Source organism: Moschus berezovskii, chromosome 18 (genome assembly GCF_049115385.1).
Source record: "Moschus berezovskii isolate FMDL1 chromosome 18, NW_MosBer_1.0, whole genome shotgun sequence".
In the NCBI taxonomy this organism is placed as follows: domain Eukaryota; kingdom Metazoa; phylum Chordata; class Mammalia; order Artiodactyla; family Moschidae; genus Moschus; species Moschus berezovskii.
In genome coordinates this window covers 39,295,314-39,439,492 of record NC_142477.1, presented here as the reverse complement: position 1 = coordinate 39,439,492, position 144,179 = coordinate 39,295,314, and the positions used below count along the sequence as shown (strand labels likewise).

The following is a 144,179-nucleotide window of genomic DNA, read 5'->3' as shown; positions in this document are numbered from 1 at the left end:
TGAAAGGAAAGTATTATTGACATTTCCATATTTTCTGTCAGGTTCTCAAATGTGGCATCTAATTCTTCAGTCCACCGGATATCCTGGATGGTGTTCTTCTGAAAGGAGTTATACGAGCAGGTGCTACAGGCCAGCCACCATGTCAGGTGTTTTACATCCTGTTTAATCATCTCAACAATCCTTTGAGATTGTTTGATATACCCTTGTTTTCTATAAGAAAGACTCAGAGAACTGAAGTCGCTTGCTACCCAGCTGTGAAGTGGCAGACCTGGGGTTCAGCCTCAAGTCTCTGACCTCTTGGTTTATGGCTTTGCCTTCTTCCTGGCCACGACTCCAAATGCTGGGTTGTGTTCACATGCAGCTCAAGCCCAAAACTGCAACTGTGCGCTTGGCTGTGTGTTGTGTTTCCTCAGGGGAGAGTAGCAGCAAGGCTAATGTGTTTGTGTAAATAGCCTTGGCTGACACGGGGCAATGTCCCCTCTACAGAGCCATAGGGAGCAGCAAGCCCTGCTTTGCCCCCTACCAATAAGTTAAGAGAAAAACCTCTCAATGACCTGCACTCCTGACAGTGAGATTTGTACAAAGCCATGCCTGTGCAGCCTGCGACAGCTCCTTCACATGCAGGAGCCACCTCCAGGCACAAGTTAAAACCCTTAAAGTAGACACTGTCCTCCAGCAACTAGACCCAGCCCACACTCACATCTCACCGTCTCTCTTGGCCCCTGAGTTTGCTATTCATTTGCATCATGGCCCTGAGACTTGATCTCCTTTGGTACTTTCTTAGTTACGAGGTTGTTGTTGTTTGTCTCTCAGTCATGTCTGCCTTTTTGTGACTCTCTGGACTGTAGCCCACCAGACTCCTCTGTCCATGGGATTTCCCAGGCAAGAGTACTAGAGGGAGTTGCCATTTCCTTCTCCAGGGGATATTCCTGACTCAGGGATCAAACCTGCATCTCCTGCATTGGCAGGCAGAGTCTTTACCACTAAGATGTTGGCTCCAGACAATTCTGTCTCCCTTGCTTGAAAAAAATACTTTGTAAAAATACTTACAGCCCTAATTTATTCACTCGTACAACACTGATATACTGTTGTCAGGAGGGTAAATCGACTCTTTAGAGACAATTTGGCAGTGGCTATTTTGCAATTTCATTTCCAGGAATAATTTATTCTTATATAACTACCCACACATGTGCATTTATAGGAATGTTTGTAAAAGAAAAAAACAAAGGAGGGAAGCCAAAAACCCTCTCATATCTATTAACAGGATACTAATTAAACAAATTATGGCTACTTGATTCCATTGTATGTTTATAATATAGAATCAAACATCTGTTAAAAAAAACCAATGACATGGATATATTATGTTCATGTTCTCACAATATATAGCTGGAAGTGGTTCTACAATAAACTGTTCAATTTAAAAAGACACGTTGCACATCTGTGTGTATAGTAGAAAAATTGTACGAATTTCTATATTCATAGAAAAAATATTAGGAGTGACAGATACCAAACTGTTAACAGTGGGTGGCCCCTGGGGAGTGGAATTGGGGATGAGGAAGGAGCAGGATAGGAGGGCAAGTATCTATTTTCCACTAATAAATTCCACGATTATTTATGTTTTTCTATTTTTATTATATTTATTTATTTTGAATAGATTGATGATTGCTTTACAACATTGGTTTGATTTCTGCCACACATCAACATGAATTAGCCATAGGTGTACATATGTCCCCTCCCACTTGAACCTCCCTCCCACCCTTTCCCACCCCTCTAGGTTGTTACAGAGCCCCAGTTTGAGTTCCCTGAGTCATACAGCAAATTTGCATTGGCTCTCTGTTTTACATATGGCGGTGTATATGCTTCCACGCTACTCTCTCCACTCATCTCGCCTATCCTGCCTCTCCCCACCCTGTCCATAAGTCTGTTCTCTACGTCTGCGTCTCCACTGCTGCCCTGCAAACAGGTTCATCAGCTCCATATTTCTGGATTCCACATATATGTGTTAATATATGATATTTGTTTTTCTCTTTCTGACTTAGTTCACTCTGTATTACATTTTTAAAAATAGTAAACATGTTTGGGAATTTAAAAAAGGATAACTTCTATATATTAACTGCAGCAAAAAATATTTGAAACAGAATTCTGCCAAGAATGTAGATATGGAGTATTTTGGGTCCACTTTATCAGGGAGACATCCTGTTCCTCTTACGTCTGAGATTCACCTTGGCCACTGCCCCTCGAGCTTATCTTAGGTAGACCTGAAGGCCAAAGTGTGTGAAAGCCAGACCATGGTCAGTGTTGGCAAGTAGACTCTGGCCCTGCCACATCTCACACCCTGTTCCACCAACTTTGCCATTGGCCTTTCTGGGATAGCATCAGAAACAGGAATTCATAGTGAAGGAAAGTGATATGGCCTGGGAAGAAAAGAAGTAAATTAGGAGGTGTAGTGGAAGAAAGTCCAGTTCGGCAAACTGGAAGTAGCCTCCGGAAGGTTCCCCAGAAGGTGGGGGGCCCAATCCCTAGAGAAAGGCTGGTCCCCATCAGTGGACATGTGGTAGACTGGAGGCTGACAGTACCATGGTATTATCTGGGTCCTCGAGGGTGTGGGGGATACCAGGTCAATTGCCAAACATTAGGCATAAGGAATAAAGTCACCCAGGATGGACCATGAGGTGAGGAAGGGTCTCAAGAATGAAGCAGAAGTCCTCCAAAAGTCTTCCTGCAGAAGGGCAGCATTGGTGAGATCCGGGATCGGGGGTGCCCTGAGTATGTGGGGAGGAACGAGGGGTTAAGGCTCTGCTAGGGGAGGGGCACGCAGAAGCAGCAGCTGCAGATGGCTTGAGAGGTGGGGAATTTTACCTCTTCTGGTTTTCCGTCACCCCAGTTTCTTGAAAAAACTGAGTTCAGTGTGGGTGTTGGGTGCGGTGGGTAGGACTGGAATGGCTTAATTAACAGGTGAAGCTGCCACATTGCTACCAGAGGACCACTGTCTCTCCAGGTAGCCTCAGGCCCCACTGCCTCAGTGTGCAGGCTGCCCAAAAGTCACCTTCTCAGGGAGGCCTCACCTGCTACCCTGCTTTAAGTTGCACCCCAAATTTCCCTTACTTTGCTCATCACCCCCCAATAGTGATCACTACAAAATTTACTTAATTTTTTATGTCTGTTTTTATGTTTATGTCGGTTTTTATGTCCTAGCTCTCTTCAAAGCCTCCTTCTTGCATCCTCAAATGTAAATTCTATGAGCAAGTGCAGTGTTTTTATTTTTTCTGGTTGTCGACAGACATCAGTGCTGAGTGAGTGATTGACCCCCTTGGACTGTGGCCTGCCTGCCAGGCTTTTCCGTCCATGGGATTTTCCAGCAAGAATACTGGAGTGGGTTGCCATTTCCTTCTCCAGTGGATCTGCTCGACCCAGGGATTGAACCTGGGTCTCCTGCCTAACACCAGGGGTATCCTGTAAGGATGGGTTGAATCCTTTGTTCATAGAATGTCTCCCAGATATGCAGAAACCATTTCCAAACCATTTCCAAAGACCTACTCTGTTTCTCCTCCTTATACTCTCAAATCCCTATAGATTTGATCTTGGCATTCAGCCCAGGAGATTTGATTGCTGACAGAAGTTGAGGTAATCAGAAGAGAGCGTGAGTTTCGAGTCAGATAGACCCACGTTGAAACTGAAGCCTTTCCACATACCAGCTGTGTGGCTCTGGGGAAATTATCTTCTTTCACACTGAGAATGAAATGTATGTGTGAAAGCATGAAGCCTGACATATAGTTGCCATTAATAAATGGGAGCTCATACCACCAAATATGGAGATGGATGAAAGGAATGGAGCAATGAATCTTAAAAAGGTATTTTTCTTCTTCATAGTCATTTAATCTGCCTTCGATGAAAATATCAGGGACCCCCCCCATTCAAGTTAATTTTACTATATCAAGAGATTTTAGGAGATTCCAAGTTTGCCTCTCAATCAGATAAATTATTTTTTTTAATCCTACATAAGCACAGGGTCTTGGAGTCAGGCAATGCCTTTGATCCTTGGATCTCCCTTCTGGGAAGTTGGGTAGAAACCACAGGACATCTCATGCCTGGGAAGCAGCACGTGGCGCCCAGCAGACAATTCACACAGACCCAACATCTGGAGCCAGGTTACCAGTGCAGATGGCAAAGGACAAAATGCAAAACTTGTGGGTTCAGCTGAGGCAGTCAAAGCAAAGAGAGTCTGAGAAAGTGGATGAAAAGTGAGCCAGAGCTGAAGCCCAGGCAGGTGGCTGTGGCTGCTTTTTATGTAGAGCCCACGACCCCAGGTAAAGACAGGAGATGGGAGAAGGGGGCTGAGGCCTGCCTGGGCCCCACCTCCTCAACAGCCCAGAGTGGGCTCCGGAGTTGCCTCTGCCTGCTTGCCCTGACTCAATGGCTGTTCTGTGGCTTGGCTTCTCCCGCATCCCCCTTCCCTGTCGCCCTTACTGCTTTCTTCTGGGAGAATCTCCTTTAAAAAGCCCTTGCACCTGAATCATCAACTCAGGCTCTGCTTCTGGGAGAACTCAACCCAAGACAGAAGACTTCTCACTTCAGGACTGAACAGCCCAGGAAAGGATTCTGATGGCCAGTTAAGGTCACATGATTGACAGCGTCTCCTTCATTCTTCCCCCCTCCCCCATACCCAAGTGATCTGGTCTAGCTTGCTCCCATAGATTCAGGCTTAATGACGGGCATTGAACCAGACACTAAGGCTGCAAACCGCCCCCATCCTCCTAGGTTTACAGTCAGGCAGGAGAAAACCATTAGTCCAGTAGTTTCATAGTCACGTGTTTACAAGCTGCAACACTGCTCGGGAAGGAAAAGCACGAACAGAAGTGGGAGGAGGGGGCGCCATAGAGGAAGTGAGTGGTAAAGCGGGGAGAGAGTGGAAGCCCTGGCAGGGGAGCCGTTGATGGTGGCTTGATCGGAGTGGCAGCCCTGGAGTTGGGGTGAAGTGGAAAAAAAAAACCCTCAAGAACCTTCTAAGGGTCTAACCTATTGCCATGTTACACAAGTCTCATCCCCACCGAGTCCCTGTCATGGCCCTTTGTTGTGTAAGTCGCTCAGTCATGTCCAAGTCTTTGCAACCCCATGTTCTGTCCATGGATTCTCCAGGCAAGAACAGTGGAGTGGGTTGCCATTCCCTTCTCCATGGATCTTCTCGACCAAGGGGTCGAACCTGGGTCTCCTGCATTGGCAGACAGATTTTTTACTGTCTGAGCCATCAGGGAAGCCCCTGTCATTGCCTTAGGTTGAATGAAAAAACCAAAACGAAACGAAAGTTACTTTGCACTTGGCTAACATTCAGAAACTTTAGGGGAAGAAAAAGAAAACTGAATGATGCCTTCTAGTCTAAGGGTTCATCTTATCATTTGATTATATCCCCTCCCCCCACCTAATTTTCCACCAATGCATCCATATCCTGTTTGGAACTTTTAATAGAGAATTTTTGGCTTTTGAAAAATATTTTCTAAATAAATGTCACACTTTGGCATTTTCCTGTATTTACATTATTTTTCTTCCTTGGGGTGAGAGTGGGGGGTGCTTGAAAGGATGATCTGATCTGTGAGTCTGATCTCTATTTCTGATTCTGTAGGTGACAGAAACTGTTTTCACTGGTATTTTTCGTGGAATTACTCACATATGAGGAAAAAATAGCTCAGAAATATAAGCCCACGACACAGTGTGGAGGGGTGGTGACTATTTGTGGAGACACAGTTATTAGGGGTGACTAAATCGTTACCCCAGAGTTTATTTGGTGCTGCCAAGCCCTCCTCCATCCACGCAGACTGAGAGTGAAAGTGTGGGAGCTGCCTGGGGTGGGGTAGGGAGAGGGGTAGGGAAAGGGGAAGGCAGAGGCCCTGCCTCTCTGCTGCTAGTCTTGAGGCCAACCCAGTGATGGGTTTGTCTGGAAATGTAAAGCGCATTGAACCAGCCTTGTTTCCAAGGCGTAGAAGGCACTAGAGTGTTGGGGGAACTCCTGAGTAACTAGCGCCTGTCACCTGCTGGAGCGGGAAGAGGACTCTGAGGCTTCAGGAGAAGCCCAACTGGCTGGTGCACAAGTTGTTCTGTTTTGCCAGATCATTCTTCCATGTAGCATGTTACTAAGCTTATTAACAAATATTCACAGATGACCTTGCTTAGTATACAAAGAAGCATCCCTGTTGTCTTGCGTGTTGTGTGTGTGTGTGTTAAGACTTTTAAGTCTTCAGAACCCACCAGGAGCTCAAGCCCCTTGGCACTTCTCATTCTCTTTCCAGACACGTCTCGATTCCCCAGTACTCAGTTCCTTTCATCTCTACTCTGTTTTTAGTTTTCTTTTAAAATCATCTTTTCCGTCTCCCTTGACTCCCACCCCACCTGGATTGTTCAGTATTTCATCTATTATGCGGTGTCCTTTCCCCTTCTTCCTCTCCTTCCTATTCTGTGCTCCCCTGCCATATCTCATGAGCTCAGAAATTACCCTCCAAATACCACGGGCACCACCCTCTATGTAGTGGCAAGGGTTGCTCCCACTCTGGCTTGGAAGATGACATTTTCCAGAGTTATTCCCCATAGGGACTGATGAGTCTGATCCAGATCATGCTACCAGTTAAAATAATCCTGGCTCAGGGCCCACGGGGCTCACCAGTCATTATGCTGTATTGGAAAGTAAAACTGATATGGCAGCTTCATTAGATTATAATCAGCACACATCTTCCCTTCTGGCTTCTCAGAGCATAACACGTGTCCCCAGGAGTGGCAGAACAGAGAAAACCACTTCTCCTCCCCAGCTTTCTGTACTTCTTCTAGGCTCTTGGCTCAACCTAAATATTTACTCTGTTACAGCAGAGAATGGCTCATTGGCCACCATGTCAGTCACCTGAAGTGGGTTTCTAATTTGTTTTGGAAGCTGGTAGGTAGCTCCAGGAGAGCATCTACCATCTTAAGTGTACAGCTCCAGGGTACCACTTATATAGGCCAGTAGATGCTGGGCCAAGGACCACATTTTATGACAATAACTGTCACAATAGCAGACAGATAGAGTGACTGGTGGATGAATGAAGGAATCCAGTAAGAGTCTCTGGATGCTTATTAAATAGAGCATCTGTTCTGTATGAATCATTGTTCTGTATGAATCATTTCCTCTTCACATTAATCCTATGAGATATGTACTTTATTATCCCTATTTCAGGAGGAGGACACTGAGGCACAGAGAGGCTAAGTAACTTGCCCAAAGTAGGAGAGTTAATAAGTGGCAGAATCAGGGATGGAACCAGACAGACCAGCTTCAGAATCCATGCTGTTAATATTTTTCTTGACCACCATCTGAAGGTAATAGGAAGCCATAGAAGGTTGGTAAGTAAGCGTGACGTGAAGATAGTGATGCTCAGGAGGAGCCATTTGGAAGCATAGGGGTAGAGTGATTGATGGCTGAATGAAGGACTCCAATAAAAGCCTTTGGCAGTAAATCCTGGGACGTGTATATCAAAGCCTGAATTAGAACAGTAGCAGTGAATATGGAAAGTTATAGATGTGAGAGATGGTGTGAAGGACTTAAAATGCAGAGGGACTTGAATGTTGGGCCCTGAGGGAGTGGTGAGGCCGTGGTCTGAGATAGAGGCAGTCCGAAGTAGAGGCGGCTGGAAGGGCCTCTGACTCACATGTGGCCCTGAGATACTGCGTTGGTAAGGTTTCCAAGATGCAGTGATGAAGACTCCTCCCACCTCCTCCCATATTCTATCCCCCAAAGGAGTGATGCTGCTGTGGATTAGTCACACTCAAGAGGACCAGCTTGCTAGAGGTTGCGGCTCTTGCTGGGAGAATCAAAGGGATGATGAACAAAACCGCCCTGCATGCCTGTCTTCCCTGGGATGATGGAAAGTCAGGTATTAGGAACTCTGGGCCTGGGCATGCCTCCAACCCCTTTGGAAGTCCTTGTGGGTGGGGCTGGGGAAAAGAAGCATGGAGTGCTGGTTCAGGGGAAGGGAGTGCTGACGTGTTCACAATCCCCCCACTTCCTTCTCTGAAGGGAAAATGGTAATTGTGAGATTCAAGAACATGGTGAGGGCTAGAGAGAAATGAGCCAAGTAACAGGCTTGCCCATGTTCAGCCTGCGCAGGTTCTAGGTCTGGCAGCAAGGGGCCAAAAAAAAAAAAAAAATGGAGTCTATAAAGCTTAGCTCCCTGGGGAGGTATAGGAGGTTGGGGCAAAACTCCAGGCTGTATTGAAGACTATGCATTTGCCCTTTAGCTGTGTGTCCTCATTGTAACCCAGGACAAAAGTCATCATGCGGTGGGATTTAAGGATTCAGAATCAGCCATTATCAAACATGGTAATGATGTTTCTTTTGCCTAACAGACTCAGTGAATGTCTCTCAGTCGTGTCCAACTCTTTGCAACCCCATCAACTATACAGTCCATGGAATTCTCCAGGCCATAATACTGGAGTGGGTAGCCTTTCCCTTCTCCAGGGGATCTTCCCAACCCAGAGATTGAACCCAAGTCTCTCTCATTGCAGGCGGATTCTTTACCAGTCTTTTGCCTATTGAGACTTAAAGTCCTCTCTGTAGTTCTTTAATATTCTAACCTGTCTGTCTTCCCATTTTGATAAGACACTTAGTGGTGATAGAGATCCTTGAAATATTTGATGCAAAGAGCTGCTGCTGCTGCTGCTAAGTCACTTCAGTCGTGTCCGACTCTGTGTGACTCCATAGACGGAAGCCCACCAGGCTCCCCCTTCCCTGGGATTCTCCAGGCAAGAACACTGGAGTGGGTTGCCATTTCCTTCTCCAATGTGTGAAAGTGAAAAGTGAAAGTGAAGTCGCTCAGTTGTGTCCGACCCTTAGCGACCTGCAGCCTACCAGGCTCCTCCATCCATGGGATTTTCCAGGCAAGAGTACTGGAGTGGCTTGCCATTGCCTTCTCTGATGCAAAGAGCTAAAAGGAGCTATAAAAATAAAGACATTTCTTCCTACATCCAGAGTATTATGCCTTATAAAATGATAATATTTGAAGCTCAGATTAGAAAAATAAAACTTATTAAACACATAAACATCAATGGCTATGTGAATGTTAATACTTTGGAAGTATAGATGGAGGTATCAATATTCTTGAATAACACATGTTCACACTTCATCATGTTAATTAACAAAGTTCTTTTTTCTTGTAATTTCAGCAAGTAGTATCCCAGGGTAAGTGAACAAGATTTGGATTTATGTGAATAGGATTTATTTCATCACTGAATCCAAATCATGTTTTCCTAGTGTGAAAACAGATGGCAGAGACTTTATTTGTGGTCAAAGGCATTATGTCTGAGAGAAAACCTTTCTGCGACAGGAAGATTTGAATACATTCAGGAAGTGATTTAAGACATGATACGTCTTCTAGAACCTGATCCATGGCAGGTGCTTTTGTTAACAAAACTTATACACTCAAATCCAGTGAATCAGAGGAGCTAATTTTCATTCTGGCAAATCATAATTTTTTGGGGGAGGGTACTGATTACGTACCTGGGGATCAGGATTGTCTTGGAAAACTCAGTCTGTGAGTCAGAGTTTGCATATTTCTTATATCATAGCTGAAGAATGTCTTCTGATCTGGCTCCAAGACCTTAGTGTGTTTCAAATAAATTATTTGGGGGAGAGAACCAAATCCTGTTTTGTTGTTAACCTTAGTCTATAAATTGTAATTTTGATATCTTCCACAATGCAGAGTTTAAATGAGATGTTATCCTGAAAGACTGTTAGAAACCAATAAATTACTTTGCAAATGTAGGTGGTAGTGATATTATTATACACATGGCTTTGATATAAAGCTGAATTTCTCCTACATCCCCAGTGAAAATTAGGCTATTCAGTTAACTCTTCCCCACTTCCAGGCTTATCTTGGATGACTATGGTTTTGGAAGCAAAATTGGATTCCAATTTCAAGTGAGGGCCATACACAGATGTGGGTAATAGCTGAAATATATATGCTTTTTGCAGTGACTTAACTACCAGGGGGCTTCCCTGGTGGCTCAGATGGTAAAGAATTTGGCTGCAATCCAGGAGACCTGGGTTTGATTCCCAGATTGGGAAGATCTCCTGGAGAAGGGAATGGCAACCCACTCCAGTATTCTTGCCAGTAGAATTCCATGGACAGAGGAAACTGGTGAGCAACAATCCATGGGGTTGCAGAGTCGGACACAACTGAGTAACACACACACTCATTTTTGGGTCAATTTCCTCCTCAGAGCTCATCAGGGAACTTTACAGATTTTGATTCTTTGCTTTTTCTTCTCTTCTTGGTTTCTTCTCACTGCCACCAATACATTGACTCAGATTCATAAAATGAAAGAGGATAAGGTGATAAAGGGCCAGATGGGGCTGAGAGCTCTGAGCTGGACAAGGCAGAGGTGATGAAATGTACCAGTGAAATTTTTGCTTGGTACTTGGGTCATGCAGGGGAATCTTAAACTTCAGTGGAATGAGAATCTCCTTGTTAACAGTTTGCCTTGTAAAAATCAAAAAACCCAACTCCAATTCATTAAGTCTGGGATGGAGCCCAGGGATCTATATTTGAATAATTATTTCAGGGAATTCTGATGCTGCTGGTTGAAGGACCACCATTTGACATACACTGCATGTAGAGTCCAAATTCCGTGGCAACTTAGTGCTCAAGAAAATTGATTACAATGTATGGATACCAAGGGAGAAAGGGGCCTGGGTGGGATGAATTGGGAGATTGGGATTGACATATATACAATATTGATACTACGTATAAAACACATAACTAGTGAGAATCTACTGTATAGCACAGGGAACTCTACTCAATGCTCTGTGATGGCCCGAATGGAAGGAAAAAAAAAACAAAACACCGGGATGTATGTGTAGAGGAGCCTGGCGGGCTACAGTCCATGGGGTCACAAAGAGTCAGATATGACTGAACAACTGACTCTTTCACTTTCATTTCATATAAACATTTAGCTGATTCACTCAGCTGTACAGCAGAAACTCATACAACATTGTAAAGCAATGCCAATAAAAATTAACTAAAAAAAGAAAGTTTAAGTGCCTACTTTTCTTTATGTAGAAACAGTGTAGTAGTCATCTCAATAAATACAGTGAAATGAGCATGGTGCTGCTGACTCTGGGGGTTTAGTCATTCCTTCTCTTTCTTCACCAAGGCTGGGACACACAGGGTGAGAGCAGATACTCCCAGAGATGTGACTGGTCTCCGTGACCGAAGAAGTGATGTAAGGAAACAGACCTGAGTTTTCCATACCCTGCACTTGAGTCGTTTTTCCTAAGTTGACTTGTAGATCAATAAGAAACAACCAATCAGCCAATTAGTAAATAAACACAAAATCAGGAATGCACAGAGGCTGACACAAAGCAGTGCAGAGCTACTTGATCCTGTAGGAACAATATAAAAAGCAAAGGCTCAACCTGTGAGTATAGTGTTCCAGAATATACGCGAGCACAAGAAGGGGTGGGGTGCAGGGAGGTTTCTCAAAAAGCTACTGCGTGGCTTTAATAAATGTCTAATTTAGAGCCTTATTATTCTGGGGGCTCGCGTGTGAAAGGTACAAGTCGGGCACAGCGTAGATCGCACAGAAATGGGTTACGTAGCCCATGGCAATTTACCTTCAGCAAGCACTTGGAGGGAAAAGGAGCTTTGACTCTGAGAGTTTATAGGTAATTTGTCAAATGTTTTTGTGTACCTACTGTGTGCTCAGCATTGAGCCCAGGGCCATGATAGACCTGACTCATGTTCTGTGTTCACTACAAGCCAGACAGCTGTCTTATATTTCTAGGGCCAAACCGAGGCTGGTGTTCATCCCCGAGTGTAGCACGCAGACATGAACAGCTTTCTAGAATTCTGTGCTTTCACTCTGGCTCAAAGGGCCACCTCCATCCCTCAACCTGGAGAGATTAAAATGCCAACCAATTGCTGCAGATCACTGGATCCTAGTTCCAAACCTGAAAAAAAAAAGAATAAAGACCTCTGATACATTTGAGAGAAAGGCACCTAACCCCATGGATAAAACAGTGTGTGGGAGGAAACGTCAGGTAAATGGGCAAGATACAGATTTGAGGGGCATGGACTTGACCTCAAATATCCTGAATATCTCACTTCCTACTCTCTCTGAGCCACACTCTCCTCATCTCCAAATGAGGGGTGATTCTACCTACATCATCACATTTATGTAATGGTTAGTAATATGATAATATGCATAGAACATAACAGGAACTTATAGGAACTTGTGAAGTATAAAATCCTGCCCTTGCTCCTCGTCCTCATGTTCTGGGCCTTCGTGAAGTATATCTCAGTTTTAGCAAAACCTCAAATCAAACAGACAGCGTGTTTTGGTTTCAACTGTCCTGAGATGAGTGTACTTAGGGGCAGAGCCCTGTGTCAGAGTTCTCTGCCAATTGAGCATAAAATATTCAAATTCCAAAGCCAGAAATCATCTTTCTCAGGGCTCGTTTTACCTAGGCTTCATTCCAGAGACTAGAATCCAAGATGAAGGCTTGTATGCAGCTAGTTTGGGAAGTGACCTCAGGGAGCGGGATGGCTGACTGGAAAGAGGAGAAACGGGGAGAGGGGGAGCCAATTCAATTTAATTCAATTCAGTTTCAAGTTTGGTCACAGCTTGGTAGATGCCAGGGGCCAGGGTGAGGGATGGGGAGGGGGCATGGGGACTTGGGGTTTAGTGGGGACAGAGTTTCAGCTTAGGAAGGTGAAAAATTCTGGAGATGGATTTTGGTGAGAGTTGCACAACAGTGCGAATGTCCTCAGTGCCGCTGAACTGAACAGTTAATGATGGTTAAAATAGTATGTTTTCTATTATGTGACTTTTACCACACACAAAAAACAAAAAACGTTTGGACACAGCTGTGGGAACCTGAGGCCTGACCCTTCTGGGAGCATCTGAGAGCTGTGAGGAACACATCTCAGAATTGTGCACTTAAGGGTCACAAGTGAGACAGGCGCCCACAAGTTCCCATCCTCGACTGGCCAAGGATTGGCCCCAGATGTTAACCCCCTGACACTGTCAGTTTGCACAAGCGCTGAGTGGTTCTCATAGGTGTCCACGACAGGTGTCTGAGAAGCCCAGGCAAGCAAGTAGCAGAAGTGAGCTCTGTTCAGGAAAATGGGAGTAGAAAGTTAGACCCAGAGTATGTGAAGTGAACACGACCCAGTCCAATGCCGGGATCAAAGGAAGACAAAGGAGCAAGTCTGCTTGTCCCCTTAAACCTCAGATGTCTTCACTGTTCATGAAAGTAGCCACTGGAATATTCTTCAGTTGCCTCCACGTGGTGTTTGTAGCCTCACCAGTCTCTTGGTTTCCTGAACTCACATTGCACGGACAGCCTTGGTATCACAGCAGTTAATGATATTTTCTCTTCCTTGTCCTCTAGTTTCTTCATATGTTTGAATCGTGCCCTGCTTCCCCTCGATCTCCTTGGGAAGCCTGGGGTGGACTCTTCTAGTTCTTTTTTTCCTATCAGCACCTAACTGTGCTTGGTAAAAACCTGTTGACTGTCACTTGATAGATGATAAATCCGTCCTCTAGAAGCACAATCATTCTTTTGGGGGCCTGTGGAGTCTATTTCCTAACTATATTGAGACCCTCACCAATTAATGGGGCTTGGTAAGTAACATCTTTAATGAGGGGCAGGAAGCTGGGAGCAGGAGGCTGGTGTCTGAGGGTGTTGTAAGGTTTTCATCAGTAGTTCATTCTGCACTCCTTGTATTTGGTTTCATTCCAGTTGTTTCATAGCCGGTGGCACTCAGAAGGGACATTTATTTAGACTCGACTTGAGGTGTTTTGTTGAAGCTGTCTGTACATAATAAAACACAGTTGCACTGCTTCTTTCTCTACCTGGCCTTTCCCCTCTGCTTCAGCCCTTTCCAAATGTAGATCCCCTGTAGATATGAACAGTGACTAGGACTTGGAGTGGATCAGCAGGGGACTAGCGTTTGTTGGATTCTATTAGAGAGCAAAACGGAAACATATCCAAGTTGCCTTTAGTATTTCTCAGTGTGAACTTGGAGAATTATTGATAGCTGCCATGTTTAGCTGGGTAAGTTGTATACTGCACAACTTTCGGGAGGCATGCACATTGTAGTCAAAATGAACGTGTCCCCGGATGAGTGCAAAGAATAATCCATGGGGCCACAAACAGTGGCCCAATGTGAGGTCTCACTCCAGTCTTCAGTCTATTCAAACAGAATCTCTGGGGAAGGGGCCCAGAATCTGCATTTTAACAAACTTCTCAGGTTCTTATTAATACTGAAGTTTGAAAACCACTGCTTAGGAGACAGAGTTTTAAGAAAAGCAAATACAGAGCTTCCCTGGTGGCTCAATGGTAAAGAATCTGCCTGCCAATGCAGGAGACATGGGTTCAATCCCTGATCAGGGAAGATCTCTCATGCTATGTAGCATCTAAGCCCTTGTGGCACAACTACTGAGCCTGTGCTCTAGAGCCCGGGAACCGCAACTACTGAGCCCGTGCGCCCTAGAGCCTGTGCTCCGAAACCAGAGGAGCTGCCACAAGGAGAGGCCCAAGCGTTGCGACAAAGAGCAGCCCTCGCTCCCCACAACCAAAGAAAAGCCCACGCAGCAATGAAGACCCAGCAGAGCCAACGATAAACAAATACATATATATATATATATATATATATAAAGAAAGCATATATCAAAAGGAAAAAGTGGGGGAAATTATCTCAGCACCTATGCCATCCCTGGATCCTCTTAAATGTTCCAGCTTAAACGGTCCAGCTGGCTTCGTGGATAGCTTAGTGAATCATTGCCATTCAGAATATGATCACCCCATTCTTGATATGGTCATCTTTTCAACTGCTTCCAAATAAGCCCCTATTGCTTTCTTTTCTGTGTACTTTTATAACTCAAGTTTCCAAGAGAAAAGTTCTGATTAGGCTGGGTTGTCAGCACGCAATATGGAAAGAGAGCATCTCAAGCAAAGTCATTTCCTTGGCAACAGCTCTCACTCATGTTCATCTCAGACGCACACGCGTTGCCTTTGGCCTGAGCATTCATTTTTGATTCCGTAACCATTCGCTATGATATCCTTTTTCTTTCACCGTTCCACACGGCTTGCGGAATCTTCGTTCAGCAATCAGGGATGAACTTGGGCCTTGGCAGAGAAAGTAACAGACTTCTAGGGAATTGCCTAACCACTGGACTGCCAGGGAATTGCCTAGTTGTGGTATGTTAATGTAGAAAAAACCACTTATGACCACTTTTCTCTGAAGTGGGGTGTGGGTACAACTAGAATATAGGGTTTCATTGTTTGTTACGAAAGGAAGGGTATCAGTTCAGTTCAGTTCAGTCGCTCAGTCGTGTCTGACTCTTCGAAGGAAGGCTATACACTTATTTAATATAATATTCAAATGCCATGTCCAATAACGATATGAGCTAGTATGCATTGAGTACCACCTTATGTATTCTAGCCTGGAGAATGCCATGGACAGAGGAGCCTGGTGGGCTATAGTCATGGGGTTGCAGAGAGTCAGACACGACTGAGCGACTAACATACCATACATATACCCCCTTATGCCAGATATTTTTCTAAGCGTTTGACTACCATTAAAAACTGCACCTTCAAAAACAACTTTTTCTGGTAAATTCTCTTACTATCTTTATGGATTAAGAAATTGAAGCATAGAGCTTGTTCAGCAGTTTTTATACTGTGGAGCTACAATTAATTAATATTAATTTGGCTGCACTGGGTCTTAGATGTGGCATGTGGGATCTTATTCTCTGACCAGGGATTGAACCCAGGCCCCCTGCATTGGTAGTGTGTAGTCTTAGCCACTGGACCACCAGGGAAGTCTCCTACAAACAGAATTGACACAATTTAGCTCTGAAGCCATTGATCTTTATGACTGTTTTGGGGTCAAGACAGAGGATCAGTGTGTGTGTGTGTGTGTGTGTGTGTGTGCGCGCGCGCGCGCGCGCGGGTGGGACAGTTTTAAGAGGGAGAATGAATGCAAGGCACAAAGGTCAGAAAGGCAAGAATGTGCACAGAAACCTCCACTGGTGCGTGCCAGGGGAAGTAGCTGAAAGATGTGACAGACATGTCACAACACAATGAGACACGGCTGGGCACGCCTTGAGAGCCAGAGAGGATTCTAGCCTGAGATCCTGAGGGCTTTCTCTTACTCATTTCTTCCCTTTTTAAAAACAAAAAAAGAATAGAAATGGAAATGGCACCTAAATGTCCATTATTCTTTTTAAAAACAATGCCACATTAAATTCCTTCCTTTGTCACATCAAATAGTTTGCTTTGGAGCCATTAACCTCTGTTCTAGCCAATACCCCCTAGAAACTGGGGCTACTTGATAGACTAGATTTGAGAATTTAGGGTTAGACAGGAAGGTCTGGCTTTGAGTGTATTTAAAAAGAGAAGGTGGAGGGTGGTTATATGTACACCGTCCATAAGTGTGGCGTTTGCTGTCGAAGTGTGGGGATGGGAGACTCCTTCACCATGAAGAATTATCTTGAGTTCCAAGCCCAGAGCAGCTGCTAAGCTGTAGTTTGAAGTGAAAGTGTTAGTCGCTCAGTTGTGTCTGACTCTTTGCCGCTCCATGGACTGTAGCCCACCAGGCTCCTCTGTCCAGGGATTCTCCAGGCGAGAAAAGTGGAGTGGGTTGCCATTCCCTTCTCCAGGGGATCTTTCCTGACTCAGGAATTGAACTCAGGTTTCCTGCATTGCAGGCAGATTCTTTACCATCTGAGCCACCAGAGATGCCCAAACTGTAGTTTAGTTTCCACCAAAGATTGAGGCAATTATCCTGGTGATTCAGGAAGATGGTAAGCTATTGAATTACTAGAATAGTTATCTCCATTTAATTTTTTTTTTTGTTCATAGGGAGAGATCCGGTTGGCTCATGTCAATGTGTATCACCTTGCTGTGTGAGGGCTGCCTCCTAAGTCCTTAACTTTTTTTTTTTTTGTGGAGGAGGCAGGGGTCCCTGAACCACATGAAATGTGGTTTCTCAGTTCCATGACCAGGGATCGAACTTGTGGCTCCTGCAATGGAAGCACAGAGTCCCTTAACCACTGAACCACCAGGGAAGTCCCCCTAAATCCTTCACTTTTTAGTAAAAAACTGTAATGATTGAAATATCATTTTCTCAGGCCTCTATGAGCATAAATGAGGTCTCCTAGTACTTCTCAGACAAAATCTTTCCACCTTTCATTAATTACTTTTCTCTGTCCATTCTAGAGGAGATCAGTCCTGGGTGTTCATTGGAAGGAGTGATGCTAAAGCTGAAACTCCAATACTTTGGCCACCTCATGCGATGAGTTGACTCACTGGAAAAGACTCTGATGCTGGGAGGGATTGGGGGTGGGAGGAGAGGGGGACAACAGAGAATGAGATGGTTGGATGGCATCACCAACTCGATGGAGGTGAGTTTGAGTGAACTCCGGGAGTTGGTGATGGACAGGGAGGCCTGGTGTGCTGTGATTCATGGGGTCACAAAGAGTCGGACACAACTGAGCGACTGAACTGAACTGAACTTCCATGAGTTGTTTAGGAAGTAACAGGGGCATATGAGAAGAAAATGGCTATTTAGTGTCTCAAACATCATTCCTGAGCCACAGTGGGGTTCTTATAGGTTGGGAGTGATTTCACAAAGTTCTGACCGAAGGCAGAGGTATGGATGGGATGATCTTTGGTCTCTCAAATTTTGAGCAGGCTGGTGGGCTGTGCAAGGTGTGAGTTTGGGCCAGTACACGCTGTGTGAAATGGCTTTATACATCCAGAAAAACAGGTCTTGGTGCTGAGAGCAGTATTTGAAGGAGGGTCAGTGTTTCCTCTGAGAAACACTCACAAAGATGTCTTCTGTTTCAGCCACAGTGATTACTCCTGAGACTGGAGGAATTTCAAGACAACTGAATGGAAGATAAGCAAGGAATAGTGTGGGGAAGCTAGACTGCTTATCCCTACTGGGACTCTCCTGGAAGGCACATTATTGACTCCAAGGCAAGAGGCTATGAAAGTGTGTCTTTCCTTATGACAGTAAAAGCTCTGTTTTCTGAAGAGAGTGGAAAAAAAGGGGTGGGGGGAAATGGTGTTTTGGTTCCCTATATCAGTTTCCAGAAATGAGTATCATGTACAATATACTTCAATCTACACTGCTACCCAATATAACTTACTGTTACTCAAATGATTCAGAAGACCCTCTGGGATCTCATTACGACAAACAGCAAATATTTTGTGCTGCACCTGTGTGGACAACCCTTTTCCCAGTGACTTCTAGCAATGAGTCAGAAAAATAAAAATAAATGACTTTTGCTACAGTCACACATTCTAAACCAATCATTCAATAAACTGGAATTTATAATTTACCCCTAACTGTCAAGGGATTATAAAGGTGTGTGGGGAATATAAAGAAATGTCATTGGAGGACTCACTAGTTGCAAGTAGAGTTACATCTGCCCAGGTTCTTTGTCAGAGCTAAAGACTAGAACTCAGGATTGGGTAGATCTGCACCCAGCGTCCACCCTATCTGCCTTCTAATATGCCTTCCTGCACAGGGGTACTGGAGAGCCAAACACCCTGTTTCCCAGTCTCCCCTGCCCTCAGGGTGTGCCCCAGCTTTGACTCAAGTCCAGCCATTACTCTGCACTATTATAAGGTTTAAAAGGCAGAAATGAGCAGAGGCCACACATTCGCTGATTCTGCTTTTGCTTTAAAAAATCTGGTTGTGGAGGCATTTGCATTTTCTGTGGAGGCATTAGCAGTTTGGTGGGTGTCAGGAGGCAGGTCACAGAGAACGCATCCTGCAGGTGAGGATTAAAGCCAGATCTGGTTCGGTGGGAAGCCAGCTTCCTGTCTGTGAGGACCTCTACGCACTGTGGTGGCTTCCTGACTTTGGCTGTCATATTGTTTAGAAAGTGGCAGTTTCCTAATCTTGACATAACCAGGGGCTCCAGTGGTGACCCAGTCCTACTATGTGGCTTGAGTCATTTCTGAAATCTCTACCTAAGTCTGTTTCCCCAGGTCTCTCAATGACTCAGTGAGCTTTTTATTTAAAGTTGTTTGTTTATTTATTTTGTCTGCACTGGATCTTTCTTGCTTTCTCTAGTTGCAGCAAGTGGGGGCTCCTCTTTAGTTGTGGAGTGTGGGCTTCTCATTGTGGTGGCTTCTCTTGTTGTGGATCATGATCTAGAACGCTGGCTTAGTAGCTTAGTTGCATGTGGGATCTTCCTGGACCAGGGATCGAACCTGTGTACCCTGCATTGGCAGGTGGATTCTTAAGCACTGGACTACCAGGGAAGTTCCCTCCATGAGCTTTTTAATTCCCTATGATAATTCCTTCCATGCTTCAACTTGCTAGACTGGCTTATATTCTCTCCATGTAAACCCTGGTCCATGACTGTGATTGGTATAGGGGAGTTACAGACAACAGACTCTAAAGAATTTGGAAATCTGGACTTTTATTTTTTTTTCTGACTTAGGTTTGAGAGGAGCAACAACGACATTAGCATTAGAATATGGAATACTGGCAGTGAACTACATGGAGAGGTGGAATCGTTACTTAAAATATGGGTCACTTGGAATGAAGTGCACAGTGCAGGCAAGGCTTGGCGGATTGGGAGGCTGCTGCCCACTATGATGAGAATAAGGGATACAAGGCCTGTGGAGCTGGGTGGCTGTTTTTACCTATATTAGAGAGCTTAAAGAATAGGAAAAATGATCTGCTCAGAATTTAAAGCAGATACTACTGCCATAAGGCATGATCAGGGGTCCAAGAAGTGCTTATTAATTTCTAGAAGAATCATTTATTGCATGTAGCTTCAAGACCAATACAGTCTAACATCAAATGCCACCTTATCCTGTGGGTTGATGATTAAAAGTTAATCTAACCTCACAGAGTCACTGCGTCTTCCATGTGGAAGTTTGAATATTGTTTGGGAGAGTAAGACCATATGAACTGGGACCATTTGGGTGGGTTCAATTGAACTGAGTGCCAAGATCCCCAAAACTCCATTGAACCTCTGGTGCCAGCAGAAGCATCTTCTCCTCTGTTTGATGAGGTGGTCCAGTCTTGCTCAGAGACTCCGTAATGACTTTGTTGAGGTAGTTCTCTTGCAAGGGGATGCCAGTTTTACTCCTGCGCCATTTCCTACCACTCTGTTCTAGATCCATAACTAGAGTCAAATGACATCATGAAGGACAAGTACAACGCCTACCTTAAGAGGCCAAGGTTTGTGTACTCAAGGAATGGCAAGATTTTGCTCACTTATATTAGGAAAAGCTTAGGGAATATGTGTGGGAATAGATTATGAGAAACTAGACTAGAAAAGAAGAAATATAATTTAAAATCTGGCTTACTTTATTGGTGTGGGTGCATTTTCTATAGACTTTGGATTCATCTTTCTAGTTGGTGCAGCAAGGAATGATTGTAACTCTTGGCCTGACTAATTGACCAGAAAGGAAACTCAATGGTGAACTAGTCAAAGGAAAGTTAGGTGTCAGAAATCCATGGTATAATGTAGAGGGAGAAATCCAAACACTTAGAAGAAAGGACTATTGGAGTAGGAATCTCAGGTACAATCCAATAACCCACTAAGAGGGCCCGAGGACTCTCTTTTCACAAGGGCATAGAGAAACAAAATTGTGAGAAATACATCCTTGAAAAGTGTCACAGTGGAGAACTCTGTAAGTCAGGAAGGTGAGAAATGTGACTTTTTAAATGGACATTTTGATTGCAGTGGGTCTGTTGAGACCCTGGAGAGGCAGAGAAAAAGTAGTAATACTTACATGCCAGCAGCAAGCTTCTGGCAGCAGAGCCAGAGTGGCAATCTGATCTCTGCTGGTAGTTGACTGATCATGAGGCTTCTAGGAATAAAGAGATGGCTATTCTATCAGAATCCACTTGATATATAGAATCAAAAATACTATACACCTGGAAAGTCAAAGGCCTTCACAATTTCCAGAGCACTTTATAAACCTAAAGCCATTGAATGAAGGAGAAACCAGACCCCTGAGACCGTATCAAGAAAATGTACTATAAATCTTTCTCCTAGCCTTTCTCAAAGAAACCTGTAGCTATTTAATAACTTCACTCTGCACTGGGAAAAGAAAACCACCAAGACTGGTGAGGGCTGATTGGAGTCTAGCTTTTATTAACATTAATCCCATAAGACTCTGAATACTACAGTGGTGTCTAGAGGTGATAGATGTACTTTGGGTTTGAGCTTGTCTCTCAATGGCCCTACTGAGTTTGTGAAGCCCTCTTGTAATTATTTCCCTACTCTTAAATGTGTATTTGGAATATGCATGTGGCCTGCTTAGTTGCTTAGGTCCGTGTCCAATTCTTTTCTATCCTACGTAGCATAGCCCACTAGGCTCCTCTGTTCTTGGGATTCTCCAGGCAAGAATATTGCAGTGGGGTGCTGTGCCCTCCTCCAGGGGATCTGGGGATCAAACCTGCATCTCTTATAGCCCTGTATTGGCAGGAGGGTACTTTACCACTAGCGTCACCTGGGAAGACCCTTTGGCAGGAATGAGTGAATGAGTGAGTGAAGTTGCTCAGTCGTGTCCAACTCTTTGCGACCCCGTAGAATGTAGCCCACCTGGTTCTTCCATCCATGGGATTATCCAGGCAAGAATGCTGGAGTGGGTTGCCATTTCCTTCTCCAGGGGATCTTCCTGACCAAGGGATCGAACCCGGGTCTCCTGCATTGCAGGCAGATGCTTTAACCTCTGAGCCACCAGGGAAGCCCCACATAATTAATGTTCTATCCTTCTCAATCAAAACATCAGGAGTCGCGTGATATTGATTTGTTGTGTTCAATTGGAATATGAGATTGCTACTCAAAAGTGAAGAGGAACTCAAAAGCCTCTTGATGAAAGTGAAAGAGGACAGTGGAAAAGTTGGTTTAAAGCTCAACATTCAGAAAACTAAGACCATGGCATCTGGTCCCGTCACTTCATGGGAAATAGATGGAAAAACAGTGGAAACAGTGTCAGACTTTATTTTTTTGGGCTCCAAAATCACTACGGATGCTGATTGCAGCCATGAAATTAAAAGACACTTGCTCCTTGGAAGGAAAGTTATGACCAACCTAGATGGTATATTAAAAAGCAGAGACATTACTTTGCCAACAAAGGTCCGTCTAGTCAAGGCTAAATGGTTTTTCCCGTGGTCATGTATGGATGTGAGAGTTGGACTGTGAAGAAAGCTGATCACCGAAGAATTGAAGCTTTTGAACTGTGGTGCTGGAAAAGACTCTTGAGAGTCCCTTGGACTGCAAGGAGATCCAACCAGTCCATCCTAAAGAAGATCAGCCCTGGGTGTTCATTGGAAGGACTGATGCTTGAAACTCCAATACTTTGGCCACCTCTTGTGAAGAGTTGACTCACTGGAAAAGACTCTGATGATGGGAGTGATCGGGGGCAGGAGGAGAAGGGGACAACAGAGAATGAGATGGCTGGCATGCATCACCGACTCAATGGACATGAGTTTGAGTGAACTCTGGGAGTTGGTGATGGACAGGGAGGCCTGGAGTGCTATGATTCATGGGGTCGCAAAGAGTCGGACATGACTGAGCGACTGAACTGACTGACTAACCGACTCACCATTTTTGGCACCTTGTCAAATAAACCAAGAGGCAAAGAGGGGTCGGTTCTGTGTCGGGGAGTGTTTCAGCTGGGTAACTCAGGGGAACTAGAATTGCTGTTTTACTATGGGAGCAGGGAGAGGTGTTTCTGGAATCTTCTGGGAAGTTCTTCTGGGACACTTCATAGTAGGGCCATGCCCAGTGGTAAAAGTTACATTAAATTATATATTTAATATGCATTTTAGTTTAATTTATATATTTAACAATAAATTTTAGCAGAAGACTACAGAAATCTAGCAGTCAGGATCCCTGAGGGTTTATTCCCTAGGAATGAAGATCTGGGTCAATCTACCAGCTAAATTACTTGGCGCAGCTGTGATGCTGGCTGAGGACAAAAGTAACCTATAATAGGCTGTGGAGGAAAACAGCTGTAAATACCCACTGTAGACTTGTAACTGTTTCTGGAACTGCCATGGCCACCAATGATTTCATCCTTGTTCTGCTATGTGTATTTTTCTTTTTTAACACATTAACCATTTTTCCTCCTCCCTTTTCAGTTTACTCAAAACTTTATAAATGGTCTACTGATGGTGGTTAATTTTACAAGTTAATTTATACAGTATGGAGTATTATGATGGAATTGTTTGTAGAAAAGGACTAAATATTACCCAAAGATAGATGCAGAGACTTATGGAAATTTGGGTCTCTCCTTTTGAGAGGAGGTGAATATACTTGTATTTCTTTGTTTTTGTTTTGTCTTTTGATAAAGGGAAAATTATTGTTTGGAAGTTTAAATACGGAGAGAAGGTAAGTATGGATGTTGAATTTTGTTGTTCTGTCGCTCAGTCATGTCTGACTCTTTGCCGACCCCATGGACCTCAGCATGCCAGGCTTCCCTGTCTTTCACAATCTCCCAGAGTTTGCTCAAACTCATGTCCATTGAGTCAGTAATGTTATCTAACCATCTTATCCTCTGCTGCCCCCTTCTCCTCCTGCCCTCAATCTTTCCCAGCATCAGGGTTTTTTCTAATGAGTTAGCTCTTTGAATCAGGTGGCCAAAGTACTGGAGCTTCATCTTCAGCATCAGTCCTTCCATTGAATATTCAGGGTTGATTTCCTTTAGGATTGACTGGTTTGATCTTGCTGTCCAAGGATGTTGAATAGCCAGAGGAAAAGTCTATGGCATTTATGGTGGATTGGTGCTCAATAACCATTCAAGTTTCTTCTGTGAACTTTCCCAATCTGCAAAAGTTAAAAAAAGTTATTTTTTTAAACCCAGACTCTCTTGCAGCTAAGGTTTTGTATGTTGTTAGGCAATCAAACACACTTGTGCAAGATTTAGAAAGCAGAAGTGAAATGGAGACTGTATTTCTGCTGTGCTTGCTTTTTTTCTGAAAAGCACCATCATGGAGGGATCCCTCTATCCCAATCCTCCCCCTACCCTGAAGCAGCATTAACTCAGTTGGCTTGAGTGCTAAGGGGCAGAGCATGGAGCCTCCCTGCTGGTGTGTATCAGAGCAGGAATGGGGCAGCTTCCTCACTCTAGCAGTTTCCTGCCTGACCACAGAAGAGGCAGAAACTCCTCTGGTGATCCATTTCAGCACTGAGGCTTTCTGTTCTTGAAACTTGTCACGAAGCCTATTTATTCAGCTTTCCCAGTGATTCAGTAAGTCTTTATAGTAAGCTTACAGTAAGTGAAAGTCGCTCAGTTGTGTCTGACTCTGCAACCCCATGGACTATAGAGTCCATGGAATTCTCCAGGCCAGAATACTGGAGTGGGTAGCCTTTCCCTTCTCCAGGGGATCTTCCCAACCCAGGTCTCCTGCATTACAGGCAGATTCTTTACCAACTCAGCTATCAGAGAAGCCTGATAAGTTTTTCATGCTTTAACTAGCTACAATAGATTCTGTCCCTTGGGTAGAAACCCTGATCAATATAAGAGCTTAGGAGCCCACTGTCCTGTGCAATACTTTACATGAGGAGTGAGCAAGGTTCAGGTATAGCTTCTTCATTACTTATTATGCTCTCCATTCTGGAGAGAAATTTGTCAAAAATTACATGTCAGTCTATATCTTTATATCCTTTGTTGCTCTTTCATCAACCTTTGATTCTGATAGGAAATGGTTAAGGTCTGAAGACTGTAAGACCAAAAGTTATTGAGACACCCAGGGGTTAACAGGGACATATGTCACACCCTCTACAACAGCATTTCTTAAACTTGCCTGCACGTTAGAATTGTCTGGGGACAATTTCTGATTTGTGAACTGTCCCCAGACTCATTAAATCAGAAATCTCTGTGTGCAGGACCCAACATTTAGTACTTTAAAAAAAAATTATTTACTTATTTGGCTGCACTGGGTCTTACTTGCAACATGTGGGATCTATTTCCCTGACCAAGGACTGAACCTGAACCCCCAGCACTGGGAGTGCAGAATCTCAGCTGCTGGACCACCAGGGAAGTCCCAGCATTCAGTATTTTAAAACTGCTCAAGTGATTCCATTGTGTATCAATGTTTGGAGAAGCACTGCAGTCTGGAAGAGGGAGAGGTCAGTTCTCAGGTTATGTATGAGTTGCAGTTGAGAAGAAATTAGACACTACATAGTGGCAAATTTACCATCTCGCAGTCACAAAATTGAAAGAGGTCTCATTGGGCAACTATCCAGGCTGGTTCTTTTCTGAGAACTCTAGGGGAGAATCTGTTTCCTGCCTTTTCCAGCATTCTGGAAGTTGCCTGAATCCCTTGGTTCTTGGTTCCCTTCCATCCTCAAAGCCAACAAAGAATGGCTGTCTTTTTGTGATGCTGTCTCCCTGGTTTTGACCCTTCTGCCTCCTTGTTCCAATTTTAAGGCCCCTATGATGACACTGAGATAATCCAGGTTAATCTTTTCCTATCAAGGTTAGTTGATTAGCAACTTAATTCCACCTTCAACCTTATTTCCTTCTTGCCATGTAACTTAACGTATGCACAGGTTTTGGAGGTTAGGATATGGACATCTTTGTGGAGAGGAGCATTATCCTACTTTTCATAAGAAAATAAGAGACAAGGTTGCTGGGAAAAGGCATCCTAGGGGTTCCTCGCCCACACTTTTTGAATCAGAAGAGGCAATTGGAGGGGTCAAGGAACTCAAAAGCTACTGCGCAATTAATTTAGAAATAAGTGGGAGCCTGGTATACTCTACATTCATACTTCTTTAAGAAGCATGGTTAGCCAGAATGGACTGCTAAGAAATTAAGTAGGGTCTTCCCTGGTGGTCCAGGGAATGACTCCAAATTTCCAATGCAGGGGGCCCCAGTTTGATCCCTGGTAGAGGAACTAAGAATCTCCATACTGCACCTAAGCCCGCGTGCAGTAACTACCGAACCCTCGCACCTCAACTAGAGAAGCCTGTGGTTCCCAATGAAGAGCCTGCATACTGCAATGAAGACCCAGAGCAGCCAAAATAAATCATAGATTTTCAAAAGAGAAATTAGAAGACTTCCCTGGTAGTCCGTGGGTTAAGAGTCCACCTGCCAATGCAGGGGACACGGACGGGTTTGATTCCTAGTCTGGGAAGATTCCACATGATGCGGGGCAACTGAGCCCATGTGCCACAAGCTACTGAAGCCCAAGCGCTAGAGCCTGTGCTTTGCAGCAAGAGAAGCCACCACGAGAAGCCTGCGCATTGCAACGAAGAGTAGCCCCCGCTCACCATAGCTAGAGGTAGCCTGTGCTCAGCAACAAAGACTCACTGCAGCCAAGAAATTGATTAATTAATTGAAAAATAAATTAGATAATAATTTGAGATTGTTTAGTCTTGCCACTTTCCTCTTATTGACAAATGTATGTTTATTATGTTTCAATGATTTGAAACTTCTTTGCAGTCCCCAGAATGCCTGGCTATAGATAATGGGAAAATTTGTTGTTATGCAGTTGCTAAGTCATGTCTGACTCTTTTTGCAACCCCATCGGCTATAGCCCACCAGGCTTCTCTGTACATGGGGTTTTCCAGGTAAGAATACTGGAGTGGTTGCCATTTCCTCCTACAGGGGATCTTCCCAGATCAGGGATTAAGCCCGAGTCTCCTGCATTAGCAGGTGAATTCCTTACCACTGAGCCACCAGAGAAGCCCCTAATGGGAGAAAACAAACAGGCAAAGCTTATGGTTTGTGACCTCTGCTTAGGAACCAAGGGGCTTATCATAAACAGGTGGTCCTGCTAGCTAATTGTTTTCCCCTCTTCAAGAGCTATGCTATAGTAACCATTCTAAAATGAAAATTATGCTTTTGGCAGATGTCCTTCAAGATTTATTGCTTCATATCTGGCAACCACTGCTGCGGGCGAATTCATCTAGTTCCTCCAGGGGCACATTTTGCAGCTAATTCATCCAGGCAGGTTCACTGGGAAGCTGACAGCATTTCTGAGATGGCTTTTTTTTTTTTTTTAAATTTTTGACCTTGCTGAATGATTGCGCACACCTGCTTTAAGCATAGTCCATGCCAAGAGCATCAGAGCCTTGATTTGTGATATAGAATGCCACAACCTTCACCCTCATGCTAGCATAGACCCTGGATCTCAGGGAAATTCCTGGCTGTGTACTTGGTATTCTCCAGATGCTGATTTAACCACTTGCTCATCTGACCTCATAAAGTTCTGTATCTACTTTAAAAATTATTATTATTTTTGGACCACACAGCATGAGGGATCTTAGTTCCCTGACCAGGGATTGAACTCATACCACTGCAGCAGAAGGGCAGATTTTCAACCACTGGACCGCCAGGGAAGTCCCATCTGGATCTACTTTTAACCACCATCTTGGATTATTTACCAGGTCCTTCTTTGACTGAGAATTTGTAATCTGTGCTTCTCTGGGGCCACACTAAATGGGAATAGGGGCAGAGTGTGGTTGCAAAAATGGGAACAAGCTGTATATCTCTGGCTCACTGGCTGTCCCCAGTCCAGACTTGCAGGCTGGTCAGCCTCGGCCTGGCCTACAGTTTCTCCTTGTGATTCCAGCGGCCCCTGCCCTTCCTTCCTCTCTGGGTCTGAGGTTGGCCTCAGGGACCTGGGCTCCTAGGTTGCTGCTCTGGCTGCTGGAAACTTCTCTCTCAAGCTAAATTCGAGGCACAATTATAGGCTCTATATAAGCCATCAAGGGCTTTCCTCGGTCTCAACTTTCTATTTTTATTTATATTGTCCCTGCTGCTAATTCTTTATTCTAACCTATATTACATCACAATATTATTGTATGTGTTTTTGTTGAAAAGCTTTCCAATGCCTCCACGAACTAATACAGAACACAAATAAGTATGCAGAATAGTTACCCTGATGTTTCTGCCCCCATCAGGAGACTGCTGATGGTGTCAGCTGTGTATTTTCTGTTTCTGCATTGAAAGGGCAGAGGGATGGTGCCAGTGTCATTTATTCCACTGTGTGGATCAGGGGAGTTCTTGAACTTTATCCAACCAGGCACTTTTTCCAGATATTCCGGATAGACAAATGGTCTATGAAACTGTAACCCACCAGGATTTTGTCTCAGGACTAAGTAGGAAAAATGATCACCTGGGTCTTTCATTTTTGTAAAACATGCAAACCACCCCCCCCCAAAAAAAAAAACAAGAAAAAACCAAAACACAAAAAACCAAGGATCACCTAAATATAGCTAACTGAATCTTCTATCTTGGAAAAACGCTTTTCATAAATAAAAAGCCTACCGTTTAACTCAGTTGGCAGCATCTAATAACGAAATTTAAAAAAAGATCATTTTGGATGGTGCATCGAGGGTAGAAGTTGTCCTCGGGAAAATTTGGAAAACTTGTCTGATTCTTGATCTCTCCTGGTCTCCCTCCTTTCTCCCCCTCGTACTGTGCGTTCCTTTTCACGTCTCCTCCCTTAGCCTGACACCGATGGAGTTTCCAGGTGAGCCCCACTGGATAGCGATAGCTGCTATTTATCAAGCCTTTACCACTTGCCAGGCTCTGTGCGAAGTGCCCTGGATGCATTACCCCACTCATTCCTCCTGCAGCCCTCCCAGAGGATGGGCACATTTGTGTAATGAGCCCGGACGGACATGGTGCCTAAAGCCCCCTTAGATCCTTTGTCAGCACTCCAAATAACAAAGTTATTGGTATTCTTGACTTTTTCAGGCTTGGTTTTAAATACATTGGTGAATATGTTGCTGGTTACAGAAAGGAATGAGCAGCGGGCTATAGGGAATTGGAGTTAGGCTTTGTATGTTTTTTTAATCCTTTTCCTGAGCAGTAATTACTGGTGGTAAATGAAAATACTGGGGGCCATTGTTTCATGTTGAAATTTAACTTCTTCCTTCCCTGCAGTAAAAAAAAGAAAAACAAATAAACCAGTAAGAATGATTAAGAGCCTAAGATGTAGGAAAGTGTTAAGGGTTGAACTCAGCCTCTCCTGTCAGGCTCAAAATTAACCATTATGTTTGAATGCTTTGTCCTGTGAGAACAAAAAGTACCAGGTCTCCGTGCTGTATATTTTGCAGGCAAGATATTCCAGGCTGTCTCTGGAGGGTCTGACGTTTTGAGTAGGAGCAAATGAGTCTGCTGAGGATGGCAGGTCAGTGGAGGCTGAGATATCTGTTTTTGTTTCCTCCTAGACCGTACACCACCTTCTTACTTTCCTTACTGTCCTGGTGATCCCATCAGAGGACAGTTTTCCAGAGTTCCTCCGCTTCACAGGTAAAGCCCTACGGGTTGTTTTTAAAGTCAGGACTTAAGGGACTGGCAAATGTTCCCCAATCAGTCAGCGAGGTTCTCACACGGGGGCACAGAGCCAACGTGTTGGGGCACAAGGGCACCGAGGGAGCACAATCTTGCATCAGATGCTGAAACTCTTTCATCACATGCTCTGACAATAAGACTAGAAAACCACAGCTGAACACTGATGCAACAGGATAGAAGGAGCTGGTAGCCCTGGGAGTTAACCTACCCTTCCAAAAGGAAAGATGGAAAGAAAAATAAAAGACCAGCTACATTTTACATGAGACCATCCCATGTCTCTTTGGAGGACCTAAGGGAATATAATTATGTCACTTAGAGGGAAAGGGATGAGGTATGCTAAAGACTCATCAGAATTTTATCATTTCTTAGTTTTATTAACATGAATAATGTGTATGCAGCAGTTTTGTTCTTGTACTTGTCTTTAACTTGTGAATGAAATCTTCCATTATAAAAACTAAATTACTATAGTGGGCTAAATAATAGCTCCCAAGGATATCAGGTCCTTGTCCTTGAAACCTGTAAATTGTTCCTTATTTCAAAAAATTCTTTGCAGGCGTGATTGAGTTAAAACACTTGAATTGGAAGGATTATCCAGAATTATCCAATAGGCCCTACACAGTATAATCTTTAAAAAAATTTTTATTTTTATTTTTTTTTTTTTAAGATTTCTTTGATGTGGACCACTTTTAAAGTCTTTACTGAATTTATTACCATAGTACTTCAGTTTTATGTTTTGTTCTTTTGGCCATGAGGCACGTAGGATCTTAGTTCCCCTACCAGGGATTTAACCTGTATCCTCTGCATTGGAAGGCGAAGTCTTCACCATTGGACTACCAGGGAAGTCCCCACAGTATAATCCTTTTAAGAGGGAGATAAAAGGAGATGACACACAAGGAAGAAGAGGAGAAGGCAATACAAACATGGAGGTAGACATCAGAGGGATATAGTCACCAGCCAAGGAATGCTGGCAGCTCCCTAAAGCTGGAAGAGTCAAGGGACAGAATCTCCCCAGAGCCTCTGCTGACCACTTGGTATTGGCCCAGTCATCCTGATTTTGGATATCTCACCTCCAGAACTGTGAGGAAATAAATCTCATTGTTTTGAGCCCTCGTTTGTGGTAATTTGTTACACCTGTCATAGAAAACGGATATAAGTACTTGAACCTAGGGAATTAAATTCTTAAGTCATGAACATAGGTCAGTACATTATGTGCTTGTAGAGAAGGAGACATGGGAAATGGGCAGCAAGGTTTGCCTCTTGGAAGGGGAACCAAGAAAATAAGAGTCTAAGGTAAGAGGCAGACTCACTGCTCATTTTATATATTCTGATTGTTTGAATTTTTTCAAATGTGCATAATCCTTTAAAAATCACTTTTAACTTTGGGATAGTTTTAAATTTACGGAAAAATTGCGAAGATCATACAGAGAGTTCCCATATACCTAAACCCAGTTTCCCCTATAATCAGCATCTTACGAGTACGTTTCATTATTCACAGATTGTCACAGTGAACTCATATTGATACATCACTATTAAGTAAAATCCATACCTTATTCCAACTTCCCTAATTTTTTACCTATTGTCCTTTTTCTTCGCCAAGATCCCACCTAGAACACCACATTTCACTTAATTGTCATGTCCCGTTGGGTTCCTCTTGGCTGAAACAATTTCTCAGACTTCTCAGATGACCTTTAGAGGTGTCAGTACTGGCTACTAGTCAATAGGATGTCTCAACTGGGATTTGTCTTATGTTTTTGTCATGATTAGACTGGGGCATGTATTTCTTTTTCAATTAAAAACCCCCAGGCGGAAAGTGGTAAAGAATCTGCCTGACAATGCAGGAGACACAAGAGATGTGGGTTCGATCCCTGGGTTGGGAAGATCTCCTGGAGTAGGAAATGGCAACCTGCTCCAGTATCCTTGCCTGGAAAATTCCATGGACAGAAGGAGCCTGATGGACTACAGTTCATAGGGCTGCAAAGAGTTGGACATGGTTGAGCGACTGAATACACAACAAAAAAAGAAATATATTATTGGCACACTAAAATATTTATGTAGATTACTGAGAGGATTAAAATAGTGTGTATGTATGTGTGTTAGGTAGGACTGATATTCTATACATATTGAATATATATATATTTATATACAGTATACTGATATACTGTATATATCGAAGGGCTTCCCTGATGGCACAGTGGTAAAGAATCTGCCTGCCAATGTAGGAGACACAAGAGATAAGGGTTTGATCCCCGGGTCAGACCAGAAGATGCATGCATGTATGCTAGATTTTATATATGTCTATATATATATATGAAGTAGGATAAAGTGGTAAAGGAGATCTAGGTTACAATCTCAACCCTATCACTTGCTAGTTCTGTGATCTGGGGTGAATAACCTGTCTATGACTCAGTTTTGAAATCTGTAAAATGGTGATAATAGTGCTTAATAGACTGGTGATGAATATTTTAAAATATATGTAAAACTCAAATGCAGATACAATAAATTTTCTATTGTTCTTAAGTATAATATTGGAAGATAAACTACATGCAAGGAATTGTGACTATTTTGCTTGTTTTAAGGGTCTGTACAAATAAAGTGACCGAGTGATTGCTTTAGCTATATTCATAAACATCTCTGCCTTGTGATGAATTATCCATGAAACACTTATTTAGTGTCTACTAGAGGTGAAATTTTGTGCAACACAGAATTATACAAGACACAGTGCTTGCTTACAATCTAACGAAGCAGGACCAAAATGACCCATGAGTGCAGAAGGAGAAGTGCTATTTCTGGAAACTGGAGAAGTTTTGTCTTGAAATATAGGTGACTAGAATTTTTATACTTTATCTTCTCTTGATTATCAACATATTGGAATTACACTGCAGAAACTTTGGAAGAGTATAGTCAAGTAGGAGAAAAATATCCAAACATAATTCTATTTTGGCATAGTTCCCTCTGCTGCTGCTGCGTCACTTCAGTCGTGTCCGACTCTGTGTGACCCCATAGACAGAAGCCCACCAGGGTCCCCCATCCCTGGGATTCTCCAGGCAAGAACACTGGAGTGGGTTGCCATTTCCTTCTCCAATGTGTGAAAGTGAAAAGTGAAAGTGAAGTCGCTCAGTCATGTCCGACCCTTAGCGACCCCACGGACTGCAGCCTACCAGACTCCTCCATCTATGGGATTTTCTAGGCAACCCCTACTATTTATATAAGGTTGTTAAATTATCAAAAGTTTTCTGTAATTATGCTTAAAGCACCCTGTCACTTTTTAGTTTACACTGAAAAATAAAGAAGTTCAAAAAACCCAAGATGGATTTAATACCAGCAGTAAAATCAACTCTAAAATTAAAAGTTCTATAATTGAAATCTTAATATATTGCAAAGTGAATGGCTGAAGTTCCATTACACTGACTACCACTAAGGCTTAGAATCTGACTCTAAGAATAAGAGAGTCTCAAATAATTTCTTTGACTCAGAAATTACAAATAATTTCTTACAACTCTCTACCACAATAATGCTCTTATTTCCCTTAATAAAAATAGTGACATTATTTGTTGTTAAAAATTTTTGCTATTAACAACAAAATTACATCCAAGCAATCAGCTGAAGTTCTAAGGGAAAATGACAATGCTGAAATAAGAATAAATTTTACCATTTGAAAAAAATTATTTTTAATTGGAGGATAATTGCTTTACAGTATTGCGTTGGTTTCTGGCATATATCAACATGATACCACTATTATTATTAAAATTTTCATGGGTGAGAATTTCAGCATATGTAAACTCCAAAGATAAGTTTGCGAATCATCTGTCTACAAAAAAAAGAAGTCATAGGAAATTACATTTTATTGAATGAATGTCAAGGGTTTTATATTACTGATTTACTATATTTATGTATTCTATAAAATAAATACTATTTTAAAGGATACACTGTAATTCATAAGAAAAGTAATGCAAAAAATAGATGCTTGAAATACATTCAACAGGAAACTTATTCTCACTTTTATCATCCAGTCCTTTTGGCGATGCTTCTAGTGTTATGGACAAACTTGATCTTCTTGGAAATGTGTTGTCCATCGCTTTTCTGTTTCAGTCACAGTAGCTATAAATAGTTGCTTAAGAATATCCTTATCTAAATTTCTGCCAATAAGTTCCCTCTAGTGTTTTTTAACTATGAATTTTAAAAACTACTGAGGTCATATAGTAATATAGTATTCAGTTTTTTTCCCACCTACTGAGTAATAATCATTCTTTCATGAAATTCAAACTGCTTGTTAAAGCATCATTTTAAGTAGCTGCATACTATTTCTTTGTACTAATAGGAAATAGGTCTGGGCATTGTGAAAGAGACAGAACAGTGACTTAACCAAGATAGAAATGTGTTTCTCTGTTGTGGCAGCTTGAGCTGTTATGAAGCTCTGTGAAGCTGCCAGAGGCTCAAGTTCTTTTATTGCATTGCTTTGCCATCTCCAGGTGTGGTCCTTTCCTGCATGGTCCAAGATGTCTCACCACCATGCTTATGTGAAAATCAAAATGTTGGCGGGGGGGAATGGGGGGGAAGGCACACCCCTAATGTCCATCACTTCTACTCATATTACATTGGCCATATCTAGTTATATGGCCATAATCAGTTGCAAGGAAGGATGGGAATCATAGTATTTATTCTGGGTGGTTATATGCCCAACTAAAATCCAGGATTTCTACTACTTTAGAAGGATAAGACAGATACTGAGGCTCAGCTAGCAGTTTCTGCCACACTTTGCCTGGCTGTGCAGTCTTCTGCTAATGTAAACCATGTATTTTTGCTAGAGATTTTTAGTGTCTCCATTTTCTTTTGCTTTAATGATAAATCTTTATATTTTTTGTGCTTGTGTGTATGCTTAGTCGCTCAGTCATGTTCGACTCTTTGTGATCCCATAGACTGCAGCCCATGAGGGGATTCTCTGCCCATGGGGATTCTCCAGACAAGAATACTGGAGTGGGTAGCCTATCCTTTCTCCAGGAGATCTTCCCAACTCAGGAATCAAACCTGGGTCTCCTGCATTGCAGGTAGATTCTTTACTATCTGAGCTACCAGGGAGCCCCATTGTTTTTTGCTTGCCAAGTTTCAAATGTTTGACATATCAATTCATTTAAAGCCTCACAATAATCTTACAGATAAATACTATTATCCCTATATTAAACTGAAGAGAGTAAAGTTAAGGTATTTGTTCAAGGGAACATACTAGTTAGTAGAGTGGCCAGGTTTGAGCCTACAGTGCAAATTCTGTAACTACCACTGTGCTTCTCATTTTTGCTAAGAACTGATTATTTCCTTAGAGAAGATTTCTGGAAGAGGAATTAGTGGGTTAAAGGGTATAGGCATTTTGTGTGTGTTGTGGGGGGGAGGGATGTTGAGAAAAAAAAAAAAAAAAAGGGAAGAAAAGGTGGGGATTCTAATTCTCTGACAAGGAATTGAACCTGGGCCCTCAGCAGTGAGAGTGTATAGAATTCTAACCACTGAATGGCCACAGAATTCCCAAAGTTCATGGACATTTTTAAGGCTAGCGATATATTTTCCTCAATTACTTTATAGGAAATTTATACTAAGTGGCCATTCCCACCAATGAGAAAAAAAGATATGATGTTTTCCAAAACCGCTCCAAAATAAATCTTCCTACCTGGTCATGTAAGTCATCCTCTTAGCATCTTCCTGGGACTGACGCCATGAATCAACTCTTCTCACGCTAGGCTTGATTTTCTCTGCACTTCTGCTTCAAATGTGGTAATGGTGCTTGTAAACGGGCAGTGGTTATTTTACACACAGTTATACACCCCACGCCTGCCAAATGTGAAGGAGCTCATTGTATGCTTTTCGAGTTAACACGGGAGACACATATTCCCATGGAAGTAATCCCAGTGCCTGGCCTTTGTAGGTGTTCAAAGACACCTTCTTATATGAAGTTATAGGTGCTTCCCGTGTTGGAACAGATCTTTCCTTGTCCCAGGTATTATACTTCCATAAGCTACCACCCCACCACAAGTCTTTCTTTCCCAGCCAAATTTCACTAAACCACAGCAGTAGTTTTCAGTCTTCCTTCCCTGCCACACCCCAGCTTCCTGACATCTAGCTTCATCTCAGTTTTGTTGTTGTTTAGTTGCTCAGTCATGTCCAACTCTTTGCAACTTCATGGACTGTAACTTGCCACTTCATATGTCCATGGGATTTCCCAGGCAAGAATACTGAACTGGGTTGTCGTTTCCTTCTCCAGGGGATCTTCCCAACCGAGGGATCTAACTCACGTCTCCTACACTGCAGGTGGATTCTTAACCACCGAGTCACCAGTTTCATCCCAATGTACCCTCCCAAATGCCCTTTTGAATTTTGCTTTTCTTTCAGGTGGAGAGCCAGTTATTCATAAACTATTCATTAGACCATTTATTTATAATACTGGAGTGGGTAGCCATCTCCTTTCCCAGGGGATCTTCCCAACCCAGGGATCAAACCCGGGTCTCCTGCATTGCAGGCAGATTCTTTACCATCTGAGCCACTAGGGAAGCCCTGAAAATGTCCTTTTGAAAGAGAGTGCTTGGAATCCTGATGTCAATAGCTAGAGAAGACAGCACGGTATGTTAAATCCACCACCATATTCCCCTAGGGCTTCCCAGGTGGTGCTACAGTAGATTTCCAGTAAATATTTATTGGATGAATGAATATATCGAATGATCCCTTCTTAATTATAAAATCATGAAATCTTTCATCTAGAAGGAATCCAACAACCCCAAACATGGTACAGGCATAAAATATAAATTGCTTCAGGGAAACAGACAGTTATCAGGCTGTCAGTGGGGTGGAGAGAGAGATAAGGAGGTGAAGGCAACTTCAATGGTGTCTTGTGTGTTTCCCTGTCATTCATTGCAAGGGAATAACTTCATGTTTCATTTTTTAAAAACATAAAATGTAAGCAAAATAATTTAATATATATCTTAAAATAATTTAAAACAGGTAATTGTGACTGTAGAGCCTTAAAGGTTTTTCTAGTGTATTTCTAGGATAAAGTCTTTATTATTTAAAACTGACAGGAAGAAGGACCAGAGTCGTCCACCACACAGCACTTGGTGTCATGATATCATGATTACACATCCAACATTAGGCTTACCCTGTATGGCCAATTTATTGTCAGTTCAGTTCAGTCACTCAGTTGTGTCTGACTTTTTGTGACCCCATGGAGCACAGCACGCCAGGCCTCCCTGTCCATCACCAGTTCCCAGAGTTTACCCAGACTCATGTCCATTGAGTTGGTGATGCCATCCAATCATCTCATCCTCTGTTGTCCCCTTCTCCTCCCACCTTCAATCTTTCCCAGCATCAGGGTCTTTTCAAATGAGTCAGCTCTTTGCATCAGGTGGCCAAAGTATTGAAGTTTCAGCTTCAACATCAGTCCTTCCAATGAACACCCAGGACTGATCTCCTTTAGAATGGACTGGTTGGATCGCCTTGCTGTCCAAGGGACTCTCAAGTCTTCTCTAACACCACAGTTCAAAAGCATCAATTCTTCGGTGCTCAGCTTTCTTCACAGTCCAACTCTCACATCCATACATGAGTATTGGAAAAACCATAGCCTTGACTAGACGGACCTTTGTTGACAAAGTGATGTCTCTGCTTTTTCATATGCTGTCTAGGTTGGTCATAACTTTCTTTCCAAGGAGTAAGCATCTTTTAATTTCATGGCCGCAGTCACCATCTGCAGTGATTTTGGAGCCCAAGAAAATAAAGTCTGCCACTATTTCCACTGTTTCCCCATCTATTTGCCCTGAAGTGATGGGACCGGATGCCATGATCTTCATTTTCTGAATGTTGAGCTTTAAGCCAACTTTTTCACTCTCTCTTTCACTTTCCTCAAGAGGCTCTTTAGTTCTTCACTTTCTGCCATAACCAAATACATGTTTATTTCAGATTTCTAACACAAACACAAGCTGCTCCTGTTTTTCCTTTCTCCCCACCGCCCCTTTCTTCTGCAACAAGTGCAAGACTGTGCTAGGAACCATGTGAGATATAAAGAACATATACTTGGCTCCTTCATTCAAAAACATTGCGTACTGGCTTGGGAGATAAGATAAATGAAAAGGAAACAGACGATCTGTTATAGAAGAGATAACACCACAAGCCCGAAATGTATGTGATTAAGTTCAAAAAGTGTAAACCCTTGGGAAATGGTATGAGGTGTCACTGCTGGTGCAGATTAAAACAAAGCTGACCATATAGGTGTAAAGAAACCATAACCCTGCTTAACTTGTTTCATTCCCTAATTGAGTGATCACTTCAGTACTAGCTACCACTATTCTCAAATTGTTAGTGTCTTATTAACTAACAAGTGTTTATCCTTAACATAAGCAGTGAAAATGGAGTCCTACAAAGTGATTTTGCCAATAGGTCCCATTTCTGCTAAAAAAAGTGGTATGGTCACAAGTCCACTACTATCACTTGGGAAGATGTCTCTCAAACTGTACCCAATATCACACAGCCAGTAAGAGACAGAGGAGCTGTAGTCTTAGCTATCATCTTCCAGAAAGGGAAGGGAAAACATAACCCCAGTTGGGTATTTACCATGAGTCAGGCACTCTGTTAAACACTTTTATTTACACTATTTCATTTAATCTTTGTGACAATACTTAGAAATAGCTGTTATAATCCACAGTTCTGTAAATGAGGAAGAAGACAGACTCGGAGAGGTTAGGTAAGTTAACTCACATTACATAGCTGGTAAGTAGTAGAGTTGGGATTCAAGTCCAAGTCTTTCTTACCCCAAAGCACGTGCATGTTTTATTATTTCAGGTAATAATGATAAACATCTTTCAAAACATAGTAGTGGAAGACTAATAAAAAAAACAAAACAGTGTTTGGTGATATTGAGAATCTATACCCACTGCTAGTCTTGCTCCATATCAGGCTTGTGCTTGTTAGCAAGTTCACGTCGACATTTCCCTCCAATTCCTACCATCTCCCTCTGGCAACCTCCCCTACCCTGTGGTCTCCTTTTTCTTTCACCCTTCAACTCCTGATTGTTCTCGTCTTTAATTTCCATTGATCACTGTCTGAATGCCCCCGTAGCTCTCTCATGATATGTCCTTTTGGCATAATAACTTGAATGAAAGTGGTTCTGTCATGTGTGGTTGTTGTTTTTGTCCTGCCCTGAATATCCTAAGGGCAGGAACTACATCTCATTTATTCATCTCTGTTTTTCTCAGCGTTGATAATGCTCACAGAGTAGTCAATCAGCAATTCGTTTTTTGACTCAAATCCCTCTCTGGTTGCCCATAAACGTCTGTTGCAACTCCTCTTCCCCAACTCTATTCCTTGTGTACCACCACTCCCAGTTCCCACCCTTCACTCTCAACCTATAGTGTCCTGAGCTCAGAGATAACTCAGTAAATAAGACCTTCTGCCATGATGGCCATGTCCTCCATCTGCGCTGTCCAAGATGGCAGCCACTAGCCTCATGGGCCATTGAGCACCTGCAATGTGGTTAGTGCAACTGAAGACCTGAAATTTTACATTTCATTTCGTTTTAAATAAAATCGACTAATAATTGACTAAAATGACATTTACATTAATTTAAATAACCACTACCATATTGAATAGTTTTCAAACATGGAATGAACAAGATCCTCAGTTTAAAGCTCAGATTGAAGAACAGGTTTTTGCAATGATTCCATGGAAGGGTATTTTGGAAATACAGAAGTGAGAGCTGTACAATTCATTTCTGGACAGGTAGTGGCTCCGGTTATTCTCAAGTTGTCTGGAATGAGTTATCATGCAAACTAAACAAGTCATCTGTGGACTAAACATGTAGACACCATCTATTCTCTATGGGGTGGCAGCTCCATAAAAATAACACTCATGGAACTTTCCTGATGGCTCAGTAGTAAAGAATCTGCGTGCCAATGTAGGGAACACAGATTTGATCTCTGTTCTGAGACGATCCCACATACCACAAAGCAACGAAGACCCTGTACCACAATGACTGAGCTCATGCTCTAGAGCCGGCGAGCCACAATAAGCCCGTGTGCCACAGCTACTGGAACCCACACACCCTAGAGCCCGTGCTCTGCAACAAGAGACACCACCTCGATGAAAAGCCTGAGTACCACAATGAAGAGTAGCCCCCACTCTCTGCAACCAGAGAAAGCCCTAGAAAAAGCAACAAAGACCCAGTGCCACCAAAAACACTAATAATAAAATAATTTTTAAAATAACATTCATGTCTGTAGGGTAAAATGGGAGAGATGCCAAACTGGTCTGTTACTGAATGAACTTTGAGATGCTAACTGGAAAAAATTCCTTCTTTCTTCACCCTCTGCATTTCTGTCAAATTTAATTTTCTTGTTTTCTTTTCCTGGAAATCTAGTGACAGTCAAGAATGTATTGCTGGGAGCCAAATGTGTCATTTTATCTTTGGCAGTTGAAGAACTTTGATATTTCTTTCTAGGGGTAATGCATCGCCACTTAGAGACTAGCTAAGTGGAAACGCACTCTTGAAAGTAGATTTGTTCTATGAGCTTCCTTCGATTTGTCAAAAAGACAAAAATCTCACCAGCCTCACTTTGTAATCATGCTCTGAAATTACTTGGAATCATCTTTCACCTACTTTTCTTGTCACTGTTACCTAATATGTGTGGCAGGGAAAAAGAAAAGGAACACATTTACAATTTAATGTTCTGCTTATTACATGTACTGTCAATACTAATTATTTTAGGCAAGGTGTCTTATCTTCAATTAAAGTGATCAGTGTCTCTGAGTATAAAAGAAACAGCAGTAGAGTTTCACAACTTTTATTCATAACAGAGTCCTATACTTAACCCTTTCCTGTGCTGACATCAATAACTAAGACACAAACCCTGACTTAAGCTATGATTATCTTCAAAATAGATACACACATGCTCATTAATGAAAATCTTTGAGGTTCCTCTGTGCTCTACCCAGTTAGAAAGAGAGACATTAAAAAAAAAGTCCTCTCATTTGCAGAAAAGGAAGCTGAGACCACCGATCAACTAAGGGTTTTTGCTTTCTCAATTTAACCGGGTATCAGCAATGTTGAATATTCAACATAGCTTTCAAGTCTCAAAATCTCAGCACCATCTTCAAAGCACATCAGGCATCTCATGAAGCTAGCCTTTTGCTCTCGACACAGATCCAACATCTATTGCTTTGTATATTTGAGGTTAACAATGGATAATGAGAAAGCAGAAGAGATTTTTATAGTTTTCACAAAATAGGTCAAGTAGAAGAAGACTACTTCATTCTTTTCCTGGCCACATGACCAACATTTTTTTTTTTTTTCTGGATTCCTCCTCTCTCTTTGCCCTTCATCTCTATGTGGGCAGACCCATCACATCAATGTTATTGCTGGGCAGCTCGAGTTCACAGTCACCCAAGAGGGTCTCAGGGAGAACCTGCTATGCACTAGGCCCTTTCTGGAATGGATCTTCAGTCTTCACATCAACCCTGAGGGCAGGTGATGTTTCCATTGCACGGACAAGACAGTGAAGCTTAATCAAGTGAAGTGAATGGTCTTTGATCTACCTGATAAAAGGGAATGCAAGCTGGACTCAGAAGTCCTGCTTTCCTATGGTTTTAAAGCACCATACCATGCTGCTGTCCAAAATAAAGGTTCACCTCATACATCTGGAGCCCAGGCTTCGTAGAGCTTCCAAGTACCATCTTGTTGGAGAAGCAGAGCCCTGACCTGTGAAATTCCCTGTGGGATGAAACCTGGCCTGGGCTTGTGTGGTAGGTTGTATTGTGGTCATCCAGTGATGTCCGGGTCCGATGCCTGGAACCTGTGAGGATGTTCCCTGACAAGGTTAAAGGGACTTTGTTAACAATCTTTTTGAAAACATTTATTTATTTATTTATATGTCTGTGCTGGGTCTTTGTTGCTGCACTTGGGATTTCTCTAATTGCTGCAAGCAGGGACTTTTCATTGCAGTGACTTCCCTTGTTTCAGGGCACGGGTTCTAGGGCCTGCGGTCTTCAGTAGTTGTGGTACATGGGCTTAGTAGTTGGGGCACGTGGGTTTAGTTGCCTGGCAGCATGTGGAATCTTCCCAGATCAAGGATCAAACCCATGCCTCCTGTATTCAGGAGAGGAAGGCAGGAGGACTGAAGTTACTAGTAGGAGATATGACAGTGGAAGGAAGAGGTTGGAGTGATGCAAGGAAGAGGCCATGGGCCAAGGAATGTGGATGATGTCTAAGAATTGGAAAAGGCAAAGAAGTAGATTCTTGTGGAAAACTCCCAGAAGGAACTCAGCCCAGCCAACATCTTGATTTGAGATTTCTGATCTCCAGAACTGTTGTTGTTGTTCAGTCACTCAGTCACGTCCAGCTCTTTGCAAACCCACGGACTGCAGCTCAACATGCTTCCCTGTCCTTCACCATCTCCCATAGCCTGCTCAAACTCATGTCCATTGAGTCAGTGATGCCATCCAACCATCTCATCCTCTGTCGTCCCCTTCTCCTCCAGCCTTCAATCTTTCCCAGCCTCAGGGTCTTTCCTAATAAGTCAACTCTTTGCATCAGGTGGCCAAAGTATTGGAACTTCAGCTTCAGCATCAGTCCTTCCAACGAACATTCAGACTGATTTCCTTTAGGATGGACTGGTTAGATCTCCTTGCAGTCCAAGGGACTTTCAAGAGTCTTCTCCAACACCACAGTTCAAAAGCATCAATTCTTTGGCATTTGGCCTTCTTGATGGGCCAAATCTCACATCCACACATGACTACTGGAAAAACCACAGCTTTGACTAGACGGACTTTTGTTGGCAAGATAATGTCTTTGTTTTTTAATATGCTGTCTCGGTTTGGAATAGCTTTTCTTCCAAGGGGCAAGCGTCTTTTAATTTCATGGCTGCAGTCACCATCTGCAGTAATTTTGGAGCCCCCTGAAAATAAAGTCTGTCACTGTTTCCGTTGTTTCCCCATTTATTTGCCATGAAGTGATGGGACCAGATGCCATGATCGTAGTTTTTTGAATGTTGAGTTTTAAGCCAGGTTTTTCACTCTCCTCTTTCACCTTTATCAAGAGGCTCTTTAGATCCTTTTTGCTTTCTGCCATAAGGGTTGTGTCATCTGCATATCTGAGGTTATTGATATTTCTCCTGGCAATCCTGATTCCAGCTTGTGCTTCATCCAGCCTGGCATTCAGAACTGTAAGAGAATAAAAAGTGCAAAAGCATAAGTTTGTGCTGTCTTAAGCTACTAAATTTGTAATAATTTGTTGCAGCAACAGCAATAGGAAACTAAGGTAGCTTATTAACAAAAAGCAAACAGTCACCCAAGGACTGGATTGGCTGATTGCAGTCTCCATGTATTGACCCTGGTGATTCCTGACTTTGTTTTTGTACAACACCCCAGGAGGGCCTCTTATATCAAGAGTGTCATGAAGTCCTCAATTTTTAAACAGTTGTTAAATTGTTTTTGTATTAAATATATCACGTGGGGAGGGAAAACCTTTTACAGGTTGACTGCTCTGCCTTTGAGATCATGGGTTAGTTTGGGAGACTGGAACCATGTGAAAGTCTAATGGAGTAGGTGGTGAAGACCTAAGCCTTTGGAATGAAACTTAGCTGTAATTCCAACTTCAGTGTTTGTTAGTTTTGGGACCTCAGCCTAGTTATTTAACCTCAGCTTCCTCATCTGTAGAATAGGGATAATGGCAATAACTATCTTCAGTTCAGTTCAGTTCAGTTCAGTCGCTCAGTCGTGTCCGACTCTCCACGACCCCATGAATCACAGCACGCCAGGCCTCCCTGTCCATCACCAACTCCCGGAGTTCACTCAAACTCATGTCCATACAGTCAGTGATGCCATCCAGCCATCTCATTCTCTGTCGTCCCCTTCTCCTCCCGCCCCCAACCTTTCCCAGCATCAGAGTCTTTTCCAGTGAGTCAACTCGTCGCATGAGGTGGCCAAAGTATTGGAGTTTCAGCTTTAGCATCAGTCCTTCCTATGAACACCCAGGATTGATCTCCTTTAGAATGGACTGGTTGGATCTCCTTGCAGTCCAAGGGACTCTCAAGAGTCTTCTCCAGCACCACAGTTCAAAAGCTTCAATTCTTCGGCGATCAGCTTTCTTCACAGTCCAACTCTCACATCCATACATGACCATGGGAAAAACCATAGCCTTGACTAGACGGACCTTGGTTGGCAAAGTAATGTCTCTGCTTTTTAATATACTATCTATGTTGGTCATAACTTTCCTTCCAAGGAGTAAGCGTCTTTTAATTTCATGGCTGCAATCAGCATCTGCAGTGATTTTGGAGCCCAAATATTAAAGTCTGACACTGTTTCCACTGTTTTTCCATCTATTTCCCATGAAGTGATGGGACCAGATGCCATGATCTTTGTTTTCTGAATGTGGAGCTTCAAGCCAACCTTTTCACTCTCCTCTTTCACTTTCATCAAGAGGCTTTTGAGTTCCTCTTCAGGGTTTTAATAGCAATTAGATGAGACAATTGTATAAAATGGGAGGCGACAAGAACTTTGTTGGTGGTCCAGTGGTTAAGACTCCATGCTCCCAATGCAGGGGGCCTGGGTTTGATCCCTGGTCAGGGAACCAGATCCCACATGTTGCACCTAAAGAACTTATGGGCCACAACTAAGACCCAGCACAGCCAAATTAAAAAAAAAAAAAAAAATTTTTTTTTTTTTTAATGGAAGGCAATACTAGTTCCTTTTCAGAGGGCTAATGTAACTTGAGTTTTTAAACAAAATGTTTTATTTATTTATTTATTTTTGGCTGTGTTGGATCTTCATTGTTGCATGAACTTTTCTCTAGTTGTGGTGAACAGGGGCTAACCTCTAGTTTGGCTGCTCAGGCTTCTCATGGCGGTGTCTGCTCTTGTGGCAAAGCACAGGCTCTAGGGCTCATGGGCTCAGTAGCTGCAGCTCCCAGACTCTAGAGCATAGGCTTAATAGCTGCGGCACACGGCTTTAGTTGATTTGCGGCATGTGGGATCTTCCTGGATCAGGGATCGTACCTGTGTCTCCTGCATTGGCAGGCAAATTCTTTACCACTGAGCCATCAGGGAATCCTGTGACTTGATTTTAACCATGTAAATCTCCTAGAATACTTTTGGATATCTTGTAGAAATCCCATGGCACATAGTAAGCGCTTCATAAATCTTTGTTATTATTTTAAATGAGTAAGGCAGGCAAGCCACGATGGGAAAAAAGTAGGACTCTAGACTTTGAAAGACAACTAGTGAATGCCTTACATAAAATGACAGAAGGGGGAAGAAAACCAGTATTTTCTGAATGCTTAGTAGGTATCTAGAACTTAATATCAAAGGAAATATTTTGAGGGTTAAAAAAAATAAGATACCCTGTGAGGAAGCATCTAACAGGAGGTTTCCTGTGTGCTGTTTTGGATCTGTCAGGAATTCTCTGTTCCTTATTAATTCCTGAATATTCAGGAATTAAGAGGAGAGGCCAACCTCTCCTACGGGCTGAGGAATCCAGGCATTTCCTTCATTAGTTTTTCTATACGGTGATAAGTACCCTCTTCCTTTATGAACTATATGGTAAAAGAGATTATTTACAACTCTCTCTCTTTAATATGGATCGCCTATGTTTTGTAAGTCTGGAATTTTAATCTTTAACTTTGCTGAGAATAACTACAGTATATATGCCCACACCATGTTGAATAAAACGCCTTTGCTCCATCAGAGCTTTGGTCCCCGTGTCTTGCTTTCTCTCTCTCTCTTTTTCAGGCTAATTCCTGGAGCGTAGAGGCTCTCTGTGTTCACTTTCCTGCCCGGGCTTCTAAGACCCTCTCAAGAAGGCGCTCTGTGCTTTCACCCCATTGAGCGGGCACCTGAGGCCTTCATGAACAGAGCAAGCCCTGTGCAGGGACTTTATTGGCTTTCTGCTAAACCAAGGAATATCAGCCTCTTTCTCTCTCCTTGACCTTATCAGTCGACTCCAGACCACCAGGTTCCGGTCTATTAAAGGACCTCAACAATACCCTATGCCCAGTGTAAGTTGTTGTTTTCTTGTCCTGATTATGCAACGGAGTATTCCAGAATTTAAGTAGTTTACCCAGGATCCCCTGACCTTGGCGTGTTCGAAATTCCTGTCCTTTCCCTCCACCTTGCTGCGTCTAGCTACAAGTAGAAGGGAGGTGAGCCCAGAAGGGTGTGAGGACATGAGGAGTCAATTTGTCTGTAGTAGGGCTTCCCTGGTGGCTCAGATGGTAAAGAATCTGCCTGCGGGAGACCTAGGTTTGATCCCTGGGTTGGGAAGATCCCCTGGAAGAGGGCATGGTTACCCACTCCAGTATTCTTACCTGGTGAATCCCCACGGACAGAGGAGCCTGGTGAGCTACAGTTCATGGGGTCACAAAGACTCAGACACGACTGAACAACTAAGCACAGAACAGGGTTGGTACCTGGCTCCTGCTCTGATCCCTGGCACAGAGTAAACACTATACATACAAACATGCATGCATATATATATATATATTCACATTTATATTTTTGTATATAAATGATGAATTCGAAACAGCCCAGACACTGTGATGCTGGCCTCTTGGTGACCACCAGATGTCAGTGCTAACAAGTTCTTCCTCTTTGTCTTGTTTCCAGAGCTGAAGTGTCTTAATTTGGGAAATCCCATGGACACAGGAGCCTAGTGAGCTACAGTCCATAGGGTCGGAAGAGTCGGACACAACTCAGTGACTAAACCACTACCACCATGCCACTGGCAGACACAGCTAAGAGAAATTGACGTGGTCATGGAGCTCATCTTCTAGTTCATGGGAGCGTGGAGGGATTTTGGAAGGTTGGGTTATAAATATATATTTTAGCAGAGCCTAGAACTGAATTTAGAAAATATATGTTGGTAGAACACTTAGCTCTTTAACATAAAAGTCTGAATCACTGGACTTTAATTGGTGAAGAACTCGCCTGCCATTGCAGGAGATGTAGGTTTAATCCTTGGGTAGAGAAGATCCCCGGAGAAGAAAATGGCAACCCATTCAGTATTCTTGTGTGGGAAATCCCATGGATAGAGGAGCCTGGCAGGCTATAGTCCATGGGGTAGCAAAAGAGTCTGCAGGGCTTGGAGGCTAAGCAACAACAAAGACAGATCAAATCATCACATCCTAAGGACGTATTTGTATTTGGAAGATGAACTTTCCTTGAGGGTAGGCAATTGTGTAAACCAAAGGCACTCAGACCCTTAAATTCAAGAAGTGAAAAAGTTGTTGATTGGTTATTGGTTATTGATCAGCAAAGGCTTGGAACTGTAGCTTTAAAATTTTAAATCATGAAATGTAATTTACTCACTATGCAAGCCTATACATACACATATATAATTGAAATAAAAATTTCCTAAAACAATATTTTGATACATGTTGGGCTCTCTTGTATTTTCTTTTCTATTCTATTCTTTCATTAAAAAGTGCTGGTTGGAACCCACCAAAATGATGACCCACAGTTCGAAAAATACTGACCTATGAGATTATGCCATAGTATGTCTTAGATGAGGTCCTGGATTTTCAATGCTTGGTCAGAGTTAAATTCTAGTGTTAGAGTAGTCTAAGGGGGAAACTCATCCTTCAGGTATAGACCTGGACACAGATGGAAAATTTGCCTTAAGTTACTTATCCCCTGAACCTCAACTTTCTTGCATGTAAAATGGATATTACAATGCCTCTTCACAGGACTGTTGTGAGGCGCCTGCTATATAACAAGACTTTCAATGTATGCCTTGGCCTTCTCCACTTGAAGAGGGTGTTCTTTTTTGTCTTATTTAAAAATTTTAAAATTATGTTTAATTGATTGATGATTGCTTTGCAATATTGGTTTGATTTCTGCCACATATCAACATGATTTAGCCAAAGATGTACATATGTCCCCTCCCTCTGGAACCTCCCTCCCACCCTTTCCCACCCCTCTAGGTTGTTACAGAGCCCCAGTTTGAGTTCCCTGAGTCATACAGCAAATTTGCATTGGCTCTCTGTTTTACATATGGCGGTGTATATGCTTCCACGCTACTCTCTCCACTCATCTCGCCTATCCTGCCTCTCCCCACCCTGTCCATAAGTCTGTTCTCTACGTCTGCGTCTCCACTGCTGCCCTGCAAATAGGTTCATCTATACCATCTTTCTAGATTCCATGCATATTGTATTTGATGGGTTTTATATTATATGTGACTAGAGAAATTACAATTTAGCTAAACCTGAGCATTTCATGTGGAAGGGAGATTAGATCCTAAAAACAGTGCCTGGAAATCCTTAAAAATAGAATAATCTTGTGTGAGTACTTTAGGCATAATCACACTCAGAGGCAGAGAGCCGGAATAATGCTTCTTAGAGGTTTGGAGAGAGGAAGACATACCCAGTTTACAGGGACAGTTTCACTGGAATTCCCCTAACTCTCTCCTAGTACTAATCACACACAAGTGAAGTGATTGTAAAGTGAAAGTTGCTCAGTCATGTCCGACTCTTTGCCACCCATGGACTGTAGTCCGCCAGGCTCCTCTGTCCGTGTAACTTTCCAGGCTAGAATACTGGAATGGGTAGCCTTTCCCTTCTCCAGGGCATCTTCCCAACCCAGGGATCAAATCTAGGTCTCCCACAATGCAGGTGGATTCTTTACCATCTGAGCCACCAAGGAAGCCTAAGAATACTGGGGTGGGTAGCCTATCCCTTCTCCAGGGGATCTTCCTGACCCAGGAATCGAACTGGGGTCTCCTGCATTACAGGCAGACTCTTTACCAACTGAGCTACCAGGGAAGCCCAATCACACAAATACTATTGCTCATTTAATGATTTTTCCCTGCTAGGATCTGAGCTTGGCTGGTTAACAGTAGGTGCTCAAAATATTGTTGATATTAAGGCAGAATTAAGAATGGGCATATGATTGTGGGTCAGACATCCCATTTGGAGAATTCTAGCTGAGGAGCCCTGTGACATGCTGAGGGAGAGCTGGGAAAACTGACTTTTTAATTTTCAGGGTAATAAATACTTATTACCAGGGTAATGTGATTTGTTTTATAATTAACTGCCTGGATTTTTTCAGTCTGCAAGAGCCTCTGAATTATGTCACCCGAGGAAGAGACTGATTTCCTAGCGCTTCAACTCTTCTGAATTCCTGACATAAGAATCCATGTGAACACTGGCAGTGTTTTCTTTTTAAAAAATACTCTGTTTACTTTTGGCTCTGCTGGGTCTTCGTTGCTGCAAGCGGGCTTTCTCTAGTTGTGGAGAGCAGGGGCTACTCTATTTGCGGGGCATGGGCTTCTCACTGCAGTGGCTTCTCTTGTTTTGGAGCATGGTCTCTAGATACTTGGGCTTCAGTAGCTGTGGCTCTCAGCTTCCAGAGCACAGGCCAATAGCTGTGGCTCCTAGACTTAGTTGCCCCGTGGACCAGGGATCGAACCTGTATCCCCTGCATTGCAAGGCAGACTCTTAACCACTGGACCACCAGAAAAGCCTGGCAGTGTTTTCTTGTGTTGTAATTGTATCTCTGCTCCCCATTAGGTTATAAATTCCTTGAATCTGTTTTGTGACAGTAAAGCCTCTTGTTTCGTGATTACCTGCTCTACGTGTCAGAGAAGGCAATGACAAGCCACTCCAGTACTCTTGCCTAGAAAATCGCGTGGACAGGGGAGCCTGGTGGGCTGCAGTCCATGGGGTCACTACTAGTCAGACATGACTGAGTGACTTCACTTTCACTTTTCACTTTCACACATTGGAGAAGGAAATGGCAACCCATTCCAGTGTTCTTGCCTGGAGAATCCCAGGGACAGGGGAGCCTGGTGGGCTTCCGTCTATGGGGTCGCACAGAGTCGGACACGACTGAAGCGACTTAGCAGTAGCAGCAGCAGAAGCTCTACGTGTGCATGATCACCTATCCTCACAGCTACCATAGCAAGGCAGATGTTGTTATATCTCCATTTGACAGATGAAGGCACCGAGGCTCAGAGAGGGTGTAAACCTTCCCCAAGTCACACAATTAACAGACAGCAGAGTCAGGATTCAAACTTACCTCTCTAAAGCCAAAGTTGGGGTCCATGATAAATACTCTAAAGCCAGAGTGGGGGTCCATGATAAATACTCTAAAGCCAGAGTGGGGGTCCATGATAAATACGTGTTGACCTTGAATACTCTTGGTGGGAATGTAAATTGGTTCATCCATTGTGGAAAACAGTGTGAAGGCTTCTCAAAAATTAAAATATAACTACCAAATGAGCCAGCAATTCCACTCTTGGGTATATACTCAAAGGAAACAAAAATACTAATTTGAAAAGATACAGGCACCTCAATGTTCATAGCAACATTATTTACAGTAACCAAGATATAGAAGCAACATAAGTGTCTGTCAATAGATGAATGGATAAAGAAGATGCGGTATATATATATGTATGTATGTATGTATGTATATATATATATATATATATTTATATTTATACAGATCCTGGATCAAGTCAGTGGGGGCAAGCTTCAGAACACAGAGCCAGAGGAATCATTATGAGAGAGATAGTGCCTTAGGGGGAATAGAAATGAAAAACTCATAAGCTGTCTGAGTCCTCAGTCTGAGGGCCAGAGAGAATGCGAGAGAGAGATTACACACGATCAAGGGAGAGCGAAGGATTAAAGAGAAGGAAGGCAGGGAGGTGGGGAAATACTCTGAGCTCTAGGAACACCCACAGACTCTCTAAGCAGCCCCTGAAGATTCTGGGCTGGATGGGAACGAGCAGAGAAGGATGCTCCTCATGGCTCCAGCAACTTGCTTCTGTTACAGTTCAGCCCTCTTTTTGTCGTTTTTCAGTAGCTCAGTCCTGTCTGACTCTTTGAGACTCCATGGACTGCAGCACGCCAGGCTTCCTTGTCCTTCACCACCTCCCAGAGCTCTGACATGAGTTCCAGCTATAGATCACTACTCAGTGATCATTACTATAGATCTTACTCAGTTCCAGCTATAGATCATTTTTGGAGACTCATGAAACTTTAGAGTTGGGAAGGACTTTGAAGATTATTTGCTGCCATCCTGTGGTAAGATCTCTCTCTCTCTAGATAAAGCCACCAGGGATACACAGTGTGAAAACAAGAGTAATAACATTAATGATAAAGTACCTGGAGGTGATAGTGAACAAATTTTACAATCACTGATGCATGGATGCTGACCAATCAGAAATGACACAGCAGCAAATCCCTGGTGTGGCTGGACTGGACACGGATTTTCAGCTGTATTTCAGCTCTAGCATGTGTTATGGGCTGGCCATGAGATATACGTATGCTGTGTGTGCTCAGTTATGTCCGACTGTTTGTGACGCTTCGGAATGTAGCTCTCCAGGCTCCTCTGTCCATGGGATGCTTCAGACAAGACTACTGGAGTGGGTTGCCATTTCCTTCTCCAGGGGATCGTCCCAGCCCAGGGACTGAACACGCATCTCCTGAACTGCCGTCAGTTTCTTTACCTGCTGAGCTAAGCATTGCCTAATTAAATCCCCAGAAAACCACCAAATGAGGAGACATTAAGTTCAGAGAAGTGACATTAGTGTCCCAGGACGCATATTGAGTAACTGGAAGTGTCTGATTTGAACTTGAGGCTCCTGACTGTAAGGCCCTGACTGTAAGGCCCTGATTGCTTAACCACTCTGGGGCGACTTGCATCTCAGAAGGGCATAGCTGGGCCAAGGTGAGAACAAGGGAGCATCTGTTTGGAGTTTCAGAGTTTGAGACACGTAGGTGAGGGAGTCCTTTCCATTCTACTTAGAGAGACTTCTTGATTTCGTCCAATAACGGCCCCCGAGAGTCACTCTAGTTTCTTATTTCCCTAAGGCAGGAAATGAATAGAAAATGGTGACCTCTTTCATATGTCAAAGCTTTCCTGTCCTTTTGGGGAGTGGATTTTAAACACACGTCCATTATTTTTACTTCAAGCCTCCTCTCCACTTCAGTTCAGTTCAGTTCTATCTCTCAGTCGTGTCCGACTCTTTTCTACCTCATGAATCACAGCACACCAGGCCTCCCTGTCCATCACCAACTCCTGGAGTTCACTCAAACTCATGTCCATAGAGTCGGTTATGCCATCCAGCCATCTCATTCTCTGTCATCCCCTTCTCCTCCTGCCCCCAATCCTTCCCAGCATCAGAGTCTTTTCCAGTGAGTCAACTCGTCCCATGAGGTGGCCAAAGTATTGCAGTTTCAGCTTTAGCATCAGTCCTTCCAATGAACACCCAGGATTGATCTCCTTTAGAATGGACTGGTTGGATCTCCTTGCAGTCCAAGGGACTCTCAAGAGTCTTCTCCAGCACCACAGTTCAAAAGCATCAATTCTTCGGCGATCAGCTTTCTTCACAGTCCAACTCTCACATCCATACATGACCACTGGAAAAACCATAGCCTTGACTAGACGGGCCTTGCTTTTTAATATACTATCAAGGTTGGTCATAACTTTCCTTCCAAGGAGCAAGCGTCTTTTAATTTCATGGCTGCAATCAGCATCTGCAGTGATTTTGGAGCCCAAAAAAATAAAGCCTGACACTGTTTCCACTGTTTTTCCATCTATTTCCCATGAAGTGATGGGACCAGATGCCATGATCTTTGTTTTCTGAATGTTGAGCTTCAAGCCAACCTTTTCACTCTCCTCTTTCACTTTCATCAAGAGGCTTTTGAGTTCCTCTTCACTTTCTGCCATAAGGGTGTTGTCACTCTTAATCAAGAAAAATGGCTGGGCTTGGTTCAAGTATGACCCTGCAGGGGCTGGGGTCCTTGACAAGGTCTGAGCTCTAAGACTCTTCAGCTTTTTCCCCAGCATGTTGCTTGTTGCTGTTTGGTTGCTAAGTCCTGTCTAACTCTTTGTAACCCCATGGTCTGTAACTCGCCAGGTTTCCCCAACATGTATCCATAGTCTTTCCTTCCATGTGCAGGAAAGGACCCAGGTGACTGGCAACCTGACCAGGGCAAGTCACAACCTCATTGGGGGGGGGACAATTGGAGGACACTGAGGGGGGAGAAGCCTATGCCAGACATAAAAGCCTAATGTAGCTTGAATTTCATAAATGAATACATCTTAAAGGGACTTCTTAGTGAAAGTGAAGTCTCTCAGTCGTGTCCAACTCTTTGTGACCCTATGGGCACTAGGTTCCTCTGTCCATGGGATTTTCTAGGCAAGAATACTGGAGTGGATTGCCATTTCCTTCTCCAGGGAATCTTCCCGACCCAGGGATCCAACACAGGTCTCCCGCATTGTAGACAGACGCTTTACTGTCTGAGCTACCAGGGAACTTCAAAAGGGACTTCTTAGAAAGAAGTGAAAAGCGTCTTTGAAAAGACACTGGAAAAATCCCCTGAATGAAAAAGAACCCCAGTGAAATTTCCCTCATCACTAAAGCCTCATTTTTCTATGATAATAATTACATAATATTTTGGCAGGAAAAAGTTGACAAGATTTCCTCTTTTGCTTTTCAGAATATATTTTCTGCCAAGCCTGGCCAAGGACACTTATCTACCTCAAGAAATTAGGATAATTACAGCAGAAAGAAATCAGTGGTATTCACGTTCTGATTCTCAAAATAAGATCTTATTTCGAGGCAACAGACTTGAGAGCAGACATTGTGAAGAGAGATTGTCTCAATTTCCTCACGTCCTTCCTTAGCTTATCAAAACCCAGGCCTGGTGAACTAGACAGTAGGGGTTTCATTGGGAGATCGATGGAGGGAGTACAGTGGGTGGCAGAACCCCATCCCTTCTAGTGATGGGGGTAGCTATTAAAAGAGATGCAGCCAGGAGAGAAGTACCTTCTTTAAGAAGCTGGTGTTACCCAAGCTGAGGAGAACTCCATGGGCAGAGACCTCGGACTCCTCCTCTGTACTGTGCTGGGCTTCCCTGTGCCAGCTGAGGGTATTATGCTATGGTTTGCTCACTTAGACCTTTCTCATTTCCTGTGCAGTGTGGATATCAGGCCAACAGCCAGCAGGTCTGAACAGTAATCTTGTGTGTGTGGGAGTGAGTTCCAGGGCTGGAGGAAGAAGGTAGAGAAGAGGGAGCAGAAAGTCTAGGGAATGGCACTGAAAGATGCCAAGTAACCACAGAAGAATATTTAGATGGGCAAGGACTGGGTTTGTCCACCTGAAGGACCAACAGAGAAGTGAGAGATAAAATAGAGGATCCTCGCTGGTTCAGATGGTTAATAACCCACGTGCAGTGCAGGAGACCTGGGTTTGATCCCTAGGTTGGGAAGATCCTCTGGAGAAGGGCATGGCAACCCACTGTATTCTGGCCTGGAGAATTCCACAGACTGTATAGTCCATGGGGTCGCAAAGAGTTGGACACGACTGAGTGACTTTGACTTCACTTCACTTGTGGGAAAGATCCCAGCTAAGAAGCTGCAGCATGTGGGAACTAGTTTCCTGACCAGGGATTGAGCCCAGGCCCCTTGCATTGGGAGCGTGGAGTCTTAGCCACCAGACCATCAGGGAAATTCCCACCCTATTTAAATAGTTCTCCAATCCCTCTCCAGGCTCTTATACAGCTTTATTATCCCTCACAATGATTACAATTTGAGCCCATGTCTTAACAAAATATCACAGACTGGGTGGCTTAAACAGCAGAGATTTCATTTTTTCATAGCCTGGAGGCTGGGAATCCAAGATTAGAGTGTCAGCATGGTCAGGTTCTGGTGAGGCCTCTCCTCCAAGCTTGAAGATAGCAGCCTTCTTGCTGTGTGCTCACATGACCTTTCCTTGGCATGTGTGTGTGTGTGTGTGTGTGTGTGTGTGTGTGTGTGTGGAGAGAGACAGAAGATCACAAATCCTGTCAAATTAGATCCCTATAATTGTGGCTTCATTTAACCCTATTGCCTCCTAAAAGCCGCCATCTCCAAATGCAATCACATTGGAGGTTATGGCTTCAACCTATTGGAAGGACTAGCATTCAGTCCAAGGCATCCTTATAAGTCCACATTTATTCAAATGCATTTCCACATTTCTTAGAACTGTCCATGCATTTCTATTCCTAAATTGCTCATGACTGTGCCTGCACATGGCAGGCACTCTATCAATATCTGTACAGTAAACAGATGAAGGGCAGCATCTTCTCTGTTTATCCTTGTGAGATTGTAAACAAGTTTATGACTCCATTATGATAACACCTCAAACATGTCCCACTGATCAGGCAGATGCATGAGCTAGCCTTTTACCTTTGTTTCCGATAGAATCTTAAACAAGATCCTAGAAAATAGGAATGATTATGACCCTGATAGGGATGAGCCAGTTGAGGTATGGTGAAGTGACTTAACTGGCCCAGAGTCACACAGTCAACAGGCAAGGCTGAGATTAGGACCCTGGTCTGTCAATTCCAAAGTCCCTTTCTCTTTAGATTCTAGACCAGTAGTTCTCAAACTCCGATGTGCTTCAGAATCACCTGGAGGACTTGTAAAAACAGCCTGCTGGGCTTTTCTGATTCTGTAGACCCAGGGTGGAATCTGAGAATCTGCATTTCTAGTCAGTTCCCAGGTGATACTGATAGTGCTGGTCCAGGGACCACACGTTGAGAATTCCTGTCATAGACATTCACTCCTTCGGGTTCCCTTTTCTTTCAGACTCCTGAACCCTTTCCTGTCTCTCTAGCCTTTGCTCCAGTCTCAGCCATGAGTTCACATCACGTGCCCGGTGTTTCCACCTCGTCTGGTCTGGAGGGGCCCTCCGGAGAGCCTAGAGAAAGACCTCTGCCACAGGGTGGCAGCAGTATTCCAGGTACCGAGAATCTGGCCTGGAGCTGGGGACAGCTCATTAACACACCAGTCCTTGGGTTCCCACAGAGTGTGGGCCTGACTGCCTCTCCATTTCCCCTTGGCAGGGAGCAGGGTGGCTGGAGGGGGCCTGGCAGAGGGGGAGGTCGCTGGCACACAGAGAGGCGGTTTTGTTCTCTGGGAGACCTGGGAGGAAGCTGGGTGGTCCCCTCAGAGTGTCGAATTGTGCCCTTGACAAAACCGCCATGCAGCGCGGGGCTGCTGGGAGAGCCGGGCCTGACAAAGGCCTCAGAGGAGACTGGCAGGGGTTGCCTGTACCCTGGGTGCACGCAGAGGCCTGGGCCCCTCCGGCCTGGCAGTTTCTCAGGATACTCGTTTCTAGGGGTGATGGGGCTCCACAAAACCTCCCTCCCAGAGGAGGTTGGTCTGTGGCATCCTCGGGGAGTTCCTTCCTGCTCTGTGGGCCCAGATGGAGTCAGGAGCCACCTTCCCCTCCTCCAGCATCATCCGTGTGCCTCTTCTTTTTCTACTAAGCTGGTCTTATTCTAGACACCTTAAGAATCTTCCTAAGTGCGTGAGCTGTGCTGAGAATTTTGTAATTTTCATTTATTTAATTCTCATTACATATTACGGAGGTCTTATTAACCTGTTGATGACAAGGAAAGCTGAAGCCAAGTGCAGTTGACCCCAGAGCCCCATTCAACCTCCTCTGGTATACGGAAACCTGATAGGAAAATTGGTGTGGAAAATTTGGGTTTCATTTAACCTCCTCATGTACAGATAAGGACTTACAGGGGAGCCTGAAGGTTTAGGTCAAGGTACCACAGTTGGCTAAAAACAGGTCAGGGATTTTCCTGATGGTCCAATGGTTAAGGCTCCAAGTTCCCAACGCAGGGGTGGCCCAGGTTCGATCCCTGGTCAGGGAACAAGATTCCATATGACACAAATAAGAATTTGCGAACCACAACTAAAGATCCTGCATACCTCAACTAAGACCCAACACAGCCAAACAAAAAATAAATAAAAGAAAGAAAAGCAAGTCAGGGACTTGAACTCACATTTCCTTGTCCAGGTAACTACTATCACCATGAAGCCAATAGATTATGTTCCAGGGTTAAGCAAGATAGTTCAGGGACCTTGAACTGCCAAAGAACTTAGGGTTAATAGTGTGGATTCAGCCAGCACCATGTACAGGTTTAGATTCAACCATCACTCTGAAGCCAGCCAAAGGCCTTTAAGTTTGAGAAAGCATGAAGGTATTGATACTTTTAGCCTAGCTGTGTTAGTTTCCTACCACACGTGTAGACGTTCTACTTCTTCAGCTAATGGCTCATCATCAGCTTACATGAAATAATGCTTTATTGAAACCCTGTAGTGCCAAGGCCATGGAATTTGGTGACAGTTTTCAGACTTGTGTTGTTGACAGAACTTTGAGTGCTAAGTTCTCCCCAGGGCAGATGGATCGTCACTTCCTTTGGGGGCTGAGATGACTCTTGGATGGTCTTTACTTTTTCCTGCTATGTCTGCAAGCTCCTGGCTGGCTGCCTTCAGCCTTTTTTTCCTGATCTCCTGAACCTACAGATTCGAAAGGGAACCCCAAAAGTTGTCATCTGACACCATCTTCTGCAAGACCCACCGTAAGCTGGCTGTGTGTATGTGATTCCTGGGAAAGACTTCAGGATTTTTAAGGGGCTTATTTTGTGCTCCTTCTGCAGCACCAACTGGGCCCTGCTTTTTAATATTCTTCAGCCTCGGCTGAAAGAAGGGGCTTTTGTGGGAATGATGCCCAACCACAGAGGCTACAGTTTCCTCAGAAGACTTTAAAAAATGCCTCCTTTCCAACTTTACAATAGCTGGAAAATGACGGTCTTTGGATAGTGCAATATGAAAAGAATATGGGTGCGTTTCTAAAAAGGAGCACCCCAAATGAAAAAAATATGTTCACATTGGAAAACAATATGTGAATGCCAAATTGCTCAGCCCTGTAACAGATTACAGAAAATATCTTATGTTTGGAGTTGGGCAGGGGCAGGGGAGGACAGGAACAAGGGGTAAGAGAAGGAAAGGGGGAAAAAGGAAAAGAGAAGAAAAACAGATGTGAGTCTAAAATATTTCAAGCATGGATAACTGAAACACTATTTAATTTATTTAAGACCATGCAGTGATTTACAAGCACATAATAAGTGATGAAGTCCCCAAAGTAAATAAATAGGAAGAAATCTCCCAGATTTGGGCTGCCTTTTACACATGTTTTTGTCTACAAAGAGAAATTAAAAATTAGGATAATTATTTTAACAATCACACGGACTCTGTCACCTATAATATTCATTTCACTGAAGCAAGCATAGTCTTGAATTCTTCATTTCACTTGTATGTAGGGTAGCCAAGTTAACCAAAAAAATACAGGTTGCCCTTACGATATTTTGGGACACTTACACTGAAACATTATTTGCTGTTTAATACTCAAACTAAAACATTATTAGTATTCAGATTTAACTGCTTTCTTGTATTTTATCTGACAATCCTACTTGAACGTGTATGTTCAATAAAATGAGACTGTTTCCAAACTGAAGGTTGAGACACTTGTTTTGCAGGGATAAAGAGGGAAGTTTTGCAGGCATAAAGGAAGATGAGATGAAAAAAAAAAGTTCCCATGCCACTTTCTGAGCACCTGTTTTGTGCTTAGGAAACATAAGTGAGAGGATGTGAAGATAATAATCTAGAACAAGGTGGTATCAAAAAAGGAAGTGGGAGGAGAGAGAGGCAAGTCCACCGGGGAGACCGTTAAACAGAGAATATCCAGAAAGGAAGAGGCTCCTGGGAGAGAGGACTGGAGAAGTAGGATGACCAGAGGGAAAAGGGAAATGGGGCGGGGTAGAATTTTAAACCCCTTGATGGCTTTCACATATTGATCTTCCCTCTGCATTGCAGACCTTGGAATTTCATATTGAGCTAATCCAAGCAAGTTCTCCAAGAGGAAGTGCAGTTCCTTCCTGCGAAGAGCTCCGGGCTCCCCCCGGTGGCTATTATGGGTATCGCTCCCCCAGACACTGCCTCATTTATCCCCGAGTTTTCTTTCCCATCTCCCTCTTTCTCTCTTAGAACTCGGCCTTCCTCGAACTTCGCTTTCTCGGCTCTTTCTGACGGTTTATTCATTCGGAGTCTGCTTTCGGCATGACGCCTACCACCGGCTCTGGCCCCCAGTGCAGGCCACACAGAGCTGACCATTGTTGCCCCAGTCCTGGGACCACCCGGGTGGGAGAAGGGGCCGCGCGCCGCCGCGGAGGCCGGATGACTGACAGCAGCCTCAGGTCAAGGGCGCCGCGGGCCGCCCGGAAGGAGCGCGTGCCCCCGCCAGCGCCAGAGGAGCCCTTCTTTAGAGCCACGCAATTAACAGCAGTACAATCTCTATTTTCAACACGCTGTATATGAATAAAGACTTACCAAAAAAAGAGAAAGGATTTTACTGGGAAAGTGAGATTTTTTTCAGCCTGCTGCTGCTGCTAAGTCACTTCAGTCGTGTCCGACTCTATGTGACCCCATAGATGGAAGCCCACCAGGCTCCCCCGTCCCTGGGATTCTCCAGGCAAGAACACTGGAGTGGGTTGCCATTTCCTTCTCCAATGTGTGAAAGTGAAAAGTGCAGCCTAGGAGAGAAAAATCCTGCTTGGAGAGGGGCAGTGGTGCTGAAGGGATAAATATGGGAAGCACGAATAGACTCTCAACTTCTCACAGTGCTGGATTGTAAGAAAAATTGTTAGGAGTGTGTTTCCTCATCAGAAACATTAAAAAAAAAAGTTGTGAATCTGAAAAATTTCCAAAGTTCCATTTGTGACCAGATCTATGACCACGGCACAGAGGGATCTATGCCGGCTTCCCCATCACCACCTTAGTCACACACCGACAGGGCTGCCATGTCCCTCAACCCTAATGGCATCTCCAGATCTTCCACATGCCGATGACCAGCTTCTCAGGCGTGGCTGTGGAGGTTGGGGCGGAGGCAAAATCCAGCTTCGACTGGGCCAGGAAGGAAACTGGTGACTACAGGAAGAAGCACTTCCTAGGGGGGAGTTTTTTGTGGCACTTTCCTGATTGCTTCTGTATCCAGAAAGTCCCATAGATGCAAATTCCCTTAGGGTGGCCAGAGTTGGTTTGATTCCCTCAGGCTGTGGGCACTTCCCCACCCAACCATTCAGATATCACAGATGCCTTGTAAAAAGACCGGTCAAACAACGATTTGTAAATGTTTTGGTCAAAAGATCCTTTAGAGAAATTGATGGAAATTAAAGATTGCTCCCATGCAGAAAGGCAAATGCCCAGAACTTTCCCTACAATTTCAAGGGCTGTATGAGCTCACTGAAGTCTTCACACATATGATCTAGGACAGTGGTCCCTAACCTCTCAGGCACCAGGGATAGGTTTCATGGAAGATGACTTTTCCTCGGATAGGGTGGTGGTGGTGGGGATGGTTTGGGATGATTTAAAGGCATTACATTTACTGTGCACTTTATTTCTAATCTAATGCCACTGCTGCTCTGACAGGAGATACCGTTACTGTGGCCCAGAGGTTGGGGACCCCTGATCTAGGGGTTTTGTGGACCATACTTAAGAGACCCTCCTCTAAGTGGCTGCCACCTGCTGGTAGAGGGTTAGATTAAAAGGTCTCCAGACAACTTAAATCTGGGCATTCCATGGTACTGTCTTTCAGTTCTTTATTAAAAAGCATGACAGAAAAAAAAAAAAGCAGTTACTCATAATTCATACTTTATGAATAGAACGGTTCACTGGCACATTGGCTGTTTCTGAAATATCCCTTGAGATCTTATTCAGCTCTTTTCACAAATGGCAGCAGTCATCACATAGATAAATCTACCTAATTTGAAGGTCAGACAGGAAATTACTTTTTTTTGGAAGAACCACTGGTGGCATTACACTTTTCTAATTGATCCCAACATGGAAATGATTCACTCTATTGCAGAAATCTGAGTCTGAAATGAACAAGTAAATGCAAGCTGTTAAAGCAAAATGCTTCCCTCACCTCCTCCAGTTTCCAGCTTCAGTTTTAGGAGTTGGGCAGGGAGAGTATGTCCTTTCTGATTTTCTTGTGTTTGGGTTCCCTAGCTGGGCCTTCCAAGATTTTACCTAGTAAAATCTAAAAAAAGAAAAAAAAAACAAACCAAAAAACTGGAAGGCATCCTTCCCAGCCTTTTCCTGACCTCACTGAAATACTTCCTTAGATGAAAAGTTTATTCTCCTTCAGGGAGAAGAATAATAACAACATGCAAAGATATCATGTAAAACTAATTTTTTCTTTATTGAAAATACATCTACAAAGTAACGCTTCTCAGTCCACACTGGGTACATGTGATATGCAGAGCCTGTGATGGGCTGGGCGAGAGGGTCATCTCAGAGGATCTGCTTTCCATAAGAGATGGTTAGTATTAAAAAAGATCACACTGTGTAACAGAGTTAATTTGACATGGTTAATTTTTGCTCTACTGGTGTCATGACAGCCATGGATAATACATTAAGTTTTGTAGTGTATTTCCCAAATAGAGCCTTGACATTAAACGGTTATTCCACCACAGCCTAACGTTAACTTTTGTACACACATAATGCTTGCGATCTATATAAAAATATCTCTAATTGTGTATCAGAGGATGTATGTCTAGATTTTCAATCGTTAGCATAATTAAGTCCATTCTTCACCATTTTCAGTCAGAAACTCAAACACAGTTGGTATTGTCTGACAGCTCCCACTTCACATCTTTGACTGCATATTCCTTAGAGGGTAAAAAAAAAAATTAATCTCCTCTAAACCTGGTAGCTGCCTTGCCTGAAACTAATGCCCCAATGTCTTTTTTTTTCTTGGAACCATGCTGACATGGCTTCATACCGATTCATCTTCTACCATTTCTCTCATGGACACAAACACAATCAAATCAAACACCACTCCAGCTTAAGATTTTGAATGATTTTGTGAGTGGTGTTCCAACACAAAGATATATCTTGTTTTTGATGAGAGTCAAAAACCTTTTCAAATAAGAGACCACCCACCTGACTCTGGGACCTCTAGTAGAGACAGAGCTCATTCATTTGACTTGTTTAAAATAATATAAGAAGTGACCTTATATTTTAATCTGAAGACTTCCTTAGGGAATGATTTTTGAACTGAAGAGAAAACATGTTTCAGGTTCAAAAAAGAAAAAAACAACCACCTTTTCCTTAAAGATGACTTATAATCTTGGGGTTTTAAAATCCTCTGTTTATAATGTCAACCACTCTCCATTCTTTCCTGGCTGGCTCTTTAGTGTTCCAAAGTAAGATGGGTAAGCACCCTTGCTAATTGATAGTCTTACTTTTTATTTTCTAAAAGTCTATTGTCAGTTGAGGAGTGGTGGGAGACATCCTTCCCAGTAGAGTCCCTTAAGTTTGGGAAGAAACAAAGGAATACGTCCCCTCTTGGGAAGAACTAAGCAGTTTCATGAACAATTCCACTCCTGGAATGCCTCCAGTCTGGTGACGTGTAACTGACATTTTGGACGCAGGACCTTGTAAACCACACAGCCATCCCCCCACTATTTAGAAACATTCATTCGCAATGAATGTCTGCTTTGAAAGTCCCATACTCCATGGAATGATCCTTGCTACAGAACATTCTGAGGGGAATTGGAGGACATGTTCTTTCATGGTGCCACCTGATGTTTGGACTGGAATCAATCATAAAGGCATCTAAGGAACTTGCTCATTTTATAGATGGGAACACTGAGGCCTAGAGGCCATAGAGATAAGACTTCATAACTTCCCCATGGCCACATGGAAATTTCTCTTTACATGCCTCCTTACAGCTGTGCTAGGTATGTATTAATATTGTCCTGCTACTAATAAAATAAGGACACACATCATAGGAGAAAGGGGGGGGGGAAACCCTTTTAATATCCAACTAATAACCCATTGCTGATCAATTTGTTTTGTTTTGATCCTAAAACTGAATTGTATGCTGAAGGATTTTTCCATTCTGAAAGTTGATTTAAAACCATGATTTTAGCCTAGTATTTGTTTTGAGTCTTTAAATTATAAGATTTATCACATTTACAGGATTGTGTGCCACAGAAACTTGTAAGATTTGATCAGGACTATTTTTGATCTCAGTACCTTATTAGATAAGACTAACGAGGTCGCAAAGAGTTGGACACGACTGAGCAACTGAACTGAACTGAACACGAAATGACTTAAACATTTGAAGGCTGGGATGAAAACTATACATTTTGGCCACTGCAAAATCCTCCCTTGATTTTGGATGAATACTTCCTAATCCTGTCAGGGCAGGCAGGGGAAGGGAGGTAAGGGGCTTACTGGCGAGAATGAGTTGTAATGAGATGGAAACATTGTATAATGGTTTTCAAACACCTGGTGCTCAAGGAAGCATTTCTTTGTGTTAGTCTACATCTTGGTCTCACTGTCCATGGATTTTTCAATTTCGCTTTCCTGGGATATCAGCTGATACGGTTTCTTCATTTCGTTCTCTTCAATCACTGAGTTACCCATTTCGACATCCCGGTTCTTCAGTTCATGTCGTGACAAGTGTTCAACAATGCCGGCTCCCAGAGAGTCTCCCAACACGTTGGTGGTGGTGCGAAGGCGGTCCCTGGGGAAGAACACCGAGGAGTGAAAAAGGCGGCTACAGTAAACATGATATTTCAGCTCATGTTCTGAACTAGCCAGCTAAGTCATTGGGGGCATCTCTTAAGTTCCGCTTCCCTGTCTCCTTCTATTTAAAGTTAATCTTTGGTTCTCTTTCCTTCCTTTTACCAGAAGGTCTCAAATTGGACTCCAGAGACCCCTGGGGGTCCCTGAGGCAAAAACAATTTTCATAATAATGCCAAGATATTATTTGCCCCTTCCCATCTCACTTTCTCATGAATGTCTATCTAGTGGAGTTTCTAGAATACTACAACATAACAAAAGATAACAAAAGAGACTGAAGGCAGAAGCAGTTAGTCTTGTATTAAACTAGATCTTAAGGAGATTTTCAAAGATGTAAAATGGTGTCATTCTTTTCCCTAAACTTTTGGTTTGGAAGATTTTTTCAGAAAAACGTTATACATGTTAACGTGTAATGAATTTATTATTGTAATCTTTAAATGTATTTAACATTTAAAAAGTGCCCAAGTTTTTCTAACATGATGAATATTGATAGATATGACCCATACAGATAAAAAAGTTTTGGGAGTCCTCAATTTTTTAAATGTAAAGGGGTTATGAGACTAAAACTTTTGAGAACCACCAGTTTATGCTATAAAAGTCTTCACATGAATCGAATAGGACTGTGGGGCAGATAGTGGGCCGAGTGCTTCCTGTGTACTACTGCTTTTAATCCTCATAGCCCCACTGAAGACATGACTGTCTTCATTTTACAGAGGAGGAAACTAGGGTGGCTGGGTAACCTCCCATTATCACACAGGGGCAGGACACAAGCCCAGATCCAAGTGACCGTGGAGCGCATGCTTCAGTTAGCTACCTCCCCACCTCCCCCATCTTATAGTGCCTTGAGCACACTGAGCTTTTTGCGGTCATTAGATCTAGCGCACAGCGTCAATGTAGACTCTAGCACCTAATGCGTCCTTCTAGGCTTTCAACTTGGACATCCTGGAGAAATTCTGTAAGTGGAAGGGAAAGAAGAGGAGTGGAACGTGTCAGTCGAAAGGGTGAGGGGAAAAGGGCAGAGGGATGGGCCTTAGAGGTTAAGGTCTAGGGTACTGTTCTTGGAATTTTCCCCAGAGCCAAAAATCAATTCTACTTAATGACGCCAGCTCTCATTCCACTGTCTCTGGGGCCGCCCCACTCCCTGCGGGGATCAGATGGGAACATCTGCCCTGTATTACGCCATTGGAATGGGAAGCACAAGGAGAAAGGCTGAGCCAGCCCGGGAGGCCCACACTTCTGTCCCGGCCGCCATGGGGACGTGTTGTGCAATTCAGAACTGACTTCGCTGATTTATGTTGACTTTGCAGACAGTGGGTTTCCCAATCCCTAAATGGCTTTATGGAGTGAGAAGTGTAACAGCCAGATGTGCCCTGTGGGCTGATAAGGGGGTGAGTGTGCATAGAGTCTGGGACCCAGGCTCCAGATAGCCACCAGGATCAGGCAGGGAGCACAATCATTACAGACCAAGCTGCCCTTCTTCCTGGAGCCCTTTGGCAGGGGTGCCAGGCTGCCTGGTGTCCTAGGATGACAGAGGGGCCCCCACGATGGCAAGCGGGAAGATGCAGTCTGAGTGTACTCACAGGAACCAGTCCACCGCGATGATGAGTGTGATGTCGTCGGTGGGCAGGCCCACAGATGTCAGCACGATGACCATGGTGACCAGGCCTGCCTGAGGAATCCCAGCTGCCCCAATACTGGCAGCCGTGGCTGTGATGCTGTCAGAGGAAGTCCCCAAACAGAAAGCCTTTGTTTAAATCTCCCCAAATAGAGAGCAGACCCTATAAAACATGCACAGTGGTGCTGACTTGCCAAATTAAGGACACACTTTAGAAAAATGTACATGAGATTGTTAAAAAAACCCATTGACTTAATAAGCATATTAACTAATACTTATCAAATGCCTATTATGTGCCTCCTGATATGTGAAGCATGGCTTACCTCATTTGCTTCTTGCAACAACCCTTCGGGAGTTGGTCCTACTATCACAGCCTTTTCTAAATAAAGAACCTTGTACCTAGATATTGGGTTGGCCAAAAAGTTCTTTTGGCCTTTCCCCTAAGATGTTATAGAATACTTCCTCATGTACCTGAAAATATTTCATAAGGTCTAAAATACTGTACAGTTACAATAACATTTCTAATAATTCTTGCATCCAAGCAGAGGATTGTAAGGGATACTGAACTTGTATGGCTACTGTGGTCAGAAAAAAAAAATCAAATTTATGAATTCAAAAGAAAAAAGATTTATGAATAAAGTTCTGTAGCACCAACAGTATTTTTTACAGAGGTGATGTGAATTTCATTTGTAAGGCACACAACCCGTCTGGAACTCAGTTTGTTAAATATCTATTTGATAGGCTTATGTGACAGTGTGAAAATGTTTTATGAGTAGATATAAAGTGGCATTCATAAAGTAATAAGTCTGTGGAAGAGACTGTTCATGGTTCCTTACATCGTCCCCCTTGCATAGAACCAAGTGTTCTATAGGGTAATAAGGGACCAGAACTTGTGGTTGTGTCATTCTGGGTGTTACCCTCATCCAGGTGGCCCTGATCACTAGCTCATCATTTGAAGGCATTCTTAAGAAAATGTCATGTAGAATATTCCCTGTACCTGATTGTAATAATCTGTCCAAAGTTCAGTTCGAAGTTGTTAACTTGAGCAATGAAAATGGCAGCCAAGGCCTCATAGAGGGCGGTCCCATCCATGTTGATGGTGGCCCCTACTGGGAGCACGAATCTGGTAACACGTTTGTCGACGCCATTGTTCTCTTCCAGGCACTTGAAGGTGATGGGTAGGGTGGCGGAGCTGAGCACAGTAAAACAGGACATGTCAGTTGACCATCGTGACATGTGAAGCAGGGCTTACCTCATTTGCTTCTTGCAACAACCCTTAGGGAGTTGGTCCTACTATTGTGCCTGTCTGTTTTAGTACTTGGGACAGAGAGTTCCTTCCTCTCCCATATTCTAAATTAAAGGGAAGTAAGTCAGCACTATTATAAATAGGGGAACAGGATTAGGAACAGTGGGTCCCTTCACTGCATCATTTGTCAGCTCTCTTGCTCCTAGGTTCCTCCATGAGGCATTGCTTGTGATTACTCTCCAATTCCTGCAAGAAGAGCCTGTGCCAACGCTCTGCCATCTCAGGTAAATGGCAACTGGACGAGGGAGATGAAAGTGAGCAGGAAAGGATAGCTGATTTCTATTTTTCCCCTAAAAGTGTGTATATCCAGCCATTCCCTAAATCCCAAATCCGTCTGATTAGCATCAGAGTCAAAAAGCCAATTCATCCGTCTAGACATTTAAAACCTGGAAAAAATGCACCCTGCCACTCCAATCTGAAGGTTCTGATTCAAAGTAAGGTGTGAAATATATTTTCTGATAGGAATAAGCCATGGATATATGTATACCTGGAGGAAGTTCCTAGAGCCGTGATGAGCGCTTGCAGCAACCCTCCGATGAAAACCCAGGGGTTTTTCCGCGTTACCAGGAAGTAGAGGAGAGGCAGAACAATGACGGCATGGATGAGCAAGCCCACGATGACTGTCACTGTGTACATGGCCAGCTGCCCCCCAATCACTCCCATGTCTTCCATCTCAACAATTTTCCCTGCAATCAGGAAGAGTATGCCCAGAGGGGCGTACCTATGTAGAAGCAACACATGCACAGTTGGAAGTCTGATTTCCAACAAACTATTCCACAGAAATTACCAAGTGATAAGAAAAAGTCAATGAGAGTTGATTTCCAAACTTTTCTGCCCAAGATACTATGAGGGCTTGCAGAAATTATGAACTTCCTTCTTTCCTTTTTTAAAATATAAATTTAAATATAAATAGTACTTTAGGCTTTCCTTTCACTCAGAATTTCTTTAGGTCACAGTTTTTTTTTTTCCTCCAAAACCAAGAAAAATGGTAGGTTCAGAGGTTTTGTTACTTACCTTTTTTTTTCCCCTAAATACCTCAGTCACTTTGGGAGTCCTCAGATGCCATCCACTCTCCGAGCTCTCCCCACCACCTCCTGTTCCCCTGCTAAATACCCTGAACAGTCAGAATCTACTGAACCAATTTCCAGACTTCTGGACGGGGGAGAGGGGGCAGCATTTCCCACATCAGAGACTGATTCCCAAGCTAAAGCAAGATGTATACCATGACATTTCAGTGTTTCAGATTTGTAGTCAACTCTCTTTATCAAGGAACACTTTTATTGGTTTTTCCTATATTACAACTTGTTATAATATTACATATGTAGTATTGATTTTTTTATTTAAATAAATGTACTATAAGAGGAAATTATATGTTACAGTGCAAATGAAAAACTAACACCTTTTGCGATGAGTAGAAGGCAATCGTAAAATAAATTCATGCTATCAAAGTTAATAACATGCATGTATGTACTTCCACAATCAGGTTATAAATGCTCTAGTTAAGCAATTATCATCCACAGGCTGCCACTGCTATTTGCAATCCTTCTTCTAGATCTTGCTGTATATCTGAGCAAGAATTAACATTGGAGACATGAAATGGATTGGATACATTGAATCAAGGCTGTGCTGCCTGGCTTTCAACTTTCTTTGTCCCACGTGTACGTTGTAAACTACAACCCAACTCCCATTACCATAAACAGAGAAGTCGATCACCCTTCAGGAGAAGGGTCTGTTGGGAACTGTGGAGGACTTCTTTCATATTGAAAAATACAATGGTTCTTTTAAAAGCCCTTTAAAAACACAGGCCAGGAAAGTATGAGTACCTGTTTTCAGAAATGTAATAACTCAATGTTGAATGTGCAGGCGAAATGTACAGCTAGAAAAGCTACATGTGAGGTTCATTCAACAGCCTTTGAATAGACTTCTTTCATAAAAGAGGTGAAAGGTAGAGGCATTTTAATAATATGAAGATAAATGTCCACTTTCAGCCCTGCCAAGGTTTCCAAGGAGGGCCCCCAGCATTTCAACGGGGATGCCTGTGGAGACCGCACTCTGATCATCTTTGTGTTTCCAACTTCATATCCATCTTGTACAAACTCCTGAAAAATGGACTCTCTGGGCTTCAGTGGCAATAAAGACCAAGGATATTTTTAATCACGTTGGTGAGTGCTTTTCTTAGAAATGGATGCCTTCCTGCCTCAGGTGCCAAGAGGGAGTCTGGATTAAAAATAAAGGATAAAAGGAAAGCAACCCTCACAGGAGGTTTAAACCAATCACTGGGTTCTTCCCTGCTGGGGAGAGTTTATTTTTCCAAGGTCAATGTTCCTCTGTGGATTTAGTCTTTTCCTTTGTCTTCTGCTCTCAACTTTCTTTGAAGGAAGTTTTGTTATAAATTGTAGCTTGGCTTTCTATAACACTTCCCATGTGTCCCTCACACTAGCTGCAGAAGGGCCATTTACATGTCTTTCTTAGGACTGAAGTGGAGGAGAGGAGAGCTCAGTTTTTCTGATGGTTCAGGGGCATCGGCCTTTGCTTTTCCCTCTCCTGGGAATGCGATTCTCACCACTTTGTATAGCTAGCTTCTCCTGGACATTCAGAGCTCAGCAAAACATGTCATCCATCTCTTCAGAGGCCTTTCTGTCCCAACAAAGGCAAATTTTATGCCTCCTCCTCAGTTATTTTTTATCACACCACATGATATTATATAAAATAAAATCTCATGTTTTATTTTATTTTTTCTCCATAGCACTTGTGACTCCAAGCAAATGGTTGATTTGTTTGTTTAAGAATATAAGACCTGAACAAAGTCCTACTGTATAGCTCAGGAAACTATATGCAATATCTTATAATAAACTGTAATGGAAAAGAATAAAAAAAAAATGTAAGATCTAGGACATCTTTGTTTTCCTCAGTGCTATATCCATAGTGCCTGGCATTAAATGCTTGGTATACAGGAGATAATAAAAAAATATGTATTAAATGAATAATTAATTAGTTATAAAAGAGGAATGAGCAATGGGATGCCATCAGCACTGGAATAAAGGAGTTGACATCTTTCAAAACCAAGGAAGCAAACTAATGAAGAGAGGTTCACAGATATGTTCAAGGCTACTACCAGCCCAGAAAGTCACTGATTTTCTTATGCTTACCCGGATGAAATCTTTGCAATTGGCCATCCTGCCTGGTGGTATCTTCCTCAGAACAGAACACAAGTTGATGGCAATAAGCATCTTCTATAGAGCATACAGAGCAAATGGAAATACATACCACATGATCACTGCCACCAATCTCATGATGGCTTCGTTGAGAGAATCAAAGAACTCTCGCAGGGCCTGGCCCTGCTCCTTCATGTTTCCAATCACAAATCCGAAGCACATGGAGAAGACAACTAGTCCCAGGGCATTGACCCCATTCACAGACCCTGGGACTGGGACTAACTCTTCTGTGATCCTCGTCAGAGTCTCCATGGCCTCTGACACATTGTTTATCACGGCGCCCACGAGTGTTTCATTGGGCTGGATGGGCACTTTAAAGCTCCTCTTCTCATAGTTGGTTTTAAACTTAAAAAAAGAAAAGACACAACAGTGATGAAAGATGATTTTTCTTTTCTTCTTTGTACTTTCTGCTTGCATTTTCTGTAATGATATACATTACCCTGAATTCAGAGAACTGTGTTATAGAAAGTATCTGTCTATTTATATCTATCATCTATCTAATCTGTGACAAACCTCTACTACTTCCTTAGTACAGGCACACACACACTTAAACATACAGCAAATCATAACAGGAAAGAGGTTGACGATGTTGGAGTAAACATATGCATGTTTCTGAAACCCTAATAAAATGACTATAATAGGCTTTTAAAAAAATTAAAAGATATTCCCAACAATCCCTGTATCCTCTATGGGTTCATGTTATGCGATCATTGGCAAATCACCTAATGTCCCTTTGCTCATATCCCATAGCTGCAAAACAGGGGTCACCTCACAGGGTTGTTGTAATGATCAAATTAAACAATATATGAGATCATCTGATAAATTTAAAAGCACAGATTTTAATGTTGGCTAGTGGTACTCACAAATAAAGCTCTTCTGGAACTAGACTTAGCTGGAGATTTTGGTGAATATTAAAAATTTTAATATCCCCAAACAACATTCCTCCACGTATTTCTGATTGTATCAGTTCTTAAGAAGAGGTGTTTGATTGGTGAGGATGACAACCCACTTTTCAAGTCTACAGAGGAGTTTCTCCTCTTACTCAGGAAATGGTCTTGAGGCTTTCCTGGTTGCCCAGTGATTAGGAATCCACCTGCCAATGCAGGGAACATGGGTTCGATCTCTGGTCCAGGAGGATCTCACACTAAGCCAGTGTGCCACAACTACTGAGCTTGCGGGCTGCAACCAGAAAGTAGCTCCTGCTCGCTGCAACTAGAGAAAGCTTGTGAGCAGCAATGAAGATCCAGGGCAACCATAAATAAATAAATAAATCTTAAAAGAAAAAAAAGGGAGATGGTCTTTATACCAAAATTTCTGCATAGATGCCCCCAAACAGAAGATGCTGAGCGTATTACGGTGGCCATCTGAAACAAGCCCATCTCTTTATGATTTTAATAAAAACAGAATTTCTGGCCTTCATGATGATGGTACTGAAGCAGCAAAGAAGGTATCTATGGATACTTTCAGCATCTATGGATGCTGACTGGATCTAGAGACCAGGGGAAGAAAGCACAGCTGTACACGGAATGCTTAGCCATCACTTTACCAAGAGTATTGGTTAAGTATGGGAGACTTTTTTTGTTCAGTGGGAAACTATCATTTCCAAACAAGGACATGGTTAGCTGTCAATACTGCAGACATAGCCCTAAACAATCAGTAGCATTGATGGTAATTTTAAGGAAAAAACTGGCCCCCTTCTGTCTCCTATTCCAGTCAAATCTCTGTTCAACTGGGGTGCTTATGTATTTTAGTGCACCCCAATTTTAAACTGTCTAGGGTGAATTTTCAATCCCAACTAGCCTTTCCACACCTCCAACTCTTTCCCCTAAGACACAGTTTACAGCCTACACAGAAATTGCAACCTTACTTGCATTCTGATCTAAGACAAATAGATCTGGGACGATACATTTGCTTCTCCTTCAAAATCGTGTAAGTGCTATCCAAAACCAAATATTGAATACAATAAATCTGCGTGAGTCAGCACTTTTCCCAGTACTGCTAGAAATCAACATTTTTGAATTCGTCCAGTGCCAGCTGACTAACTGGAAGAATCAGCCCCATGGTGCTGGGGTTGGCTGGCTGGATTGAAAGGGGATTATTATTTATGGTTACAGTTGTTTTGAATAAAAAGGGTTAGATTTTGCCTTGTTAGCCTTTTTTTTTTAAAGAAAGAATTCTTTTTGAATTTTGCAGTATGTGCAAAATTGACTATTAAAAATGGTCAATATAAATTTTAAAAAGGGAAATAAGTGAAGCGTGGAAAACTTGTTCTTCCATGAGGTCAGGGTTTGGTTTTGTTTATTTTACAGATCCCAAGCACAAGGGTTAGGGTAAAGTGACAGCATCTGGGGAAATGTTTGGGAACTACTATTTAACAACTATAATGTCTAATTGTTTCCCTCTTAATATTTTGGGTAGCAAAGTTGTTTTTAATTCAATTGAGATTAGAATGAGCTTTACTCATTTTATCCCCTAATAGTAAAATGTGTTTGTGTGTTCAACACAGAGAGCCAAGGGTTGTTTGGATTTGGTGCTAAAAGGAACTGGAGCTCACTACGACCTCCTGGGAAGTGTCGCATCAGCCTGGATACCGCTTTCCAGGAAGGGGAACAGAATGTAGAAGCAGAAAGATGACAGAATTTGGAATCAGCACAACAGGTTTAAATCCTGGGTCTGGCATTTACTACTTGTGAAATCGTATGCCTGTTACATGACCCCTCTGAATGATCACAGGTGAGTTGCCTCATTGATGAAATGAAGACAATGATACCCATCATATTTATGTCAGGAGTAAATATAACATTAGTGCTTGGTACAGAGCAGACGTTCAATACACGATGGTGGCAATCCTTTCTGACATGGTTCCTCCTTTAGAATCCATAAGGCCCTTAACAGAGTTTTAAAGAACACAACCCATTAACTTTTAAAATCAAACCCAGAAACTTGAAAAATCTCCCTAATCTTTGAAGCAAGTTGTAAATATATCTTATACTGGAGTTTGTGTGCTTGTGAGCTTTTGTGTATGGGATATAGAGGAAGGGAGAAAGTCTCCTGATTAGCCTTCTTAACAATTAACAGAGACTTAATGAGCCATTTGTATGCAAGACATATAGTGTCTGGCAACTAATAAGCCTTCAATACAAGGGAAGACCCCTCCCTCTCCTCCCTACAAGGGAAGACCCCTCCCTCTCCTCCCTACAAGGGAAGACCCCTCCCTCCCCTCCCAATTCCCCAGAAAAATCTAGTGCTTTCCATCTAGTTGGCAAAGGAAGTTCTTATTGCAGGGAAACAGGAAAAAAAAAAGTAAATTCAATTAAAAAGACAGCCACACTTTACTTGCCAAAGAGGAATTTCAAAGGGGAATTCATGGTGGTAGAGTGTTTACCTGTTTAAAGCAAGCTTCCACCAGATTTGGAGGGAACATATTCCTGCAAAGAAAATAATGATCACTTGAAATTTTTCCAAATAATAAATTAGTTCCTGCAAGGAGATCCAACCAGTCCATTCTAGAGGAGATCAATCCTGGGTGTTCATTGGAAGGACTGATGCTAAAACTGAAACTCCAATACTTTGGCCACCTCATGCGACGAGTTGACTCACTGGAAAAGAGTCTGATGCTGGGAGGGATTGGGGGCAGGAGGAGACGGGGACGACAGAGAATGAGACAGATGGATGGCATTACCAACTCGATGGACGAGTTTGAGTGAACTCCGGGAGCTGGTGATGGACAGGGAGGCCTGGCATGCTATGATTCACGGGGTTGCAAAGAGTCGGACACGACTTAGCGACTGAACTGAACTGAAATACCTTTTCATTGTGTGTAAGGTAAAGATTGCATCCAACTAAGCGGCAAATGGAAAAAGAGAAAGATTTTGGTAGATAGTTTTGAAATGGGACATAGGTCATCCCTAAGTGTTGTCCATGTAGTTCATATTTTTCAGTTTAAGTCCCAAATTCAGCTCATCTGTCCTTTTGTCAGACAAATGAATTTTTAAAATTCAGACATCAAACCTTGCTTCCAGGAAGAAACCAAGTGAAAATGGAAATGCCTTTTAGAATAAGCGTTCTGGTTGACTGGGAGGTCATTAGGGGTCATTCAATAGGGGTCATTTTAGTATCATGCTGGGTGTTTAGGGACCAAATGTTCTAAATCAAATGTCATGGTCAGACTGTGGAATTTTATTCTCCACAAAGTCCTCCCAAAGAACGCTGGGGGATGAGATAATGACTCTGAATGGTTAGAGCTTCTAGCCCTTTGGTAACCAACAGGGAGATGATCCACAGAACTTGAGTTTGGGGCCCAGGTGGCAGGATTTATCACTTCCTCAGACCAGTGTCTGTGTTCACGGTGGGGAAGGAATAAGAGTCAGCACTCTCACTGGGGAATTTCTAACCAGCTGTGTGAACTTGGGTGACTCATGGCATCCATGCAGGTCTCAGTTTACTCATAGATTAAAGAGGAGATGGGTTTAACTATCACCAGGGCTCCAAGATGGAAGCCTGTGGAGGAGACATGACCTGGGCAGCTGGTCAGAGCCTGAGATTCCAGCAACTGTAAGTCACTGATCATATGTTAAGGTTATAAACTCTTGTCTCTTCTTACTGCCTAGACCATCCTGTTTCTTTGTTCTTCCCGTCTATGCTCTATGGGTTTGTTTCTATGAACCCTGAGATAAATGTTTAGGAGATTCTAAGATAAATGCTCAAACCAGGTATATGGGGGAGTACAGGCTAGTCTCATACTTGTCACTGGGGCAAGGAGGGGCAGAAAAGCACCAGAGAATGACAAGAGCCCAACTCTTTAAACAAGGAGTAGAAATTATACAGAAAGAGAATGTAATAAAATACCCCCAATCCAAACTACCTGAAGATAAAGTCCCCCCCCCAAAATGGTGAAAAGCCTCAACTAACTGTATGAACTAAATAAAATAATTGTCATCAGGTGCCAACTTGGTATGAACTAAAACAGAATGGCTTATTACCTTCAGATAATTGCCATTAACTCCCTGGAAAAGGTTTTCAAGAGGGGGCGGTATAGTGCTTACACACAGATGCTACAAAGTCACTCACAGCAGGTATTGAGAGGTGCTGCTGAAGAGGTCCTTTGTTGCCCAACTCACTCTTGAACCTACCAGCCACAGACCCATTCCTTGAGAGGGCATAGGAGATTGAGTTTCCAGGAGGAGCTGCTTTCAAATGGTCAGTGGGGAATCCTAGAGTAGACATATTGGACTGGCAAGCCAGTCACTCTGCAAGTAGGTCCATTGGAAAGTAAGGAGGAAAGAGCTAGGTGTGGGAAGGCAGCCTGGATGGGCTGCTGGCTGGACTGTTGAGCAGGTGGGACATCTCGAGGTCTGTGCTAGGGTATCTTCCATTTGCCCTTCTCCATCTATCCTCCATCCTGTTCTGTGCCTGCGAGGCTGCCCCCTTGCCTTCTGGCTTCCTGTTGGGTTTGCCCAGTGGGAGGTGCTGACAGATCACAGAGAGCAGTGGGAGAGAGAAGTGGATGTATAGGTTCTTCCAGCTCTCTCTCTTGGCAGGTTGGGCAATAGCTCCCTTCCTCCAAATTAGAGCTCCAGCTCCTGTCTTCGGTGGCCTTTCCCAAGGCTACAGCTCATCCTGAGTTCTAGGAATAGCTCCCTTCCTGACCTCAAAGCAACAGGTGGTAACAAAACAATTTCCTATTGCTGATAGTCCCCAAGTGTCTCACCATCACTTATAGGTTCCCTTAACCCAGCCCTCACCTTTGCATGCCCTGTTCAGTGATCCTTTTGAGCCTGCAACACGCTTCCCTCCAGGACCTTACCCACGCAAAAGCAAATGTGGATAGAGAGCAGGCAGGGAGGTGCCAGGATCAAATTTGGGCTTAGTTCTCAGTTCTATGTAAAACAGAATATATCATTGGGTCTGTTTCAAGTATTAGATAAAACTAATTTGTAATCAGTGTACAGTTTGCATATAAAAATAATGCTAAAGAAGTAATCCTTTAATCTTTTATTACTGATTTGCCAAATCCTTTCTTCCTAAATAGTACAAAAGGAAAATCTTAGGTGAGATCAGAAGATCTCTAAGGTCCCTTCTGGAAAAAATAGTTGTGCGTAATGGATGGTGATACAGATCACAAGTTCCAAATTAGAAGAGTCCAATGAACAGGCTATGCTTGCGGGAAAAAATAGCCTTAAAGAGTAAAACTTGAGAAAGGTAGGTCAAGAATTATTGAAAGGCATTATGCTAAGTGATGTAAGTCAGAAAGACACGAATACTATATGATTATTACTTATATATGTGGAATCTAAAAAGTACAGCAAACTAGTGAGTATAACAAAAAAAAGCAAACTCACAGACACAGAGAACTAGTGATTATCAGTGGGGAGAGTGAAGGGGGAAAGGGAAATATAGGGGTAGAAGAGTAAGCAGTACAAACTACTAGGTATAAAATAAGCTACAAGGATATACTGTACAACACAGGGAATAAAGCCAGTATTTTATAAGCGGAGTATAACCTGTAAAAAAAATTGAATTTCTATGCTGTACATCTGTAACTTATGTAATTGCACAACAATATACTTCAATAAGAAATCATACACACAAAAGAACTATTGATATTAATATTCCAAGATGAGCTGCACAGTTAAGGGGACTGAGTGCTCAGATTCTGAATCCTAAAAGCAGGGCTCCTAAATCTTTATCTTTTCCTTGCTCTTTTTATCTCTTTCACAGGAGATCAGAAAACGGACCCTTACTTCCATTTCTGTTAGATGTGATCTTCATTTCAAGCCCAGCAGGACTGGTTCCGTTGGATACCTCTTCTAGGGTTTGGTCAGCTCCCCCCGAAAGAGGAGAGGTGGTCAAAATATACCCAAAAGGATGGGCTTGCAAGGACGTACCTGATCAAGTCCAGGAAGGCGTCTGCAGCTGTCACTTGTACAATTTTGCCTTCTCTGTGCATGTTTTCCTTTGTGCCCTTCCCAGGATGGATGATGATAACAATGATTATGCCAATCACCACGGCAATGATGGTCGTAGTCATGTAATAGACTACAGCTCGCATCCCCATCTTTCCTGATGCCTTACTATCTAGGGCCGCCATTCCTAGGGAAGGCAAAGAGAAGGAGATTTTCAGGAAATCAGTTCAGGGCATTGTCCAGTGGAAGGTAATGGGAAGAGCATTTCCTTTTTCACTCCCAACCCTCTCCCACCCGGCAATGGGATTTTATACATGTTATGAGAACTTGGCACCAAATTGAATCAGGGCATCACAAAAGGTGAAGGGAAAAAGCCATAGAATGGCTAGGCACCAGCTGTGTCAGCTAACACGTGATCACCCATTTTCTGCCCCAAGTGTTGATTTCATGTGACTCTCTGATGGTTTGAAGGGGCAATCAAATTCTTTCCTAGGTTGCTACTAGTTGGAGAAGCTGTGAGTGTGAATTAGTGAGTATTGTGTATGTGTGTGTGTGTTTGTATGAAGAGATACCTTAAAAAAGATTTCTGGTAGGATAATCCAAGCATATCTCAAGTTTTGAGCACTCTGCAGACTCACACAGAGTAACTACCACTAAATTCTCTTATAAGAATTATTATTTTAAGTATGCACTTCTAAGTTTTTTTGGATTTTGGTAAAATTTATGCTATTATTCTGATCACTTACTGAGTTATCCTCAATTTACCTTTATAGTAGGCCAAAGTTCTCAAATAGCTTCTCTGTTGTTTCATTTTATCTCATCTCATCAACAGTTTTTAAAAACAGTAATTTTGGTGGGGTTCTTCTCATTTTTGCTCTCTGCCTTCCTCCACCTTGTCCCACAGGCCTGGCATACCTTATCTCATGTGAAACATTCTTCCCCTCTTTTTCAGGACATCTTCAAAGTCTACCTCAGGGAAGGCATGATCCTCTGTGAGAGAGGAGGATGATGGTGAATGCTTCCCTAACTGTTCTAGCAAATGGAACACATCTCCATGCCTCTGGGGATGGAAAAAAATTGGAAATAACCCAAAATTCTCAAAAGATTAAGTTTTTGTAATCATAATATGGACTCTTCTGTTTCATTAACCATTTCCTCGTTTCTCTTCTTTCTTTCTCCCCCCCAAACTCCCTAAAACATTGATTCAATTATAGCATCATCCAATCATAACTAATCAAACTATTTTCTTTATTATGCAAAATCATAATTTTATAAATATATTAAAAGTTTACACTGTAGCTCAGTGATCAGTATCAGACTCTAACAGTGGTTCAATATGTAGGTAGTGACTCTGTTTATATCAATGTATTTAGAGTAAGGTAAAGTATATTGGATAATGTCCATGAATGCCAGATAACTGGCTGAGTTTGCCCCCAAATCTTGATACAATGGTAATGAGCTTATAGGGGAATTGAAGCCATGATCTCCAATTTATAATTTCATGTGTATTTGAATCAAATCATTCATAATTTTCATAATAAGCACTTAGTACTTGCTACGTTCTTATTTTTAACAACAATCTGTAAGGCAGATTAAAAAGCAAATAAGTAACTTTCTCAGTTCTTAGTTAATACCAAGTAATATGAAGTGGGAACTTGAGCCCAGATCTGATATAACTGAATTTAGTGTACTTTCTGCCCCTGAGAAAACCAGCTACAGCTCCCACAAACAAGAAGGCCAATTTTGGTTTTAAGGCACTGAAGTTAGCTTCTTTTATCCCTGCCCTAGGCTTCTTGAAACCTAGGGTTAATCCCCATTTTGGGGTTGGCGCCACTTCAACACTTTACCATCATTAGAAATGGGCTAATCTGTTCTCAATCCACGTGGTCCCATCCCCCCAGGTTCATCCGCAGGTCTCCTATGGTGTCTCAAAATATCTTGGCTTTCCTGTGCTTGAAATCATTTCTCCCAGAAGGGGCCCACTCTCTTTCCCATCATTGCCTGAGCTCGTCACCACTGAAGCCTGCAATTCTTCGGCGGGCGAGTGGTGTGGGCACAAAAGGCCGGATATCTCTGCTAGGGGTACCAGGCGGCAGTATTCTCTTCCTCCGAGATGCTTTCTTTCCCTCTCGCCTTCTATTCTCTGGTGCTGTTCCGTTCTCACGCCAACTCTTCTCTGCCGCTCCTGCCCACTACTCCCGACCTATAGCTATTCAGAGAGAGCGCTAAGTGGTCAAGGCACAGCACTGGAAACCAACGTGGCAGACAAAGGAGGAGGCTTAAATCTCCCTCCCTCCCACCATGGGGGAGGGCTGGGGAATGTTATTCCGGAATTCACAGCTACAGGGCCATCAGCTCTAGGAAACAAAGTTTATAGGTGGTTTTTTTTTTCTTTTTTTAAATGAAGTTAATAAAAACAGAAAACCAATGAGTATTTACTCCATACTTTCCAATTGTGAAATAGATGAAGACAAACATTGAAGCATTTTTTTTAGCAGTGAGCCCAGAAGGAGAATCGATGGTCAAATGAGAGGCCTCACCAACCTCTGCATATTGACCCTGATCCTGTGAAAGAGAATAAAGCAGCAACTGCTAACGGTTTAGAAAAGGCAGGGATGTGTGCAGGTATCTTTATCAACCAAATCTCCATGGAGGTCCTTCTTCTAAAAGGGTCTGGTGCCCCATGCGGGGCTGCTTGCTGACTTCTGCTCTGGGTACCCCAGTGCCCCCTGCCCTCCTTCTTCCAACTCTAACCTCTCCCCTTTTCTCTGAGTAGGGTCTGTCAAACTAAAGGGACCACTCGAAGCAAAGAGACACACTGTCATCAGGGCAAAGGTAGGATGGATATGGACAATCTGTCACAACACTGGGTCCGCAAGAGAACAGCCTCGATGCTGGAGGAGCAAAGGAAATGGAGGAAAAAAAGCTCTGGAAGGCAAAACTCCACACGAGCAGGCATTCTTCCTGTCTCTCACCCCAACTCGGGGGCCATCTCCTTTCTCCGGCCGCCTGAAATTCCAGACAAAGCGCTGCACACAAATGTCAGAGTGTCTGGGCACAAGGGTAAGGCACTAAATCACTTTGGAGAAAAGGGAACTCTGGCAGGAAGTGCTCTAAATGTTTGAGAAGGGGGAAGTCTGCATGCAGCCTCGTCATTTTAAAATATATGGAGGAAAAGGGCACTGGGGTGAGGGCAAACGAGGTCACTTGGGTATGCAGGTACTCGTGGGAGTATGTTATGACAACTATGTGTCCATCTAAATACCGACGTGAGAAACACGATCCAGGGCAAGTAGTAAAGATAATGATCTTAACTGGTCCCTTTTTCTTCATCTGATCTGGGCTTAGCTGAACCAACCCCATTCAAGACATCCTGACATTTTTATTATGAAAACAATCTGTCATCGGAATTGAGATCCTTTTGAACCCAAAGAAATACTATATTGCTTATTAATTACAGTTCTGTCATAGTTCTTCCAATTACAATGACGTTTGTAAGTTTACATGTTTTGTATATTTTGAGTTAACTTTTGTGCTGATCCACTAAATCATTCACCAAATTCTTCCTCTCACCAGTGGCACATATTCATCTAATTTCATGACAACTGTATGTTGCAGATATTATTGATACCATTTTAAAGGTAAAGAGACAAGAGACCAGAAAAGTTAAGTAACTTGCCCAGTGTTGCACAGCTAGTAAACAGTAATGGCAGGATTTGAACTCACACTCAAAGGGAGTACCCTTTCTACTATACCTTAGTCCTTATGGACAAGCTAGGAGTCCCCCACATTTCATGCGCTTTTATCCATACTAGCTTTCTCTAACTTTATTGCATTTGAGTTCAATGTTGAAATGAGCCATCTGGCTATAAGAAAATTGCATACAGGGAGGTAACTGTGGAAAAACTCTGACATTCCCCCACCGTGGGGGGAAGTGGACCACACTGGTCACCAGAAGGACTAGCTAGATAGCAGATCAATCCGTTCAAATTCCTCATCATTCTTAGAAAAAGAGCCCAGAAATGTTCTAATGGAGCATAGAGGGTCATGGATATTTGCTGACTGTGGGCACATGGATCTTGCCTTCTTTTCTAGAAACAAACCCATCAAATACCAGTCATCAACAAAGTAATCAAGTCAACTATACTCCAATAGAAATTAATTTTAAAAAATTAATTAATCATTCATGCCTGTAAACCTATTATATGTTTACCAATGAATTAAGACTGAACAAGACATTCTCTAGAATGCAAAAGACTTAGACTTTGCTTCAAACACCTGAATATTTTAGGCAGCAGTCACTCTGAAGAGAGAGGAAGAGAGTTTCTTAATGCAAATGGGTCAGTAAGCATTTACCTCTTTATTTATGAAGATAGTGTTCAAGTAATCAGTTTAGCACAACAGAAAATGCATCAAATTCACGTTTTGGGGCAAGATGGGGATGGGGAGGGAGTGTTCAATAAATATGTATATGGAACTCTGTAAGTCTATTGTAAATTAGATTTCTTCTGGTATAATATTTGGTATGACTTATTGGATAAATGAAATATGTATTCAGTCAAGTATTAAAGGGTAACATATAAATAATGTCAAGTTCCTAAGGCTCTACTCTTTGCATGGATTTTATTCTCCCATCTGCTAAAAGTCTGTCTTATACATTAATGGGTCTCGGTATATTCCTCCAGTGATTCCTGTTTCTGGCTTTGAAATGTGAAATCTAAAGGAGGAGCCTTCTGCTCTGAATGCTCTTTCTACTCACCCTCATGGTGTTTCATTTTTCTTTCAGGGCCACTGGATCAGAAAGAATGGAAAAGGGAGGGGGTGGCAACTGCTGACTCAAGAGTATTGCTCTGTTTCAGTTTTTATTTTATTTTAGATATACTCCTTCTCCACTATGGGTTTCTCAGACACTCATCTAATGAAAGCCGCCTGTTCTCAAGCCTCCTAGAATTTTAAGATGGCAAACTTATAACAAGGAAATCAAGGATGAGTGGTAGTATATACCGTATTCATTTGAATAAAAGATAATTTTTTTCAATAAGAAAGTTAAACTCTAAAAAATACAATGTACTTCATATTTACAGGCCGAAAAAGGAGCTCTTGTGTCCTAAAGCATCTGCCCATCGCTGGAGCAAGGGCACCCTGGACCCTCAACACACACAGCAGGAGAGAAAGCTCTGAGGAAACTGTGAGGGGGTGGGAGTGAGCATGAAACAAATTGCTTTAAATCTCCTTCTAAAACTAAGTGAAGCTTTTTTCCTACTGGAATATTTTCTTCCAGCTTCTTTATAAACTAGAATGGAAAAAAGATAAGTTCGATGATTTTAGGGGTTCTAGAACAGAAGGCAAATCTTAGGTTAGAAATTGTATCATAATTTTGCATCACAATGAATAAGCTGGTTAAAGCCTCAGAATTTAATCGAAGAGTCAATATTTCAAACTACTTAAGGCCAACCTCAGGCATTTTCAGAAGGACATTGTTTTTAAAAAATTGTGGGACAGTTCAAGCTCTGAGGTTAGAATACCTGGATTGTACTTCTAGCTCTGGGATGCCCTGTGGCCTCTGTAAGCCTCAGTTTCCTTATCTGTGGCATGGGAATGACGAAAGCTCCCTCACAGGGTTTTCATGGCTCTAAAGAGACTTCTGTACAAGATGCACTTAGCATAGTGCTTGGCACATAGTAAGCATTCAAGCAATGTTAGCTGCTATTATTATTAATTAATCAAATAATAATATTTGACCTCTCTAAGTCTCCATTTCACCTAGATAAGAAGATAATACCTACACTGTAAGCTATGGAAAACTTACACGAAGAATCTATACAAAGTCAGCCCTTGATAAATGCTATGATTATTATATGACGCCCTCTCTTAGAATTTTAGTGCCAGGAGAGCAGAACAATCTGTTTTATTCATTGATGTAGCCTCCTTGCCCCAAAAAGTGCCTGCACAGGAAGGCACCCAATAGAATGTTGAATAGTCATTCTTATCACTGTTGTTGTTATCCTGGGAGGAGGCCATAAACTTTTTAAAAATATTTCACTTAGGCTACTGTTTGAATGACCAGCACTAAAATTGCTTGTGTTTAAAATACTCTGAAATTCAGACTCACCAATTTTGATTGCTCGTCCCCACATTTATCATAGTGTCGTTGCTGTTTGGTTACTCAGCTGTCAACCCCATGGACTGTAGCCCACCAGGCTCTTCTGTCCATGGGATTTCCCAGGCTGGAGCGGGTTGCCATTTCCTTTTCCAGGGGATCTTCCTCACCCAGAGATTGAACCTGCCTCTCTTGCAAGTCTCCTGCATTACAGGCAAGTTCTTTACCTTTGAACCACTGGGGAAACCCTCTTCCCCACATTTAATCCAAAGTAGTGAGGTTCCTTCTACCTTGAAGAAAGAGAGACAGACCTTGTGGGGAGGGACCCAGCATCACCTGGAGCTTTATCTCCAGAAGGGGGAGGGGGGGTAATCTGAGAAGGACAGGATGGGCAGGAGGCTGGCACACTGCTACCCCTCACCACAGGAGTACCCCTCCCTCTCACCCAGCCTCTCCCTCCCCCATTCCTTTATTCTTTGCCATCTTTAACAGGATTCACTCTTGCAGATGAGCTTATGTAATTGCTATAGTCCTATCTGTCGCACAGTAACAGAACAATGAGCAAATAAATGAAAAACCCAACACAGAGACGGGAATGGAAGAGGAGGTGAGGTCGAATAAGTGCTTAAGATGCCAGTCATGAAATCAGTTTAGTAGGTCATGAGCTAGTATTTTTCATCCTATTAATGAAACAGGATAGAATAGAAAACGATAGAGTGCATCATGTGGGGTAAGAGGGAAATACTGCTTTGTGAAGTTTTTTTCAGCTGCACGTGTGTATGTCTGCGTGCGGCCAGGTCACAGCGTAAAATACGTTTATATAGTATTTGCAGGTTCTGGTTCAAAAAAAAAGTCTGCAAACATTGGTATATACCCACATTCAGTTGAGGGTAGAGGCTTGGAAAAGGAGCCATGAGCTATGGTTTTCCCACCCTCTCACCTTGCTTTCGTTCCCCTGGGGCTGCCCACCCACTCCCCCCAAGACCTCACCCCATCTCTAATGGAGACCAAGGAAATGACGGTGCTGATCTCTGGAATCCGGTCAACTCATCTGAACAGAAATTCTACAGACACTGCAAGAAGGGAAAACTTTTAGAAAAGGTATGCTTCATGGAATTTTCAGCCAAGAAGGCTTTTACTTTAATCAGTGATTCTTGGTGAAGAGAGTTAAACCATCTTTCACAAAGAGCTGAGAATGATTTTGTGGAATTCACAGTCAATTAAATCACACATATTCTCACAAGGGTTTTCCCCCTGGCCAATATTTCCTTCCTGTTATGGCTGTTCACAGCATCACAAAACTTGGTGTTTCATTCACCTTCCACTTAGTTTTATGATGTTATTTTGCCTGAGAAGGACAAAGGTGCTTCCTAACAAATGTATCACTGGCATATCACTTTGTCAGCCAAGTTGATTTTTTAATTCTTAAGGCTTGTCAACAAAAGTCTTTTTTTGAGCTCTGGTGTTCACTAGTAGAATGCCATGGAAAGATAAAAAGGAAACATTCTTTTTCAAGATTGTTAAATAGGAAAAGTAGTGGAACAGACAAAACTGTCAGTAGCAGGAAAAGTTATAAGTCATCTTTTATTCTCAGTGTGGTAGGACTGACAGACAATCCCTTTTCTCTGGCTATAGGCAGCCTTGAAAATGAGCTTTCACAGAAGGGAGCAGAGAGGGGGTCTTCTTGCCTGGAGAATCCCATGGACAGAGGAACCTGGCGGGCTACAACTCATGGGGTCTCGAAGAGTCAGACACGTCTGAGCGCTCTCCTTTTGGGTAACCAACTGGTGAGGCCCTCCGAATGGTCAAGCTTTGCTTTTCTCTGCGCTGTGCTGTGCTTAGTCACTCAGTCGTGTCCGACTCTTTGTGTCCCCGTGGACTATAGCCCACCAGGCTCCTCTGTCCATGAGGGTTCTCCATGCAAGAATATTGGAGTGGGTTGCCATGCCTTTCTCCAGGGGATCTTCCCGACCCAGGGATCGAACCTGGGTCTCCCGCATTGTAGGCAGATTCTTTACCATCTGAGCCACCAGGGAAGCCTTTTTCTGTACTAGTCTTAACCATCCAATAGCCTCATCCCAGCCTAACACAGCCCTGCAACAAATAATTCCAGTAACTTGGAAACTCATCACATCAACTTCCTCTCTCTCAGCGTGGTCTCAGGAAACTCTCAGAGGGCCAGCTCTGAGGTTCACGTCTCACAGGCCATAGCTGCCGGCGCGAGGCCCACGGAGAGGTGATTTAGATACCCATTCACCCCACACACTAGCCCATCCTTCGCTCACGGTATTGGAATGTGCCGCACAATATGCTTTTTTGAAGAGGAACCAGGGAGTCGTTCATCTTCTTTATGTGTGCTAAGCAGAGCAAGAGGGAGAGGCGAGTGGGACCCACGATGAGCCGGGGAGTAGTGATTAGTAACAGCTGACAGCCTCAGACCAAGACCCTTTCTTTGGTTACCTCATTGTAGCAGCCGAGCACAAAGGAATGACTGTCTTCTCGCCAAAGCTGGGAAACCCAGGACCACAGAAAACAGCGGCTAAGAGAAAAAGTGAGAGTTGGGCAGTGTGGGCAAGGAGCTGATCAGATTGACTCTGAGTTATACCTGTGGAGTCTGGCTTCGAGAAGAGACCTCTACAAGCTGGAAAGAGGTACCCCTAGGTGGGGGACCTCAATCAGACCCTGCCAGGAGCACTGATGTGAATGAGGAAAGCAGGTGACTCCCTCACAGCAGAAAGAGCACGCAGAGAGCAGCAAATTGCTTTGGTTTAATGAGAGGAAGTTCTTTGAGGGCCAGAGCTCCAGCCCCCTCTGCCTTTATTCCCCCAAAGAATGATTTACAACCAACCACCGGATGAGTTGTTGGCCATTTCCGTAACAGCCCTCTTTCCTTGGGGTTGCCTAACTCGCCACGGAAAAGATCTTTATGTTCTGGGCATCGTACAACTTTCTTAGGATGGTGGTGATCGAGACAGCACGTTTTCTAGCTGGCAGGATGCTGAATGGGACTGAGTCCCAGCACGGGGCCAGACTTGTCCCAAGTTAATCAAAGGGCGTCACAAGTTGACTGCAGAACATGTCAGACTCAAGGGGTGCTCTTTCTTCCCAGGGAAGGCCTGTCTTTCACAGGAAAAAAAAAAAAAAAAACGGGAATTGAAAGCCTCAGAAACTGAAAGCAACATATGGACATTAAAACCAAAACCCATCTGGCCTGGATTCCCAGAACAGTTGAAGCAGGAGTATGACTCCGGGCCTTGAAATGAGGCTGGGAAGCAGCAAAGAGTGCTGGGGTCAAAAGACTCATACAGACTGTGTGACCCAAGGTCCACCCTCCCCACTCCAATTCCTTGCCATCAAGAATCTGGAACCATAACCCAACCTGAAATGAACTGAGGCTGAATCTGTTGCCCAAAACTAAAATTAAGATATTTTTAATATTTCTTTAAAAAAAAAAAAAAAAAGGAAGAATTGAGAGTAAGATATGTTCACCTGGAAACATGTTTTCTGCTTTCAATGCAGGAAACCCAGGTTTGATCCCTGGGTCAGGAAGATCCCTGGGAGAAGGGAATGGCAACCCACTCCAGTATTCTTGCCTGGAAAATTCCATGGACAGAGGAGCCAGGCGGGCTATATATAGTTCATGCGGTCACAAAGAGTTGGACACGACTGAGCAACTTTCATTCATTCATATGCTCACCTGAGCTATTTTCTGAATTAAATCCAGAATGTAGGGTTTTATGTACTACAAAAAAGAATTCATTTTTAAAAATGTAAGTCCATGTTTCGCCCAGTTAAGAGAGTTTTCAAAATTAAGTCTTTGGGGATCAAGTTGGGGTTGAGGAGAAGAGAAACACAGTGGAGATAAGAGAGTTGAGGGAATGACAGATAAGAAAGACAAGAGACGAAAGAAACGGAGACTTAAAAGCTGAGAAGTGTGGGATGGAGAAACAGTTCAGAAGGTGCTTTTATCTCAGTCGGCATATTTCTTGGGCTATGGCCAACTCCCACCCCCCGCCCTTGCTAGTTATGATTAGTTTTCTCAGCATTTAAAAGTTCATCAATTGTTCTTATCTAATCTGTAAAGGAATAGTCGCACCCAGGGGGTGGGAGATTGTGCTCCCAACTACCTGACCCAAACAATAAGGCAGTATCACTTCGCAGAGTGAAAAAGACTCTAAACCCTAGAACTGGTTGGCTTGCCTCATCTCTGCCTCACACGTTAAGTCAGAGAACAGTCCCTCCTTGGAACAGGAAAAGCTTCATTTTTGCCCCCAGGGCCAAGGGCGACAATGGAATTGAATTATTCCTGAAATAGTCCACTAGAAGTGGCGAAACACTTTACAGCTTTTTTCCCTTCTACACAAAGGAGTTGTTTCTGCAAATTCTACTTTAGTTTTGTAGCGTCAATTTCCTATTTTGATTTTTTTTTTCCAAGGGATAATTTAGGAATTCCCAAAAATTCTCCAAAGAAAATTATTGGCAGCCCCTGACATCAGACTTCAGTTATCTTGAATAGACTTCAGGGATCTAGAAGACTGTCAAAGAAAAGATGTGGAAATGGCATTTGGTTGATTTGAGATGGATATTGCATGATTGGTAATATTCTTCTTTAACTTAGACTTCAGGAGTAGATGGGCACATTTGAATGAAATCTGGTAACACAAAATGGCAAAGAGAGTATATGAACTTGGGATATTGCTGTTAAAACTGAGTATAGCATAAAAGGTTTATAAATAAGACTAAAAATAAAGCAGCTACAAAACATTGATTTCAAATGACTATTAAATAATTCAAATGACTAGCGCTGTCCCATCACAAATAATGGAAAGAGGCAGTAAGGTAATGAAGTTCTATTAAGGGCAAGTTACTTCTTTTGAAAGTGGCTATACTAACTGATTTTATAATTAAAAATTTCTTATTTATTCATGTGTTCACTCACCTTTCATTAAGGACCTTTTCAATGATCTAGCCAAAGACATGATCATTAAGACCCTCATGTATTTAGTATTGAGTAACAAGTAAGACTTTAAAATATATTAAAGTGAACAAGCAAAATGCATAGAATTATCCAGCAGAGTGATTTGGAGTGGAACTAGGAGGAAAACCAGGAAATTTGTTGGTATATATTGGAAGAAAATGGGAGTGAGCCTGGTTCCCTCACTTATTAGCCAGTAACTGGTCAACCTCTCAAGGTCTCAGTAAATGAGAGATAATAATAGTATTTAATTCATGGGATTGTTTGGGGGATTAAATAAATTCAGCATGTGATGCCTCAGAACAAATATATGGTATATATCCTAGCCACGATGATGGCAATTTTTTTAAAAAATATTATTAGGTCTGAAAGACTCCTTGGAATGCCACTCTAATTGTGGCACACGGGCTTAGTTGCCCAGCATTATGTGGGATCTCGGTTCCCCGACCAGGTAACGAACTTACATCCCCTGCGTTAGAAGGCATATTCTTAACCACTGGACCACCAGGGAAGTTCCAGCTTTGATTTTTTAAAAAACAGGTGCATAGAAAGAACTGAAATCTGGTTCTTTATAACTCTTTTGCCCCTGAGATAAATTTTAGCTTCTGGAGGAACAGAGAGCAAATCCGGTCCACATTTATCAGAGACCTTGGTCTTCTTTTCTGCACACTAAATACACATCATTTCTCCAACCGATCTCCATACAGCATTGTTTTCAGAGGTTCATGTGTGTGTGTGTGTGCCAAGTTGCTTCAGTTGCGTCCAACTCTGTGACTCTATGGACTGTAGACCTCCAGGTTCCTCTGTCCGTGGGGACTCTTCAGGCATGAACACTGGAGTGGCTTGTCCTGCCCTCCTCCAGGGGATCTTCCTGACCCAGGGATCAAACCCGCATCCTCTTACATCTCCTGCATTGACAGATGGGTTCTTTACCACCAGGACCACCTGGGAAGCCCTTTCAGAAGTTCACCAACCTGTAATCCTTCTAAAACTGTCTACCAGTCAGGATCCTCATGCTCTGATCCAAACCTTCATCTCTCAGCTTCATCTTCTGCAAGGGCTACCCTATTCTTCCAGACAGCCTACACTGCTCAGTAGTCCCTAGACATGCCTCGAGTTTTCATGTCTCTGCATCTTTGCTTTTGTGGCTTCCTCTGCTCTTTCCTCATTTCCTGTGGAAATCCTCCCACCATCCAGCTCCTGAATTCTCAGAGCACTCTCTTTATTGCTTCTTGGCTTCAGAGTCAAGCTTTGTTTTACGGTCAAGTGTGTACCTGTCAGGCAGTCCATTAACATTTTCAACTCCTTGAGGCTAGAGACTGGCAAGGTCTTCTTCACAGCTTTATTCTGCATACCAGTTAGCACATTGCCAGCTCAAAACAGGAGTCCAATAAATGTGTCTGGGATTGGATTCAACACCCTCTTAGTAGCTACTCTGCTTTGTCAAAGGTGCTCCCGAATGTGCTCGGTTCTAAACAAATACTCCCGAGGCAGTCTGACCACTGCAGAGTACAGTGCACTATTCATAATTTTACTGAGGAAGCACACGACTATATTCATTCTTTTTTAGCCACCACATCCTACTGTTGGTTCCCATTAAGCTTTTAGTCACATGAACGACTGCCAAGCTCAGTTGCTTCTTATCCTGCGATTGCGCAATTGCCTTTTGAATCTAAAAGCAGAAATGTGCATTTATCCCCTGCTCAGCTTCATCTTGTTGGTTTCCGTCCAGCATTGCAGCCTATTGAAGTCATTTTGAATCATCCTTAGAGGCATGTGTGGTAGAAGCTATTCTTCAGGGGCTTATATCATCTCAAAACACAGTGTAGGTGTCTTCTGGGTCATTAAGTTGTTGATTTAAAAGAATGGAACAGGACAGGGTTTTTTCCATAAGTACACTTGAATACTTTTTTATAAGTGCACCAGGCTTCCCTGGTGGCTCAGTTGGTAAGGAATCTGCCTGCAATGCAGGAGACCTGGGTTTGATCCCTGGGTCAGAAAGATCCTCTGGAGAAGGAAATGGCAACCCACCCCAGTATTCTTGTCTGGGAAATCCTGTGGACAGAGGAGTTGGTGAACTGCAGCCCATGGGGTTGCAAGAGTAGGACACAACTTAGCGATTAAACCACCATCACCACCATCAGAGTATGTTGCCAGGTGTCTTTCCAGGTTGCCATGGAGCTTCAAACACTCCTTAGGAACTAAATATTCAGTTTCAAGTACTCACCACTGTTTCATTAGGTGCTGTTTTATTATCAAAGGTATTACAGAGGACTCTGAAATGTTCAGAATAACCAAAATAAACTGTATCGGGAATTCCACAGCCAAATGTTATTATAGAAAGGGATTGCTTTTAAAACATAAAAAGATTCTTTGCAGCACAAGGAATTCTTACAGGATACTTTGTGAGACTACATTAAGCTTGACTTTGTAACTTTAGGAAATAATTCTCTTTTCCTAAAAGAATCAATAATATTAATCCAAAAAATTATACATTGATAAATATCTTTCTCTACTAAATGAGAATGTAACATCATGGGGTAGAGATTTAAACAGGACAAGGATTAATACAAACATAAGTTACTCATGTGAGAAAGAAATAGCATAATAATTATTTTAGGCTTTAGAGAAGTTCACTGGGTAATTCATTGGCAAACAATCCCAGATGTTATGTTATGTTATGTTATGTTAATAACACTGATCATTAAAATGTCCATTATTATTCAAAAGTGTATGCTTTTAACTCATCTTCACTTTTACTCCTTCTACCAAAACACAGTAGCTTGTGGTTTTCTAAGTTATAGTCCTTCAATTCTAAGTATACATGATGGTCTGTATTTACTGCTATACATCCAGTGGCTATCACAATAGGGACCCAATAGTTATTTCGTTGCACAAATGATGAGTGAAAAAGTGCAAATTTAGTATGTGAGAATAATTAAGCAAATGTACTCAATCCACAAATCAATGAGTTATTTATGTAATATCTACTAAACTCGTCAGTGTAACCAGGCCCGACTTGCAGATGTCCAAACAGTAGTCCCTATTCTCAAGGAGCTCTTTCTTTGAGTTGACAAGTTCTCAACAAATAATCAAATGATCAACCACATGTGACATAAAAAGCTAAGTGTATACTGCTAAAATGCATTCGTTACCTTAATGTGGAAAATTTTTGCTCACATGGAGAAGAGACTTTATTATAGGCAGTAAAATTAAGGCAACAAATGCACTTTACCATTATCAGTCAGTCTTGTATAAGTCTAGTGGCCAGAGCCCATAAGAGGTTGCAAGGCACCGCAGAGTGCATCTCGCATGGCATCTCTTTTGTGACAAAGAGATCTGAGTTTAAACAGAGGTTCAGTCACTTGCTGCCAGGGACACCTTGGGAAGTTTCCTCATCTGAAAATGGGAATAACGACCTTGCAGAAGGAATAACAAGTATATGCGTTCAATGCCCAGCCTGTCTCTTACACTCAATAACTGCTAGCAATTATTATGCAGGTCAAATTTCAAAAGTCACTGACCAGTCAAAGAATAAACCTGCAATCAAGATTATTGTTTCACCTCTTTAAGGCAGAAGAGCGTAAACATGATCTGAATGGCAATACCAATGTTCTCATACATTTTCAGCTTCAGATGTAAATCACACATTATTTTGCCAATTTTTGAGGAAATGCCATGTGCCAGGCTCTGTCCCAGACTAAGCAAACCATGTAGCACTGTCTCTAACTTGCACATATCTTAATGCTATGGAAACTTGATAACCCCAAGGCAGAACCTGCAAACATCCTTTGAAACCACGTCCAGTACCAAAAAGCCAAAATTAGATGCTGAAGACTGGGGCCAGGTCGTGGCTAAGGAAAATGAGTCCCAGAAACCAAGAGGCTCTCAATAATGTACGAAATGATACCACTCGATAGTGGTGAGGCTGGGATGGAATGAAAGCTTCACCGTGAACTTTGCAAAGTAGTTTAAAGCTTTGCATTAGTACACCAACTTGAAGCCAGTTAAAGTGCTAATTGCTCAGTCATGTCTGACGCTTTGCAAGTCCTTGGACTGTAGCCCGCTAGGCTTCTCTGTCCATGGGATTTCCAGGCAAGAATATTGGAATGGATTGCCATTGCCTCCTCCAGGGGATCTTCCTGAACCAGGGATCAAACCGCGTCTCCTGTGTATCCGGCATTGCAAGCAGATTCTTTACCCACTGAGCCATGGGGAAACCCCGTGAAGCTGGTTAAGTTTAGGGCAAAGAAAATTTTCCTAATCCTGGGAGGTCATGAGGTTTTTTGGCAAAAGAGTTTTTTTTTTTTTTTCCTAACACAGAATATAAAGTGACTTTAATTGTTTAAAAAAAAAATTAAAGTTAGCTTCCCTGGTGGCTCAGATGGTAAAGCGTCTGCCTACAATGCGGGAGACCAGGGTTTAACCCCTGGGCCAGGAAGATCTCCTGGAGAAGGAAATGGCAACCCACTCCAGTATTCTTGCCTGGAAAATCCCATGGTTGGAGGAACCTGGTAGGCTACAGTCCATGGGGTCGCAAAGAGTCGGACACAACTGAGTGACTTCAGTTTCACTTTTAATTGTTTACCCTGGGTCATTCCCAAGCAGTGTTCTTTTTCAGAAACACTGATGAGCTGCAGTGAGCATGTCTTGAAGTGACATGAAAGTTGCTCAGTCGTATCTGACTCTTTGCAACCCTATACAGTCCATGGAATTCTCCAGGCCAGAATACTGGAGTGGGTAGCCATTCCCTTCTCCAGGGGATCTTCCCAACCCAGGGATAGAATCCAGGTCTCCCGCATTGCAGGTGGATTCTTTACCCACTGAGCCACCAGGGAAACCCACAAATTGGTTGAAAGGATTAAAGTGGCATACAACATGATCTGATCTCTGAAACTGGCTACCAGTTAGAATTAGTGACAGCCTAGGAGTGGTCCTGAAGCTGATGCTCCACTACTTTGGCCACCTGATGTGAACAGCTGACTCACTGGAAAAGATCCTGATGCTGGGAAAGATTGAAAGTAAAAGGAGAAGAGGGCGACAGAGGATGAGATGGTTGGATGGCATCCCCGACTGAATGGACATGAACTTGTGCAAACCCCGGGAGACAGTAAGGACAATGAGGCCTGACGTGCTGCCGTCCATGGGGGTCTCAAAGAGTTGGACACTACTTAGTGACTGGACAACAATACCAGCAACAGTCGTGGTCACTGATTCGAGCACCATCAGATGACCTGGGGCCAAGACTTTGGAAATGAATCCTCTCTGAGCAGATGCGAGATCTACCAATGAGGAAGGGCCTTTCACCAGATCCTCTCCAGCAAGGAAGGCAAAGGATCTTTGCATTTGATGTTCACAGTATTGAAGCAGAGTCCGAGAGCGACAGTAATCACTAACATTAGTTCACTGCCTGCAATTCACACAGAGCATGCTCATAGCCCTAATCTCAGCTGGGCTCATCTCTGGGTCCCCTGTCATAGCATGGACGACAAATATTCCTATCACGACCATTACCTCCCACTCCATCGATAAGCCTTGAATACCAAAGCAACGTTCCCCTTAGCTAGTCAGTATGAAAACTAGTCTGATGATTCCAAAGTTTGTGCTCTTAAGAAACAAACAGGGATTGCTGTGGGTACATGCAGTCAGAGGGAGCCTCCTGTTCTTTGATCCTCTGCGCTGCACTGCTCAGCTAGCCCCTTTTCAAGATTTCAGGATTAAACATCTTGTCTCTCCGCAGAGGAAGGACATCCAAGATCCAGAGTACTTGTTGAACAGCTCTGTCACTTCCTTCTTCAGCACCTAGCACAGCTGACTGGAGGAACTCAATACTGAATGAATTAACAAGCTCAGCTGGACAATAGCCACCGTGCAGGACTCAGGGCACAAAGGCAATGAGGACACGGAAGGGAATGAAGCATGAAAACGTGTGGCAGATGCTGTCAGGACTATTTACCGCGCATCCAGTGAAAATGTGGAGCCAGACAAGGTTTGACACGGAAAAGAAAGGAAGTGGTACAGCCCGCGCTCCCTGAGAAGTGTCTCAACAGTCTTATTGAGGCCACAGCACAAGAAAATGGCTCATGAAGGCTTGCGGAATAACTTCCAAGTGAGTAGACATGTAGAATACTTCAAGTAGGGAGATAAATGCGTAAAGAAGGTGAATGGAGTAACCATCTGTTGGGAATCGGCTTGCAAGATAGGCAAACACACCCTTAATCCACCCCTGAGTGTTTGGAAGCATGAGAGCGTTTCCACCAGCTTATCCAACGCACTGCGGATTTTCTGTTCATACAAGCAGCTTTCCCTAGGCTCCTGGAGGGGCATTAGAAGCCCTTCTAAGAAAGATTCTTCGATTAAAGCTGATTAAGAAGAAAACACAAACATTTTCCTTTTTTCTTGGTGAACCATCCTTGGCTCATTTGAAAGAAATTTATTGAGCATTTATTGTATGCCAGGCTTGGCTACGGATGGAAATAAAACCCAGGGCGGGTTTCAGTGCTCGCAGTGGCAGGCAGAGCAGCGATGGGGGAGCCTCATTCTGGCAGGAGAAGAGAGGAGCGCTGGGGAAGGGGAGCATGGGACTGTGATAACCTGGAAGCTGGGCTTCTGGCAATGCCTGACTTTGTTGTCAGGACAACTGGAGAAGTACATTTAGAAAGAAGGAGCAATTTTCGTGCCAAATCAGATCTGCCTGTGCATGTTTACCAGATTGGACTCGGAGCACCAAGGATTTAGCAGAGATGCCATCAAAACCAGTAAATAGGTTAGGAAAGCTCATGAGGGGTTAAATGTGGAGTCAGAGGTTAGGTATGTCTGTGAGCACATCGAAGGCATAATTCTAATTACGAGACATGAAATAACCCCAAATTTTTAAAACTAGTACCCCTCACCATGCTGCCAAACACCTAGCATCTGTTCAAATCTATTATGAACCATCTCCTTGGGGAGGAACGTGAAAGAATTGCAAGCAGCTGCCGAGATGTGCGTTAGCGAGGGGTGCCGCTTCCATGCAGTAAATTTATGTGTGAACTGATTCATTAAGTAATACCGTTCTGACCATGGACATGCTGCAAAATGGATGAGGAATTCAGTCCCAGGGCACATGTGAGGTCAGTGCCCCAAGGCCATCAAACAACTTAAGAAGCCCATCTTAGAAAATGCATTCTCCACTCATTGCAACTAGAGAAAGCCTATGCGCAGTCACGAAGACCCAGCATAGCCAAATAAACAAATAATTATTTTTTTTGAAAAAAGAAAATCCATTAAAAAGCAAACTAGCATCTCACATTTGGTTTATGAAGCTGTAGAGATGCTCTCTAGTGGAAGCATTTCAATTCTCAGCACCCTCACTGTAACCATTTCAAAGCCTTCAATTCACGGTAGCTGAGTCAGTGACTCTAATTGGACTTTTTGAGGTTTTAAATTTATATTGTCTACTGGTACCTAAGAATTGCTCTTGGTGAAACTTTTCTTCTACTGGTCATTTACCTCCGAGAGTCACGATGGAAGGAGAATAATAAAGTCATGTGATATGGCAGTGTTAGTAACACACAGCTATATTGGGTTACTGTCTTTTTACTAATCATTTTAGGCCAGTTCTTGCTCCCTAGGTAACTCTGGAAATTCTCCGCAGGCGCGCAGAAGACGTGAATCTAGCTCTTTGTGTCTGTAACTGTACACCTGCTATTGACGCAAAGGATGAAAAGAAAAACACCCAATACACATTGTTCTATTTTTAAGCTGCTGTACTCAGTTCCAGAGGAAAGAGTGATGCCCTTCTCCTCTTGAAAGTTACTGAGAGCCAGTTATTCTGCTGTTGCGTCAATTCAATTTCCGAAAGTTGAAGACAGATGATTTTAAGCACCGAGGGAGAAAGTAGGGGTGTGTGTGTGTCTGTGTAGACATGCACACATACCAGTTGGAGCTAGGGGGGCCAAAATAAATCTTTCCTCACATCCGGAAATGCCTATCAGGGAAGCGAACTAGCTGGCAATCAGAAACTCCATGTAATGCTCACTGTTTTAAACGGCACACACTCTCATGTCCTAGGGCAGAATTGCATGCCGTGGCTTTACAAGGCACTCTACCAAATATTAACTGAAAGAGTGAATCAGTGAATCTTTCCAGGAAAAGCATGTCAAAGCTCTCTGCCTGTTAAAAAAAAAAAAGCCAACTGCATAAATTGGCAGTACAGTGCAGTATTTCTTTAAGTCAGGAGTCCAAATGTTGGCTGTTCTGGTCTGATGTTGCTCAAGGACACAGTGGAATAGTTTCAGGAGAAGCTGGGTCACCTTGGAATGCTGACCCTTCTTCCCTCCTGTATTAACCTCTGAGAAATGGTATGCAGGGTATAATACCTTTTTTACATGAAAAATGGAGACTTTTATGTCTTTTTCTAAAATCACTGAAGACTCTCTGGGATCTCAAAAAACAATTGTTGCCAGCCCCCTCAGGGAAGCAGTGTCAAACAAAATGATCCCACGCGTCCCAGAAACGTACAGTTGGCTGGAGGAGGTGGAAAATGACAGTGGGATCACCTGATGACACAGGAAGGGTAGGAAAGGTTTCTTGGAGGAAATGACATCCAAAGTAAGATCAGAGATTCAGGAGAGCTTTCAGATAAAGCTTCCAGGCAGACGTGGTGGGGGAAAGTCAGTGAGAAAAGAGATGGAAAGAGATAAGCAGGAACCATACAAGATATGCTTATATTCTGACCTTTATCTCAAAAGCAGTGCGGGGAATTTTAGCAAGATCATACTGCCTTCATGTAAAAAATCAGGTCAGAAAAGGGCAAGTCTCCATGGGGAGTGTGAGGGAAGGCAGAGAGGCTGGCGATGGTGTTGCAGCTGTAGTTTAGGATTGAGCTGGTGTTGCTTGGACTTGGTGGAGGGTGTCCACAGTGAGAAGTCAGAGTTAAGGAGGTAGAATCAACAAGTTTGGACATGGGGGAGGAGCAGGAGAGGAGGAGAAGCTTCTGACTTAGCCCCTACTGCCTACATTTCCTTTGATTTAAAAACAACAGCAAACTTTCAATAGTTTTGTACTCTTTCTATATCTAAAATAGCTAATTTCTCCTCCATGTCTACATTCTTTCACCAGGAATACATTTATTCTACCTGCACTCACCACCTTCATAATAATGAACCAGCTCTGTAAAATCTTAGTAACTTAAAAGGGACCAGCAGGTCCTTCTCAGGCAGTGAACCAGGCTCAGAATTATGAAGTTTTTACTGTGTCTGTAAGTTTATTTTGCAGATAATTCTAGTTTGCACACACCTGGGAACACATCAAATAGCTATCTTCCATCTGGAAATAAAAGAAGAATTTTTGTGAGTCTGTAGAAGTAGCAATCAGGACTTCCCTGATGGTCTAAGAATAAGACTCTATACTCCCAATTCAGGGGGCCTAGGTTTGATCCTAGTTAGGGAACTAGATCCCACATACCGGCACTAAAAAACCTGCATACTATAATGAAGATTGAAGATACTGTGTAACAAAACTATGACCCGGCATGACCAGATAAATAAACATGAAAAAAAAAGAAAAGAAAAGAAGTAGCAATCACATGTCAACGGTAGCCTAACTGAAGAGCCTTTGGCCAACTGAGTTTTACCAGTTTCTGAAAGCTGTGGTTACTAAGGTTCTTCAAGGTCTCTTTCCAATACAGACTTCTGGTTGTATCTATCCATGACTCTCTTGACCAAAAAACTATGGTCTGATGGACACAGGAAGATGTTAAACAACACCAGGGAGATGTAATCAGCTACTATTAGCTACTATTAATTACCAAGAAGAGTGATTTTTCTCTCTCAAGGAAGTTGGGACTGGAAAAATTTCGAGAACCATTGATCTGGATTTCCTTTCTGGGTATTTTTTCAAAGTGAAGTCTACCTTGATCATTCAACACAGTCAAGAATTGTTCTAGAACCAATTTGTTGGAATGAAGTTCCTGCAAGAGATAGGAATGCCTTTCGTCTTAACAGACAAATAAGCTGCAGAAAGGCCAGAGCCTTGCTCTTTATGATGCTTTTCTATCTCGATTTTGTCAACCAACAGAAGTTAGGACTGTGTTTTTTCTTTGGGAAGCATAGGAATTTAAACCAACTGTCCATTTTTCACAATACGGAAAATGAAAACCTCAGGGAATCTTTTAGCCATGAGCCAATCAGATAAATGTATTCAGCTAAGATGGACTGTGAATTATTCAACTTTCATAATTCAACATGATAAGGAATATAATAACTGTACTGTACAATTAGGACTGTTCATTATATGTAGCAAAAAAAAATTATCTGTAGTGTTTTCTAAAAAGGCTTTTGTTTTCATATTTTTTTCTTCTACTGAAATCTTAACTCTTGAACCACAGGTCATTAATTCAGTTAGAGTCCAGAGAGATCAAGTCCTGCACTTCTCTCTATTGAATCTTTTCACAATGTCTGTGGAGAGAAAGAAAACCAGAGAGATTCACTGTGTCTAAAGATCGGTCACACAGGGGGTCTGCTCATGCCTAAAAGTCCTTTCCAAGTCCCTCTTCTGGTGAGACTACACTGTTTGAAAGTGGACTTTGACTGTGCATGTGGGAAGCTGGGATCAGTAGCTCGGTGTCATAAGAAGGCCAAGAGGTTTATCTACAAGAACCCTGTGATTGTGAACATAGCCCATCAAAGCCATAAATACCTCCCAAGGGCAATCGAAGGTTGTAAGAGCCAAACTCTCAAATGACACAGAGGAGACAGTATGAAGTGTGGTACAGAATGCCTTTGGAAATTGTCCAAAGATCTGATGAACTATGGGGCAAAAACTGCAGATCTGATTTAAGAACAGTGTTCCAACTTATATTAGTCATCAGTTATAAAACAAACAAACAAAAAAAGGTTTCTTGACACAAATCTCAAATTTCCTTGACAAATCCCCAAGTTAAAATTTGAAAACTGAGTTTGTTGCTTAGCATGGCACAGTCCTGAGTATAGATTAAACAATCAAACATATAAACCTTGAAAATTTTCCTTTCAACAGTGAGATAGTGCAATCATTTTTAAAAATTTAATAACAGAAAGGTATTTAGCAGAATAAAATACAATTTCTTGCATGTTTGTGTGCTTCGTCCTCAAAAAAAAGAAAATAAAAGAAAGCCAAATGGCAAATTTAAGGCTGATTCAAAAGCATCAATTCTTCGGCGATCAGCTTTCTTCACAGTCCAACTCTTACATCCATACATGACCACGGGAAAAACCATAGCCTTGACTAGACGGACCTTGGTTGGCAAAGTAATGTCTCTGCTTTTTAATATACTATCTAGGTTGGTCATAACTTTCTTTCCAAGGAGTAAGTGTCTTTTAATTTCATGGCTGCAATCAGCATCTGCAGTGATTTTGGAGCCCAAAAAAATAAAGTCTGACACTGTTTCCACTGTTTTTCCATCTATTTCCCATGAAGTGATGGGATCTTTGTTTTCTGAATGTTGCATGAGGTGGCCAAAGTATTGGAGTTTCAGCTTTAGCATCAGTCCTTCCAATGAACACCCAGGATTGATCTCCTTTAGAATGGACTGGTTGGCTCTCCTCGCAGTCCAAGGGACTCTCAAGAGTCTTCTCCAGTACCATAGTTCAAAAGCATCAAGGCTGATTAATGTCTTAATTAAAAGAAAATTCTAAGTGATCACATAGAAACGTTGAGAATGCTTCTTATAAACTCTCAGCACCCAAAGCCCATTTTAGCCTCTTCCACATGAAGATTGGGATAAATTAAAAATAAAGAACAAAAAACCCAGGAAGTTACTGTGATAAATTGCCATAAAAGAATCTGAGCTCTTTTAAAATAAAATAATTGTTGGAACTGCTGCTACCTTTTCTCAAAAACTGTTTTCAGTTGTAAAAATAAAATAAAATGGATGATTGCGGGCTAGATATTTAAGGAAATAGCCTTTCAGTAAAAATTTGACCAAAATCTGACTTTTTCTAGTGTTGACAAAAATCTCTTTCCATGAAAGAATCACAGATTCTATCTTATCTTTGGTGTAAGTAAACCAATGAGTAGATTGGCAGGAATAATGTGCCCAAGTAAAATTGATTAAATTCCTTTAATACATTTGCTTTCTCTCACTTTCTTTTTCCAGAGCAAACTTTGGAATCATTTTGAATGCCAAAGGAAATATTCCACTTAACAAAAGATACATTTGAATTTGAGTGTATCTTGATTGAATGTGAAAAATGAATACTTATTTGGAAGGATTGAGTATGCTTTGCTCCAGAGAAATTCATGGCAGCTAATTTTGCCTTTTGTATATTGAAAATAATTAAATTATTTCATTCAAGTCCTTTTAATAAATTGCATTATGACTGGCATGTGACTGAGAATAGAAGTTGGTTAACAGTGAGTGTTAGTTGAATACTCACAGGACTCACAAAGTATTTTAAGAGGAAAATCATCAAATTAGATTCTTACTTGGTGCTACAAAAGAAGAACCACATATTTCCAATGGGGGTAATTAAAAAAAACAAATGAAAACCTAAAACTTAAGTTATGCAGAATCATGAAACTTTCTCTGCACCGCCTGTGTGTTAGAAGTAAGTAAGCAGAGTCTAATTCCATTGCAATGCTCACAAATGTGTAGTTTATAAAGATATGGTGTCACAAGGAATCTATATTTTACTAGAATAGATATATTTTGGCTAGTGACCCCAGGGTTGTGGACAGAAATGATTTCAACAAAAAATATCCCAAGGGAACAATTCTACCTCTGACCCTTACACCCCAATAGCCCAATAAACATGGATGGATGTAATAGAAAATTTAAATTCCTGTTCATGCCTTTGTTTCCTTCATGTAGCAAAATTTGTACTCCACCAAGGCAAGAACTTTTGTACCTATAAAGTGTCAAGAAATCTTTTTCTCTCCCCCCAGAATATCCCTTTGGGCATTATTTGTGAGGATGCTTGAAACAGACATACTGAAATAGAAAGTTTTCAAAGACTTAAGAACCACTTGGAATATTCTCCTTTAAGAGACCACAAATTGTTTTCCTTCTAATATCCAAACCCATTTCCCAGCAGGGAGGTTAAATTGTCACTGTCAGTGTGTACACACAGATGCACAATGCTGGGCCAGTGTGGCACCTGTGGGGTAGCTTGACTGTAAAGCTTAATCAGAAGGGAGACACACTGTCTGCCTTCATGCAGCTTGCACTTGGAGAGGACACTGGCCCAGAGCCACCAAAAGCAAATCACAGGGCTGCAGAATGAAGTCGACACATACCAGATTGCGGTTTGTCTAACCACGGAGGGGGCAGACATGACTGAACAATGTCAAACATTTAGATTTCCAAAGAGCTTGGGATATTTTGTTTATTTTTTGAGGGTTTTAATCTCATGGCCCTTGTGTGGATTTCAACACAGAAAGGATAATCTGAAACAGCAAAATAAACAGAGGAAACCAACTGTTAGTGAAATAAAAGCCAGCCCTTGTTATCAAGGATAGTCCATATAATACTCTATCAGTGTTCTTTAAAATTCCAGACTTCCCTTGGTCAGACCAATAATCCATCCTGTCTCTGGCAGCAGCACCAATGTTGCCCTCTGAGACATCAACTTCAAAAGACCCAACAGACTTTAGTTTTCCCGTAACAATATAGCTTTGCTTCTTTAACGGGTGGTCAGTGGCTTATATTTCACTTACACCAGTCTTTGAGTTTTCTTTAATAAAATGCAAAGGAATAATGTGTAATTAGCCTGTACATTACTTATACATCTGTAAGAGTGTATCACCATCAATGCAAGAAATAGCTTGGGCTATAATTCTATTCAGGCATAAAAATGAGAAATAACCAGTACCATAACTAGCTCATGAAACAGAGGTAAAGCTTGCTCCTGGCAATTCAATAAATGAGATGGAAGCTGAATGAAACAACCCCCAAATTATTGAGAATGGTCAGTTGGCAGGCTTCACTTTGGCTTACTGATGGTCGAAAGGCAACAGAAACCATTCTGCAAAGACAGCCCAAAATTTGGATTGAAGGTCTTATACATGCTTTAAAGGGAAAGATCCCTAAAAGAATGGAACTATGGGGGTTCTTCTTAAATTCCCCAAGTGTGAATACCTAAGGAAGCGAACACTTTCCTTCTGAGTTGAAAATAACTTACTTGGAATTACAGCTCATCATGCAAAGAATTAGAATGAATACATAATCCAATAGTATTGTAAAAGATCTGAACAGAACTTTCAGCAATGGGGAGCATTCTGTAAATTAAGACGTACCAGGCCACTGCAGCAGCTCATAAAAATCACTTCATACCAGTGAGATTTGTATCAGCACTCCAGTCTTAGCATCTACATTCCTTGGAGGAATCCAGAGGATCTCTGGCTTTAGTCTGCCTCTTCCCCCACCTCCCCCCTCACCCCCAACCACCTCAGGGAAACCACAGGGGCCGCTGAAGAATGTCTCAGTCTGGAGAGATTTTAGCATTCTGGATAACCCAAACATCTATACTGCTATTTCCAAATGTAAAGCCAGGCTCAGGGAGAAAGCTATCTGACTAAACCAGTGTATGGTGTCCTTTGAAAACTGTGTGTAAAAACTCTGGCTGTGGTAGATGAGATTAATAACAAAACAAATATTTAGAGTGTCTCTTTCAAAAGAACTGACATTAAAATAGCACTTCTTGTGTGACTGATTCATTTTTGCTATACAACAGAAACGAACACAACATTATAAAGCAACTGTGCTTCAAACAATTAACTTAAACAATCATATTTTTGGAGTGGAAGGTGAGAGGGAGGTTCAAGAGGGAGGGGACATATGTATACCTGTGGCTGATTCATGTTTATGGATGGCAGAAACCAACACAACATTGTAAAGCAATTATCCTCCAATTAAAAATAAAAACAGGAAAAAAAATTACATCTACCTTATTTTTAAAAATGTTTGTGTTAAAGATCATATAACATAAAATCTACGCTTAACTATTTCTAAATGCGCAGTTTAGTGATGTTGAGTATAGTCTCATTGTTGTGTCACTTGTCTTATTTTTTTAGTTAAGCTGATTTGTATTCACTATAAAGAAATTAATACAAAGAGTTGTAATTGATGAGTCCACATACATTTTAAAGGATTTCAACAATTATTTTAGCACAACCAAAGATGTAATATTTGAACTTTATCTTTTTTGAAATGCAAAATTCAGTTATAATATAGAGACTACATATCTTATGACTTCAAAAGTTTTAGCTAAAACATACATCTTTTATAGGCAAAAGTTCAACAACAACAACAAAAAAACCCCAACAAACCAAAAAAGACACGGTAAGCGTTGGCAAGAATATAGACAAACTGGAACCCCACCATGCGGCTGGTGGGGATGTAAGATAGTGCAAATAGTACAAAACAGTCTGGCGGTTCTTCAAAAGTTTTAAGGAGGATTATCTTATGTCCCAGGAGTTCCACTCTGAGGTATATACCCAGGAGAAATGAAAACATAGGCCCATGAAAGTTTACAGCAGCATTATTCATAAGAGCACCCTGCCTGTAACATACAAAATCCCTGACGTCTACCAAGTAATGAATGGATAAATAAAGTATGGGATAAATAAAGTTCAGAAAATGAAATATCATTTGGCCATAAAAGGGAATGAAACACTGACATGCACAGCAAGGATGAACTCTGAAAGAGCTAGTAACAAAGGACGATGTATTCCATTTATATGGAATGTCCAGGACAGATAGGTGCATAGAGAAAGGAAATAGTTTGGTGTTTGCTTAGGGCTGGGGGAATGGGGTAACTGGTGGGTGATGGCTAGGGAGTGTGGGTTTTTTTCAGGGGGTAATAATAATGTTCTAAAATTATAATGCGATGATGGATGCACAAGTTCATGAATACACTAAAAACCATTGAGTTATACAAAATAGGGGTAAGTTGTATGTGTGTGCGTTACATTTCAGCAAAACTGTTAAAAACCTAAGTCTACCAATATCAAGAAATAATTTGAGGAACGTCATACAAATAAAAACCTCTCTCTTTCTATTATAAAATAGGCTTCTATCATTCCAAAGAACAAGGGAAGGTAGTGGTAGAGGCAAAGTTTGGCAACTAGGATGTTTCTAGCAGTTAAAAGTCTGATACACACTGCTGCGCATCCATCTTTCACAGATGGAAAATGTGCTTCTGTGGTGTACACAGCACTTTGCAGGCACTTGACCTCACTTGCTAGTTGTTAAGTTGGTGTTCAGATGTTTATTTAATGGGAAATTATATAGTGACGTCAGTCACTTTCCCATAAAACATCTGTTTTCTGCTAAGATCAAATAATGATGCCACATGCCCAATTCAGAGGGGAAAAATAATGAATAAAGTCAGTAGATCGAATTATTTTGATTTTTCACTAAAAATTTTTCTTCAGTATTTCTCGCCTCTACTTATGTGAATGCTAGCAGAAAAAGGACTTAAAAATTATGAATACCTCAATGATATTACAAACTTTGCAACTGTCAATCATGCTTTCATTTAATAGCTTATACTATTCGTGGAAATATGTTTATAGTTTTGTTCTTATACTGCATGAGAGTCATATTTTCTTACAGTAAATGTGTTCCTACATCGTTCAATATGTAAACATTTTGAATATACCCATGAGAGTGTTATGAGTTTCCAGTTTGTTATTCTTAAATATGTTTAAGAACTACTACATTAATGTCTGGCTTTAAGCCTAAGTATGCCAAAGGAATGCTTTCAGATATGTCATTAAGCATAGGTCCCAAGATAAGACTACCAAATTCTATTCTAAAATAAAAAAAGAAGGCAAGATTCTAGTATAAAAATTACAAGATTCTAGTATAGAAGCTACTAATGTTTCCATCTTTTTTTTTGAAAAAAAACCTTTTTATTTTATATTGGAGTATAGACAATTCATAATGTTGTGATAGTTTCAGCTACACAGCAAAGCAATTCAGCCATTCATATATATGTATTCATTCTTTCCCAAACTCCAAAATACTTAGTGTGTAGGTAACGTATGCTGATATTAAGGATTTTATGGTATGCACCAACTCAGGAAAATTTTGTGATATTCTTTAGGAAAGTTAGTTCTAAAATAATTGAGACTTCAGCTCTTAGCACAAATTCCTTTGAGAACAATGTGTTCAAATCATAGCTTAACTAGAAATAATCTATGTGAGATACCATAAAGTACAGAAAGAAATTCTGGAAAAGTTGTAAATTACAGAGAGTAGAGGCAACAGTCAGATTGTAGTACTTTTCAGAGTCGGAAGAACTTCGGACAAAACACACAAAGTTATGTGTGCACACACACCCTTGTATTGTGCTACAGTGAAAAACTGTGTCCCCAAATTTCATAGCATCAACATTTTATTGCATTATCTTATATTAGAGATGTATCATGCTCTCTGGAAGCAGATTTTGGTAATTACTGTAAAGCAATGGTAGAGAAGTTTGTACCACAAAGGGAAAGAACTTGGTTGGCAACACTTTTAAGTGATGGACAGCTCTTGGCGTGTGTGTGTGTGTGAGGGGGTGGCAGGGTAGGACATTACAGAAACATGAAACAAGTTAAAATTATCTTAAAATATCATTCCTGTCTTATGTGTTCTTTGCTTTTAGAAACATAACGGAGAATCTGATATTTGCTTCAAAGTAATCCAACGGTGGGAAGGAGTATAGGTGAGGGAGGGGATCTAGGGGTACTGCAGACGAGACAAGATTTGGGGTATGTATATATTTATATTCTCCCTCAACCACACTGACAAGTCCTGGTAATACAAATGTCATTTCAACAGGCTGAATCTAGGAAGTCTGCAATCATCTGGCCACCTTGCTCTTCCTTCTAAAACTCTTTCTAAATGGCTAGCCAAGAGCTTCTTCTGACTTGTTTACTTGCCCCCAGCATCACAGAGCTCAGACACTGGCCTCCCTTCATCCAGCGCCCTGTGAGAGGAAACCCCCTTGGTAATTTAGGGGAAGTTTCTTCCCTCCGAGAAAAACTCAGATGAAAACTCAAGTAATTGTTTAACAAATTAAATACAAAGATGGCAAAACCTATTTCCCCATACATGGGAGTCCAGGAAATGGACATCCGAAAGCAGTATTAACTGAAAATGTAGATGTTGCTGGGTTAGCAAAACAGGTTGCAATCATGGGTAGTAAGCTGGCTTCCATCTGGGATTTTTGTAAAAATCTTCTGTGAAGAAGCTAAAAAGAAGTTTATCTTGCCTAGAGAAACGAATTTGCACAAAAACAAGACTTGGGAAGCTAGATTCGACACAGGCTCAAAATTGGCTGGATCATTCTTCAGATCCATCCTTCAGCAGAAAATATCATCACCCCCAAAAGCCTTCTTTCTGCTTATCATGAAATACCCACTAAACACTGAACAAAGAGAAGAAGGGGTACTATCCCCTGAAGACATACAATCCATGACATTGTCACAGAAAGCCTTATCCAGCTATAGAACCTTCCCTCTCTCTGTATCTATCTCTATCCCTTTCTGCTGGCAGATACTCCAGCACCTTTCTACTTGGCTTTATGGGACATGCAGAAATCTTTTATAACGGAAGGCAGTTTTCCCAGTCACTTTCAAGGTAAGCAGTTTTCCTAGCAGAAGTCCATTCAAATCAAAGTCAATAAACTGGGTGTCTGTGTGTGTCCTTAAGCACAAATCTCCAGTCAGGATTCATCCTCGCTCTACTGAAAACCATTATCATATCAGCAGAATAAAAGCATCTGTTTTCAGCACCGCCCACAGACCTATAGTTTCAGAGTGGTTTGAAAGAAATTACCAGATTGGTAACATAAACTGGGGGGTGGGGGGTAGGGAGTGGGGGATTGAGGGGTGGGGGTGGGGGGGTGGGGATCTTATTTTTTTTAGAGAATAATTTAACTTTAAAAGAAGTTTTAAATCTTTTTTAAAAAAATTTTATGAAAGAAACTTTCAAAAATATCTTACAAGCTGGAACTGATCAAAACTGTAGGCTCCCTACCTTGAAGCTGCTGAAATTTCACAGATAAGAATTCCCAAGTCATAGAAGCCTAAGCTTTCTAGGAAAGCCTTGAGCCTGGGGCTTCTGATCTTACAAGAACAGTTCGATTTTTACCACAAAAACTTCTTCACAAACTTCATTTCTGAGGGGTTAGGTGACCGTAGGCTGAACCCCTCTGAGCCAGGGGTCTGTTGCAACTGATGACAGCTGACCCAACCCTAGTCGGTATGAGCAGAGGACTGGGTCCTGGTGACTGCCCCTACCTGGTCATGTGACACCTGGGACACTGGGTTCAATTCTGGGAACACAAGGGGATGTGGAAGGCAACCAGGATGATGAAGGGCTAGGAGGACTGGGCACCTGAGAAAAACTGGCAGAAAAATTCTAGGCCGTGCTCAAGTGCTTTCCTGACACCGTCTGAACCATCATCCTCTATTTCTCCCTGGACCTCACAGGAGACAAGTTCAACTTAAGTTTGGACCACAGACACACAAAACTTTCAGGCAGGGGCTGCTGGCCGCTTTCTGGGGTGCAGGGAGGGGGCTCCCACTCTGGGCACTGGAATGCACAGCACTACCTCTCCCTGCCTTCCAGCTCAGAGGGACCTCATCTCCTGCGTCCCCCACTGAGAGCTGAGAGCCTCTGTTCCCAAAGGGAGTTTCTGTGGCTGAAATCCTGTCAGGTGCCTCTTCCCTCTGTGAGCGCACACATCCCAGGGTTACTCTTGCTGGGAGCTGCCCAGGGCCCAACCTCTGGCTCTTGCAGCATTTAATGGTGAACAAAGTGTAAGGAGAGCAACAACCTAAACAGCTTCTTCTCTGCTAGTAGAGTCGCTTCCTGACTAGGGAGCCTGAAAACTGGGGAGTACAGCTGGCCTGGGGTTACTCGGTCTCTACTGGGCTCTTCCTCCCTGGGTCACTGTCCCTGTCCATGACACTGCCACTGCAATTCTATCTCCCACCAGACTCTGAACTCCTGAAGTCAGGGGTTTTGTCTTCCTCAACAACAAAAAATTTTTTTTGGCTGTGCCTCGAAGCATTCGGGATCCTACTTCCACAACCAGGGATCGAACCTGTCTGTATCCCCTGCTGTGGAAACCAAGAGTCATAACCACTGGACTGCTAGGGAAGTTCTGTGTCATCCTCATGTCCTAGAAAAGTGGCTGGTACATTAAAAAAAAAAAATTCAAGTGCTTATTGAATGAAATTATTTGTGATGGAAAGGTAGATATTTTCTGGGACAGCTAGACTTAAATAATTTGGTCTACCTTTTAACAAAACCCAAATCCACTACAAATAAATAAAGAGCATTTAGTTTCCCAGATTTCCTTTCTACAGGATGTAAAAAAAAGCCAGGTGATCTCTTCAGCCCTCAGGTGGGTCTTCCTATTATATCTTACAATCTCTCTGTCTCTGTGGCTATAATTCAGCCTCCCTCCCCATGTTTGTCAACAGATCTAGAGAGAAAATGAAGTGGGGCCAACCTGCTGGCTTCAAATGAACTGGGCCGAAGTTGCTTTCTGGGTGGTTTGTTTCTAGGCTGCCAAGTATTGTGTCAAGGCAGACTCTGCTTGTCCAACTTTTGATTAGCCAGGAAGGCTCCGCTTGTGGCATATAAGCAGCAAGTGGACTTTGCTGCCCTGTGGATTCCAGGGTGCCTCACACTGGGGCCTCGTTGCTCAGTAAGGACTGGGCAGTTGTATAACCAATGATAATATTTAGAATGATGCAGCAGTAATAGGGTCATCCCATCCCACACTGCAGGGCAGAAACCAATCCCTTCCAGTGGAGAGGAAGGAATTCTCCCTGGCTCCCGGTTGTTACTCGATTAACTTCACGGTTTCTTTAATCAGCCTTTAGTAGGAAAAAGATCACTGTGAAGACTACAGACAAATAAAATGTAAGGAATCTGGAAGCTTAGTTGCATGCCCCTGAGCTGAAGCTCTCTCTTCTTGTTCTAGAATTTTCACTCATACCATGTGGACCAGGAATGCTCTTACTGCCGCTATCCTTACTGCCAGTAGCTACCAGTAACCGAGCACGTACACCTAGACAGCAGATTAAAAAGCAGAGACATTACTTTGCCAACAAAAGTCCGTCTAGTCAAGGCTATGGTTTTTCAGTAGTCATGTATGGATGTGAGAGTTGGACTATAAAGAAAGCTGAGCACCAAAGAATTGATGCTTTTGAACTGTGGTGTTGGAGAAGACTCTTGAGAGTCCCTTGGACTGCAAGGAGATCAAACCAGTCAGTCCTAAAGGAAATTAGTCCTGAATATTCATTGGAAGGACTGGTGCTGAAGCTGAAACTCCAATACTTTGGCCACCTGATGCGAAGAGCTGACTCATTAGAAAAGACCCTGATGCTGGGAAAGACTGAAGGCGGTATGAGAAGGGAACGACAGAGGATGAGATGGTTGGATGGCATCACCGACTCAAAGGACATGGGTTTGGGTAAACTCCAGGAGTTGGTGATGAACAGGGAGGCCTGGCGTGCTGCAGTCCATGGGGTCACAAAGAGTCGGACACAACTGAGCCGAACTGAACTGAACTGTGTGCCAAGCATAAATTCTCAGAACAGACCCATGACACAGGTACCATGAATGAATTCATTTTACAGAGAACGAAAAGGAGACTCAAAGACACTCCTCCCCACAAGAGATATATATATTTCCTTCTTCAATGAAACGTATGTGTAGGGGAAAAAAGGAAAGAAATCTACTCTCCCTTTTCTTGTACATAAGCACCTGAAGTACTTCAGCAAGGCCTCAGAGATACCCCTCAGCCACAATGTATCATTTAAAATAGTAAATTTTAAAGCCAATGTGTTTTGACTTTCATTTTTGCAAGACCTTCACTAAACCTTCATATATGCAAGAACCAAGAATCGTCTAGCTCATTGCTTGCCGTCTTGTCATTCTTATTGTAGCTGTCTTTTCTTTGACAATAAGGGGCCATATTTTGAGGTTCATCATTCACTGCCTCTACTTCTGTTTTCTCAAGTAAGGGAGCCCTTTGCTGAGTGGAGCTTGTTGGCTTCACCTACACCGAAGTCCTATATTTCACTGAATTCACGGGTCTACAGATTTGGAAGATCGTTTGTCAAAAGGGATGCTTTCCCCTTCCAGAAAACTGGAGACACAGATTTCTTGCAGGGTAAGAGACTGAGAAGGAATGCACACTCGGAATGAGAAAAGAAAGTACTAGTTTTCTGAAAAGATTCCAAAGTAAGGAGGAGATGAGGTGGCAGCTATGTCTACAGAGAGCACCCTGAAATGGAGTTTAACTATTATCTAGTGAATTTAATCAGGGTTAAGTTGGTCAAACCAACTCATATTTCTGGCATGAAATATCTAGTCTGGCTGCCTATCTTGACCAAATCAATAGAAATTGGTGCCAACTCCCCATTTTATTGTGTGGTATGTTGGCACAGATGTATTCCTTTTGTTCAGAAAAATAGGTGCTTGAGTACAAATCTAGCCGTTAGGCTTTCTCCTGGCTTCTCTCTGGCAGCTTCTGGAATGCTAATACATACCAAGGATGTTAGGAAGGATTGAAATTTCAAATTTGAGAAAAGGAGAACATGGCTTACAGGGTCTCTAGTGCCACAATTCACCAAGAGGGATGTTCCAAGAGTGAAAATCTAACTTGAATTTCTCAAAGTTTAAACATACAGAACCAGGCTTCTGTGGTGGTTCATTGGTCAAGAATCTGCCTGCGGGTGCAGGAGTTGCAGGTTGGATCCCTGCTCCGGGAAGATCCCACGTGCCATGGAGCAACTAAGCCTGTGTGCCACAACTACCAACCCAGTGTTCTAGAGCCTGAGTACCACAACTACTGAAGCCCACACACTCTGCAGCCAGTGAGCCACAGCCACTGAGCCTGTGCTCTAGGGCCCAGGAACTGCAGCTACTGAGCCCACCTGCCGCAACTACTGAGCCCACCTGTCGAAACCACTGAAGTTCATGCGCCCTAGAGCCCATGCTCCACAAGAGAACCCACAACAATGAGAAATCTGCACACTGCACCCAAGTTTTCTCCACAACTAGAGAAAAGCCGGTGCAGCAACAACCCAGCACAGCCTAAAATAGATTAATTAATTAAAGAAAAAACAACACACAGAACCTTCTAAAACAAAATGCCAAATGCAGGCAATGCAGTAAGGGTTTCATGCATTCCAAGTTCTGTCTGCACAGACCCTGGGACTTTTGAACTTAAAGTGTGTTGAGTTCTCGTGTTCCTGATGGGTGCTGAAAAGGCCAGCATGGCCAGGACACAACATATTTATAACACAGAAAATGGAGAGATTTTCCAACAGTTGCTTGTTTAGTGGTGTTCAGAAGCTGATTCCATGTTAAGTTAAGCTTTGACAAGGAACTGCCAACCGTGGAATAAGGCAACATATGAAACCTGGCGATAGGCTGATGCATGCACAAGTCTATCAGTGCATTCTTACAATTAATAGCACCGACACTGAAACCTGAGCTCCAGTATTGGTGGCTCAAGTGCTGGACTGAGCCTGCAGATGTGCTTTGCTTGGCTTGCACTGTTTTGCTCTGTTACCTATGTCAACGTTTAAAAAACATCTAGGTTCCGGACTTCCCTAGTGGTCTAGTGGTTAAGAATCTGCCTGTCCATGCTAGAGACATGGGTTCAATCCCCGGTGCAGGAAGATCCCACGTGCTGTGGAGCAGCTAAGCTTATGTGCCACAGCTACTTAGCCCGTGCTCTAGAGTCTGTGCTTTGCAACAAGAGAAGCCATCGCAATGAGAAGCCCGCTCACTTCAACTAAAGAAAGCCTGTGCACAGCAATAAAGACCCAGCACAGCCAAAAATAAATAAATTAAAAAAAAAATCTAGGTTCTTATCAATTTTTGGATTTCTGGATTCTTTTGAAAAATTGGAAGATTTGGCCCTTATTGACACATGGCAACAACTGGATGGAGTTGACAGTTTTCAGGTCATAATCACCTTCTTTCCTCCCTTTGTCTATACTGTTCTGCAGTGGGTCACTTTCTATTTATCATCACACTCATCCCTGCTACCTCTCCCATTGAAGAGAAATATTTCCCTGTATCCATGACTCTATCGAGTAGGAAAACAAAAAGGAGCCTGAAAGGGCAACTTTCATATATAAAGATCCCTCACCTGCTTGGCCACTGGAGGCATTTGAGTTGGCTTTTCCATTCTAAAATATTGGGCCCTCACTTTGTCCTCTCCCAACACATTTTCCAGTAATGCTTTCCATCACACACAGAGATCCTCTTGTGTACGTGTAATATGCAAAAAGTCCCCAAAGGGGACCTCCTTATTTACACTGGATCACATCCTGCTTTGGTTTAGAATCCCTGCACTTCAAATCATGAAAGAAATTCTTATTGAATCTATCATTCATTCCAATTGATCATAAGTATCTAAATTATCATGTAGCTTAGAAATTATTCCTTTGAGACTAACACCTTGAAAAGATCTTTAGCAAATGTAATTATGTCCCTTGCCTTAACAGTCCTAGAAAAGAACTGAGACTCTTTTAATGGTCCCAAGTGCTGGCATTCCCAACTTGCAAGTAGGTTACCTTTTAAGGTTCATTTTATACTGGTTGTTCATAGTTTAAAATTCCTTTCTCTTTAACACCAGTATCATAAATGTTGGTAATTTCTCCAAGATTTACACACAGTTTCTTTTTAACCAAGCAGAGGGACTGCCTCATAGTGGTGTTGTTTTTTCCCTGAAAAATTACTCAACCAAAGCTCTTATTCCTGCAACAAAGTTGATGTATTAAGTATGAAAAAACACTAGGGAGTTCTACTTCAAAGTAACTGTTAACTAAGATTGCTAAAGGGAACTAATATTTTCTCTAGTTGTACTGAACAAAGGCTCACCTCTTACAAAGGGTAACACAGTGGGTTTTTTTTTTTTTAAGTACAATTACCAGAAAGCAGAAATCTCTAAACACTGGCCTTACCATTGAAGATACAGCATAAAGGAACATAGGACCCTCAGTTTGCATCCAGGAAAACTGCAGGTACTCAATTCAGACTCCAGCCATAGGGTGGTGGGAAGGGACTCCCTGTTCCACTAAACAAAATGGTGGCTATGAGTTCTGTCCTCTGAGTGCTTGCTGCAAGAACTTGCTTCCCAGAAAAAAGGCAGCAAATGCATAATGAGGACGTGCCCTCACCTCAGTATGAATGTAGCTTCTCTGATAAGAATCGTGGCCGGCTGTGATTACCTCTGGTCAGCAAGGGGCCAGACCAGTTTCAAAAACAAGTGCCCCAAATCATCCTGTCTACATGACTGTTTTATGGGCAACTCATCCTCCAATGGGAGCTTTATATACATGCAATCACTTGTTTGAAGACCTGGGCAAGTAGAAGCCAGCAGAGATCTGCAAGGCATTGGGAAAAAAAAAGAAACTGACGTAGTTTCTGTTCCAAGTAATGGCCAGCCTTCCAAGACATGAAGCAGTCAGAATCTTGCCTCAAGACTTTTGAGTTGTTCTATGAAGTTCTTTTTACACAGAGATCTTGAAAGGAGATTATAAACATCCTTGCGAACTCCCTGGGAGGTGAAAAGATACTGAGAGCCAGCTCACAGAATGATCTGCCTAAGGGTGGACAGTAAGCCAAGTACGGAAAAGAAAACAGGGCTAGTAATACCTGAGGTCTGGGCTTGAGCTACAAACCCAGAAACCATCCTGCTGGGGGTAGTGTCTACGGATATTCCTTCTCCAAGTCAGAGATGTGCTGCGGGAAAGAGAACAGTGGGCAGGGAGGAATGTACAGCAACATTTTTCTGAAACTTTTGGCTCTGTTCGTATTCACCAATCACACGTACTCTTAAACCGTTTCCCACACAGGCATAAGTCATTATTTCGCATTCATAGAGAATAAGAATCCTATCCTGCCAAGCTTCCACGCCTTGAAAATCCAAGTGTCAACTGACAAAGTGTCTGGATGGGGAAATCTCCCACCCCCTCCCCATTCTCCCACCAGCGTAAAAGGCAACGGGGGTGGGGGACAATGGAGAAGTCATGCGGGTTCACCAGGAAAAAAAAGATACAGCGTTGGTGGCAGTAGAGTTGGTGAGTGTGTTGTGGGCATTACCTCTTGATGAGGCTTCCAAGAAGGCTCCCGCTCAAGTCGTGGTGGCTCTGAGAACAAGCATTCTTGCATCAATAGCTAATAGGCTGTCCAACCAGATGTTATCTGGGTGGGATAAGAGGGTGAGAAAACAGACCTGTTGTACGCTGTTGTCAACTACATCGCTGTGGGCAGAGAAGGCTGGTGGTGTAGTGTCTAGCAGGGTGCCTCTTTCGTAGCGAGGCAGACCAGATTACGTGGCGGTTCAAATCCGTTTCCTCTTGTGATTGGTAAAATACGAGAGTTATAATCATTCATGCATTACTGAAGCCTCCTTTCCATCATTTTGAAGGGACTTTTATTTTCTAGAACAGAGCATGCATCCAGCAGAAACCTAAAGCGTTTGTTTTTCTAAGCGATCTTTGGCAATAAGCACACATGAAAAAACAAAACAAAACTGCATAGGGTACCTGTGACAAGACTGGAGATGATGAGTGGCAACACCAGCATCTGTAGCATCCTCATCAGTAGCTCCCCAGGAAAAGAGAAGTACTTGACTTCCCGGTAGCTCATTCTGTATGGTCGGAGGGTAAATCCAAGGATTGTACCTGAAGGAAAAAGAAAAACAAGGAAGAAAAGTTGAGTCTTTCTTGAAACTGAACAAGCCTAGAAAAATATGCAAGAATTTGGCTGGTGATCATGCCTGTCTAACAAGAATCAATCTATTTAAGCAGCAAATACTTCTGCTGCTTTGCTGCAAGGGGTGTTGCCTGTCTTTTCAACCAAAATCTCAAAGGGTCTGGCAGAATTCAGGGCTTCAAATACAAGTTAGAGAAAAAAACTGTTCCTGGTCTTGGCCAATGAAAAATTTCTTTGTCTCACTTGAAACCAATTTTGACATGGCCCAGGACAAAGTTATAAAGACTGGGGCATATCTAGAAAACAAAGCATGTACCCATACACAAGGCAATATAGGGGGAAAAGGCTTATTATATTCAAGTTCCTTTGTAACAACAGATGTTAGAACTGCTGGCATAACCACTTATAAAGGGTAGTGTAATTTTATTTTTTACAATTAAAAAAAAGAACTCCTCTTGCTCACACTGTGAATCCAGTTTCATCATCCCCCTATCTACACACCACACTTTTTGTCTACGTGGCCCTGATATTGCCTTGGAAACTATCCTGTACAGACTTGCTAGTTGCTGGCAAGAGAGGATTTCAAAATTACCAGACACATTTTCCAAAAATCTTCCTGAAAAACTTAGGGGATAATAGGGGTGAGAGAAAGCAACTTTCCCCTTAATTTGATTCTGCTCCTGGAACTTTAAAAAATATCAAAATGAAGTACTCTGTGGTGCTCTGGTGGTTAAGACTCTGTCTGCCAATGCAGGGTACATGGGTTCAATCCCTGGTCCAGGAAGATTCCACATGAGGGGCAACTAAGCCTAACCATACCACACCTACTGAGCCCATGCTTTAAGGTCCATGAGATGAAACTACTGAAGCCCGCACACTCAAGAGCCTGTGCTCTGCAATGAGAAGCCAATGCAATGAGAAACATCCACACTGCAACTAGAGAGTAACCCCTGCTTGCCACAACTAGAGAAAGTCAAGCGAAGCAATGAAGACCCAGTGGAGCCAAAAATAAATAACTAGAAATTTAAAATATTTAATAACTTTATATGCAAATCAAATTATGCATGATACGTTTGGAAATGTTTAGAAATTAACAAACATAGTGAATAAATTTACTTCCTCTCCCCTTTCCCTAATTAACTTTCCTGACTCCACCTCAGTTAAGTTCAGTTCAGTCGCTCAGTCGTGTCTGACTTTATGACCCCGTGGACCACAGCACACCAGGCCTCCCTGTCCATCACTAACTCCCGGAGTTCACTCAAACTTATCTCCATTGAGTCGGTGATGTGATTCAACCATGTCATCCTCTGTTATCCCCTTTTCCTCCTGCCCTCAATCTTTCCCAGCCTCAGGGTCTTTCTAATGAGTCAGCTCTTCACATCAGGTGGCCAAAGGATTGGAGTTTCAGCTTCAACATCAGTCCTTCCAATGAACACCCAGGACTGATCTCCTCTAGGATGGACTGGTTGGATCTCCTTGCAGTCCATGGGACTCTCAAGAGTATTCTCCAACACCACAGTTCAAAGGCATCAATTTGTCAGCACTCAGCTTTCTTTATAGTCCAACTCTCACATCCATACATGACTATTGGAAAAACCATAGCCTTGACTAGACAGACCTTTGTAGGCAAAGTAATGTCTCTGCTTTTTAATATGCTGTCTAGGTTGGTCATAGCTTTTCTTCCAAGGAGCAAGCCTCTTTCAATTTCATGGCTGTAGTCACCACCTGCAGTGAATTTGGAGCCCCCCAAAATAAAGTTAGCCACTGTTTCCCCATCTATTTGCCATGAAGTGATGGGACCGGATGCCATGATCTTAGTTTTCTGAATGCTGAGTTTTAAGCCAACTTTTTCACTCTCCTCTTTCACTTTCATCAAGAGGCTCTTTAGTTCCTCTTCACTTTCTGCCATAAGGGTGGTGTCATCTGCATATCTGAAGTTATTGCTATTTCTCCCAGCAATCTTGATTCCAGCTTGTGCTTCATCCAGCCCAGCGTTTCTCATGATGTACTCTGCATATAAATTAAATAAGCAGGGTGACAATATACAGCTTTGACATACTCCTTTTCCTATTTGGAACCAGTCTGTTGTTTCATGTCCAGTTCTAACTGTTGCTTCCTGACTTGCATACAGATTTCTCAAGAGGCAGGTCAGGTGGTCTGGTATTCCCATCTCTTTCAGAATTTTCCACAGTTTATTGTGATCCACACAGTCAAAAGCTTTGGCATAGTCAATAAAGCAGAAATAGATGTTTTTCTGGAACTCTTGCTTTTTCCATGATCCGGCGGATGTTGGCAATTTGATCTCTGGTTCCTCTGCCTTTTCTGAAACCAACTTGAACATCTGGAAGTTCATGGTTCACGTATTGCTGAAGCCTGACTTGGAGAATTTTAAGCATGACTTCACTAGCGTGTGAGATGAGTGCAATTGTGTGGTAGTTTTGGCATTCTTTGGCATTGCCTTTCTTTGGGACTGGAATGAAAACTGACCTTTTTCAGTCCTGTGGCCACTGCTGAGTTTTCCAAATTTGCTGGCATATTGAGTGCAGCACTTTCACAGCATCATCTTTTAGGATTTGAAATAGCTCAGCTGGGATTCCATCACTTCCACTAGCTTTGTTAGTAGTGATGCTTTCTAAGGCCCACTTGACTTCACATTCCAAGATGTCTGGCTCTAGGTGAGTGCTCACACCATTGTGAAGAACTTTTTTGTACAGTTCTTCTGTGTATCCTCTTGCCACCTCTTCTTAGTATCTTCTGCTTCTGTTAGGTCCCTACCATTTCTGTCCTTTATTGAGCCCATCTTTGCATGAAATATTCCCTTGGTATCTCTAATTTTCTTGAAAAGATCTCCAGTCTTTCTAGTTTTCCTCTCTTTCTTTGCATGGATCACTGAGGAAGGCTTTCTTATCTCTCCTTGCTATTCTTTGGAACTCTGCATTCAAACAGGTATATCTTTCCTTTTCTTCTTTGATTTTCGCTTCTCTTCTTTTCACAGCTATTTGTAAGGCCTCCTCAGATAGCCATATTGCTTTTTTGCAATTCTTTTTCTTGGGGATGGTCTTGATCCCTGTCTCCTGTACAATGTCACGAACCTCCATCCATGTTCATCAGGCACTCTGTCTATCAGATCTAGTCCCATAAATCTATTTCTCACTTCCACTGTACAATCGTAAGGGATTTGATTTAGGTCATACCTGAATGGTCTAGTGGTTTTCCCTACTTTCTTCAATTTAAGTCTGAATCTGGCAATAAGGAGTTCATGATCTGAGCCACAGTCAGCTCCTTGTCTTGTTTTTGCTGACTGTATAGAGCTTCTCCATCTTTGGCTGCAAAGAATATAAATAATCAATCTGATTTCAGTGTTGACCATGTGGTGATGTCCATGTGTAGAGTCTTCTCTTGTGTTGTTGGAAGAAGGTGTTTGCTAATCCTTGACCCCTAAAATGTGCTTATTCCATTACTATAAATATTTTCAAAAATTTTGCACTGTTATTACTAAAACATGTGAGTTATAGAGAAGTACTGAGTAGTCTAGAGGCTAGAGCTTGGGGAAGTGAATACTGGGTGTACACAAGTTTTTCCAAAGGAAGCAATCTTTCCTTTAAGGAAACTGAGCCATCCTAACTTCTTATGAAATGAGACACAAAGTTCATTTCAGTTGTTACTGTAACTTCCAACTTCAATTCTTGGATTCCAGCAGGAATGAAGTATCCATTTGATTACATACTGTGATATCCCAATCATGAGCTGAATTTATGATATCCAAATTATGAGCTGAATCTGTGTTTACTAGAAAATCCAGCTGACCCAGTTATCAAGACCTTCAGAAAAATATTTATTGCTTTCCCTCAGTATAACAGTAACATGTTTGATATAGAAAAGTTGATTGGGAAAAGGTAGAAAAGTCCAGGCAAAACCCTGCCTTTATTTGCTTTGCCATTTAAACAGCAAATAGCTAATGCTTATTGAGGTCTTACTATTTGCCAAACATTGCTGTTAAGTGCTTTGCCTGTATTTAGTCACTAAGTAGTATCCAACTCTTTTGAGACCCCATAGACTAGCCTGCCAGGTTCCTCTGTCCATGGGGTTTTCCAAGCAAGAATACCGGAATGAGTTGCCATTTCTTTCTCCTTCCTTTCCTGGCCTGTATTAGTATATTTAATCCTCAAAAAAATCCCAGGACCTAGGTACTAATTTACCACCAATTTACTCACAGAGAAATTTAATCACAGTGAACTTAAAACATGCCCAATTTCAATAGCTCTTCCATATCAAAGTTAAACAGTCACTGAAGTGGCAGAGCTGGGACTTAAACCCAGGCAGTTTGGACTCAGATCTCATGTTCCTGACTACATTTCATTCTCCTGCCTCTTCAGTAGGGCAGATAACCACTGTTAGTGCTTCTGTGAGTTTCCTCCCAGAATGTTCCCATACAGAATGAAATATATTGAAATCATGAAGACAATACTTTTCCATATACCGTTACTATAAACAATATTTTTAAGCCTCAGGATAACAGATCTAATGATTGCATCAAAATGTACCTAATATTCTTTTTTGTTGTCACTTGTTGTTTCACATTTTTTACTTTATGAAAAACTCCATTATGAATATATGAAGGCTGGTTCTTATCTAGGAGTATTTTGCTTAGTGTGGTTCAGGGAAAGGGAATCTATGCGTTAAAGAATCTGGCTACCAGGTAGGAAGAGGAGAGGAATAGGTGAGAGAGATTAAGATGTATAAACTTGCAGTTACAAAATAAATGAGTCATGGGTATGAAATGTACAGTGTGGGATAACATAGTCAATAATTATAAAATATCTTGGTAGAATGACAAATAGTAACTAGGCTTACCATGAGGATCATTTTTAAACGTATGGAAATACTAAATCATTATGTTGCACACCAGGAACCAACATAGTGTTGTAGGTCAATCTCACTTCAGAAACAAACTCATGGAAAATGAGGTCAGAATTCTGGTTACATGAGGCAGGGTGTGGGCAGAAGGAGAATTAGAGAAAGGTGGTCAAAAGCTACAAACTTCCAGTCATGAGATAAAGAAATACTTGGGATGTAATGGACAACATGATAAATTAACACTGCTGTACTTATATACGAAAACCGTTAAAAGGGTAAATCTTGAGTTATCACAAGGAAAAAATTTTTTCTATTTCTTCAATTTTTGTATCTATAAGATAATGGATGTTTACCAAACTTATTGTGATAATCATTTCATGATGGAAGGATATCAAACCAGTCAATCCTAAAGGAAATCAGTCCTGAATATTCACTGGAAGGACTGATGCTGAAGCTGAAGCTCCAATACTTGGGCCACCTGATGTGAAGAGCCGACTCACTAGAAAAGACCCTGATGTTGGGAAAGACTGAGGGCAGGAGGAGAAGGGGACGACAGAGGATGAGACGGTTGGATGGCATCACTGACTCAATGGGTATGAGTTTGAGCAAACTTTGTGAGATTATGAAGGACAGGGAAGCCTGGTGTGCTGCAGGCCATGGGGTTGCAAAGAGTCAGACACAACTGAGTGACTGAACAACAGTAAGTCAAATTATTACCTTGTACATCTTTGTGGGGGTTATGGGGCCGAGCTGAGTGGCTTGTGAAATCTTTGTTTCCTGACCAGAGATTGAATCCTGTTTCTCAGCAGTAAAAACTCAGAGTCCTAAACCATTGGGCCACCAGGGAATTCCTACACTGTATATCTTAAACTTATTTGGTGCTGTATGTCGATTATATCTCAATAAAACTGGAAGAAAATAAAGCGTATGACTACTTCAATTCATGTTATCAGTCTGCTTTCTCAATGGGTTAGCTTAGCAGTTTAATTCCTTAGTGAATTGAGATGGTTTATTTCCCATACCTCTAGGAACAGAGCATTATAAAAAATTGTTTAAAAGAAGCAGAATTTTTGAATGAGAGGAGAAAATAGTATGCATATTTGTTTTCTTTTGAATTTACTTAATATTTAGTGATCTTGACCATTCCCTCAATTGTATTTTCATCAAGCATTTATTAAATTTTGATAGTTTAAGAGTTTATGTATGTGTGTGTGTATTTGGTATATATTCTTTATGTAATAGAGATAATTACTCTCTGCCTATATTTAAAATGGCATTTGCTATAACTATTTTCCTAATTTACTTGCCATATATTATTACTTAATATATATAGGTATTCTACTTTGTAAAACAATGTCTACCCATCTTTTTTATTAGATGATCTCTTCAAGAGTTATAAACTTTAATTTCCCTCTCAAGTTTGAGAAATCTTTAATATATTTTTCCTTTTTTGATAGTTCACTTGGTTTTAAAATATTGAACCTTTAATCTTCCTGGAACTTGGTTTGGGGTAAAGGATTTGACTTCAATTTTCATTGTCCATTATTTGATACAGCAGTATTAAGAGCAGATAGGAATTATAAAAAGCTCTGGTTATATCTGTTTTTTTCCTACTTGTTCATATAAAGGTTGTTACTAATTTAAATGTTTTATAAGTATGTAAATAAATAAATATTTAAGATTTTTACCTTACTTCCAAATCAAATTTACACTGGTATTGATTATGTTTTGTGACTTTTGTTTAAATGCATTTAAACACTGGTCATTCAATTGTACAAAAAATATGCACGGTAAACATGAGAAACTCATTTTAGTCTTCTGGAATTTGACCATACCAAGCCAGTAGGAATTTTAGATATCCTTCAAGCAACAATTTAAGAATAAGCTTGGGTTTACAAGTTCATTTCTAAATTCATGTATTTACTCATGTATTGATACAATATTTCCAAGGGTAGGTAGCATCCTGCCTAGTTCAGAAAATTTAAATTACAATTTAGAAAAAAATTGGCAAGATAGTTTCTCTACTTATGATATAGGTTCTGAGATCAAGAGACAAGCTAGTGTAGATGAAAGAAGAGATTATTTTTTCTAAACATTAGGTACATTTGATCCCACTCCCCAGAGACCAACCATTGCCAACACTGATTCTACTCTGCTCTCAACAACCACTTCAGCTGTATCCAGCCTCTTTCTTTCTGAGTGTTCCACGTACCTTCTCTTCCATTTAGCCTGCCTAAAGACAGTTCTTAAATGCACCTGACCTCTGGGTCTTCAAGCATCTCTAAATCGTAGAAGCAACTGAGTACTAAGCTTTGATCTGCTGAAGATGCTGCAGAGGTACCCAGAACATCCTGGAACCTTCCACACGTCCTCTGACTTGCTGAGGGTCCTACAGTATGGTTATTAGTATCAAGTCACTTTTTAAAATGGTTACACCAAGTCCTTTTTTATGGAATGATTTAACTAAATTTAAATAGAATTTATTCATTAAAGTAGCCTGCCTTTTCTTTCTAGGGCAGGAAGGAAATCTTCCTTCCTTTCAATCCTTGGAAACCATCAGTACACAAAGGTAGGAAAGACATGAAAAGAAAACATGCTTCAGATTCTCTTGCTTAATGATATCAGTCTCAAGCATGTGCAAGATGCCACGTTCTCACAAGCACGGATACCATGGAGGCCAAGACTAGCACCACCTATATCTCAGGTGAAGAACTGGTCATCGACAAGGTCGGTGAACTGCCAAAACCACAAACCTGTGTAGGTAGATCACCTTATGAGTGGTCAAGTTCTTCAAGGTCAGCTGAGTGGCTGAGCTGGACTTCACACCCAACTCCAGGGCCCAGATCATCACCCACTATGCTGTACTCAGGGCCTCTCAAAAGTCATGTCACTGGTGGGTTTGGGGGAGAATGGATACACGTGTCTGTATGGCTGAGTCTTTCGCTGTTCACCTGAAACTGTCACAACATTGTTAATTGGTGATACCCCAATACAAAATGTTTTTGGTGTTTAAAAAAATAGTCATGACACTACTTTAAAGAGCAATATTTTATCTATCTTTTTATTCGATTTTGAATTAGGTTAACTAATTAGGTTAAATATGGAGCTTAAGTTGAGGACAGATTTCACTGAATTAATGAAGTTAACATCTAGCTGCTTTCAATTCATTGGTTACATGAAGAAACAAAAGACATTTTTTTCTTCAGCTTTCTGCTGGGACAGGCAGTTGGAGGTAAAGCCAGAGTGGTGAGGTCAGCCAGCGATCAACATCAAAATCAAGAGGAAATGGTCTGCAAGCAAAGATGGCTTTTGGGGGGTAAGCAATTCAGGTTTCTGATTACAGAAATGAAGCCTTTTCTGAAACACGTTCTCACAGCCTGATACATAGATGTCTCAGCGCCCTCTCCATTCTGTCCTGACCTGTTAGCGGGAGAGGGATGGGGGAGGCTGCTTCCCTTTGGTAAAGCAACTCAATGCCTCTGCAGAGATGGGTTCCATTAGTGGGCACTTAAGTACATTGATCTATATTCCCAGAATTAATAAAGACCTTTATGGCCATCAGATCTTCAGTGCAAAAGAACAGACCCTTTATTATTGATTACTCTGCGGAAATAACAACAAAAACCAGAAGAACTTCCTAACAGGACTGGTCAGAGCCGAAGCAAAGTTTGCAAAGTTGGCATCTTTGTGACATTATGTAATACGCAAATGTCATGAGCAATATCAAGATCACTCTTTCTCAGCCAGTAGGCTTATAGCACTCCTGTTTGGTATTTTAACAAGATTTCTAGAATCTAGGAAATACATTAACAAAAATGTTTATAGGGATGAAAACTAACTGTAGATGGTTAATTGCTATGAACAAAGATGCATTTTCAAAATATCCAATTCTTTCTCTTAATGTGTAAAACACAAGAAGGGAGTCCTTCAGGGGCTCACTGTTCTCCCTAGGGAGTCTATATAGCAAATACTTCTTTGGAAGATTAAATATCACTTCACTTTCTAAACTAAGACACAATATGCACCCTGGTACCTCAGAAAGAACACATTCTCAGCTTGCTTTTGAAGGCCAAACACACACAAGTAAAAGCTGAAGACCTGTTTTAAGAATTTGGTCCATATCTAATCTGAAAAAATCACTGAAAACAGTAAGAAGTCAGAACATATTTAAAAGAAAAAAAACAAGGCACAATCAGAACTAAACTAGATCAAGTCACCCAATTTAAGTTTTGGTGGATGTTGGAGTTTGAAATAAAAGTTTTACTAAGATTCCTGCCCTATCTCCAAACTCTGGAGAGTTGGTAGAAAGCCTTCTTGAATTATTACTTACAATGCAAAATTTTCAGGAAGAGATTGATGCCCCCTAAAGGCTCAGATATCAAGAGAATTTAAAGGTGACAGTGGCATTGATCTTGAGGACCTCACATTCTGAGGCCAGCTGTAAGAAAACTACCAAAAGCCCACCCAAGATGAGCCAACTAGCTCTTTTAGCATTTACATTGATTCAAGGATGTAACAGTAACAACAAAAGTTGATAGTGCACCAATTGTTTTATGTACAAAATGCTACTATTTCCCAGCTATGGTCTTTTCATTTTTGTAGCAAAAAAACAAAACAAAACCCAAACACACAAACAAACAAAAAACTAGCACTACTTTGCCTCAAGTTTAGTTAGTTAGTTAGTTCAGTCGCTCAGTTGTGTCCGACTCTTTGAGACCCCATGAACCACAGCACGCCAGGTCTCCCTGTCTATCACCAACTCCCAGAGTTCACTCAAACTCATGTCCATCGAGTCAGTGATGCCATCCATTCTCTGTCGTCCCCTTCTCCTCCTGCCCTCAATCCCTCCCAGCACCAGAGTCTTTTCCAGTGAGTCAACTCTTCCATGAGGTGGCCAAAGTATTGGAGTTTCAACTTTAGCATCAGTCCCTCCAATGAACACCCAGGATTGATCTCATTTAGAATGGACTGGTTGGATCTCCTTGCAGTCCAGGGGACTCTCAAGAGTCTTCTCCAACACCACAGTTCAAAAGCATCAATTCTTCGGCGATCAGCTTTCTTCACAGTCCAACTCTCACATCCATACATGACCACAGGAAAAACCATAGCCTTGACTAGACGGACCTTTGTTGGCAAAGTAATGTCTCTGCTTTATAATATACTATCTAGGTTGGTCATAACTTTCCTTCCAAGGAGTAAGCATCTTTTAATTTCATGGCTGCAATCAGCATCCGCAGTGATTTACAACAATCTAAAGTATGACGTGGGCTTCCTGAGTGACTCAGTGGTTAAGAATCCACTTGCCAATGCAGGAGACCCAGGAGATGCAGGTTTGATCCCTGGGTTGGGAAGAATGCCTCAAGAAGGAAAAGGCAACCGACTCCAGTATTCTTGCCTGGGAAATCCCATGGACAGGGGACACTGGCGGGCTACAGTCTATGAGGTCAAAAAAGAGTCAGGCATAACTTAGCAACTAAACAACAACAATGTGTGATGTAATAAAATCACAGGAGTGGCATCCATCACCTTTGCCATATTCTATTGGCTAAAAGCAAGATCAGTTTCCATCACACCAACAAGCAAGCTTCTCAGGGTGATTAATGGTTTGTCTGACCTGTAAAGTCTCTAGGCCTGGCCTCCAGCTGCTGTTGAACAATTTCCTGAACAGAGGAATGACTTAGCTCCACAGTGAATCTGATTCTTTACTGTGCTATGTGAACATAGGAGCCTGCCCGTAGAGACATCTCCTGTCTGCCAAACTGTGGTTTCTCTCATGATTTGGGAAACTGGTTCTTGATTGAACTACAATTTCTCATACGCTTCTTCATAGGCTTCTAGATTCACAAACTAGGCATGATAGCTCTCAATCCCTAATACTCTGACAAGGCAGGTTGTTGTTGTTGTTTTTGAGTGTGAAGAACAGCAGGTGTGATGCAATAGCAAGATCATGGACTGAAAGTCAGATGCTGTTAGTAAATTATGCAAGTAGACACTTCACTTAAATGACTGAAACATCGTAGCAGACATACAGGACTTAGAATCACCATTGTATAGATGAGGAGACTGAACCCTAGAAAGAATAAGCTGTCTGCCCAGGATGACACGGCCAGTAAGAGATGTTGGCAAAATGGGGTTATAGACTTGGATCTTCCTATTTCCACAGCTCCTACCTTCAAGTCACATAATCTCTTTGCTCTCCTTGCCCTCTTCGTTAATCTGAAAAATGGGAGAACTAGATCAGAAAGCCAGTATCTGAGATCTTCTTGAACTGTAATATTCTCAGCTAAATGTCCTGAACATTATGTTAGCTTCTTTATGAATTCATCTTGTTTCTTCTAATGAATTCTGAAGTCCTTGATAAGGCACACGAAACTTGTAGTAAGTCATAAAATGCTTTATCAATTTGGCCATTACGGCTATTATGGCAGGGACGCAACAGGTTGAGAGACTGAATAAAAGTTTCTGTTCTGGAAATTTGTTAGACTGTGGCCAAACCATTTGGAGATGTTAAAGGCCGGTCTCATGTCAGCTTGAGGAAGCTGCTGGACATAAAGCATCATTAACTCATTTTTATAAAGACTCCAAGGCAATAATGGAGAATTTACCTGCTGGGGGTGGGGGGCTTTGGGGTCTGCAGCTCCCTGGCCTTTTGTTTCAGCCCAAACTTGCAGGCATTTCCTGGTGAGAAGCTGCCCTGTTTTGAGTCAACCTTTTGACCCTCCCCCACTCCTCAGTTCCCACATCCTTCAGAGATTTGGGCCCTGACTTGGCTCATTGTTTTGTCCTTTGGTATTTCCTGTTGCTGGAGGTGGGAAATACCTGTTCCAGCCTTGTTCCACCAATGGTGCCCAGATAACCAGCCGTGGGTGACTGACACCAGGCAGGGTACAGACACAGACTCAAATCCACATGATGTGCAGCCCTGTGACCCAAGCAAATTGCAAGAACCCTGGAGTTCTGAAAAACTTGGTGTTTTCTCCTTGTTTTATAAGACAGAGACTAATATTTATTTATCACTAGATGATCCATTCATGTCACAGTTCCTGACACATAGTAGGGCTCAATAAATATTGACAAAATGGCATAGTAAGCACAGAATGTCCCAAGGACAGCAGAGTGGCTTTCAATGCGGTGTGACTTTCTTCTTCAAATTGCAGTAACACAGGCTATGCAAAATGGTAACGTAATTTATAAATAATTCTATAGATTTCTTAAATGTCCAATCCATTGTCCTTTTAAAAAAGTCTTTTATTTTAGAAATAGTAACTATAATCACCAGAATCTGTTGCCTTTATTTCTGGTTTAAATATATATTATATCTTATAACTATATATATTATATTTTATAGTTACATAACTATATATATATGCTTCCCTGGTGGCTCAGATGGTAAAGAATCTACCTGCAATGTGTGAGACCTGGGTTCAAATCCTGGGTTGGGAAGATCCCCTGGAGGAGGGCATGGCAGCCCACTTCAGTATTCTTGCCTGGAGAATCCCCATGGACAGAAGAGTCTGACAGGTTACAGGCCAAGGGGCCGCAAAGAGTTGGACGTGACTGAGCAAGTAAGCACAGCACATGCACATATATAGTTGTGAGCAGAAACTGAAAATAAAATATATTTAAAATTTTCCAAGTTCCTCCTATGCCTTTGCTATGTGTCACATGCTCGCCAGTCCACATAAACTACAAAGTTCACTCATCTTTACCTGTGGCAGCAGTCCCATTGGTTCAAACTTTCAAATCTCACAATTTAAAGAGTAATGACAACAACCTCTGAGGTGTAAGTTAGCCATATTTATCAAAATCACAAATGTGTATATCCTTAGCCTCAGCAATTTCACTTTAAAGGATGTATTCCATAGACATACTTTGCTGCTGCTGCTGCTGCTAAGTCGCTTCAGTCGTGTCCAACTCTGTGTGACCCCACAGACGGCAGCCCACCAGGCTCCCCCATCCCTGGGATTCTCCAGGCAACAACACTGGAGTGGGTTGCCATTTCCTTCTCCAATGCGTGAAAGTGAAGTTGCTCAGTCGTGTCCGACTCTTCGTGACCCCATGGACTGCAGCCTTCCAGGCTCCTCCGTCCATGGGATTTTCCAGGCAAGAGTACTGGAGTGGGCTGCCAGTGCCTTCTCCAGATATCCTTTACTAAAGTGAAATAACTTTCATCCAAGATAATTCATTATACCATTTGAAAAATGATTTCGAAGAACTGGAAACAGCTTTACATTGGGATTGTTTAAATAAATTATAATTTTCCCATACAATGCAGCCCTGAGAGAATGGAGGCTCTTTATGTGCCAGTATGGATGTGAGAGTTGGACTGTGAAGAAAGCTGATCGCCGAAGAATCGATGCTTTTGAACTGTGGTGTTGGAGAAGACTCTTGAGAGTCCCTTATACTGCAAGGAGATCCAACCAGTCCATTCTAAAGGAGATCAATCCTGGATGTTCATTGGAGGGACTGATGCTAAAGCTGAAGCTGCAATACTTTGGCCACCTCATGCGACGAGTTGACTCACTGGAAAAGACTCTGATGCTGGGAAAGGTTGGGGGCGGGAGGAGAAGGGGACGACGGAGAATGAGATGGCTGGATGGCATCACTGACTCTGTGGACATGAGTTTGAGTGTACTCCGGGAGTTGGTGTTGGACAGGGAGGCCTGGCGTGCTGTGATTCATGGGGTCGCGGAGAGTCGGACACGACTGAGCGACTGAACTGAACTGAACTGAACTGAAGGAATGACATCCAAAGAATGTTGCAAAGTGAAAAAAGGCAAAGTATGAAGTAGACTATAAATACTATGCTACTATTTGGAAAAGACCAAAAAAAAATCAATATGAATTTATTTTTACGCTCATAAAATCACTCTAAATACACTGAGGAAACTGATAACAAAGCAAATTAGATCCCTGGGGGAGGGTTTTGGTGGCCATGACACTTTCATTTCACTTCTGTTCTTTTTGATTTGGGGCAGTGTGATTTATTTCATAAGTTAAATAACAAAATACACACACAAAAATGGTCCACAACTACAAAAAGCAATCTGATGGAATTCTATTTTACATATTTTCTGCTAGATGCCCAGATCTTTCTAAAAAGTCATTCTGGGTCTGGATCGGCTTGTCCTCAATCTATTTTAATAATGAATTTACTTAACTTGGGTCACGGAGAGAGGAGACACTAGTTGTGCTCAGACTTATAGTTGAGTGGAACACTTTCTGACCAAAAGGCTCTTTTTCTGGAGACAACGAAGTGACTCTGAAAAAACTTTGAACTCAGTCATCTGAGGCTCATGTGCCGATTCACCCAATTAGCTGGAGTTACAAGCACCCCAGAGTTGAAGACTCAGAGACTCAACAACTCGGCAAAGGTATGCTCTTTGCTCATCCACCATGTTGTATAAAGCATCCCAATACCAGAAATTACAAAGCCCTTGCAAGTTTACTGAATCTCAACTTTAGTACAGGACAACTTCATTTGCCTTGAATAAGCAAATCTAAGACAAAAGTAAAAAAAAATAAGAGAAAAAAAAAAAAACAACTAGGGTCATAGGCATCTCTTCAAAGACATAATTTCTTTCTTGATGTCTTTGTCTTAACGTTCATCAGCACGATGAAGACAGCAACAAACACATGGATCTCTGGGGTTTTGCCTTTCTTGCTTTAAAGATGAAATTTCCAACGATGCAATGGATCTAAACGCAGAGGCCACCTTTTCAGGGTGAGAAGGGCAGTAATTGTCCATCTCTACTCTCATTAGGGACAAATGAGCTTCGTCTTACAAGATTCTGAATAGAAAGTCTGTCATTAATAGCCCGCTGTTTTCTCTCTGAGAAGAGATAGCAGTGTGTGGCCTGGAATTATTGCTGGAGAACTGGAGAAGTCTCTTTGGGGCCAAGAAGAATGAAGCTGTCCTCTCAGGAGACAGGGACTCAGTCTTGAAATTCAAAATTCAAGTGTGTCTTTCAACTCACTGCTCCTAAATTTACCTTCAACTCTTTGATAAGCTACACAGAGGAAACCTTGCCTTAATTCAGCCAGGGTATAACTTTATCTACTTTTGGGGGTTTTATTCTTTTCTTTTTGCTTTCAAAACAACTTGAGCACATTTTTGATTGGGCCTAGTGAAGGGAATACTCTTGGTCTAGGGAATCTGCTCTGGGCTGCTTTGATTGCACTGAAGCTTGACATAAAACTCATAATTTTTATCCTCAGTCAGTACAATGGCAATGTGCTGGCGTGCTCTCTGTGTTTCCACATCTCACAGCAATGATACAGCTCACCTCACTGCCAGATCAAATACCTGATGAATGATGGCACCCCAGTGTTCCATAAATATCAAGAACTCTAACACCTGGAATGTACAGCTTGGGAAAGACGGGGCTTAAATTCCAGTTGCCTCTTCCAAATAGCGTAGGCTCTTCACAACCTTGTTTACTCTACAGCAAAAACAGACACCCAAAATTTTCATCCTCAGACCTATGATAGGTTAGCAGAAGACAGAAGATTGGAAGTGACTCCTGAAGAGGTATGCCTCACGTGTGTCCTCGAACATTGCTTAGGAAACACTGGCCATTACCCAGGGTCAGAAACTTGACAGCCAAGAATGCAAAGCAAGAGAAGGCAGCTGCTTGTTAGTTTAGAGAGACTGGCTCAAATGGGTTGGGAGATCATGAGTTCAGGAAAAAGGTCCCTGCAATGGTACAACATCATGAGCTGCAAACACTCTTGTATCTTATTTCATATATAGCTTTAGAAGAAGGCAAATTAGACTTTAAAAGATAGAATTTTGGAGCTGGCAGCAGACATTAGTCCAAATGTATTTTGCTGATGGTGGTGCTAGGGGTAAAGAACCCACCTGCCAATGCAGGAGATGTAAGAAATGCAGGTTCGATCCCTGGGTGGGGAAGATCCACTGGAGTATGGCACGGTAACCCACTCCAGTATTCTTGCCTGGAGAATCTCCATGGATAGAGGAGCCTGGCAGGCCACAGTTCGTAGGGTTGCAGAGTTGGACATGACTGAAGTGACTTAGCGTGTACGCAAGATGAGAATTTGTGAGGACCAGAGATTTGTCTTAAATCATAAAGGGAGGACTTCCCTGGTGGTCCAGTGGTTAAGAATCCTCCTGCCAATGCAGGGGACATGGGTTTGACCCCTGGTCTGGGAGGAGTCCACATGCCACTTAGCAACCAAACCTGTGGGCCCCAACTACTGAGCCCACAAGGTCTAAAGTCCATGCTCCCCAACAGGAGGAGCCACTGCAATAAGAAGCCTGCACACTGCCACTAGAGTAGCCACATAAAGCAATGAAGACCGAGCACAGCCGAAAATAGAATAAATAAAATTTTTAAAAAATCATAAGGGGAGCTGATGGCAGAGCAGGGTCTGTAAGCAGGACCTTTAGATTCTTAGCACTTTCCTAGCTGTGTTCCAGACACTTCTAGATACTAACCAGAAGAGGGGATGAACTGGCCATGGACTTACATTGCTATAGAAGGCAAACAGAAAGCTCTCTGTAAAGTGACACAGAAAAATGGAAGGTATTATTATTATTGCAGGTAATTGTTCTGAACATACCTACTTATTTGACAGCCTACTTTTAAGAGAAACAGATTTGAAATTGCCTGCTCAGTTTTCTCATTATCTGATTTAACAGAAAGAAAATAGAACCTAGAGATAATCTTGGAACAACATTAAGCCTTACCCCTACTTCAAAACAACCTCTACCAGCTCTGTTAGAAACCAGCAACATTTTCTCCAAGTTTCCAGAACCCCTCATCTTTCCTGCCCCCACTCCAGTGAGGGGTGACAGTTAATGAACAGTAGACACCAAAAATGGGCTTTCTTGGTGGCTCAGTGGTAAAGAATCTGCCAGCCAATGAAGAAGACGTGGTTTGATCCTTGGGTCAAGAAAATCCCTTGGAGAAGGAGATGGCAACCCACTCCAGTATTCTTGCCTGGGAGATCCCATGGACTGAAGAGCTGGACGGGCTACGGTCCATGGGGTTGCAAAACAGTCGGACATGACTTAGGGACTAAACAAGGATGACACCAAAATGCTGGAGAAAAGGAGAAATCAGGGAGGCGATGGACTCTTTGATGGGTCCCCAAGGGCTAGGAACAAAAATGAGCTATTGAGTATGCTACAACATTTATTGAAACCACTTTTCCAGCAACTTCCCATTTTCCTGAGAGGGACCTCAGCTGTCAGGTGCTCCCTGCATTGAGCAAGCTGTGTTGTGATAGCGGTTGCCTGGAGATTGCTTTCTGCTTTGACCCAAGAGGCCAGGTAGATAAGGGACAGATAAGGATGGTGTCACTTACTCTGAGGCTTTCATGTCTGCTCTCAGGGCCCTTAACAACTATTAGGTCTCTTCCTACAACTCTCTTGGCTCTTCTCTCTAGCCAAGGAAACAGAAGCCACTTCCAGACCTAAACCAGGTGACTGACTTCTTTGCTTCCAGCTCCCAGGCCTCCCTCATTCCTGGGTCTCCGTCCTCTGACCAAATAGCATCATCAAACCTGTGCATATTTCCACTTGATGCCATAGCAAAGATGGGAAGCAAAGGCAAAGCGTGGACAGTTCCGACAGACACTCTGCCTGCCAAGCATTTAAGGAAGTGATTTAAGGTTACACAGTTGTAAATGGCAGAACTGGGATATAAATCTTGGCATGAGAGGTGTTATAATTATTCTATTTTACACGCAAGGAAACAAAGGCTCAGTTCCAGATGTGGGACACAGCCCTAAGTGTCTGATCCCCTCCCCTCTCCATTCCTGGACTCTGTCCCCACGACAGGAGGCAGCTCCCTGGAATGCTTGCGGAGAAGGTGGGGTAGGGGGAGGGCTAGGATCAAGTCAGCTAATGCAAGTAACTTATTTGCTATTGCTGTCCCTGACAATTTTTCTGTAGTTCTGCTCCCTGGGGGAGAAGATAAAGCAGATAAAAAAGAAAAAGAAAAAAAATCAGACTCTAATCCCTAATACTCAATCCCTGTGTCATTTCTCTAGAGCAGGGCATTGTGGTTCTCAGCTCCAAAAGCCTAACCCTTCCAGTCCAGCCCTCTGCCCGGGGAGCCTCCGTTGCGTGACCACAAATAGCTGGGCTTTGGTAACACCAGGGGAGGGCCTGCCTCGGGAGCCACCCTCCCCGAAGCTTCCGGAAGCTCTCTCTCTTCTTCTCTTTTCCAGGAAGTATTGAAGGAAACAGAAATCCATCCACCATTCTTCGGATTCCTGTTGTTCAACCGGAGAGGAGATGCCCTTCTCTTAGTAAGGTGGAAGGTGTCAGCAGGGGGGCCACTAACTCAAACAGTTGGCTACTTTGGTCTCAAGACCTGTCACTTCAATGTAGCAGCTGATAGTTCACTGCATCGATGAACCTGTTGAGCTGAACTGACTCAGCTGGATATTGTGTTACACGTCCGAGGCTCAGAATACCACTACAGCATTTCTGGGAGATTACTGCTTCTAGTCATAAAGAAGGGCCCTAGAGTTAATACCGCTCTCAGAATAGACTCACCTACTTGTGGAGTAGAATAACCTGATTCACTGATCATTATTCATTGACCTTCAAAGACCGAGCCTGTCTTCAGGGCCTGGAGATGGTAAGGCCACCATCCCAATCTCTGTGAGCCTCTTGCGCTAGATCTCCACTGCAGTGGCAGCCTGCATCTCAAGCTCAGTATGTCCCAAACTCAGCTTATCATTTCCCCCATCTTCTTCCTGTATTCCACCATGACTGGTGGCATCACCTCCACTCAGGCACCCAAACCAGAAATCGGATGTTCACCTGCAGTCCACTTTGTCAACTCACATGTAATCAACCACCAGGATTCAGGAGGGACCCTTGCTCTGAACTGTCAATTCAATCTCTCCTTTCCACGCCTTGTGCTGATGTGTCAGTGCACATCCTGAGCTAACTGTTGTAATGAAACAAGAATGAACATTTCCTGAGAGCAGAGATGAGCACCCAGAACACTGTGGTGGGTAAGAATACGAACTTGGAGACAGAAGGGTGCGTTTGAAACACGGTCAAAATGCATCAACCGTGGCTGACCTTCAGTTTCCTCATCTATAAAATGAGAATAAAAATACCTCTCTCCCTGGCTTACTCGAGCACTGCTTGGCGCCATGTACGTGTTCACAATATATATTATACATATAATGATAGATGAGGAAACTGAAACTTCAGAATAGCTAAACACCTTATTTAGGCTCACACAGTGATTAAGTACAGCTGGCATATGAACCCAGATCTATCCTTCATCAAAAGCCACAGTTTAAAAAAAAATTATTCCATGTGGCACATCTAGGGCTCCAAGTGTGGTTGTTAACAATACAGTAGAATCTCTAAAGTACCAACACAGGAAGACCTCATATATGATACAGCACTGTATATACAAATATGATCTCATTTTAAAGAATGCTACAAACTCCTTTGTCACGATATCTGAACCCTATATATCATTTTGTCATCTCATGTTTCATCCACCTCTTCTACTAAATGACTGGAGGGCAGAGACTCCTCATCTCAAAGCACAGGGCCAGATAAACAATATCCAATATTTGTTAAATCACTGAATAACACTTAATCTTTAAAAAAAATTAACTAATTTATTTAGCAAATAATAGATCACAGTGGGTAATGTGTGAATGTGGTATAAAGCATTTATTAGCATCACGCCATAGCCAACTGAGCTAATCAGCCTTTAAAGCATTTAAAGTATACAAAAACTTATTTAGGATAAAGTAACATTCCTTTCATCCCACTCCCCAGCTATCCAAATTCTACCCAAGAGGGTAGTCATGTGGCTCATTTCTTGTACATCCTTTCAGAGATATTATTGAACTGCACTCAGTTTTAGTGCAATTGAAATTTATTGCCAAAGAGTGTCAGGGAATGGTGGGAAATGTAATACACACATTCAGTCAGCAGATTTTCTTTCTTAAAAAGTCACCAATTTCTCTCAAAGCCACATAAAGACTAACCTAAACATTAACGTTGTGTGTGTGTGTGTGTGTGTGTGTGTGTGTGTGTGTCTGTCTGTCTGTCTGTCTGTCTGTCTTAAGACCAACAGCAGAAAAAGGTGTTAGGTGCTGTATTTGTGAACTTCCTCAGGTAAAACCACCATCTAATTCTCTGTAACTCTATTTAAAGATTCCCTCCCCTTGAAGCTGATCTTAAGACCCATTTCTTCATAATTCTTTGGCCTGAGATTTCACTTTTATTTCCTCTTCATTCCCTGCACATGAAATGAGTAACATTCTGTGACTTGACCATGACAAAGGATTTTCCTTTCTTTCAGGGAGATGTCTGAGGTCACTCTAACACAACTGACCACAGTTGGAAATGAGAAAATGCTTCCTGGAGAAAGAAGGACAGTAACCACTTTTCTCAGTACGGCTTTTGTCAGACAGCTGTCTGCAATAGCCTGGGAAGACACTTCATCTAATGCTTTCATGATGAACTATCCTAAAGACATCTAGCACTTGGCGCTGCCTTCTCTCAGGTTGCTAACCTGCTCCTGTTACATGGGCTTTGAACTTGGCATTTTCAGACTTTTGATATCACTTAGAAATGACAGTAGAAATATTATTGCATAGAAATGACATCAAATTGTTCATGTAGTTCTATGCCTGTGTTTGTAGAGGAACTGCTCTGGAAATATTAATATTTACAATTCTCTACGTTTTTGAGCATATGGATTTACATGTCTCTACTCTTCCCACACACTAAATGAACATTTACTTTATTTCAAAAAGATAAAGAAGATAGATTGGAATAAGAAATTCACCCCAGTATGTAGGTTTTTCCACTCTTTCTTAGTAAAAGCAATCAAAACCTAAGAATTCGATAACTAAGTAATAGCTATAGTTCTTTTGTCTCATTTCGTCTTTGGGGAAAGAAACTATTTTCTTCTTTCTTCCTAGCAACTTCCCACTCTTATGCTGCAGCAAATAAATTTGAGAAGACATGCACAGACATGTCCTTTTCCTAATATTTCTTTAAGGCCAATGGACATGTACCAGTGACAAGCTAAATTCGAGTTTTCACTCTATGGAAGAGGCACCAAGAGATAACCGAAGCTTCTTCCTTCTTTACTAAATCAGTTTGCTACTAAATTGAGATTCCAAGTCTTTGGTGTAGACTCAGTGGTCTCTCTGACTGTCAATGAGCTCTTTTTATTTGTTTCTTTGTTAGTGCCTTCTTCTCCTTACTTCTACCTCCACAGTTTCCATTAGTAAAGCCAACACCGAGGGCAACCTGCCAAGCTATCTCCCCCAGCTCAGCCAACTCATCACAAGTCTCACAAATTGTAGGAACGACTCATTGGGCTAGGAAATGATCCCAGAACTCAAAGAGAAAGTGGACTTTTAAATCTGGGATTATCTTCCTTCTGTTAGAGATGTTATTTCTTTTTAGTCACTTAAGAACTTCCTCCCCATCAATCTGCTTTCCATGCTCAGGTTTTTAGCACTTTTTATTTCTCTATTCTTTAAATGAAACACTTCTGTCATAGAAATGGAACTCTTGTGTTTAGAACATAATTTTGAATCAGTGTTTCTACATCTTTTCCAAACATATACCAGTATCACTAAGCTCTATTATTATATGGATAGGGTTACAAAATAAACGGGTATTTGTTAAATTAATGATAGGGATGCAGCTTAATCATTTGTAGGAGAATTATATGTTTTCTGCTGAATTTAACTGAGTAAATCATATAGCAAAATTACAAGGCTATGTGAATGCATCTAGCATTGCTTGGTAATTGGCTTCTACCAAGACATGGCAGCATTTTTCTTCCTGGCAACTCTCATAAGATATAAACTAGTCAGGAGAGCAGAGAGGCAAGATGGCAGAGTAGTTAAGAGAAATCACCTCTGGCTCTAGACAGCCTGAGTTTCACTTCCAGCTCTAACATTTATTAGTTGTGTGATGTTGGCCAAGTTGCTTGATCTCTCCACGCTCAGTCTCCTCAACTATAAAATGAAGATCAGAGTAATCATACCCATCCACAGCCTTCATAGGTTTGTTTAAAGATTAAGTGAACTAATATAAGCAAAACACCTAGAAAGTAGCTGGCATAGCGCTGTATAAATGTTCACTGTTAGTATTATGCAGCTATTAGTTGGCTTGACAATGACTGTAATTCGTTGAAAATAATGTATTTTACATCAACTTCCAAGACAGTGACACAGCACTGAAATACTTCTTCCAGGAAGGTATTTAAACCTGGCAACCTAAAGAAAGCCATTACTTTTCCTAGTCAGTCAAGACACTTTCCCTTGGAACGTCTCTAGAATTAATCGAACAGTCATTAATCAACAACAGTTACTAAAAGGAGCCAATGATATTGGAATGGAATGTATCTAAAATCTTGTGACAGACTACTCTTCTGCTATATTCATATTTGTCAGTGATCTAAGAATCCCATTTTGGGGGATAAAGTTACAGTTATATTTACATGCTACAGAATTTTCTTAGTTGTTTTGTCTTTACCTCTTATATTTGATGGAGATTTTAGCAAACTTCAAGTTAGAGATTAAAACCTTTTCTGGTGGCAGATTTAAGTTTTGTTTGTTGGTTTAACAGCATGGCATTGGCTTATCTGTTTACTAACCTAAGGACTTTTATATTGACTCAGTCAAAAATCCCAAGTATGGAGTTTCTTCAACTACATTTTAAAGGATGATTAATGCTACCCACAAGTAATGAACCGTAATTTCAGATAACAATAAATCAAACAAAACAATAATGTTTTATTTGCACAGATTGCTGTCAACAATGCTAAATTAGTAAGAGGCTAAAATGTTTCAAAAGAATTATAGCCATTTATGTCAGGCACTTAGAGGCAATGAATGAATGAGAGATCTGTGTTAACATTTTCCAAAATTTACCTTTCCCAGTCACTGGATGAGAGAGAGTACAAACAAAAAAGATTCCGCCTCTAAGTCTAAGAGTTGATACTCAGCTTCAAGTCAGTATCAGTTAGAATATAATTACTATCAGGGACCTGTGTCTTATTTTGGGTATATTAATTGTGTAAATTAGTTTTAAGTGAAAGTTACATTGTATAACGATCACATTTTGGCCAGATCTACTGTGCTTGCTTGTTTTTATTGTTATTTGACCGCCCAGGCCTAATGATTAAATTATCCTCTTTTATTCTTACACGAGATGGAAAAACATTTGATTTATTTCCCTTCTCCACACAATCAATTGATTTGCATAATGCCTAAGGATGCTTCTTCAGATTCCCATGTTTACCAAAGTTCCAAACGTGCCAACAGACTGTCATGTAAAGGGTAAAGAAAAGACTCTTCAAATTCATAGGAAAGCCTGGGCGGTCCTTTTGAATACCTACAATTAGTTCATCTGATAATTTTCCCAGGCAGTCAGATGCCCCAGAGAAACAAAATCCAGTCATTTATTTATTTTTTTTTTGAAGGGAGTTCTGTTATCAAATGACTTACCCACAATGACTGCAGTGACCGTGAGCAGCACAAATGCATTCCGAAATAGGTAACTTTTAACGTCCTCCTTTGTGATGTTCTGCACTTTCTTCTTGGCCAAGAGTGTGCGTTTACGGACCCCTTGCTGGAATCTCTCCATCCTGCCTCCCAACCTGGCCTCTTCTCCATTGCTTTTCGTCATATTTTACTTCTCTAGAGTGTCTCTGCTTTGAACTTCAATGTCACGGAATCAGCCCCAGAAAGCCAGTCCTCTTTGGTGTTAAAGAACACAACTAGACGGGAGAGAAAGAGACAAGAGTTACAGCCTCCAGGGGTGAAAAATCAGGGCTGCCTCACACCAGGGGAAGCTGTTGGCAAACTGCATGATCTCACTAGGAATCAAGGACTGGAGAGCGGCAATGCCAGACCTCAGGGCTCGAATGTGGATATCTTACTGAACCACGTGTGAGACATGTGCATAAATCCAGAATATATGAGCAGGAACTTGCGTTACATTTTTAAAAATTTGTCCTTCCCTCTCCAGTGAAGCTATAAAAGGGCTCATCAGAGCTGGGTGTGATGGAACAACCCCTACCCCAACCTGATCCCCTGGAACCTAGCTGGGTGCCTTACACAGGGTTCACCCTCAATAAATGTCCAACTGAATTAAATGCACAGGAAAAGCTCAATAACTATACTTAATGGCTTATGTTGTATACATGGCAAAGGCATAACCAGCTCAATAAAATGAATTAAGATGTTGAGATTTCAGTCAGAGGTTTCTGTTATATATAATAAAGTAACTATTTTCTTCATTAAGAAAAAAGTCATGATAACATCCAATAGTAAATATGCTTATGAAAAGAACACAAGTACCCACAGGCCCTGAGAAAGAATGACTCTTTCACATGGCAACTTTTTAGTGTTTTTCACGAAATGAGCAAAGTGGGCTGGGCACATTTATAAATGATCTGAAATCATAATTCATTTACATTTCGGTCACAAGTAGAAGTACAAAGTAGCATTTATCTTTGTGGCAAACATGCTGAAGTCTTCTAAGGAAACTATCACCCACTTCTCTGTATTTTAAAATTTACGATTTCTACAACAGATGAAGAGATGAGTCCAATTTTCATTCCAAACATTACAGTTAGTGTGGTTTCCAGTTTCTTTAAAGTGCTCCTAGGTTATTCAAATTTATCTAACTAAATCTCCCCTTGGTAGAAATCAGCTCTTTTGAAAGATCAAGAAATTCCTCCTGCTGTTTTACAAGATTTCTAATCTATAACCTTTCCCACGATAAATCCAAGTAAGAAGCAGTGGTGCCTGTGGACGTGTGTATCTGGCGAACAGCCAGCGTGTGCGTCCGTGGGGGAAGTAACTAGAAAGCGAGGGACTCCTCGGAAGCTTTTGGCAAATTCAAGTGCGGGGCGGGTGGGGGAAACAACCCTAACAGCTTTGACTTTTAAACAAAACTGCAGGTTGGGGTCAGTGGTAATAAGACGTACAGGTCGTTCAAGACTTCATAGCAGATTAAACGTTTAGGGAGAAGTAAAGCAGAGGAGACGCGAGAGACCAGATTTTTTTCCCCTCTACTGATCTCTCATTCCCTTTACCAGTCACTTTTAAACAGACCAGCTCAGCCTTGATTCTTTTCTAGCGCCGGAACCACAATCTGCCCCCAATCCACCCTGAATGACTCAACTCCAAATTAAGAGAGGACGCGGCGTAAATAGACACCACACGCTCCTTGCATTAAATCACTAACGTGGACTTTATCTACCAAAATGGCTAGCTTTTACTCTCGCTACTCCTCTGCCTGGGAAACAAAATACAGGGGCAGAGAAATGGAATGAGAAATTAAGTCCAGCAGGAATACAGGACGTCAGGCTTACCTTTTTCGGATTTTGTAACGGGTGAAAGATACCCCAGGCAATGACAAGGTGAATTCCCAGCAGGTACGGCGGAGCAACAGAACGCAGCGAGCGAGGCGTGCATGTGCTCTGAAACTGCAAATTACTATCAGGGCAACTTAAGGAAAGGGGCGGAGCCTGTGCCCGGGAGAGGGGGAGCGGGGAAAAATGAAAACACCGCAGGGGAGGAGGGGAGAAGCCCGAGGTTTCTGGAATATTGATTAACCTTGGCGCACCAGAAGCCTGCTTGCTGGCTTTGTTTTGCTCCTCAGACCACTTTGCCGCTTTGTCAGTTCACTTTCATTAGAAATGCAAAACCGGGACCAGGAAGAATTGAAGAATAAAGCGCACACACACACTCGGAAAGCTTGAAGTCTTGATTAGAACGTTTCACAGAAGAGATTTCTGGAGCTAAATTTAATTATCTCACATTGTTGCTGGTTTCCTCCCCTTAAGGAAACACGAGTGTGCTCTTTTGCCTGGTTGTATGCTCTTATGAAAGAGTCCCTCTTTTTAGAATTGGGGAAATAACTGACATTTCTTGGAAGACCCAGAAGGCAATCAAGTATGGAGAAAAAAAATGCTATAATGCTCTAAACTTGACTAAACTTACTCAAAAACACAAGATGAGACATGCCTCTATTTTAGCAGTTAAAACTTTATTATAACAAATCTAATTTAGCTCAAATTGTCTGATGGCAAAGATTAAAAAAGGCAAGAAACACAAAGAGACCAAGATCTTTGCTAGACTACTAAAGTAAAAAGCATTTTAAGACCAAGAGTATAAATGCACACTTGAAGTTTCATAATTTCAAAAGATAAGTTTGCTGTGCAGACAGATGCCTCAATTTTAAAGGATGCTAAATGCAATACTTTGGCCACCTCATGTGACGAGTTGACTCACTGGAAAAGACTCTGATGCTGGGAAAGGTTGGGGGCGGGAGGAGAAGGGGACGACAGAGAATGAGATGGCTGGATGGCATCACCGACTCTGTGGACATGAGTTTGAGTGAACTCCGGGAGTTGGTGATGGACAGGGAGGCCTGGAGTGCTGTGATTCATGGGTTTGCGGAGAGTCGGACACGACTGAGCGACTGAACTGAACTGAATTGAACTGAAATGTCCTCTACACCCCCACCTGCTTCATCGTTTTTTAGGAATTAGAAAATTCTCATTTCCTTGAGACCGTAACTCGCACTTCTAGTCCACCCTTAAGAAAGAAAATAGATCGTGAAAATAGATTTTTAAAAATAAAAAAAAATTTTTTTGAGGCTGACTCAACTCCAAAACTTAGAATTTGTTTAGCAAGAAGAAAAATGTTTAATAGAAACAAAACTCATACCAAAAATTACAGCCAGAGTTCTGTATTCCTGTTTATTAAATCTCATATTCCCCATACAAAATCCATTTAATTCTTACGTCTGTTTTCCAACAAGAAAGTATGTCTTTTTCTCTCATTAGCAAATCCAGGGAGATTCTGAAGATATGTCTCCTGCCAAGTCTCAACTGTTGCATGTTTATACTTTTTTGAACATCTCCTGGTTGGAAAGCAATGGTGAATCATGTAAATGCTAAAAGTATAAATTAGCAACAATTACAACAACTTTTAAAATTGCATCATTCTAAGGGTTTATTGAAAATATATGCTCTTGGCAGTCCCAACCCTCAACAGTCTTTCTCTTTCTTTTATCTCCTAAGTCACTTAGCATCTGTATCATATAGTTTAACATTTAATTACAAGTCTCCTACCACTCTTTTCTTTTAAAAAATCCTGTTAAATTTCTGGCTTCTCAACTAAATTGTAAGTTCTTTGAGAGCAAGAATGGGTTTTATACCTGACACACAGTAAATATTAAATTTAACTCCTATGAATAAGTGACATAATAACACTTGGCGACACACAAAATCGCTTTTTATGTTGGCACTTCTGGCCTAGGCACCATTTCTCAATGTCTTGACTACATTTTAAAGCATATATTTACTACACTAAGTCCTCTGTGACCCATGGATTTAAGACTAACTTGTCTACATTTCTTGTGGAAATGTCTTGTATTTCAAGAGAACTTAAAAGAGAAATCTTTATATAATTTAAAATGGAATTTCAAGCCGAGTGGCATTTCCGTCTTTTATTTCTGGTTGTTTTGGAGTAGGGGGACAAGAAAAGAGATTAGAAAACCGTACTTTGGTTATAGAGATGAGAAGGCTCTAGTGCCCTCTCTTTATTCCTTTTTTTCTAATCCCCAAATCTTGGTTAAAAACCATTTCATTATTTTAGTTAGCACAGACATTATAGGAGTCTGGTGAACCCCAGAGAAGGGAAGTAATTCAACACTGAAAGTTTTGTTGGCTATAATAAAAACCTAATGAGAAAATGAGATGCAAAGAGTCTCAGTTCAGAGTTCATCTGAATTACAACGGTGTAGTCTGGGGGAAATATTAGGAATTACTACTTTTAAGTACCACTTTCTCGTTTGGAAAGCTATAGCAATAAATGCCCTTGGGACAACTTGGGGTTACTCAACACATATTTCTTGCTTTTCCTCTATTTTATAAATAAGACCCTTGAAACTTCAAACATTTTTTTCCTTCATAAAAATACTAAATAAGCCAAACAGCAAGAAATTATGAACAAGTCTCTATATGTATTTTATTTAATGCTACTGTGGGTAGGAGACACAGGACTAGGAAATCATATTAATTTTTCTATTCCAGAGTTAAAAAAACAAGATGTGGCAAATGCTATTTCTTTTGAAAACTTTCAAGAATTTTCTTTGAACATGCTATTATAAAATATGTTGGAGGTGAATTCATTGGGGTGGTGGGAGGTGAGGGGAAATGTCACAATAACAAGAACCAACCAAATCCAGCCTATCCTTGAATTTCCATGAGTTTGAAGTATGACATATTAGTAAGTTTTGTAACATAGTACAGAACCATCAAATTTCAACATTCAAGATAAGGGAATTCTGGAATTTGAGGAAGAATGTGATTAGAAACCCTTTTAACTTTTATTGAATGTTTTTCACTTTAATTTGTAATTTCATGGGAGATTTTGTCCATCCTTGTTCAAATAGTTTACATTTTAGGATTACCATAAGGAATGTCAATTTTCCTTCTACAATTTGGAAATTGTAGAATATTAGAACAATGAAGGGGACTTGATTTAACTCCAGTGAAAGTACTAGAGGTAGCAGGCATAGAAATAGTACTTGTGGTAGCTGGTTTCTCATTTTGTCTTAATTTTTTTTCCTTTTTAAGCCCGAGTGTAAAAAAGCAAAACAACAAAATGTCGGTGGTGAATTCTTGTTAGGTTTTTAACAGATTGGGTTTATCTTGAACCTATATGAAGTCTGAAAATCCCAATTTTAGAGGACAGCTAGGTTTCCCTGGTGGCTCAGAAGATGAAGAATCTGCCTGCGATGCAGGAGACCCGAGTTTGATCCCTGGGTCAGGAAGATCCCCTGGAGAAAGGAAAGGCTATGCACTCCAGTATTCTTGCCTGGAGAATTCCATGAACAGAGGAGCCTGGTTGGAAAGTGTTCATAGGGTTGAAAAGAGTTGAACAACTCTAAGTAACCTTTATCACAGTCACTCATTCAACAAACCTTGAACAAGTGCTGTGCTCCAAAAACCAGCCCCTTTTCTCTAGGAACCCACAAACACATCTGTAATTATTATTCAGTGGGCAGTGGGAGCGGCCCACAGAAGTTATGGGAACCCTGTCCTGCAGCCTATTTACCGGGTCTTCCTCTGAGACTCAGAGACCCTTGGAGAAGCTATGCCTAGCTCAACATTATTCTTACTTTGTGTGTGCTGTGTTAAGTTGCTTCAGTGGTACCTGACTCTTTGTGACCGTATGGACTGTAGCCTGCCAGTGTCCTCTGTCTATGGGATTCTCCAGGCAAGAATACTGGAGTGGGTTGCCATGCCCTTCTTCAGGGCAACTTACAGAAGATCCAGAACACTAAATTTAAAAACCTTGAACTCTACTCCTAAGCAAGAGGGAGCCACAGGATTTAAACACTGGAGTGATTTTAGTTTTGCTGCTGCTGCTAAGTCACTTCAGTCGTGTACGACTCTGTGCGACCCCACAGACGGAAGCCCACCAGGCTCCCCCATCCCTGGGATTCTCCAGGCAAGAACACTGGAGTGGGTTGCCATTTCCTTCTCCAATGTGTGAAAGTGAAAAGTGAAAGTGAAGTCGCTCAGTCGTGTCCGACCCTTAGCGACCCCACAGACTACAGCCAACCAGGCTCCTCCATCGTGGGATTTTCTAGGCAATAGTACTGGAGTGGCTTGCCATTGCCTTCTCCGGATTTTAGTTTTAGATTTATGCAAATCTTTTAAGGGAACAACACTTGAGGAAGGAAGCCAAGGTGACAGAGGAGCCTTTACAAACTGGAATGATCCACCCTCACATTTAAAGAAAAAAAAAAAAAGATTACGCTGAACAGTACAGACAACCTCAAGGTATGGAGGTTCAACAGATAGTCTGGAATTAAACTGAGACCACCTCCCCAGAGGTAATTCCTTTCCAGATCTCTGGGCCTACCCACTTCACTCCTTTTAGTTACCAGTGGGTTTCTCTAGCACATTCTAATGTTTTGACCCCTGAGAGGTTTAAGAAGTGGTCTGAGCAAGGGCAGATGCCTAGGGAATTCCACTGTAAGAGAGAAAAAGAACAACAGGACTTCCCCTCAATAAATCTGCAGGTGCAAGAAATTATACCAACCACTTTATCCCAAGTTAGCTAAGAGTTGAACACAATGATGGTTTACAGAAATGTAACACATTCTCTTCATTCTAAAACTGAAGAGGGTCTGCTTTTTAACGAAGATTTCACAAGCCTTATTGCTATTAATTATGACTCATATTGTGAAATGGCTCTTTTCCCAGTTGTTCAAAGTGAGCCAAACCTCCACAGGACCAGAATCTTGGTGTAATTGGGAAAGATCGGGTAGGTCAGTGGGAATTAAAGCTTGCCGCAGAGTATTAGCAATAATGATAGTCCACATTTTTAAAGGGCTTTATAGTTTTGTAAACACTTTTACACACATTGTCTAATTCAATCTTTTGTGATAGTGCTTTGTGGAACCTTCTATCATTACTGGCCCTGTATATCCAGATGTTGACATGGAGTTTCTTAGGGATTAAGCAACTTGCCCAGGATTACAGTCAGTGAGTGACAAGAGCTCTTAACAGTTCTCGGAAGTTTGGTTTCTCATCTTTTTCCAAAAGAAGTCCTCAGTAGCTTTTATTAAGACAAAGGGAAAAGAAAGTAAAGAACATTGAAAGGAATGCCCACCATCTGTTATTTCTTCTGGAAAGTCAACCCTAAACTTCTCCTCTTCCTTCTCTTCCTCCTCA

The 144,179-nt window shown here is 42.1% G+C and overlaps 1 protein-coding gene across 3 annotated transcripts; it reads right to left on the bottom strand.

Annotated features, from left to right (window-relative positions):
* Window positions 1-60,342: 60,342 nt before the first annotated feature.
* SLC1A3 (solute carrier family 1 member 3) lies at window positions 60,343-138,912 on the bottom strand. 3 transcript variants are annotated; one of them, XM_055422166.2, is made up of 10 exons: window positions 138,795-138,912; window positions 136,921-137,192; window positions 113,409-113,546; window positions 75,778-75,982; window positions 72,276-72,318; window positions 68,943-69,235; window positions 66,163-66,396; window positions 65,367-65,561; window positions 64,335-64,469; window positions 60,343-62,695 (listed from the first exon to the last, which is right to left on the bottom strand). In XM_055422166.2, exons 2-10 carry the CDS (start codon window positions 137,099-137,101, stop codon window positions 62,491-62,493), a joined length of 1,629 nt encoding a protein of 542 aa, XP_055278141.1. In that variant the 5' UTR covers window positions 137,102-137,192; window positions 138,795-138,912; the 3' UTR covers window positions 60,343-62,490. The 3 variants fall into 3 exon arrangements, with proteins under 3 accessions (XP_055278141.1, XP_055278143.1, XP_055278142.1); XM_055422167.2 differs by lacking the exon at window positions 60,343-62,695 and having other exon boundaries at window positions 64,418-64,532; XM_055422168.2 differs by lacking the exons at window positions 113,409-113,546; window positions 136,921-137,192; window positions 138,795-138,912 and adding an exon at window positions 112,963-113,361.
* Between the last annotated feature and the right edge of the window lie 5,267 nt (window positions 138,913-144,179).

Coding starts and splice junctions, on each gene's coding strand:
- SLC1A3 (XM_055422166.2), bottom strand. CDS start 137,101: ATGACGAAAAGCAATGGAGAAGAGGCCAGGTTGGGAGGCAGGATGGAG. Junction 66,397..68,942: donor TTGGTGGCAGTGATCATGTG/GTATGTATTTCC, acceptor GCTTCTACATAG/GTACGCCCCTCTGGGCATAC. Junction 65,562..66,162: donor GCTCTAGGAACTTCCTCCAG/GTATACATATAT, acceptor TACTGTGCTCAG/CTCCGCCACCCTACCCATCA.